General features: G+C 47.2%; 1 protein-coding gene across 4 annotated transcripts; it reads left to right on the top strand.

Moving 5' to 3' along the window:
* The first annotated feature begins 6,196 nt into the window (after positions 1 to 6,196).
* kif16ba (kinesin family member 16Ba) lies at positions 6,197 to 87,710 on the top strand. 4 transcript variants are annotated; one of them, XM_064316743.1, is made up of 28 exons: positions 6,202 to 6,588; positions 9,763 to 9,832; positions 10,446 to 10,559; positions 14,716 to 14,832; positions 16,021 to 16,118; positions 17,783 to 17,892; positions 18,504 to 18,646; positions 19,903 to 20,071; positions 20,801 to 20,932; positions 21,324 to 21,499; positions 22,087 to 22,152; positions 22,562 to 22,621; positions 38,921 to 39,040; positions 39,223 to 39,274; positions 39,617 to 39,754; positions 43,456 to 43,538; positions 44,632 to 44,720; positions 49,274 to 49,306; positions 49,702 to 49,755; positions 50,307 to 51,267; positions 52,491 to 52,885; positions 55,309 to 55,470; positions 56,788 to 56,893; positions 58,092 to 58,142; positions 63,825 to 63,950; positions 66,287 to 66,376; positions 79,844 to 79,927; positions 87,256 to 87,710. In XM_064316743.1, exons 1-28 carry the CDS (start codon positions 6,542 to 6,544, stop codon positions 87,412 to 87,414), a joined length of 4,005 nt encoding a protein of 1,334 aa, XP_064172813.1. In that variant the 5' UTR covers positions 6,202 to 6,541; the 3' UTR covers positions 87,415 to 87,710. The 4 variants fall into 4 exon arrangements, with proteins under 4 accessions (XP_064172794.1, XP_064172804.1, XP_064172813.1 ...); XM_064316753.1 differs by lacking the exon at positions 49,274 to 49,306 and having other exon boundaries at positions 63,828 to 63,950; XM_064316724.1 differs by lacking the exons at positions 63,825 to 63,950; positions 66,287 to 66,376; positions 79,844 to 79,927; positions 87,256 to 87,710 and adding an exon at positions 59,126 to 63,316 and having other exon boundaries at positions 6,197 to 6,588.
* Positions 87,711 to 144,179: the final 56,469 nt, after the last annotated feature.

The raw sequence follows: 144,179 nt of genomic DNA on the forward strand, positions 1-144,179 counted from the left end.
CGCAACAGAAATGGCTAGTACATAAATAGCTAATATTAGCACTGTTGCTAGAGAAGTGTGTAAGCAGATATACAGCATGTACTTTTTCCAATTCATTTTAATACATTTTTATTTGCATGGTATTTTTATTGAGTCACTATCTTAAAAATGGCTTTGTAGGAGAACAGGAAAACAGGAAAAATAAACAATGGCTATTTTCCAAGCAAATATACGAAGTGCCGCAATTAATCATAAGAAGATAAATTGCCTCTTTGCAGTGTACCCAGGAAATTATGAATTAAACTTGGATACCCGAAACCCAGAGCATACGTGTAGCAACGTGACATTTTGAGCTACGCCCTTTGAACGTGTTCAAAAAAAACCCCCACTGATCAAACCCTGCAGACGTGCGGGGGCTGTCCAGGAGGCTTGTCACCCATCTGTTTGTGCGGCAGGCGGAGAATGGAGTTCTCTCCGTTGCCAGAGCAAACAGGGGTTTTTTCGCAGACAAAACCCCAGCGTGTTTGCCCGGCGAGAGAAATTGACTGTCCCGGGGAAAGCAAACATGTTCCCAACACTCTCCCAGGCACCGGCGTGTTTGTTCTTCTGTTACGCCGGCCCTCCTCGTTTTCGTCTGCGCTGTCTCCTTCAGGTGGGAGCTCGGCTCCTCGTACACGCAGGTGATGCGTATTGAGCCATATATTAAATGTCTTCGTCATCATCATCATCATCATCATCATTATGCAAAGTGGAAATTTGAGAATCTCACTTCCATCTGATTTCACACTGCCAGTGACCCCCCCCCCCCTTTTGCAGGCACGTTTTTGAACAGAATACTACAGCAAAATGTGAACGAATGAATGAATGAATGAATGAATAACCTCCTCAGACCCAGCAGGAAAAATTTTAAAAAAGTTTAAGTATTTAAATCATGGATAACAAAAACAACATTTTTCAGTGAAAATGTTTTTATTTCTATCATTTGTTTGATATTTGTTGAATGTCCCTTGTACTGTAGGTTTCAGCAGAGTGGAATATATGGTTCTTGAGATCAAGACAGGAAACTCCCCTACATGGGAAAAAAATGATTTCCTGGGTCTTTGGCGGTCACATGCTTCAACGCGATGGCGATGACGATCGCTGCTCCTCGCATGAGTCATCGTATTTCCACCGGTTTTGTTCAGGTGGATTCTGATGGGATGAATTGGCCTCAGCAGAGGGGCCATTTCCGGCAGAAAAGTACTTCTGGAGGATATTTTGGGGAACCATTCGAATTTCTCGTGAAAAATGACAAACTGAGAAAGCACGCTTTGGCATCCATCGCAGAGAAAGGGTGTTCAAACCAGCTCCAGATCGCAAGAAAACTGCAGATGCTCTGATTATTCTTGAGTTTTATTTTGCAACGTTTCACCGTTGTCTCATTATTAATATTTGCTGTTTTTTCTACTCCACGCTCAGCACATTTTAGCCCTCGACTTATTGAATATGCATACTGTAGGGCTTATTCGAAGGGTGTAGTTTACGCATTGTGACACTCTCCATGTACTCGCTGTAACAGAATTACAAACGCGATTCTGCACTGCAGTCTGCCTGGCTGTTAATGCTATTTATAGATGTAAATGCTGGGTGCAGTAATTGTCTAATTGACCATCTGATTGCTATTTCCTATTGCTTTTATAGCCTAAGCTACATTTTTAGCCTGTTCACAGGCCCTAGAGAATGCTTATATCAGCTGGACAATAGGAAGCATTTTTCTGCATATGAGGTGGACTTCATGATAGGGATAAACAACAGAATATAAATAACAATCTCTACTGCATGCATAAAGAATGTGCGTGTGTGTGTGTGTCTGTGTGTGTGTGTGCATGCGTGCGTGCGTCTGTGTGTCTGTCTGTGCATTGGTATGCATCGAACAGATGGCATGCAAAATGTTATGCAGTTTGGTGACAGCATAACAGCGACGCACAACATTTCATCACAGTAATAATTTCCCTGGCTATTTTTCTCGCACCGAGGACAGAGAAGGCATAAATCGATTTTCTTAACAGTCTGGGATTCATTTCAACACCGTGTGACAGCGCTGAATGCCAAATAGATGCATTTTAATAAATGTACGGTCATGTTTGAGAAGTTCACGCATTAATAGTAATGTACACAATGTTTGAGCTTTATGGCAGTCACTGACCCCCCTTACACCCCCCCCCCACCCCCCCAACCATTAACTACTTTTCTGTTGAGCACTCTCCGTCAGAACTGCCTCCAGAGCTACCTCCTCAGTCACACGGAGATGTCTGCTGATAGCTCTCTGTCACCCCAGCAGCGCCAGTAGCCATGGAAACCTCCTTAATGCAGACCTCTTCTGATTGGTGCTTCAAAGAGACCGGCTATAGTCTCGTCTGGAGGCTAAAGAAGAGCGTCCTATGCTTTAAACCTCGAGCGAATCAATACAGAAACAAACGCACGCTGTACACAGGCACACATGAAGCCTTTGGCTCCTGCATTAATATTGGGCTGTAGGCACTCTGGAGATCCTGGCACAATGTTATTCACACCACACGTATCAGCTTTCTGCCCAACTACACGGCGAATCTGGAGAATCCCAAAGGAGGTCTTCCGTCACAGAGCGGCTCAATCTTGTTTTGGGAAAACACGGGATCAATGAAGCAGGTCGAGTTGAACACACTGTTTCTCAAGACTCCCGTTGTTGTGAAACTCCCATTGTGAAAAGAAATACATATATTGGCAGTCTGGGTTTTTTTTGGGTGGGTGGTAGTTTGTCTGCATCCAAATGTCAAGAACAGAGACGTGTGTCTTGTTCTACTGTTGCTATAATAATAAACATTTTTACTTGACAGCAACATAAATACAGGTGAATCTACTCTCTGCACACAGCTGCACACTACACTGTATCCAGGTCTAAACATGTATCAGGTTATAACACACGCAGATCATAAGACTCATTTACTTACTGTGTGTTAAATAATACATGACAATTGTGAGGACTTCTTATGACTAAAAAGGTCTATTTATTCCCACACTTAAGGGAACGGGTGTGATGATGACTTGCACTCCTTTTGATTATCACCTCTTTCTGTGTTCGCACATTCCAGTCGAAGTGTCTGAACTGCGGCAGTCATTCTCTCTTTCTTGGAGAAATCGTGTGTGTGGGTCAAGCATAACGACATCTCGTTTGAGCTTAATGCAAGTCAAATTGCTATATTGAAGTGCAAAATATGCTCTCTCGGTGCTGTAATCCTGAATATGTAGGAGTATTGAAAATGATTGGTATTGAGTTAAAGCATTAACTGAAAATGGTTGAAGCTGATGATAGACCAAAATGTTTCCTTTATAAGAACCTAAAATATGCCTGTAGATGGCTGCTTCGTCATCAGACCATTTTTAAGCAATGGTTCCCCCTAGAGGTGGACCAGGGAAACTGATTCACTGTGGCTTATTTCAAATCAAAATAGTTCTATTAATCATACAGTGTATTATTTTGAGTTTTACTTTATGTTTCACAGACTTCCTGATCAGGCTGGAATTCCACACATTCAAAACAAACACACTAATCATGTAAATCTTTCTGTGACGTAGACCTAGATATAGGATTTTCCTCATATGTCCACCACTACATTTGAGACATTTAGTAGATACCAGTCTTACCCAGAGCTACTTACACAGAACACATTTTTCTGACAGTCCACTTAAACACGGACATATATGCTGGCCATTTAATGAAGCAATTCTGGCGAAGGGTCGCACCAAAGAGGCCAAGTGGCTGATCTCCATCTGGGAATGAAACCTGCAACATCTGAGTGGCAAGACTGAATTCTATAATCATTGTACTGTGCCGCTGTGCCACATAAGTCATACGTCACAGTTCATTCACGTGGCATTTAATGCATTTATCGAGAATGCAACAGAGACATATGAAAACTGCTTGTTGTGGGTGTAGCCTTAGACTATGGTCAACCCTGCTCAGGAAGATCACAGAAAAAAGAAGCATTTCGCAATTTTATACATGTAATGGTAATCCAAAGATGAAATCTGAATCTGAATCAAATCTAAATCAAAACTGTGTAGGTAAATAAAATATTTATTTTTATTATACATATTAACCTTTGTCCTTTGGTGACAAACATGTGAGCTGAGAGTGGCAGTGTAGTTTAATGGTTAGGGAAATGCATTGTAAAAAAAAAAAAAAAAAGGAAAGGTTCTCCCAATTAAAAATTCTTACCCAACCCGTTGCACTTCTGTGTTTGCTCAACTTTCAAGGTTCAAAGTTCTGTTTATTACAAATTCTCAGCTCTGGTGACAAGCCTTTCATGTTGACACGGCAACCTGAGCAAACTCAAAAATGCTATTATAACCAGTTACCTAAGAATTTTTAATTTTGGAGAACCTCATTTTTAAAATGTATTTTACAGCGTGGGTCTGTAAGTATAAGGCCGTCCATTCAGTTCTCAGATGGGGAACTGCTGTTCTACCACATGCCCTTCCTGTGTTGGTTCAAAAAAATATCCAGCTATAAAAATTGATTGTATGTAAGAATGTAAGCTGCTCTGGGTAAGAGTGTTTGCCAGAAGCCTAATATGTAAATAAAATGTAATGCTCATCCAGCGCCCCCTGCTGGGGACTCTGTGGTGTTGCAGTCCCTGTCTCCAGCCTTTGTGCTCCTGTGCTTTGGGGCACAGGGCGGTCGGTGTGCTCAGGTTTGCAGAGGATGTTATGTCAATGTGAAACACTGCCTTGGGGCTTCACGGAAAATAGGCTCTCTCTGCTATGACCACTCCTTCACACTAACTGTCAGAAATATATGGGAGAGGGTGACAGTTCAGATAAGGACAATTTGAGCTGGGGGGGGGGGTACTGTAGTTGAATGGCGACACTTAGTGGTGATGCATGGGGGTGTTGTGGAAATAAACCGCTGTGCGTTTGGAAGGATCAGGTGGTAAGGCACTCCTTATTACATGCAGGATGGAGAGATGTAGGCTACACAATACGCCAGTTTACTGCTTCTCGGGAGGAAAAACACTCAACGCAACACTCTTTCTGGTTACATAACCCGTGTTCACAAGAGTGTCTGCATCAACATCAGTTGCTTATCAGATACTTATCACACTCTAGATTGATTCAGTGGCATACACTTTCAACTTCTTGCTGACTCAGCTCTGAGCAAAACATCTTTATCTTACAGCTGGGCAAAACAACTTTCTCTAACTGCTGACGAACAAACACACAAACACACAAACACACAAACACACACATACACACACGTGATGCAAAAACATGATCCTTTAGCATACTCAGTCTTCCACAGGAGTATAGGCAGGGCAGATGGATGACACGTCAGGACACCTTATAGATGACTGGGAACCAAAGTAGAGCTACGTACGCCCCAATACTGGAAGTTCCGTGAATCCCCCCAGATTTAAGCCAAGGCCCACAAGGTTCTGTTGGCCACATAAAGTCGCCTTGAAATGATTCGATATCAAGGGGCACAACTGTTTTATTGAACTCTGCAGGTAAATTAACTGGTTTGTGCAGTTCACTGTCATGGAACAAACACCTTTGTTATATCGCATTTGCCTGAAACTGAATGTTCAGTCCACATTCCACAATGGCAATGCAATGAATAAAAAGATGGAATACATGTACAAGCTGATATTAGTGGTTTGGCAAACACATAATACAGCCTTTTATTTGAGATAAATACTCCCAGTTCCAGTTCCTCTTTGACAGGGTACTTAGTTCATAGGACATAGACAAGCTAAGTGGAATGCATGAATTCATGAACAGCCTAGTGCTAATACACCCACATCGCATTTGTTGTTCACATTTTTTGATTACAATATGATATACATTATCCAAATAAGCGAATCAATTATTATCGCTGTTTATGATATTCAACCGGTTTATAATGTCATGTTTCATTTAAACACATTTTTCAGGGGTATGTGAAAAAAACTAAAACAAAAGAGACATTCTTAAATTGGTACAATCAAATCCTTGTATCCTAGTCTATAATTGAACGGAAGGTTTATGTTCCCTTTATAACTTTCTGGCGTCACAGGTAAATCCAACGGTAAAAACTGGGCCTATTATGTAGCCCGACATTTCAGGTATGGGGAGTCCTAATACATCAGAGATTGCCGCTATTTCCCCTTTCCCGAAACGCGTTTTTGGACCGAACGGTTTGTCATTTTCCCCCACCCGTCTCAATATATCCTTTATCAGCTGACAATGCTGGAGTAGTTTGATTTTTCTGTTTTCAGTCGGAAGCGTTGGGCAGATAACGTGTTTGTGAGGAGTTTCAGCCAGAAGTTCGGTGGTATAAAAGGACGTGCAGCGACAGCTGGAAAGAAGTTGTCCAGAAAACTTCCAGTGTGGCGAGTCGGTGTGGATAGCTAGCTAATTAGCTAGGATCATGACTAAAGAGTTTGCTTGCTAACTCGATAGTATCTAGCCAGCATTTACTAGCTAGACGTCAGTTTTGTGTTTTTGGATAAGCTAAGCTAGCTAACCGACCTGTGAAGCTGTCGCACCCGTACAGGGATGTGCAATGGCATCGGTAAAAGTGGCTGTCCGGGTCAGGCCCATGAACAGACGGTAAGTTTCCACGTTAGCTTGCTGGAGTAACTCGCATCTTATTGCTTGCTTGAAACCCTGGGACGGTTTTTTACGCCTTCTGACGAGACCACAGCATGATCGGGCTTAACTGTATATGAAGTTCAGTCAGTGGTAAAATGTTAACTTGGCTAGCCAATCTAACAAAACCTTTTAAGCAAAACGCCGGGTCCACTGTGTTAGATGCAGCACCGTTCTACTAGCTAGCATAGCTCTTTTGCTGCCAGTGCTAGGCTCAGCACCTCTCCCTGTTTGTGAATTAGATAATTTACGTTGACCTTGATTTCAAACAGCGAAGACATGCCAGATAAGTGTGTTTGGCTGTAGTTGGGAAAATCGTTCTGTTTTATAGGTATAACCTAATTGCTCAAGAGCTAAGTTATACGAGCTAACCTCCGATACTTATTTTTAGGTGGGCTGGCTAACGTTAGCTATCCCGGAAATTACGCAGCCCTTGCAGGTGTTTGTGTTTATGTAGCCTACCTTCAGTTCTTTGTCATTTCCCATTGCTTTCTCTCAGAGCCTGAACTGGATTCCGTGACTAAACATAGGTTATTCATTGAACTTTGGTTTGTTTGCGATCTGTGAAAGATTCATGTTTTTGTTGATATTTTATAGACGTTATTTAGGTAGCCAGTTAGATACGGAGTGAAGCTGCATAGGGAATTGAGTTTGATATCCAAATCAACCCGCATGACAACCATCATTAATAAATTCACCTGATTTATGCGGATGAAAAAGAAATGGACGTTTATTCTGCAAGCAGCGTTATTTGAGTGTTTTCATGCAACGTTACCGATACTACTTTTAATAGGCAAATAACGTTTCGCCTCATTTAGGTAAACACAACAATCCCTCAGGCAGTTGGACTGGTACGGGCGTTCTGCGAATGTAAATACAATAGCGGTTTTCAAGCAACAGATCGGCTTTCTACATTCAGCATAACTATAAACAAAGCAAATGTCAGATCCGAATTCACCTGAAACATTACACTTCATGAGTATATGAAAGCAGGTAGGGTACAAGAGACCAATTTCCCCCCCCCCCCCCCCCCCCCCAGTTCGTGGAACATAAATGTGAACCTACCTTCACAAGCGTAGGCATGCAGCTACACTCGGACGCATAATATTTGTTTGGAAAGACAGCGATTTTGGTTATCGTTCCATTCTCTGAGGGACAATGAGTGACCACGTCATGTCCACATTCACACGCATGCACAAACTGCATGCACACGTACGCTTTCACGCAGAAACGCATGCACTCACACACGCGACAGCCAGACAGACACCAAACATCACTTAATGCCATTATAGGTTTTTTTTTATCACAATCCATAATCTGGCAGTTTAATCTATAATCAATATCTAGCATAATCTATATTATTCATAGTTTTATTTTGTAACCTTTTGTAAACTTTGTGTGCTTGGGAACACAAGCGTCGATTCCATATATGTCATGCCAATAAAGCACTTTGAAAGTTAATTGACAGCGTGTATTTACAGTGTTGGTTGCCAGTTTACTTGCTAGTCATATGCCATTACTCCTTGCGGGTCACAAGCACGCTATCATTACACACATTTTGTGTACAAAATAAGCGTTTTTAAAAGTTTCTTGTATGATCGTGGTACCTGGTGCAGAGGACCCATGGTATCTGTATAGAACTAAAAGCAATACCTTTTGAATAGTCCCTGTCAGTGGTGGCTCAGTGCATGAATAATGTGGCTGCTGGGCTTATTTAATTTAGCTGCATTGCATTGTGTGGTCTCAAGTGTAAGAACTTCTCAGGCAATTTTTGCTTTTTTTTTTGTCTGTGTAAGCAGTAATCACAGTCTTTTCTTCAGTAGTCTGCCTTATCATGTTTACTTTGTTCCCCCTGACAACTTTTACTATGAAACTCTTGAGATTCTCTGACTGCCGTCTGCCTTCCCCTAGAAGCCAAAAAGATATAGGGGGGTCATCCATCTTGCAATGCTATTTTCAGTCCTAGAGGTAATTTGCTGAAGAAATTCAGTTGTGCTGTCAGGCTGGATAACTGGTAAGAAGACAACGCCACTTCCTCGAATCCTTAACCCTCATGTTGAATGTGTTGAGATGAGTTGAGTTGAGATCTCAGGTATGATGGGGTGGTGGTGCAATCGGTTAGCTGTAATGGCGGCAGTGCATTTATTGAGCTGATAATTAGGGAAACCGTGAGCAAGGCAGGACTCATTGATGGCGGCATAGCTCATTAGCATCTGTCTGCTGAGCGGGATTCGGAGGTCAGGCCAAGACGCCCCCGGACAGAGGGAAGCCTGTGGCTGGGCTCGATCAATCAACCCCTCCTCAGGCGATAGCCTTGTCCGTTCGTGAGGCTGTTTATTAGCATGACCTGGTTACTACGGGGATGTGCTCGTTCAAATGGCCGTGCTAATGAAGCCTTCGAGCGGGCTCCCCCCCCCCCCCCCCGCCAATCAAAACTTTTCCTCTGTTCAACTGTGACCGTTTGCATTCTAATGGTGTCAGAAGGTATGCAGTAGCTTTGAAACCCGACTGTGAGGAATGCACTTTGACTGCTAATCAACTCTGCCAGCTAACGCAGGTAAACATTTCCCTAGAATTTCTGAGTGACCTATATTCACACATTTCGTTAGCATTGCTGTGGTGGTAGTTGTAAGTTGCCTGTTGAGGCTGACATCTGGATGTTTGGCATGGAGACTGAACAGCCCTAGTTTGGAGTGATATAGGCTAATTTGGCTTTCAGGGTTCCAGATTATAGAAAACCCTGCACTGCACAGGTGAGTTTTGAACTGAGGTGGGGCACTGTTGAGTGTGCATCTCCATAACCCATAAAGAAAGCTGCACCCATTATGTGGATGTTTCAACTGAGGCTTTTTTTTGTTCTGTAAGCTTGCCAGCTTGTAAATAGCTTGTCGTGGAGGAGACTGCCTGGCTCTTGACCATTGTTTCATTGCCTGTCTTGGATGCAAGCCCCTGCTTTTTGCTCCCTGAAAACATGTTGGGCAGCCATTATTGCTTGGGTTAGATCTGAGATAGTAATTTTATCGTTCCAGAAAGCCACTCCATGTTATGTAACTGAATAATCTTTAAAGTCAAGTTTAAATGCATTCTATTGTTTTATGTGCCTGTTTTGGAGTTTAGTCCTTTTTCTCTTCCCAGGGAGAAAGATCTTTCCGCCAAGTTTATAATTCACATGGAAGGGAACAAAACCTCCATTACCAACCTGAAGGTGAGTTTCAGCATGCCTGGGGAAGCTGGAGGACTTTGAACGTTGTCCAGTGGGCAATATCCCCCTTTCAACCCATATATGGCTACAGATTACAGGCCGCTTGTGTTTCCTCACTGTCTGAAACATCACATGAGAAGCTCCACTGCCGTGTTCTCTGTGGTTTGGTTTAGTTTGTATATTTTGAAACTAAAAGATCCTCAGTATTTACCCTAAGGAGGGTGATATGAAATTTTCTAAAGCCCCGTCTCTGTGACCAGACATCCTACGCAGTGCATTAGGGTCTTTGAGGTTTAGCGATGCAGGGCTGGTACGAGTCGGTGGTGGAGGAGGAAACTCATGTTTCAGCTAATGATGGAACTGCCTTCCAGGATACTGCTGTCTGAACCCTTTCCCCCTGTGAATGCAGTTTGACCTTCACATCGAATGACTTCACTGCTTTTCACATGTCTGCACAGCGTTTGAACAGAACAGTAGCACGGAGGAAGAGAACCATTTGTAATGCTTATTTCTGTCTCTCGGGGGTTCTGTGCAAAGCTCGCTGCGGTTGTCTTGTTGCCGGGGCTGTTCTGTCCGTGCAAAGCGCTGAACTTCATGTTTTTTTTTTTCCCCGCAGATACCCGAGGGAATCTCCGGGGATTCGGGGCGAGAGAGAGTCAAGACGTTCACGTACGACTTCTCCTACGACTCAGCCGACTGCAAGAGCTCCAGCTTCGTTTCTCAGGAGAAGGTACGGCCGTGTCCTCTAGTGCTCGCCGTCAATGTCATCCTCTGATTTGTCTGTATCGTCACATCGTTTTTCTTTGTAGGCATTTCTTGTCATCTCGTCCTCTCAAAAGCAGGGTTTATATGCAGTGCAACAGCAGGACCCAGATGGTTACAGATCAGAGGGAGAAAGAGAAAGGGAGCGAGAGACTGTTTCAGGCTGTAGAGTAACCCCCGCATCATTGCTAACTAGCCATTCCTTCAGAAATCTAGAAATCTGATGACCGTGTTACCCACATTGACCACATAGGCCTGCTGGTGGTATATTTGCGAGGAGCACGAGCAGGTTTATATTATGTTGTGTGACAGGCTGCTGTATGGGCTCCAGCTACAATAGAAGCATTTATTAGTGTGTGATGGAGTTTGATCATTTTTTGTGTTTTAAGGATTTTTATAGGCTGCTGCACAGACAATACTAATGGAATGACTGTAAATAGACTGGAGCTCAGACTCCAGGCCTTTGCATATATACATTTACCTGAATAATTGTGCAAATTTATCCAGATTAAGGCAGTAAGTTTTGTTCAGATCTGACTTTTACTGATTTTTTTTTACCATTCCCTCCTTTTAATTATCTGCTGTTTGAAGTTGTAATGTTGTTGATGAATATGCCTAATATTGTCTAAGATCCTGGTGGTGAATGTTTTGTTTTTTTTAATGCCCTCTAGTGGACAGATTTGAATTTGTTCTTTATTTATTTTTATTCCAGGATGTTAAATTGAAACGACTCGTACGCATATTTACTTTTGAGATAACGATCCTGTTTGCTCATTTTTTGACACGTCCTTCTCCCAAAACAGTTTTGTTGATGGCGTGTTTTTTTAATAGGCCTATTTCTCATTCTGCTTTCGTGTGTGGTGTAGGCTTGTCTGAAGGCCTATAATTTTAGCTTGAGCTCCAGTCATTTTGTGGCCTCGGGCTGGTGGAGCAGACTTAGTTAAATGTAACACGGCATTTCATTTCGAAATAATTTCAATGAAGGCGATGCAGGAAAACCAAAACAAATCAATGGCTGTTAGCTCATGTGTCAGTGTGCACGGCTTCAAGTAATTTTCCTGAATCACTGGTCTTGCAAAGCAGCAGGTGGTGCTATTAAACTATTAAACTTACTGAAATGGGTTCGGAACGACAAGCTATTGATGTACAACAATTGGTATGGAACTCTGTAGCGGTTTAATCCACTTTGCTCTGCTCAATCAAAACAGAACCTGCGATGGGAACCTCGCGTTTTACGAACGCTGTGTCAGTCATGGATTTTATTGCCTGCGTCAATCACTGTCAAATGGCAACAGTCGTCTGGTGGGGAAAAAAAAATAATTTCCCCTGATTTTTCGCTTTGCTCCCTCCAAATGCGCGTCCCCTTGGCCTTATTCTTCAAACGCGTTCGCGGTGCTGCTTAAGCAGTGCTCAAGGCTGATTTGGACCTTCCGATGGTATAATGGCGGATGATAACGGTCTCTCGTAGAGAACCTGCGGTGTCCTTGAAGTGGAGTGCATTAAGAACACGGGGACAAACCATAGACTGTATAGTAAAGCTATTTCCGTGCACTTTGTGGTTTAACACTGGGGCGATAATTACGGTTGTTTGAGTATGCGCGGGAATGCTCATTTTGTCCGCCGGGACCGTAAAAGCCTAATGGGTAGTCCCTACGGTACGAACTCAAACGCGCTAAAGCGCAAATCACAAATTACCGCTTTGGTGATTGGGCTCTTTGAGCCGCCGCCAGTACAGTTGAGAACTGTAATCTTAGTGCCGGTCGTACTCCTGATTCCGCGGAGTTTGTAATCGCACTGATGTCAGTCTTGAGTGCGGAGAAAGAAGGGAGAAAAATAGAACTTGGCTGGAGAAGCCATTATAGTGTTCCTTGAGACACGCGTTTCAGTTATTCTAGGACAGCTCTGTGGGAGTGCTGTACTTTGGCTAAGCTGTGGAGTGTTGGTTAATGGTTTCACGAAATTACCGTTTTACGTCTCCCTAAGTCATAACCATAATGACAAAGACTGTTGAATGTGGACATAAGTCATTATATTTAAATCTTAAATTAAGGAGGATTTCTTGATGGTTTGTGAATACACCAGTGGATTGATTACTGAATTTAGACTCTTGGCTGTTAGCTGTTGTGTATAAAATGTGTTCAATAAGTCAAAGCCGCAGTTATTTAAAAAAACTGTATGCATATGTAAACACACGCACGTGCCCCCATGCCCACACGCTCTCACACACACACACACACACACACACACACTTTCCTGTCTGTTGTACCGCGAGGCCCGTTAAGCACTTCCTCCCCTGGAGGACTCTCTCTGCCCCAGACCCAATTTACAGGTGTGGGCTGAGCCTGCTGTGGCCTCTGTGTCTGTGGCTGGGATATTGGGGGGGGGTGTCAGACAGCTGTCGCTGCGCTCCGTCCTGCACCTGTGATGGACCCGTAACCCCCCCCCTCATCACTACCAATCTGCCACTGAGAGAGAGAGGGCAGATCTGAGCAAAGCTGGGGGGGGGGTAGTCAAGATGATGGGTACCTCATGACCATGGTCATTATACATTATCTACAGGGTACATGTGTGAGGACAGAACTAAAATGGTACTTTTTGCCTTTATTAACACAATTAAAGCTTCAGACTTCTCAGACATTTTTGGTGGCGGTTGTGCCTGATGTCTGAACACGCATTCCCCCGCTCCAGAAAAAACGATGGCGCACGGAGCCTCTGACGCTCTGCGTCGCTCTCTAAACAGGAGGCGTCCGCCTGCCTCTTCGCTATAAACACAGAGAGAGCTCCCTACGGAGGCCGATGGCGGTAATGCGTGAGAGTCCTGTTCCCCCGGACTGCCTGCCACAAGCCATCTGTCTGGTTGTGTACAGGAGCTGTACGTGGATCACCACCCTCTCTTTAAATAATGCAGAGATCCCCCAGGGCAGCCAGGTCCAGTGCAGCTGATTTAGGTGTGCAGTGCCTGGGGGGTGGAGCAGTGATTCTCCGGTTTGATGTGGCCTGTGAGCAACAAATAAGCCCAAACTCGCGGGGTCCTGCAGTGTGCTCCCGTTTTAGGACCATCTGCTCCTGAAAATTTATGTGCACTGGGAAAAATAATTTAGGAGCGCGTGTAATCAGGGTTCATTAGAGCTCCTAAATTTTTTAAACTCTGGAGCCAATGAGCTCCTTAGAAAAAAATGTTAGCGTAGCGCCCTGGCTCACAGTGCAGTCTCTTCTCCGTAGTCCTCCAATTTTAGCGTGGTAACCATTTCCACGCTTTGTGTTGGGCTGCTCTTTCTCTTTCGCTTCTGAATGTTGGCAGCGGTTTTTATTCAGACCGCTTGTTTGCTTTTCAGGAGCGGCTAGGTACTGCAGACACGAAAGACGCATCCGTGAAGACGAGAGAGAAAATGCTCAGATCTTATGACACGCTGCTCTCCTCAGTTTTATGAACGCGTGTCTATTTTTACATGAACGACTGAAGTTGAGTTCAATCCACTTGTAATTAGTGTCACGTGTTTTCATCTGCTGAGCTTAATGAAAGTGGGTGGAAGAAACTGATGCACATTATTTTCGGATGCCGCAAGTTAACTCTGTGGCCTCACGACAGTAGGAGGCAGTGAGCAATTTCTCTTTAATCGACTTTTATAGCTGTGGTAGAGAAAGTGGCGTGTAGCCTGACACATTTTGGTTGTGTACTGTAAACAAATGAGGAGAGGGTCGATGTCATTTCGGTGTGCTTGCTTGTGCTTTGTTTTTATTTTTATTTTCTATCTTATCACACAGACCTTTTACTGTGGAAGCCAGGTGTTGGTCGGCCATTTTCGTGGCCGTTCCCTTCTTTGTTTGAAAGCTCACAAGAAAGGGGGATTCAGGGACTCCAGGGTCCTGCCAGGCCTCGAACCTTCACCCCTCTCTTTACGCTGAACAGATGGCCAGTGCCCGTGACGCAGAGGCTGTCGCCCTTGGCAACAGCCCAAACCGACTCGGGCGGATCCTGACGGACCAGGGTCTCTGGCCCTGTCAAACCCCAAATTTTCAGCCCTCAGACTTCCCCGGCTCACGCTTAGCCGGAGGCTGTCCCTAGGGGGCGCTGGCCAAGTCTCACCGCTCTGATTTCCGCTCTTTATTTTTTTTCTCTGCAGGTTTTTAAAGACCTTGGCACTGACGTGTTGAAGGCTGCTTTCGAGGGTTACAACGCCTGCATCTTCGCCTACGGGCAGACGGGCTCTGGGAAGTCCTACACCATGATGGGACACCCGGTAAGACCGGATCAAACCGCCCTTTGACCTCTTGACCCTCAATGCTGCATCAGAGTGGCTTTTTAGTGAAAAACGGTGCATGGATAACCGTTAATATTTGGAGATTCGTGAATTGAAATTCACTTTAATTGGCTCCCTATCGTCCTGCCTGCTCAAAACATGTCAGGGAAGATTGCGTGGATCCATAAATAAATCAATGTTATAATCGTTATCAGTTGGTCCAGTAAGATAACATTGGGGAATAGGCTAAATGTAGTTAAACTGGCAAAATTATGCAACGTCTACACCTGATATGAAAAACGATTTCCAGTGAATTAATTGCACGTGAAGTCATTAGCTATCACTGATTAGCGAGCAGGGTTTTAGAGTTGTGCTGGGCATAGAAGAGTGGGCTGTCGGAATGCCGACAACAAAAAATATGGGAAATACTTTTTTGAAATTTTAACAGCATCTGAAGGCTTGGTGTTATTTTGGATTATCATTTGACCCGCGTGCGGTCACCAGAGGCCCTGTGATTGGAGAGCTTGACTCCGGCAGGGCCGAGGGGTTCATTGGCCGGGTGGGAGAGTGAAAGGCATGTTCCGGCACGTTCCGTGAGGTCCCAGCAGCACGTTATTGATGAGAGTCAAAGCCAAAGGGTTTTGGGAACTGATATGGCCTGTCAGTGAGATTTGTCCTGTATCTGTTTTTCGAAAGCTGAAGTGAATACAAACGTGACGTTGGCATTAAACTGTCGTTCGAGCGTCCTGAAATCAATACTTTCATCCCACAGGTCTCAATCTGGGTGCTCAAAACTGTAAAAAAGATTTTATCCACCCCATATCTTTGCTTTATGACTAATTGAAGGTCACAAACTTTCTCCTCACTCACTTTTTCTTAAAAAATCACCACTTTCTGCCCTAGAAACGGAGGTAAGGGCCCGGATTTCCCATCATTGAGGAATTGCCCGCAAAACTGCTGGGTTGACCTTTAGAGAAAAGTCCCATAATTTTTCAGAATTATTGCGTTTATTGCTGGGCTTGCTAGGAAAACGTGTGAAGAGAAGTAGGCTGTATCTGAAGGTAAATCATACGGCACTCTGGTGGTGTTGGCATGGGCATTTGGCACAGCTTTACGTGTGTGTATATAGTGTGTGCTCCACAGAAAGATTGCAGCCGTTTGTCTTTTTTTGGGGTTTTTTTTTCCCAGGGCGATTCGGGGCTGATCCCGCGGATCTGCGAGGGTCTGTTCAGCCGCATCGCGGGGATGGCCAGGTGGGACGAGGCCTCCTTCCGCACCGAAGTCAGGTGAGCGCGGCGTTGGGGCGTGGGCCGTACCCCCCTCCCAAACGGGCTGCGGTCTCCCACGCTTCCCGGTTCTCATCACCCTACGCGGGGTCGTCCGCACGCCTAGGTCACCCTCCCTGTTAATTACCCTCCGTCCCGGGTTCCTGCGGAGCGAGGAGTCTGGCCCGTCCGTTTCGGGGGGTGCTCTTTATGCGTCGGGTGCTTAACGGGTTGCCAACGGTAACGGTCAGCCGGGTCGCGGGCGGGCTCCGGCGCAGCTGCCGCGGTTACGCTCGCCGGCTCGCTGGCCGACGTTCAAGCGAGTGAGCCGAGCCTCGACCGCGTTTGACTTTCTCCTCCCGCTCGGCTGAAGGTGACCGTGCGCCTCCTCCTCCTCCTCCTCCTGGATGGCTCTCCAGTTTAAACGGTTCTCCTCTCCACCGGAGGTGAAGCGATCTTATGATTTAATGGGGACGAAACTCCTCGAGTGCAGATTGCGTTTGAAGTTAATTTTCTGCTTTCTTGAAGTCTCGGTGAAAATGTTTCATCGTATTTCGAGCTGCCGCCAAGAAAAGAACGGCAAAGTCTTCTATTGAGTGTCAACACGAGAGGACGGAAGTTTAAAACTAAATTTAAAAAAACTTTTAAAATGGTTTATGAAACTGCACTTCATGATAAATGTTCAGCTTTTACATTACGCATGTAAAATACAGCTTCTAAATGCGTAGGATGTCGGACGAGACTATTCTGTTATGGAGCTGAGCCTCACTGCGTTTGGTTACTGTACCACAGAGGCAGTGGAGGAACAAGTCTGGCCCCTTTTCATCATTTTCACGCAAGGCCTAGCCCTGCCGCGGTCTTTCCGCTTCCTGATTCACGTTCTGCGGGCTGTCGTCCCCTGAGTTACCACGGCGCTAAATCCCGAGCCCCGGCCAGCGAATGCGATCGGCGACGCCGCCGCGAACCGCTAGCCAGATTCCCGCGTAAAATATTCACACAACAGGTGGTGCGATCGAAGGCCTTCTCCCCACCCACCCCCCGCTCCAAAAGCGTGTGCATGCCTGGGCACAGCTAAAACTTGTAGTGGAGTGTTTTGGCTTTTTTTGGCTGGCTATGACCAAAAAAAAAAAAAAAAATTTTAAATAAATAATTCAAGCTTTCATAATATATGTATGAGAGCTAGCAAATTTCTGTTGGCACTATGGGGCTTGGGGAAAGACTGAGTTGTTTTTTTTTTGCTTTTTTACCCACATCAGTATGCTAATTCCGTTAAAAGAGCGTGGCGTGCGATGCCGGTCGTCCCGCTCGCCGTGTGATTTTTCCAATCGGCCGGTATTGATGCGACCGTCGCGCTGCGTTTGCCGTGGCAGTGGGGCCCCATAACACCTCTATTTACTTTAACGGCCATGCTCGCTGGAGCCAAGAGCCTTGGCCTCTCTCCGCTGTGAATTATCGCGTAATTTTCCCCCTTTAGAGCCCCCGCGAACAAGCCGCTCCGGCCGCCCTCCCCCCCCCCCCATTAAAGGACGAAAGTGCAAAGCATGCTGGGAAGAGATTTACGGCCGGGCTTTTTCCAGGCCGCGGCCCCACCATCAGCGGCTTTCTCTCTCTCTGTGCTCTCTGTCGGGCGTTGATCAATGTCCCCCCCCCCCCCCCCCCCCCCCGTTTTTCATCCACGCCGACAGCTACCTGGAGATCTACAACGAGCGCGTCAGGGATCTGCTCCGGAGGAAGTCCACCAAGACCTACAACCTTCGCGTGCGAGAGCACCCCAAGGACGGGCCGTACGTGGAGGGTGAGGGCGCCGCGATCGGCCGACCGTTTTTAAAACCGCTCTCCCGTTGGGCGGTGGGGGGGCCGGTGAAGGATTTGCTGTAGATTTGTGGTTAAGCCAGTGGGAGGGGAAAAATAAATAAAAAAAATAGGTCTTGTAAATGGGTTTTGAAATTTTGCAAAAATCAATCCTGGACAGACAAATTTGCTGTCTTGCCTAATCTAGAACCGGCTCAAGACTTTATAAAAGCGTATATGTGGGTCATAAAAAATTTATGCTCACCTCAGATTTTCCACCTCTACTTACTGAACATTTTTTTTGGAATGTTATCCCTGATTTTTGGGATCGATGTGTGAAATTACCTCTGTGCTGACCGAACTCCATGCCAGGATCAGTGCGGTTGCGGTGGAGGCTGTCCTGCCATGCACCCGCCCGCAAGCCGGCAGCCATGTTCTCCTCAGCGCCGGTCGCAGATATTTAACGTCTCGATGTAGAAGATGATTGTTTTCCAGAGGCTGTGAGTCGTAGGGGTGCTGGTATGGAATGTAAGGTTCCTGAGGGGAGGGGGGGGCTGGAGGCTGGAGGGGGTTCAACCTCTTTTCTTACCCGCCGTTTTCGAACCCCGCGGGCAGACCTGTCCAAGCACCTGGTGCAGAACTACGCCGACGTGGAGGAGCTGATGGAGGCCGGCAACATCAACCGCACCACGGCCAGCACGGGCATGAACGACGTCAGCAGCCGGTCACACGCCATCTTCACCATCAACTTCACTCAGGCAAGCCCCGCCCGCCCTCTCTGACCACGCCCCATATGACCACACCCCCTCTGACCACGCCCCATGTGGCCACACCCCCTATACCCACACCCCCTCTGACCACAGTCAGAGCAGACTCCACCCTTGCCAAAATATCACCCAGCCACCCACCCGCAGCACTGCCGAAAAAGTCTATCTTCTAAAAAACCTTTTTATTTTTTCCACTGAACCGGAAACTATTAGCTTGTTTTAAGTTACTTTTTGCTTGGCAAGTGAAATTCTTGCCCCATTGGCAAATCTTCATACGACTACAATTGTCTCGGCTCATTGGCAATCTTTCTGTCTTATTTAGCAGAAAAAGTAACACGCATAAGATATGTGTAAATAAGGCTAAAATGTAAGTTAAGACTTATTTGTTGGTTTTTGCATTGTCCCACGCTGTCCTCTCAGCCCTCTGTGCACGCGGTCTGAATTGAGCTCAAGCTCTGGTGGTGACGATTAGCATGGCGGTCAAGGGGAGTGTGTGGATTCAGCCGCACGCTGTTTTATGATGTGCGAATGTGGACAGAAGCCAGGAGGGGCTCACTCCCGTAGCTGGGGTTTTTTTTAAATACCGTGTTTACCCCGTTAGCGTTCGCTAATCCAGTCGCGCGGCACCTCTGAGTGTTAATGCTACGGCTGCCGCTCCTGGAGCTTCCCCCACAGTCCGCAGACGTTGTGTTCCGAAAACGTGGATTGATGTAAATTGTGAAATTGGAAATAGTTTCATATTTCCTTGCTACTTCAGGCTTTTTTTTTGGGGGGGGGGGGAAAAAATTGTTTTCTCTTTAATTGATGCGTTTTCTCTGTCCTGCTGCGGCAGCTTCCAAGCTTTCAGAGCTCGCTGCCCGCTTGTTAAGAGAGTGCGTTTTCTCTGCGGATCAGCTGTGGAATGAAACGTCAGAGCGCCTGCACGTGCGGTGTAACTAGCGCTGTCCAATCTCACGGTCCACCTCAGCCCCTCGCGCTGTTTTGGAAAAACCTGTCCTACTGATTGGAGCTGGTCTTTAATCTGCTTCGGTTTAATGTGGCGTTCCGAGCCCGTGCCTTTTTGAGTAGTCGTCAGCTGATTACAGAACAAATGAGTACATTTTTTTTTTTTTTTAACGCAATTAAAAATCACATCAAAGCAATGGCAGTCCATTCACTGATGGACGACTGTAGTTGAGCACCCACTCTTATCGCAGGCTCCATTATGGTGTTTGACTGACTCCTCCCCCACCCCCCTCCCCCCACAGGCCAAATTCGACGCGGAGATGCCGTCGGAGACGGTGAGTAAGATCCACCTGGTGGACCTGGCCGGGAGCGAGAGGGCCGACGCCACCGGGGCCACCGGCGTTCGCCTGAAAGAGGGCGGGAACATCAACAAGTCCCTGGTCACCCTGGGCAACGTCATCTCCGCTCTGGGTACGCCCACAAATCTCCCCAGCCCAGACGGCTGGACATTAACCCTCTGAAGGGCAGGTTTATCGGAACATTTTTCAGCATTCTAAGTCTGTTCTAGAACACCATTGCTTTCAGTTATTAGTAGTGATTGTGACATCACATCAGCATTAGAATGTTAATAGTTAAGAACATTCTGATTTGACTTGTGATCTTACGCCTCAAAGGGTTAATAATGATTTTAAAAATAGGGCCCTTTTTTAATAAAATCGTGTTGAAGAAAGGAAGTGGAATTCTCAAACGCCTGATCACACTGGGCAGTGTCATCTCTGCTCTCGGTATGTGACACGTCTCCCAGGCCTAGACTATTTGACATCGCCCTTGTATGCGAATAAATTTAATTGGTGTTAAGTGGCTGAATCGGAGGTGCTAAAGCCTTGTCTGGGTCCAGCAGTCTTTCCGGCACCCTTTAAATAAGTTTAAGCACTTCACGAACTGGAGAGAGGGTCACTAAATTGGTTTGATACATTCAGAGATGAGAGAAAGTCAGGTGGTCCAGGGCCTATGTGCAGGGAAATCCAGTAGAGAATTCCAGCACCGTATGCTAAAAAAGCTTGCTTGTCCGTTGTTGATTTTATTCTGAATCTGCATTAATTTTTCTATTTGCTGTTGGGTATTAATGGTGTTATTCTGAGATTGCAGACATGGAGAGAATGTTGTAGAATAACCCTTTCCCCCTCTCTTTGGGCCTAGCGGACATTTCCCAGGACGGGACGGGCACGCAGCTGAGGAAGAAGCAGGTGTTTGTGCCGTACAGAGATTCGGTGTTAACCTGGCTCCTCAAAGACAGCCTCGGGGGCAACTCCAAGACCATTATGATCGCAAGTAAGTTGGAACAATCTAGGCCTCCAAACGTGAGCTTCTGTCCCCGTTCCCCCAAACGCAGTCCCCGTTCCCCCAAACGCAGCCCCCGTTCCCCAAACGCACGTCCTGCTTCCTCCCAACTGTTCCCGTCTTTCCAACGCAGTGTTGTGTTCGTGCATTAGTTTGGCGCGCGTGTGTTAATGCGGGTTGGTTTGTACCTAACTGGTTCAATATCCCAGTAGGACACTGCCGTTGTACCCTTGAGCAAGCTAGTTAACCTGCATTGCTTCAGTACATATCCGGCTGTATAAATGGACACATATGTAAATGCTATGTAAAATGTTGCGTAAGTCGCTCTGGATAAGAGCGTCCGCTAAATGCCTGTGATGTAACGTAACGTCTTCCCCGCTAGCCGTCTCGCCCGCCGACGTGAACTACGGCGAGACCCTGAGCACCCTGCGCTACGCCAACCGCGCCAAGAACATCATCAACAAGCCCACCATCAACGAGGACTCCAACGTCAAGCTCATCCGCGAACTCCGCGCCGAGATCGCCCGGCTCAAGGCCCTGCTCATCCAGGGCAATCAGGTAGCCATGGAAATAATAATCATTTATAGCTGTTATTGCTATTGATTATGATGGAGTTCCCTCACACACCGCACACACACGCACACACACACACGCACACAGAACCAGCTTTTTCCTGCCTTGTGCGGACTCGCTGTCCACCTGGCTCATAAACCGCAATAATGTAGCGATAATAATGATCATGAGGATGAGAATTAGGTTCTATTGCCTTCCGGGGACTTGTTGTTACTCAGGCTCTTAAATTACATTAATGTAGTAATAATAATCATAATAAAGTTATTTATAATGGAGGGAAAGCTTCAGATACCACAGCTCTCTGCAGTTGGTATAGATGTAATCTGTGTTGTGCACTTTAAGAAAGTTGTGGTACATATAGCTAAGGGAGAAAGATTTAAATTGTGGTTAATTGTTAAAATTTAAAAAATAAAAATGTGTGGTTTATTTACCCTTTCAGGTAAAAACAAATAAAGAAAATAAAATGACTAGATAAATTAAATAACAATTTTTTTAATAGAGTACATTTGAATTTGTGGATATGTTTGGATACTGTGTATGCTCTGTTCATAACTTATGCCCACCCCCTCCAGATCGCGCTGCTGGACTCCCCCACCGCTCTCAGCATGGAGGAGAAGCTGCAGCAGAACGAGGCCCGGGTGAGAGCTCTCTCTCCTCTGCTCCCACACACTGGGGCAGCCCGTCGCGTTTTCCGGAACCTTCCGCAGCAGCGTTAGGGGGAGGAGCTAATCGTGTCCGGGTGCATCCCCGTGTCCTGAACCTCCCCCCTGTTAGCTAACGCCGGAATTGACCAAAGAGGGGCCGACATGGCTGCCCAACTTTCTGTTGGAGAAAACTTATGGAGAGGAAACGAACAAAACAGATTTTTATTCAAAGTTTCTGAGAGTTTCCACCATCTGGTGTTGGGCAGGCTAGACTCGTTTTCCCCTTCCTAATTAGGTCTGTTCGTCTTGTGGAGAATGATGTAAGCGTGTTAATAAGCTGCTCGGAAGCGGTGTGCATCATCTGAGAGTCGCTCGCGTTAATTACTCCTTCGCTCTTCGGTAGGTCTTGGAACTCACGAAAGAATGGACCAATAAGTGGAACGAGACGCAGAACATCCTGAAGGTAGGTGCTTAACCGGCTCGAACCGGTTTCAGACAAGCTTTAGATTTGAAACTTTTTTCATATTACAGTCAGGATTTATCTGGACCCACTTACAGAAAAGTGTACGTAAAGGCGGAGGTCTGTGCTGTGATTGGTCCGGGTATCGGGGAGATTTTTTAGCTCTGTAATGTCGGGTCGAGTCGGGCTCCGACCCGCTGCCCACCCGGAGATGGTACGGTTTCGCTAGCAGCCTTCCTGAGGGGAGGGAACACAGCGTTATTTTCTGATGCGCTGGCTTGTTATTTCATCGATTGGTCTCTCTCGGGGTTTGGGTGTAAAATCTGACTAGAGCAGGGGCGCACAACTCCGGTCCTGGAGGAGGCCGATCTGTGTGCTGGTTTTTGTTCCAACCGATTACCCTTTCTTACAGCTCTATGAACTATGCTGCTTCACTCCTGCACTTGAGCACAGTGAAATCTCCAGGATACACTTGCAGTCTGCGGCTGTAGCTGGCGCTTATACACATGTCAGATCAGGATATTATTGGGCCAATTCAATAAATGTTGGGAAATGTTGGCACAAAATCCTGAAATGGATTGGCCCTCGTTGTGCACCCCTGGACTTGAGCTTGTCGGGCGGTTCCGTAGAGACGTCGGGTGTGGGCGGACTCTGGCCTCGTTTCGAGCCCAATGGAGGCCTCTGCACGGTAGTTTAGGAAACGGGTGAAGACAACATGTCATCAGTGTCAGAACTGATGGTAGTACATAAACCTACGTAGTACCTAAAACCATAACATCAGGTTCTGTGTACGCACAAGAGGGACTTTAAGAGTGTTGTATTTTAATCAGAAAATGAGTTTGAGGCTAATTCGTGTCCCACAAGAATAGCCTGTATGATTATTTTTAAATTTTTTTATCTTTTCATTACATTTCAAACATTTGGTGGTTGATCCAGATGGCAAAGAAGCCCAGACGTTGGCTAATCAGTGTGCACGCAACATAACGACTCTGGTTTCAAAATGGAAAACGTGCTTGAGGGGGTGTTGCGTTCGACGTAGCATAAATAGGGCTTGGTAAACCTATTGTCAAGCCTGAGTGTGGTTTGCAGTGCTAGTTGAACCACAGTGACGGTCTGACGCTTTGCTTGCGAGAACGAGGACAGCAGGCTGCGTGCTGTGTGATGCTGGGGAATCTACGCGTGTTATTTTTAGAAAGCTGGCTCCCCCTCCCCGGTCGGCTGCAATTATCCGCCCCCCCCCCCCGCGTTTCCCGCTCCGCGCGGCCTGCCGTATGCCGTCGACGTGCGCTTCGATCAGTCCGGCGGCGTTTCAGATCTCTCTTCTCCCCCCCCCAGCCCCGACGCCCCGCCCTAGTCAGCCAATTAAATGACGGCCGCTTTGAGATGGCGCTCATTAGCGGCCTAAAGTGAGATGAAACGCGAGCCTTCTCCAGGAGTCCCGCCATCACCACCACCGCCAGCGAGTAAACAAATCGGCCGCTAACTCATTACCGCCATCGCCGAAGGGGGGCGTGGCCTCTGGTGCGCTGACCAGCCCTCCCGAATCACCGGGCAGAGAGAGACGCGTGTAGATGCCGCTGGAGGCCAGCACTTCTGAGACAGCCGCCATGTTTGTTTCTGAGTTAAGTGTGGAAATGCAGACGTGAGCTCCATAACTTTTACGCTCATATGCACACGCTCAGACACACTTGTATGCGCTCACACACACACACACACACACACTCACACATGCGCGCGCTCAGACACACACACACGCGCGTGTGGTGCTCAGCGCCTGGGTCTGTGCCAGGGGCGGCGGTGACGCGGCGTTTTCCCAGCGATGCCGGCTGAGCGGCGGCCCGTCGGAGCGAAACCCGACAGATGGGCTCGGCTTCGCCTGGCGGCCCCGCGTTAAAAACCCGCCGCGCCCCGGCGCCGGTCCAGCGCCAGCTCCGCAGAGCCCCCGCTCCCCCGCGTCCGCAGCCACCGTTACTCAGCCGGCCAATCAGCCGTAATCTTCACTTTTCACCCCCCCCCCAATCCCCCCCGAGCCGCGAACACCAGAACTTGAGTGAGTTTTGAGTGAGCGAGTTCTGCATAATGCATTGGGTTTGAGGTCATAACCTGTTTAAAACTGGCTCTGTCTGCGCTGGCTTCCACAAACCAGACATTTCACAAACACCGTTACAGTACACTTATCTAAAAGCCGATTTAGAGATTTAAATGTGTACATGCTGACTGTCGATAGTTTCCTGGTATTTACTCGGGAGCAACCTGGTTACCCTTTAAAATGCGAGGCTGTGACATCAGCAGGTGTTTTACTGATACCATTAAAATGCGTCTTGGCGAGGACTCACTTGTTTGCCTCATGAATATTGAACGCGCGTTAAAATGAAGCATCGGAGGGCGGAAATATTTTTATTAATTAAACAAACAACACAAAGACCTTGAGAGCCATTAAATGAGACTTAAGACTGCATTAAAATGTGAAATTCCCCTTTCTCCCGTTGGGGGTGCTGTGGTAAGGTGAATATGCCAATTCAGGTGCAGAAAATGGCATACTCTTTCAGTGCAGAAATGTGCTGAATGAGATTACTGGTATCTTCTTATAGTTATTTATTTATATCTATCTACATATTTCATAATGCAGTGATAGCCTTATGGCCTCTCCAATTTACCTAGGATATCTTCCTAGGTGCGTTCTTTATGTCTAATTCCCAGATTTTGAGGAATCTCATTGGCTGAGCGGTTTCTGCAGCCCCAGAGATACTCCTGCGTCAGAAGCAGTCCCATCTCGCCCTTTTTTTATTCCCCGCTCGAGACGAGCGGTTTTTACATTTCCTCGCTCGCGCTTTACGCTCGCGCCCGGTGTGTTCAGCGTTCCGCCGTCGCCATGTAATTTAACGGGATCCGTGACCGCGGCGACGGGAACGGCGTCCTCGCTGAGCAGCGCTGATGTGCGGAATCTTCCGGAAGCGCCTACCTTCTGCGCGGCCGCGCCTCCCCACCCCGGGATTCAGAACAGACTTCAAAAAGAAAAGAGAAAAATTGTTAAATTTTCAGTGAGTGCAGGTGAGAGGTGGAACGCGTTCTGAAGTGGGCGGCGGTGTCCCTGCGTTTCCGGGACGTTCCGCCGGTCCGTCCCTCGCACGCGACTCGATGTACGACGTCTTTATGTAGCGCTGGAAATGAGAAATGCGTTTGTGGGTGACCTCACTGCCCCCAATAGCTTGTGGGTAAGAGGGAGAGAAAATGTGTCCTTTTTTTTTTTTTTTTTTTTAAAGGGAGAAGTGAGTAGAATAGGGTTTTGTGTGTGGAAAGTGTGAGCAGATTGTGTGTACGGGTCACGATGGCCTCAAAAGCACCTTTTCAGCCGAAAACCCTCCTGTTCTGTCTTCGCCTTGCCTCCCAGAACACCTCCCAGGACACACTGCCCTCCTGCTGGGACATAATTTCATTGTCCCTTACTTGCTGTTCTATGGAATCAAGTGCTGTGGTGTTAATGTTATGCACAGAGTAAAACTATTCTGAGCATTTGGTTTGTTATGCAAAGACAGTCTTGGAGTTATGCACTCATTTAAGCAGTGGTATAAAACTTCCATCTAATTTAATGTCGGTTATAACTACTTAATGGCAGCATTTGCACCGTTCTATTTGGGTAGTATAACGGAAATGTTTGGTTCAGTTCCCTGAGGTGCCTCTAGGTGTCACTGCAGCACCGTTGAAGCAGGACTTCCATCCGAAGGAGGACGGAGGTGGCCGTTGAAAGCCAAACCCACAAAGTCAGCGCGGTGTTTGTGTTAAATTTTTCCAGTTGTTCACATTAGATCGGCGTCCAGCAGCCATTAAAGCTCCTTTAACGATCCTGGAGTCGACATGCGAAGCTGCGATTGGGGGGAGGGGGGAGGCAGGGCAGGGGAGGGGTGGAAACGGATCAGATGGTTGCCATGTCCTCTGCTTGTGCTGTGCTGCTGGCAATTTCTCTTTATCTCTCTCCACTTATTATTTTTTATTTGTGATTAATTTACAGCACTCTAGTCGAGGGAAACGGAAGCTTAGGGTTTTTCCTGAGAGGTCAGGTGTTCATTCATGAAACGGAGCGTACGGGCGTAAGGAACTGAGCACAGCCTGGGCACAGAGCGCAGCCCCGGCACAGAGCACAGCCCGGGCACAGAGCACAGAGCGCAGCCCGGGCACAGAGCACAGCCCCGGCACAGAGCGCAGCCCCGGGCACAGAGCACAGAGCACAGAGCGCAGCCCCGGCACAGAGCACAGAGCACAGAGCACAGCCCGGGCACAGAGCACAGAGCGCAGCCCGGGCACAGAGCACAGCCCCGGCACAGAGCGCAGCCCGGGCACAGAGCACAGAGCACAGCCCCGGGCACAGAGCACAGAGCGCAGCCCCGGGCACAGAGCACAGAGCGCAGCCCCGGGCACAGAGCACAGAGCGCAGCCCCGGGCACAGAGCACAGCACAGAGCGCAGCCCTGGGCACAGAGCACAGAGCTCAGCCCGGGCACAGAGCACAGAGCGCAGCCCCGGGCACAGCACAGAGCACAGCACAGAGCGCAGCCCCGGGCACAGAGCGCAGAGCACAGCACAGAGCAGAAGCCCGGGCACAGCACAGAGCACAGCACAGAGCACAGCCCCGGGCACACAGCGCAGAGCACAGCCCCGGGCACAGCACAGAGCACAGCCCCGGGCACAGCACAGAGCACAGCCCCGGGCACAGAGCACAGAGCTCAGCTCCGGGCACAGAGCACAGCCCCAGGCACAGAGCCGGCCCTTCTCCTTGCGTTGGGTTCAACGCGCGGCTCTTAATTGGGGCCCTTTTGTTCGCTCTCCTCTCCGCGCTGCGGCTTTAAATAGACGCTTGGTGTAGGGGAACGACGTCAAACGAGCGCTCTGTCAAAGCGATGGGGGGAGGGGGTTGGGGGAGAATAACTCCCCGGCTTTGATTGTCTCGGGGCGAGTCGGCGTTCCTCTCGGCGAAACGAGCGAGGCAGGACACTTTCTGTTCCGTTCGCCGGCAGGATGTGGACTTCAGTGTCAGGGGCGAAGACGCGCGTCTGTTGTGAATGGAGATGATTCACGCGGCAGCAAAAATTAATTGTAATTTTCTCTCCTTTTTTTTCTTTTTTTTTTTTTCTTCTTCCTCTCCTGTTAACAAGCCGAGATCTGCTTCAGCGCTATTTTCTCTCTAGTCTTCCAAGACAGTGGGAGAGGGGGAGGGGGCGGAGGGGTGAAAAACAGCGCTGAAACTGTGGATTCTGATGAGTGGGACTCTGTGGAGCAGTCTCTACCAGCAACTTTTCTCTGCTTTGAAGAAGGAAAAAAAAAATATATATATAGCACTTCCTTTTTCGCTGAATTCGTCCCTCAGTAAATATCAGTCAGAAGAAGTAGAGTGCTGGTTGAAGTGGGGGAAAAAAAGATGGCTGTTAGTTACCTTACTTTTAGCCAATGGGAGCTCGGCAAATTATGGACTCCATTGGTAACAAGCCATCCAACAACACCAGTGGTGATTGGTGAATATCGTGTTCCACAATACAAGGAAGACACCACAAAGTGTCCACTGGTCACTGTTAGTGCTGTTCTATTGGTTGTTACTGGAAAAACACCTCTGTGATTGGTGGGGGCTTCTGTTTTGTTTTCTGCGAGTAAGATGGCAGCATAGCCGTCTCCATTTTATTTTCCCTGGTTAAAGTTTGCTCTTTGGAGCATTAGCAGCGCCTTGTACTGGGCACGACTGTTACGTAATGCCTAATTCTGCCTTCGCTGACTGGCCCACGACAGGGGGAAGCTCAGAAATGCTAATCCCAGTTATTAATCCTAATTAGCATCGAGTGTCCCATGCCAAGATGCGTTTAAAGGTGTAAGGAGCAGATTAAATGGAGGTCTTGAGGGAGGTGCTAAAGCGCAAATAATTAGGGCTGGGAAATGGGTTTTAAACCCTCTTTACTTCCCCCCCCATTCGGGCTCCTGCGCAGAATCGAGCCGCCGCCTTTTTCCAAATTGAGTATTGATATATAGGCTCGAGGTCCGCCACGGATTAATGCAGCGGAGATATGGCGGGTAGTGGTGGTGGGGGGGAGGGGGGATGGGCGGCTGGAGATGCTGGCTGCTTATTGGCCGGTTCAGGTGTTGCCGCAGGCAACGTACGACCTCGTCGCGGAGACGCACGCGCGCGCTGACCCTGCGGGAGGCGAGCGGTTCGGCTCAGAGGCCTCACGCGGGCGCGTCAAACCCGCCGCTGTGAGGGAACACTATGGCGGTAATAAGCGATGGGCTGTGATTGGCCGGGGACACCGGACCTTTCATTACGAAGATGGATGCCCCGGGCGGCGTGCGCGTTTCCTTACCCGTAAAAAAAAAAAAAACACGCGTCCGTATGGATTTTGTGTCCGTTTCCTTCAGCGTTATCTGCGAAGCCATTTCCCCCCATTGTGGGGAGATCATTTAGCACACGTCGTAATGCAAAAAAGGGGCAGTCTGTCAGTTTCAGAGAGAGGCTACAGGAAGACAAAAAAGCTAAAGGAAAAACTTAAAAAATAAAGTTGAAATTAAACCGACTATTCCTTCTAATATGGTCGGGTATCTCCTTTAATTCCAGTTGTTGCTGCAGTCCGGTGTCACGTGACACAGCCCAAGGAAGTTTACTAGCGGGTTTGGTCGCTAACACACAGGATTTTTCCCGCCTAAACTCCATAGCGACTAGCCTGCTAGTGGCACGGCTGTTCCCAGGTTTATTAGCGTGCGCGCGTGCGGTTAGGGAAACGCGATGGCGCGGTGGCGGTAAGCTTGGGCCCACTTAGCGGTGTGCGACAGTCGGCACGCCGCAGACGCGGAGTCGTCCCAGCCTGGCCTCCCCTCCCCTCACCTCCGCTCGCACAGACAGGGGTGCGAATCCCAGAGAGGGTGCGGTGTGGGATCGGGGGCCGTTTGACAGGAATAAGGAACAGGCGAGACCCACTGTGAGGAAAGGGAGGCTCTCGGGGGAAGAACACACCTCTCGGCGGTGTACGCATCGCAGCTGAGGCCTGACTAGTGGTTCGTTTGGCCTTAGTTATGTGCCGTTACGCTACGCTACATTACAAGCAGACTCATTCATTCAGAGCGGCTTGCATTGAGATATCAGTTCCCAAGACTGTGTACTTTCAAAATTGTTAAATGTATGGTATCACTGAAATGTTTTATTTCAGATTTAGTGTATTAATATCATCGGCCGAACGGTCTCTGTGTGCGTTGTAGGATACAGTTGATGCTTGCTGAAGTTTCTGTTTGCTTGCTGGCTTTACTCTGGCTGGTGTTGGGGCATTCTTGGGTTTGTGGTTTAAAGCGCGAAAGTGCACTTGCAGTAACTCCAAAACAGAGGTATCGACTAAAAAGTGTCTGCTTGGCTTGTCTGTGTTGCAGGAATTTTCCTATTTGTGTTGTACCGGTGGTTCCTGGATTCTGATTGATCAGCATGTTTGTTTGCAGTGGAGGTAAATTGCCCCGCAAGGGTGGACTCTACCTGTTTTCATCAGCTTGGAGGTTCGATTGGGGCGCCCGGCGCGGGACCTGGACCGAAAGTTTAGGTTAGCAGGCATGCCGAAAGGCCGCTTGATTTACACGAGCCGCAGCGGAGAGCGAGCGCTTTAGAAAAGTGGCTCACCGCAAATAGTTTTCATTTGCGCTCTTCGTCTGCGGGAGCGAGGTACGATTCTCTGGGGGAGGAGGGGTTGGTAGTCTTATTTATTTAAAAAAAAAAAAAAAAATTTACCCCCTCTTCCATGCGCTGTTTGTTCATTTTAACGCGCGCCGTACTCGCGGAAAAAAAGATTGATGGTCTACGTGCCTCGAGCTAAACCGCTCTGTCTTCCAGGAAATCGAGCCGTTCGTTTTCGTTTTGGCCCAAAAGCGTGCGCAGATCCCCGGGGATCCCCGGTTGATGCGGCCTATCAAAAAAAAAAAAAAATATAATAAAATAAAAATAAAAAAAACAATGAAGCGTTATTCATGAGAACCTTATGAACTAAGGAGGGTGACTTTGAGCAAAGACGCCCTCTCCGCCTTGCGCTATTAATCAAAATATCACGTTTAGACGCGTTGCGTCAACGTCAATATCACAGATTATTTTTGAAAGGCCTTGCTCAGGCGCTGCACAGACTGGAGTTTGTGCGGTAGCTTCTGGCAGCGTTATGGGTGTGCGGGTAGCTTCCAGAAAGCTCTTGGCCCTGCTTCGTGTTAGGGTCGCGCCTTATATGATCGCGATTCGGGTCGCCGCGTCTGGTCCTTATTGAACGTCCTGGTTTTTATGTAGCCTGGCTGTGATGTAACTCCACCTGCGAGGCGACCTCTCTCCCTGCTTTACTGAGGCCTGTGTTTACGAGCGTCCGTTTACAGCGAGGAATGAAGGCTGCGTTAAACGAACAGCTCCATCTGAGGTGAGGTCGTCTCTCTCTCTCTCTGGAGAAGGTCAAATCCATGCTGTCTTTCGTGTGGAAGGAAGGAAGTAGAGCGTTAGTAACATTGCAGACTTTTTTTTTTTTTTCTCTTTTACATTTGCGTGTTAATGTTAGTTGATGCTTTGGACCTTTAGCGTGTGCAACACCTCGTAGCACACTCAAAACCAATAACATGACCGACAATTGGTTGTGGTATTTGTTTTGCACCAATCATTGGTCATGTTATTGGTGTTGCTTGTGGCTAGAAGGTTTGGCACGTGCTAAAGGTCTCAGTAAATCAGGCCCCTTGCGTGTACTGGCTTTTTCCCGTCAGTGGAGAGAGAGAGAGGGACACTTGGTCGGTTCGCTCCGGGGTGCGATGGCAGACTGGCCTGTGATTCTCACCTGCTGTGTTTCGACGGCGAGTCCAGCCTCCCGAACGCGCTCCCGCCTCCGACGTTTGGTGGTGGGGGCGAAACGGGGTGGCGGAGGAGGACCCGTCAGCTCTTAATCCCGCCTGGCTATCGATCTGCCGCGGATGAGCAGAGCGCTGTGCGGTCTCTATCTCCTCTGGCTGTGTGTGTGTGGGGGGGGGGGGTGAGGTGAGGAACCCGTGGCGGGAGTCCGGAGAGGCGATGGTGGGATTTGGGAGTGCCCCCCCGTCTCTCCAACAGATCTGTCGAGTGGAACGATTGTCGCTTTGCTGCTTGTTGGAAAAAATGTACAAGCAAAAGTTGGAGGAGGAATTAAAAACTGTTATATTGCCCCACCTGACCCCTAACCCTAACCCCATCCCACCATAAGGTGTCCTGTGAGGTCCTGACCACACCCTGACCCGCCCTGCCCCACCTCCCCTCCCTCTGTAAATCCTGAATGTTTTTCGCTCACTACCACAGTACGCTACTGCTCGTGTACGCATGCGGCTGGAGAAGCATCGTCTTCCCAGCCTGTCATTCTGTTGGCACGGGGAGAGCGATTATGCGGCATTTACCAGCTTCGGGGGAGGTGGGGGGGGGGGGGGGGGGGGGAGTAGACGAAGGCCGCTGCGGGACCTTCAGTCTGGAGGGAAGATTTAAGGGTCCGGGCGCGTCGTATTTAAGGAAGGCGAGGGCCTCGGCGGGGAGGCGGGGGGGGGGCAGCGGGGGGGGGGTGTGCGCTCTCCCTAATGGCTTGGCTTTATCCTCCAGCCGCTCTCTTAACGACGCTCTTTGTTTTTAGACGGCGGCTTTTTAAAACGTTCCGGCTCTTTCCGCCGCGGAGCCGCGCTATTAATAGACGTAATTCGTCCCAGGCAGCGGCTAAAATCGTCTGTCGCCGGTGGAGTTGGGGACTTTTCGGCTACCGCAGTGTACTCCGTGTCCTGACGCATTGCTCGCTTTCGAACGGAGAGCCGGGCGTGTGCTGCAGTGCTTCGGCAGAAACCGTTCCCACCCCCCCTCAATCCGGTTTTGGCCGTTTCTGTTTGTTTTATTTACGTTTGATTGCGGCGTTTTTTTAATACCAACTCGAGATAATTTTGCCGTTGACAGACACGCCGGGTAAGCGATGAAACGTTTCGCGAACGGCATTAAAGACTCGCTCGTGCTGCTCGCCCTCGCCCGCTAATAAGATTCTTCTCTTATGTAATTGCAGAGCAGGCTACGTAATGCCATTTTGAGTTTTTATTAGAGTGATTTCCATAACTACATCATTACTCTAATTTGGCTTTAATTAACCTGCTATGATTAGCTCAAAGGAGGGGTAAAACCGGAATGTTCCGTTTTGGAAATGCGTTGAGAGTGGTGGAGGCGTACCGTTTCAAAGAAATGCCTAACTAAGTCAATTATTGTTTATTTATAGATTCAGATTAAAAAATATTAGCAGAATTTTCTAATTAAAGGCATTGGAAACGTCCCTGAGATTTGACAGGTTATTCAGCGCTGAAACCCCTCAGGCAACGTGGGTGGCAGGTGTCAGTGCTGTAAGTCAGACGGGTAATGACACCTATGCATCACCACAGCTGGAAACGGTTCCCTGTTGGAAAAAAAAAAAGGACATAAATAAAAATAACGCCACCTTGCTTTCTTCTCCAGTGGATAAGTGCGGATGTGCGTTTAATCAAAGTCTATTCCTGAATCTCTGTGTGTGTAATTACTCTTGGTTAGGCCCGGACTGGCCTCCCTTACCACGTGTGGAATGGCCTGCCAGGTCGTGTCGTAGAGGCCGGAACCCTAGGGGGTTTCAGGACCAGGCTTGTTACCCTGTTGGATACGATCTAGCCAGTAGGTAATCAGAGCACCAGGTAGTACAATTTAGTCAGGAAAATGGTGAGCATTGTTGGGCTGAATGCCCTTATGAAACTAACGTAATAGCATAACTGTTCATTTTCACCCCGTGGCTCACCGTCCAATCCCTGCCCGTTTTCCATGCCACCTGACGCGTTTACTCGCCTCCGATTGGTCGCCGTGGCCGGCGTCTCTCCCCCGAACTTTCTCATTTACCTCGTTCCTTCGATGTCATCAACCAGCAGCGTAAAAAAAAAAACAGGTCAGCAGAGAAAAGGGCCGTGTCAGCCAATCGCGCGCGCCGTAGAACCCGATACCATTAACCGGAGCCTCTGACTCAGGCATAATATAGCACCCGGCTAAACGACCAGCGCGGGGGGGCGGGGGGCGACTGATTCGGGGGTCTCTGCACTCAGACCAGCGCTACACAATCGATACGCACCGCACCCCCGCTGGCTCCCCTGGGCAGCGCCTTTCACCAGGGTTTGAATGCAGCTCTTACGGGACCGTGTTCCCCTGTGGGGAGGGAGGGACGGGGGGGGGGGGAGAACAATGACACGGGACGCCATTTATAATCATTTTAAGAATAAGACATTACCGTGACATTTTACTTCGTGTACAAAAACCAAGCCGAGCGTAAAAATAGTGAATAAACTGTAGCCTGTCAGAAAGGGTCGTTAAGGGCATTTTATTTTTCAAAGAAATGTATTTCTTTTTTTTATTTTTTTTAAGAGCCTGGTTTTGCAGAGGGAAGCTTATGCTCGTATGGGAAAAGTGATTATGCCACGTCATTCTTTCTCGCTGGCCAATCACGTTTCGGGACAAAACCTTTTGTACCTCTCACAGGCCGGCTTATTTAAATTACAGATGCTTTGGCATTGTTTAAGTTTCCTTCTGAGCTGTATGTTTCCAAATAGCGTGGGGGGGAAAAAAACTTCTGTGTAACTACTGATGATCCAACCAGGATATTTTCAGCTTGGCCGTTGGGACGTGCCAACACAGCGTTACTCCACATTTCTCATTCTTCTTCAGTTCTCTTTTCTTTCTAATAAAAAGTCTTGTTGAGGGATGATGCTGGAGTGCCGTTTGGAGGAAGAGTGGAAGGCCGAGCATCTCTCACACCGCTCGCCCCCCCCCGCTCCGTCGCTCCCCGACTCGCTCAACGCGCTGCCGACGGGTCCTCATCCTAACCGCCCGCTTCGCCTTGGCGAAGGGCTTGATTTACGATCTGCGTGCGGTACCCCGCACCCGAGACGTACCGCAGCCGCAGAGCCGTGCGTTTGGAGCAGGACTCGTGTGCCGTCAGGTCTTCTGTCTTTAAACACCCGGCTCTTAAGACACCGGCTTAGTTGCAGCGCTGAAGGAGGAGCTGGTTAAAATGATTCAGTCGCCTGCTGTGGCCCACGGTTCCAGCCCGGACAGAAACCACTCTTCAGCTTCTCCCTGACGCTGGTGAAAGATGCACCCAAGACCGTGAGCTCATCGTGTACCCAGCATGTTGAGCCACCGTACTTTCTTCCTCAAAAACTCAGGCATTGAACCTGTGTCCGAGATTTTTAAATACATAAATTAATTAATAAAAATGGATGCCCTAATTTGTCGGGTAAATGTGGGTGTCCTTGCCGTTTTTTGTGAATGCAGCGGTTCACTGAATGTTCTGGCCGTTTACATTTTTATTACAGCAGGTTTAATTCAGTCCTTTTCGCCTATTGTGACACAAATAGGGGAAGAAGTCATTGGAAATCTGTGAGTATTTTAATGGTGTTAGTCATACCTTTCATTAGATACAACTAATGGAACCTGGCCTTTACTGTAATTGACCATGGACTTGTTCACATTTTCTCGTAAATGACTCATTCAGGTTTTGGTTACAAATTTTATTTAATTTATTTTTTTTCGTACCTTCAAAAGCCCTTGAGACCTCCACACAGCCATGTGCTTTCAAGCGGGAGCTCTCTCTCGTTGCTCTTAAAGAAACCTGTTTCACACGCTCATTCTGAAAATGCAGATCTGCATCCCCCCCCCCGAACCCCTTCTCTACACATTGCTTAAGTGGGCCTGTATTTGGGTAAATTAGGGGGTGGTACTTGAAAGAGGGTGATGGCGTGTTTGGCCTTCAATAGCGTAATCGAGTTGAAGCTCCGCCTCGCCCGTCTTTAATCTAAATCGCATCACCACGGAGCTCCGCCTGGTGTGGCACCGGGATGCTTCCTTCACACCCGACTGCTTTTCTCACCCAATCCGCGGCCAATTGGCTTCTTCGCTTCATGGGCGGTGTTTTTTGAGCCTCATCTCGAGCCCCCTCCGCCCGCAGGAAGCTCCTCTGGCTACGGGCCGGTCCCATGTGACGCGCTTCTTGCTCGGCGACTAGTGGTGTCGCGTAGGGTTCCCACGGCGATGCGCCTTACGTTGCTCTCGCTCCTGAGGAGCTAATTACTATCTATAGGAATCCAACGGCTCGCTCTTCACAGCTTTGTGCTAATGGAGGGGAAAAAGGGGGGTGGGGTGGGGGGGGGGAGTTATGACGGGGGCACGCTAGGCCCGCGTTTTCCCCGTCCCTTAATTGGAGCGGGAGCAGAAAGCGGGTCGTTAGCCTGCTCAGAATAAATACATTTAAAAAAAAAAAAAAGATTCACATTTCACACAACGCAGTGTGTCCACATCTTCGGTTTGACATTGATTCATTTGTTTAAGCGCGATCTGAGGCTCGCGCGCGTGTGTGGGGACCGCTTTGTAGCACGGATTGTGTTTCTCGCCGTCCGACATTGGTATTCCGGTCGGTATGGGTTCTAGAATGCTGATCGTGCTTTCCGTTGTTTTTTTTGGCCCCTTTCTGCGAAATGGGGTCGGTGGTAAATTCTTCGTGTTTTGTCCGGAATGAGGGGCACGGTATTCAAAGAAATTGTGTGTGTGTGTGTGTGTGTGTGTGTGTGTGCGCGCGCGCCATGCATTTGGAGCCCCTGTGTGGCCATATGTTCACCCCCAGCCAAGAGCGGTCTCTGGCATGTGAGTGAATGTGAATTTTCCATTTACAGGAAAAATTGAAAATAAAAAAACTAAAATTAGAAGCCGGGAAAGATTTGTGCCCAAAATAAGTTAAAGCTTCCAAACTCCAGTGGGAGGAGCCTGATTGCGGGAGGAGCCTGGTTGTAGGAGGAGCCTGATTGTAGGAGGAGCCTGGTTCTATGGGGGGACTGGCTGTTTTTTTGTCAGTAGAAAGTTAGGCTAAATGATGCTGGGAAGATCTTAGAATATGTACTCAGTGAAAAATAATAACGGTCACTGTGTCACTCGCTGGTAGCGTCAAACTCCAGCTGCAGATGGAGCGAGTCTGACACCTGCAGATTGGTTCATTGTGTATTTTCGGATGCTTTAACGAGAGGCCGCGACCTTCCTGATCAGCACGGCGCTGAACCGGCAGTCGACCCCCCCCTGCCCTGCGTTTGTTCTCCTGGGCCTCCTCATTCACGGCACCCCGCAGAAGCGAAGGACAGATAATGAGAAACGTCTTCGCCTCGCTCTGAGGTGTGTGGCTCCTCCCCCTCTGCGGTGAAAAAAACGAGAGGCCGTTTGGTTTCCGGAGCGGAGCGGAATTCTGCCCCCCTCCTCCTCCTCCTCCTCGCGGCTGATCGCTTCACAATCACGGGGATCGACTCCAGGCTCACGAGCCAAGGACCATTACAGCTCGTTCTTTACTCTCTCTCTCTCTCTCTCTCTCTCCCCCCAGCCTCTCTCTCTCCCTCTCTCTCTCTCTCCCCCAGCCTCCTCTCTCTCTCTCCTCTCTCTCTCTCTCTCTAAAATCGAAAGGCAGTATGTACATTTGAAAGAAGGTGCCGTACCAGCGAGTGCTGATTCGCTGATTATCTGGGTGAAAAATAATCACAGTCCCCTGGGCACATTGCTGTTGTGTGGATTTTTCCATCCCTTCCTGTGATCGTCCTCCTGACCTGGCTGCTATCGCCATGGCAGCATCATTTTTTTCACCCTACAAAATGGCAAAGTAAAAAAAAAAAAAAAAAGAAAAAACATGTAAATGTAATAATAATAATAGTAGGAATGCAGACTTTCCAGCTCTGCAAACCTGTACATTATTCAAAATCCGAGTGCACCTGAAAGCACGGATCTGAGTTCCTTTGTCATTCCTGGAACTCCGTTCCGATCCAAAAATAGTACAAAATAAATACTGAGTAGAACTGTTCCAATCATTTAGATGAATGGTTTTAATCGGTTTGTATTTCCTATTGCCTCTCCTGTTGAGGGGACCAAAATGGCATGAAATGCATTTTTAGCTGCTTTTTTTTTTCCATTTATTTTTTCCCCAAGCACAATGCGTTTTCCTCATGAAAAATTGATTTGAGCGTGACGTTCTTAGATTTATGAAGTGACTGCTTTAATATTGGGGTGTAACCGGCTATAATCTGAATGTCAGTGCTTTGGGGCAACATAAATCATAAACTCGCGTGTGGATTGTAGACTAGGGATCTGTTATTATTCACATTTTTGACATCTGGTCTTTATGCACCGTAATGTCATATTTCAGGAAGTGGGGAATAATAAAAAAAAATAAGAAAAAAAAACCTGGTGGAAAAGCGGTATCTAAAAGGCTTGTCATGTGACTCATTGCTAATTCACACCCGCGAAATGAAAACCCGTTTATCACCATGAGCCTTCACAGTGAGCCTGCGAACAACCAATCTGTTGTTCTTGGGGAAGGAAAAAAAAAGAAAAATTAGTGCGTACATACTAAATGGTTTGCAGCCATGATTAATCTCTAATGGAGCTGCCAATAATCTCAGACTCTGAGGACTGAGGAGTTTGGCAGGACCGGGTGAGCAGGCAAACATAAGGCTGTGGGATGAGAGAGAGAGAGAGAGAGAGAGAGAGAGAGAGAAGGCTGTGGAATGGGAGAGAGAGACGGAGAGAGAGAGGGGCTTCATTGCTGCTGAAGGTTAAACAAAAGTAACCTTTAAATAGAGAGCCAGGGGGAGCTGGAATGGACAAACAAGACTTGAGTGTGAGAGCCCTTGTAATGTCCTTTTTTTTTTTCTTTTGGGTGGTGGGGTGGGGCGGGGCGGGGCGGGTTGGGTCAGAACCGGCTTTGGATGTGAGTGGCTTAGCAATGTGACCGTGTTCTGTGCCTAAACGCTCAGCTTCTTCTGCTGAAGGACCACAGCTCTTTCATACAGGAAAGCAGGCTCCCTACTGCTTCCTGTACTCCAGCATCCCTGTGCAGTGTTGTCACCTGGGTAATTTTACCACCACTGTGAGACTCACGCTTGACTGTCATACACCTGAAAGATCAGAGGCCAGAGTCCTGTTGTACAGGTCTTCCCTCTGTCCACTGCCAGGGTTATATTTACCATCTTCGGGGGGGTTTGAAGTTGCTCCCAAGGCATTGCGAGACTTCAAATTTATTTGGAGAGGAAGCATGAGGTTCCTCTATTTATTGTTGAAGGGTCCGGGCCGGGTCCAGCGAGTGCTGATGGATGGTTAGCCCCGGTGTTTGGAGAGGCTCTCTCCGTTCAGCCGGGTTACAGACGAGCCCCAGACAGCTGGCCTCAGCCCGTCGGTAAAAGATTTAAACCGTATGATTTCCACGGTAACCTCGCGGGTCGCTCTCCGCGCTTTCAGGAGGAAACGCTCGCCCTGCGGAAGGAAGGCATCGGGGTCGTGCTGGACTCGGAGCTGCCGCACCTGATCGGCATCGACGACGACCTGCTCAGCACGGGCATCATCCTGTACCACCTGAAGGTGAGTCCCGGCGTTCAGCCGCGGGGCGAGGGGGGCGAGGCGCGGCCGCTGGTTTTTGGAGAGGGGTACCTGCTCCCGGGGACTGCTTCAGAGCGGGCCGTGATTATGTTCGTCGTCATCGGCGATGAGCCGCTTGTTTTTCGGAGTGTCCTTCACGGCTCCCCCCCTGTTTCCGGCTGCAGGAGGGCAAGACGTACGTGGGCCGGGAGGACGCCACGAACGAACAGGACATCGGTGAGTTGGAGACCCGTCGCCGGCACAGGATGCACTGTGGGAAATGTAGTCTGATTTATTGTGTGGGTCTTGTGAGGGTGTACTGAATCCACGCCTTGCAGTCTGTTTGGGCACGTGAGACCCCGTGCTCATGTAAGCTGCCTTTGTTACTTGTATGAAGCAGTCTGGGATGTTTATTTTGTGATATGGTGCAATAATAATAATGATGATGATGATAATAATGGGGAAAGAGGAATAAGGGTGAAAAGGGGTATTTTCTTCTTCTCATTCACCCACCTTCTCTCCTCTTCCCCTCCATCTCTCCCTCCTCCCCTCCTCCTCTCGCTCTCCCACCCCCCCCAGTTCTGCACGGGCTGGACCTGGAAAGCGAGCACTGCGTGTTTGAGAACGTGAGCGGGACGGTGACCCTGGTGCCTCTTCACGGGGCCCAGTGCTCCGTCAATGGGGTGCAGGTCACTGGGCCGTCCCAGCTCAACCAAGGTAAGCCCCCATCCCCCCCCCCCCCTCCCCAAACAATGTGCCGTGAGCTGTCCAAATTTTGGGTGTCTTCACCCTGGACCCAGAGAACCGCAGGTTCTGTTGCTCTCTCCTTGGGTATGATGCTGTAGGTCAGGGGTACCTCGACCCAGAACCCAGAGAACCGCAGGTTCTGTTGCTCTGTCCTTGGGAACGATGCTCTAAGTCAGGGGTACCTCGACCCAGAACCCAGAGAACCGCAGGTTCTGTTGCTCTGTCCTTGGGAACGATGCTCTAGGTCAGGGGTACCTCGACCCAGAACCCAGAGAACCGTAGGGTCTGCTGGTTTTTGTTACTGGCCATAAAATCAAAAAGTCAAAACATCGATTTAAACATTTCTCACCTCGCCTCACCTGGATTCTTCGTCTTAATCGATCGGGCGATTTTGGGTGAGCGCAGTAAGCCAGCGGGTCCTGTGGTTCTGTCGGCCCGCGTTTCCCGTGCTCGGTCCTGGGGACCCGCTGCGCGTGCCTGCTCTCCTTCCTGCCGTAAGTTCAGCCTCTGAAGCGTAAAGCGCCGATAATCGTTCCTGTTTTGACAGGTGCTGTTTGCCGGAGGATAGTTAGCGCCCTTAAGTTCGCGCCATGTCAGAAAAAGCTGTGCGCTCTGTGAAGGATAAATGCTGTGTAATCACATCCCAGTGACTCATCATGAGTCAGATCCTCTGTCGCCTTAATTTTCTGTAATGTGACAAATGATTCCTTTGGAAGGCGGTTAAATTTCTTCGCTGATTTTATATGTCGGTCTGCAATCAATTGAGTCCTGATTTCTGAAGGTGTAGGCAGCTGGTCACAGAAACTTGAACTGTTAAGATGGAAGTGTTCAGTGGGAGAGCAGGTTGGTACAAAAAGGTTTCAGCTTAAATACACGCTTTCAACAGACTTAATTAATCAAGATATTGGCTGTAACGAAAACAACACAGTGGGTCCCCGGGGTTCGAGTTTAAAAAACACTACTCTAGGACCCGAAATGCTGCCCTAAATAACGTTGTTGCCTGCAGAACACCTCCAATTAACTGAAGTGCTGACCTGAAGCTTAATAGATATTTACTTTTTAAAATATCTACCTGGGTAGGACAACTGGGAAGAAATTTATTTTTTTGCGGTGATGTACGTATAATAGCATGTAAGACTTGTACACAGTACCTTTAGGTCAGTTAGCTGGACTTTGTGTGTGTGGTTCTTTGTCTGCAGTTGAGCTTACGTAATGGGGTATGGGGTCCATTGTGAGCGGGAACAAAGCTCGCAAGAGCAGTGGTGACCATGGAACCCTCAGCCCCTTTACAATCCGAGCGGTGGCAAGGCATGATGGGAAATTTCTTGGATAGTTCACCGTTTCTTACCACACCGTGCATTTATGAAGCTTGATACAGGCTTAAAACCGTTTTTATTTATTAATTCTTTAAAGCGGATTCCATAAAAAGGGAAGCCATTCGTGGCTTGCAGTGAACAGAATTGACTTAACCTTGGTCTGATACTGCAGTGTGGGGGTGGTGGGGGTTGGGGAGCGGGAGGGGGGGAGGGGGGATTGTAAAGGGAATGAAATAGTGAATTTGTTTTGACCATCCGAGGCCGAGAAGTCGGGGCTTTGGAAGCCGATAGCATCGGGGCGTCAGAAATGAAACCTGGAGCTGGCTTTCCGTCCGAGTGGTTTTTGCGAGATTCTTTATCAGGCTGCCGCCGCGATCTAATCAGTTGATTCATCGCTAGCCCTCCAAATAATATGCTGATTGAAGCCTGAAATGAAAGCTTTCCTTAGCAGAGGATTTTTTTTTTTTTCCTTTTCAAATGGCTTTATTTATTTTTTATTTTATTTATTTATTTTTTACTTCTGCCCGCTCACTGATACATGAAGCATTTCAAGTTCACGAGAGTGATTTCGGTTGGAGAGTGTCAGAAGTTGAACTTTCGTGGAGTACCGAAGTTGAGGACTGAAGAACGAAGGATTTTCTCGAGGACGACCAAACCTTATGAATTGTTCTCGTGTTCGGTTTTTTTTCTTTTGCAAAATCTCAAAAGGGGTAGCCCTCGGGCCTCTCAAGGACTCAATTCTGAGAAGACGCTTTGATTAACACTTTGGCGTTCCTTGAAAAAAAAATGACTTTAATATGAGTGTGCCCATTTAATCACCTGTGATCAATGACAGTCTAAACCAGTGGTGTCAATCTGCAGTACTGGGGGACCACAGTACCTGCAGGTTTTTGTGGTTTTCTTCCAATCGGCAGCCAGTTAACGCCTTGGGAGCAAAAATTTTTGGATTTGTTACCCAGTCACTGAGGTAAATTAATCCGTGGTGCTGAAAGGTACTGAAGACCAGCTGACTCTGTGGTCCTCCAGGCCTGAGCTCTGAGGCCAGCGCTCTGAAGCCCTTTCAGGATGGGCGTGCCAGCACCCCTGACTCCGTCTTTAATGATCTGGGGGGTGGTGATCTCCTTTTCCCGCTTCGCTTCGCGAGCCGCGGACGGCGGGGCGAACGGGACGAGAGCGCATGCCTGAGGGGGGGGGGCGAAGTGCTCGTTTAAACCTCTCTGTCGCCCGGACGACCCGCGATGTCCGTTACCTGCTTTCGATAGGCCAGCGACTTGAGCTGTGAACCCCTCTGGTTAATTTGCGGTTTGTCGACAGTCAAGGGCCTCCAGCCTCCTCCAATGAGAAGCAGACTCCGATTTTACGAGGGGGTGGGGGTTGGGGGGTAAAAGTGGAACCAAACGTTTTCCGGGACCCCCCCCCGAGTGAAGGCTTGTTCTCAGCGGGCGGTGATCCCCCTAGGGTGGTGGTCTCCAACCCCGGTCCTGGAGGGCTACAGGGTCTGCTGGTCGTCATGGTGACCCTGCGCTTCGTGAATCAATCAGAGCAGTTGATTACACAGTTAACTCAACTCGCCTGGTGTCTTGGGTCTCAACCGGGTGCTGATTTTAAGGTGAAAAACAAAAACCAGCAGACCCTTGTAGCTCTCCAGGACCAGGGTTGGAGACCGCTGCCCTAAGGAAAGAGAAGGGAACGCGTCGTCACCCACGCGGCACACGGGCTCTCTTTAGCAATTCCAGCGTCACCTCAATTTCACCGTCCTCCCCCCTGTTGGAAAGCGCGGCGTCTCTCTGCCGTTTCCTCCGCGCAGATGATAGTATTTTTCAGCCCCTGCGTCCGCTGGGGACCCGCCAGCTGCGGCACTCTCCGGTGCTTTGTCACTTTGGCACAGGGCGTTAATGGCGGTGGGATTAGTGTTTGCCCCACATAAAAAAAAAAAAAATAGGGGGGAAATAAAAAGAGGTAAAGGGTGGTGGGGGGGGACTGCCCGCATCTGAGAAGGGAGAATGTGAGTGGAGGGGTGTTGACCCATGCACCAGTGATTATCTCCTGTGTAGAACTGCAGTTTTACTCTTCAGTGTATGTACTTATGTGTAGGCTCTTAGGGTGGAATAGTGTGCACTCTTCAGTGTGTAGTGTGCACTCTTCAGTGTGTAGTGTGCACCCTTCAGTGTGTAGCGTACTGTTCAGTGTGTAGTGTGCACTCTTCAGTGTGCAGCGTACTGTTCAGTGTGTAGTGTGCACTCTTCAGTGTGTAGCGTACTGTTCAGTGTGCAGTGTGCACTCTTCAGTGTGTAGGGCACTCTTCAGACACACTGACTCTGTTATTTTGTGTCTTTTGTGTTTTCCGTGCTGCAGGTGCTGTCATACTGCTCGGGAGAACAAACATGTTCCGGTTTAATCACCCTAAAGAAGCCGCTAAGCTCAGGGAAAAAAGGAAGGTAAGTTTTATTTATTCATTTATTTATTTATTTTTCTTAAGAATTATTATTTTTTTAACGCGGTGGCGCGCTCATTTGGGCTAATTAGCGAGTGGAGTTTGCGATAATTTTCCGGCCTGTGCTTGCGTTTGTCGTCTTCCTTTGCCTTTCTTTAAAAAAGTTTAAAAGCTTTGTGCGGCATAATTAGGAAACTGCAAGTCATTAATGCCTTTAGAATCTCTGCCATTCGAGAAGAGTTTTTTATTTTTTATTTTTTATTTTTTTTGAAGTGAGATGCAAAGAGTTATTTTGAAACCCAGCTACGCATCCTCAGTGGGATGGCTCTGTTCCTCCTCCTCCTCAGTTTTACCCTACGCTTCGGAGGCCAGACGCGTCTGGGGGAAGCATGCCAGTCGCGATGCTTACTGTCTGGGTGGGGAGAGGAGTCTGAACTTCATGATCGGGAACTGCTGGGCTCTCTGGAAGGGAATGTGGTCATTGAGGGAAGGAAGGGAAGGGACTGAGGGAACTGCTGGTGCTCTGAGTGTGTGGATGGGGAAGGGACTGAGGGAACTGCTGGTGCTCTCAGTGTGCGGATGGGGAAGGGACTGAGGGAACTGCTGGTGCTCTCAGTGTGTGGATGGGGAAGGAAGAGGGGGAAGGGACTGAGGGAAGCAAACGTGTCATTTCAGCCATTCCGGCTCATTTGAAAAGCAGATTTCATAAACTCCCTGTTTTCGGGTAAAGGCTCGGGAGGCCTGCCCCGGGACACGGTCCGCGCATCTCAGCGGCCGTTCGAGTTAAGAATGTTGTGGCGGGACGTGACTGGCAATCCAGCCGCGCCTGTCCAGTGCTGGGCGGGTTTCAGAAGTGCCCCCTTCTCTGACCCCCCAAAGGGGAACAGGCTGTCTGATAAAGAGACAGTGCTATTGCCCCAATACTGCAGGTGTAATCTTCTACTGAGTTTGAAATGGCGTTATGTGAACCTCAGATTTTCCATGTACTGTGTAATCATGTTTGGTATTGTTGGAAAAGCTGGTCTCGTGGGAAGAAGGTGGTGTTGATGGTACGGTGGGCGGTGGATAAAGATGTCTCCCGTCTCTCGCCCTTTCAGAGCGGCCTGCTGTCCACCCTCAGCCTGTCGATGACGGACCTGTCCAAGTCCTGCGAGAACCTCTCCGCCGTCATGCTATACAATCCCGGGTGAGCGCCGGCCCGTTGCCCCGCCCCCCCCGCACGGCTGACCCCGCCTCCCTCGCTAAGCCCCGCCCATGCGCATGCACTTTCCCAGAATCCCCCCCGCCCCACCCCGGGCACTCCCCCTGCCCATGCGCGCACAGTACACCATGCGGTGTCACATTCATTCAGATTGCAGGGTGCTCTTTAAATCTGAATGGGATGAGCTCCTCTCCAGGTCTGCAGTTTACCCTGTACTGATAGACGGCAGTACAGTCACTATCTAATTCCTGCTTTAGAAAATCCTGCTCAATTACCCCCTCCTGAGATTTCAGTAATCTTAGTGGGTTTTTTTTTGTTGTCTACACCTCTTTGAAGTTGTGTATCTTGGGTGCAGAAATAAAACGGCCACCAGTTGCACTTACAAGAAAAGAAAAAGATGTTTCTGAGGACTGCTGTGAAAGTGGCTTTTAAAAGACTTTTAAAATAACATTCTTTTCATGTTTCTGTATAAATGTGAACATTTAGCTCTAATGTGTCTCGTCTTTGGGTTTGCTGCCCGCATGATTGACATGAGAAAGCTGAAAGAGATGTGTTCCTTTTTGGTATTATAATTATTGTTATACTTATTCGTGTTTTATTTGTGTAGTATGCGGTTCGCTAACAATTTGGCAGTTGGGCGAAACTAACTTGTAAGCAGCTTTCTTACCGAGTGCCAAAATAGGCAAACGTTGTACTGGGATAAAGCTTGTTAGAGATTAGCCCTTCAAGTCCTATTCTCTGTACTTTGGATTCCAGTATCTGGCTTCTGTGTATTTTCTAGAAATTACAAAGATAGATTCTTTTTTTTTTTTTTTCTGACTGTTGTCATGACAACGATGCTTCCTGTGATGTCATTAGTTGTTCAGCTATGACACGGAGTCAGCAAGGCACAACATAACCAAAGTCGCCGTGCAGATCTATAATTATGTTGTTGTGTGTTTTTTCTTTTTCTCTTTGTGTAGTTAGGCAGCCGAGTTCTTGCATAGCATTTAAAAATTGAAAAGCTTGAGCACACTTGTTTTTCATTGTACTGTGCTGTGACTTTCAGCCGGCTGACTGGGTTGTTAGTGTATTTTTCTACCAACCACTCTATGCTTTAAAAAAGGGTCTTCTAATGACAGCATGTAAAGCAGTCAGTGAGCGCTAAAAACAATTGTATGGTAGACCTCTCTCCCCACCTCCTCTCCAATAATCCGACAGAAAAGAGAGGGAGGGAGAAGAGAACAAACGCACAAAAGGAATTCCTACATCGCTTTGTGTCGTTTGCCGTTTACGGTTTGATCTCTCCGTTTACGGAGAGGACGTTTCTCACGCTCAGCGCGCCGCGTCTTCGATCGCCGACGTCGTTTGGAACGGCGGCCCTGCAGGCCGGGCTCCTGGCTTCCTGTCGCTGACGGACAGGCGCGGGTCGTCCTGGCGATCCTCGAGCGGGCACGCTCCCGGGGGGTCCCGCGGGAGCGCGTCGCGTCGGGGAGATGTTTCCGGAACGCTTCCGTCCTCGTTTTTTTGACGGACCTTGATCCCCCACCGTGAGACGCGATGCCCCCCCGGTTCCTCCTGAAGGCCCTGGCAAGGCCCCAACGCCGGGGGGCCCCCTCCGCCCCCCCCCCCCCACACCCCCGAGGGGACGCCTGACAGAAGGTGGCACCTTATGAAAGTTTCATTAGGAAGACGAACAGATGCTTTTCACTCCGTTCCTCTCGTCTACCTCCACCTCCCCCCATTCATGTCAAAAAGAGGGGGGAAAAAAGACAGAAAAAAGGGATTAGCATTTTCACCAGGCAGGTTGTCTGCTTTAAAAAAAAATAAATAAAGAAAGAAACCTCTTCCCCGGTGAATTACGGGAATCTGACTAAATAATTTTACTCCCTCAAAAGAATTATCAAGCCAACGCAACAAAGACTGCCTCTATCGCAAATCCTTTTTTTCTACCCCCCCCTTCCCCCTCCACCTCTTTTCAGCCTGTTCTTTGCTGAAGGATGCTTTAACCTTGTCTGTCTCGAGACTTTGAGTCAGGGGACCGGTTGTGGCAGTCATTGTTGAATGTTTTAGTCGTCGACGTCCCGAAGTGCTGTCGTTAGTTTTTCCCCGTGCTTGCGCCACGCCATCTGTGATGAACACCGTTCATCTTGAGCCAGGATCTCTCTTCTTGACTTCTGCATGAAATAGGGAAGTGGATTGGCTTGTGTATCTCTGAGACCCCACATACATTGGAGAACCGTTCTGCTCTCCTGCCTTAACAAAGGAATACATAAAAAAAAAAAAAAGATTTATATTATTTTTACGGTTATGCTATAGCTAACCTTCTGCTGAGCTGGAAGGAGAAGTTTAGGAGAAGGAGAAGAAACGCAATATCCACAAATGGAGACCACTGCAAACAATCGCCCCCCCGAGAACAGAAGAGAAAAGTAATAAATGTGAGGTGGGGAGAAATAAAAAAATAAAAAAACAAAGAAATGGAGGATTAATGTTCCTCAAATCTGTGGTGATATTGAAGGTGATGGTTGGTGCGGGGGTGGGGGTGGGGGGTATGGGGGTGATGGGGGGGATGGGGTGATAACATGCAGCTCCACCCTCAGTGCGTTTCGCTGCTTGCTCCTTCGGACGAGATTAGCGATCGAGGCCACAGTTCATTTAGAGATTTTTATACGGCTTTTAAAAAAAATAAAAAAATAAAATTAATCGCATATCGACCCGTCTCGCTCGTTTGTCGCAAAAGTATCTGCGAGTCTAAACCCTCGCCGTTTGGTGGTGGGGGGGGGAAATAATAAAATAAATAATCTAAAGAGCGTCTGTACAGAGTGCTCTCGAAGCCGCGTTAAACTGCACAGGCGGCTCGTCGCCTTCCCGGCTCGCCCTCGAGCGCGCCGACGCAGTTTCGATTCGGCCTTCCTGAGGAGCCGGCCTTAATCCGTTTGCTTGTAAATTGTTTATTCGCCTGTTCGCCCTTGAGTCTGGCGCGAGCGCGCTGGAAATCAAGGTCCCCGGCGCGTCTCCCCTCCATTTTTCTCCGTCTGCGGGGGGGAGGCGCGAGGTTCGCGTCGACCTCCTTCCGAAAAAAACGGCCGAGTGTTTTCTGTTTAACGTCGCGTTTATTTGCTTTCCTTTTCTCTTTTTTTTTTTCTCGTTTTTTTAAGAGCGCGCTTCCTGGTAAAAGTGCGGCGTGAGGTAAATTGTTTGTCAGCGACGATTCATCACCGCTCATATTAATGTGGCCGGTCTCCCCTTCAGCGCTGACTGGGCTGCGGTTTGGCGGGCAGAGCGTGGCTTCGGTAACTCCGATTGGACGAGGGTTGTTTTATACAATTTAGGCCTTGTTTTAAAAGGACCTGCGCTGACCTAATCTCACCTGAAATGGCAGCACAATGGTCATTGAATACTTGTCAGCCAATCGTTGTATCACGCGGTGGCTCTCCTCTGTTTTGGAAGTCAAATCCCCGTCCTCCCAATCGCCCCCCCCCCCACCCCCCAGCTCAGAAGCAAGGACGTCCCGTCGGCCCGTCGGCCCGAGAGGTGCAGCGTTCGCCGAAAGCAGACGTGTGCTATCCCTCGGGGGGCACGCGGTTCGATCACGTGTCAAACGCTCCGGAGCTCTATCGAGCTTCTGAAGAAAAATCGCGGGACGGAGATAAAAAAAAAAAAAAGAAAATAAACAAAAGAGAGAAAAAGAAAAAAAACACTCTGTAATCAACCTGGAGGACCGTCGGCGTCTGACAGAAACTGACTTTCTAGCGCGACGATCGGGCGACTCTGTAACAGAGGCGTTTTTCAGAGAAACAATAACGGTACTTCAGTTTGTGTCGCATCCCAATTTACCAGCGCTGAGCTTTTTTTTTTTGTTTTTTTTTGTTTGGCAGCTAAATTGAGTTCAGATGAGCTAGCGCCAGTGCGGATTGCAGCCCCAGGCAAAGTTTTATTTATTTATTTATCGGTAACATTTAATTCCCAGTCAGTCACTCCTTTTGTTGCAATATTAATCTCTGCCGAGCGGACGCACATGGCTCCGGTGTCCGAGGGAAGAGCGGTCGGACCGGATTGCTTCTTCACGCTCTGTGCCCTTCGGCTGCTAGGCTACGCTGAGGGGAGAAGGCAGCCTGCGGTGTGATTTACATTTCATTGTGTCTCGCCTTCGTTTTCACCGACGGGCCTGTGGATGTGTCCCGAACCGTGCCCTTCTCTCCGAAGTTCCAACCGCAATTTTACAGCCAGCGCCTCAGTTTCATAAAGCTACATAATGCCCATTTTAATTGAGAGATTTTTATTTTCAGCCATCCTCTGAATTGCATTTAATGCTTTTGCTCCAGTATGCTAGCATTTATTTATAAAGAAATGCATTCAATGCAAGTGAAACACACTCCTTGGTTCACTTGGTTCATGTAACACGTTACAATATCACAGGGGCTAACAGAAGTGGAAGAAACCAGACCTGACTCTTCTAGTGGGCTTGTGCCCTCATGAGAGCGTATGGAGTAGGGGTGTCGATGGCGCAGGACTTGTCTTAATGGTTGTCTTTGCTTTTTCCGAACCTCCTCTGGCAGTCTCTACAATGTAAAGGGACCCATCTATCTCAGGTAGAGGACCTCGGTGTTTTAACCTCGTTTGCTTTGAGTGCATGCTAACCTAGCCTGGTGCTCTTATGTTGCAGTGTTACCGCTTTGCTTTGTCTCATTTTAGTAATTTGTTTTAGTTTTATTGATTTTTTATTTTTCATTTTTTGCTCACCTCATCGCTTGCTGAATTAATACCCCCACAGAAAGGACCAAGCTAACCGTTTGCACGGTCTTCAGTACCCTGTGTGATGCTGTGTGTGTTTTCACTTGTGTCTTTGTCGTCTGTGTACACTATATGTTGATCAAACCCTGTTGGTGTGTGTCGATTAGGCTAATGTGTCAATGTCTTTTGATCTGGTGGCTAAGATTTGGTTTCTGATCGTGATTTTTGATAGTGTTGCTGTACCTGTCAACAGGTTGGAGTTTGAAAGGCAACAACGGGAGGAGCTCGAGAAGCTGGAACATAAAAGGTATATGAATTACATAACGTTACTTTACCTGAACGTTAGCATTTAGCGTTCACTCTTATCCAACGTGACTGGCACAGTTTTTCCACTTGTATAATTGTTCACCTGGATTCAGGTTAGCTGCCTTACTCAAGGCTACCGGGGCTCTTGGGAAGTAATCCCACAGCCTTTGGCTACACTGCCACCCTCTGCGAGAGTAAATTGTCTGCACGGACAGAACGCTCGCGTCGCTCTATATTTAAACCGCCAGCTGCGCGCGTGTGCTCCTCCTCAGTTGCGGGAGCACGCTATGGCAGAGTGTGGAGTCCTGGGAGGAAGGGAGGCTGTGTGTTTATCGTTACGCTGCCTGCACAGCGCGGCGCGCAGCGGGAGTGTGGGCAGCGCGGCGGGCCTCGTTACGGCGGTGGGAAGCTTCCGGAAGCGCGAGCCGCGCATAGCCCGGCTCGTTCGTGCTAGCGCGCCGGTAAAGGGAGGCGTGGCGGTAAAGGGAGGCGCGGATGGTTTTTTAAAAGGCGGCTGACGCCCGCGCGCTCTCTCTCTCTCTCCTCCTGCAGGAGGCTGATAAAGGAGATGGAGGAGAAGCAGAAGTGCGAGAAGGCGGAGCTGGAGCGCATGCAGCAGGAGGTGGAGTCGCAGCGCAAGGAGTCGGAGGAGGCGCAGCTGCGCATGCGGCGGCAGGAGGAGAGCCTGAGGCAGCGCAGCCAGGACATCGAGGGCCGCCTGCGCGACCTCCTGGCCGAGAGGGAGCGCTTCGAGGAGGAGCGCCTGCGGGAGCAGCAGGAGCTGGAGGAGCAGCGGAGGAGGCGCGTGGAGCAGGAGGAGCTGCACAGCCAGGCCCGGCTGGAGCAGGAGCGCCTGAAGGAGGAGAAGACTGAGATCTTCCGGGAGCTGGAGCGGTTGAGGCGGGAGTGCGAGGAGCAGTCGGTGAGGCTGGAGCTGGAGAGGAGGCGCCTGGAGGAGCAGGAGCGCGAGCAGGTCTCCCTGGTGGGCCGTCTGGAGGAGCAGCTCCGGGAGAGGCACGAGACGGTGGGCCTCCTGAGGACGGACGACGCCCGGCGCCTGGAGGAGGAGAAGGAGGCGCTGGAGGAGATCAGGGAGGTCCTGCTCAAGGCCAAGGAGGCGCGGCCCGACGGCGGCGAGGAGCCAGAGGAGGCGCGCTGCGCCAGGGGGAGGTACACAGAGTTGAAGGAGGCGCAGCTGGAGCGGCTGGGGGGCTTGCAGGAGGCACTGACGCAGGAGCAGGAGCGCCTGGAAAAGGAGGTTTCGGTGGAGCGCAAGGCCCTGGGCCTCATGCAGCGTGCCCACGAGGAGGCGCAGGAGAAGGGGGCGCAGGACGGGGCCAGCGTGGCCCAGGAGGAGCAGCGCCTCCGCCAGGCGGAGCAGAGGCTGCACTTTAAGGAGCGGCAGCTCGCCTCCCTCACGCAGACCCACCTCCCCGCCGTCAGGGAGGAGAGGCAGCGAGCCGCCGAGCTCCTGGAGCGGGGTCCGCTGGGCCTCGACAACACCCTGTACCAGGTGAGCCCGGGCCCCAAAAACTGGGGGCCTCAAACTCAGACCGTGCCGGGGGCCCGTCCCGAAGCTGGGGTTTCTCAGCCAGTCTCCTGCTCAGTTAGGGTTCTTACACACGCTCTTTCATTAGTTCTTTACATCATTTTTAAAAACTTCTTAAGATTCGGCTCGTTATCGTTTGCTTTGACTCTGAAACCGCTATTATCTCGCGAACGGCGGGTTTTAGTGGCCGTGCGTCCACACTTTCGCCAATTAGGAGCCTGTTGATTCACTTCAGTCTTTAATTTCATCCGCTAAAAAACTTTTAAACCTCTTTTTATGGAACCATTTGCATTATAGCGCGATAACCGCAACGTGAATATGGAACTTTTATTCTGACATAATGTGGCTAATAATCCCTCAAAACATGAAAAGCGTCTAATTAAGGAGAGAAAAAAATGAACGGCTTATTAAAATTCCAGGATTGCAATTGTGTTTGAAACAAAAACCAGCGTACACAAGGGTCCCCCAGGACCAAGGGGCAGTAGAACACACGAACAAGGGCTCATATAGACAGACACACAGCTCATCTGTATCACAGAGAGTGAGCTTCCTGCAGTCTGTCTGTCTGTCTGTGTGGTGCGCGTGCACGTGCGTGTGTGCGTGAGTTTGCGTGCATGTGTGAGATTGTGTGTGTGCACGTGTGCTGCTTTTAAATTTCCACCAGTTACCTCCTGCTCAATTAGCAGTACACACGGATATGAGTTCACACTCAGGTTAGAACCCCTTTCATAATGTATATATTTATCCCTATAAAACGGGTCATTAATCCTCTAAACCCTGCAGATTTTACATACATGTATGTGTGTGTTTATACAAGTAAAAGCAAAACTACTGGGACCGTGATACAATTTTTGTTGTTCTGGCTGCCTACTCCCAACACCTTGGATTTGAAACGAAAGAATGAACATAAGGTCAAAGTGCCAGACTGTCGGCTTCAGTGCGAGGGTGTTTATATACCATATCAGGTGATCCCTGTAGGAATTGCAGCCCTTTTCGTGCATGAATAAATGCTATAAAACACGCGAAGACCTCTTCAGCGGCTATAATAAGGGAGGTGTTAAAGTGGCGGCAGGTGGAGAAGGAGGTTCAAAACAAAAAAATGAAGTGGGGGCGGCTGAATAATTGTCATAAAATGTGCAAAGGCCTCTCCGGCAGGTGTAATAAGGGAGGTGTTAACATGGCGGCAGGTGGAGAAGGAGGTGGAGGAGAAGGCGGAGCAGCTGTCGGCGCACCGGGCCGGGGCGGAGGAGCTGCAGCAGCTGCAGCGGACGTACGAGTTCACGGCCAACGTGGCGCGGCAGGAGGAGAAGGTGCGGCGGAAGGAGAAGGAGATCCTGGAGTGGCGCGGGAAGCGTCAGCGGGAGGCCCTGGAGCAGGCGGTGGCCAGGCTGGAGCGCCGAGGGGAGGCCCTGCGGAGCCGCTGCCGGTCCGCCTCCGCCGAGCCGGAGACGGAGGGGCGCGGACGCAAGCGCTCCGCCCGCGGGGGTGAGGGCGAGGAGGGGGAGGAGGAGGAAGAGGAGGAGCAAGGCTCGGAGGCCAGTCCGGAGGAGGAGCAAGGGGCTCAGGAGCAGGACGGAGAGAGGTGAGAACTCCGCTTGCCCAAGAGCCGTTTCACATGTTCACATGTTCACAAAAACTGGAAAAATAATTTAGGTGCACCTCTTCAAACCTGGATGCATTGGTGTGCTCCTAAATTTTTCACCTTAAACATTTTACAAAAAATGTCAGTGTAGATCCCTGATACTTAAAAATAATTGAAATTTGCATAAAATAAATGCATTATGCAAATCGCATGTGAGACCTGCCTAGGGACCCCCCTACAGAGCCTTCACGGACCCCCAGGGGTCTGCGGGGACCCCCTGTGGGAAAGCCCAGGGTGTAGATGTTTATTAGCATATTTAGCAGTTATAGTTGAGTTGTTTTTTGGACTGATCCCCTGTAGAGGGTTGCATCCTGACCCATACTCGGTGCAGCCCGAAGGTACTCTGTCAGTTTCTTGGGTATCAGGGCCTGTTCTTACCTCTGTGACGTTGGGTCAGATCAGGTACCGAACCGCTGCCGTAGCTGGACAGCCGGTTCTGATGGTTATGAACATTCATTCAGCTGCGTCCTGTCGGTCTGGTTCAGGTTGGGCTGTAAAGATGTTGGCCTTCGGCAGGCTTGAGCCTCATTTATAGCCCGAGACCTCTATTCCTGTGAATCAAGTGAAGCTTTCAGATGGCTACTGCATAGAGGCTATTTAGCTGGAGCAAAAGTAAAGTTTTACACAACAGCCGTCTTCACGAATCCTGTTCTAATTTTATACTTTAATTCAGAAACTTCTAAAGGAGGAAAAAAACCCACATGAAGCGCTCTAACATCGAAACGAGCTCTGCTGCCCTGAACGTTGGTGCTCAGCAGCTGCGGAGGGAGAAAGTTGAATTTTAACTGAAGGACATGATAAGCGAACCTGACAGAAGAACAGGAGGTCTGCCCGAGACTCGCTCTAAATCTCTTTTGTGTACAGACGGGGTTTTCTGCCGAGACTTATAGAACTGTGTTCTGGGATGTTATTCTGGAACATTCTCGCATTAGATTGAACTGTATCGATGCCTCGATGGATCTCAGCTGTTCAACGAAACTTTGATTTATTTATATTTTAAAATCACGAGTTATTAATGCGCTTTGTGTACTTTGAGGGATACTTTCTCACTTTGTCATTAATTTATCGCTTTCACGGACGACGGGAAGTACAATTAAAGCGTCTGCCTGCGTGATTCTGCAAACGAGTTACACTTAGGATTATGGTTTAGCGGAAAAATACAGGCGTGCCATCGGCACGGAGCGTAATTAGCCGCGGCCGAATTTTGGGCTTTATGCGTTTCGGACGTGCGCCGTGTCTAAACGAGCCGAAGAAAGGAGACCGCGCGTTCGCTCTGCGGCTGCTTTGCGGCGCGAACGTCCTGGTCGGCGGCCAGTGACTCGCCGTTAATTGAGTCTCGTTGATCGTTTGTGTCCTCGGCTGGGATTCGCGATGGCGAACGTTCCCTTTCAGCGCTCGCGAATAACGCGGTGTGAAATTAGAGTAGCCGGCTGCCACTGTAGCTCTGTTTTTTTTTTTTAAAGGATTAAGTGGAACGAGTAAATATGTGTTTAAGGATCAATCTGTCAAACGTGTTTGTTGTCTCCCTCCCCCCACCCCCTCCCCCCCTTTGGAATCGTCTCATAGCGCTGCCAAGATGTGATTTCACAAAAGTTCTCCACGATTAGATTTACGCTCCACAGCGATGGAAGCCGAAGCGTGCCGTGGTGATGAGTGACAGTTTCGGTCTTGCTGCGTGTCACTCTTTCTGAATCCGCAGACGCGTTTCAGAGATCGAGCACCTGTAAAAGATGTCGCTGTACTGACAGTCTGATGTCTTCAGGGTAGAGGAACAGGATGAGAGCTCAAGAAAATACTGCTAGCACACCATCAAAAATAAAAAATAAAATAACGTTATTTTGTGTGTGTACACTCACACCCGTACTCACACGCACAGTTTTAAAATTTGAACAAAAAAAAAAAACAGGACCGTTTTGAGAACAGTCTGCTCCTCTTCAGAGGCACTTTGAACCAATAATCCCATAATGCATTGCTTCATTGTGTTTGTAAACTAAGGCCTCGGCCTTTTAAGCACGAGTAGCAAAAGATAATTTTGAAACTCAAACCAAATGAGAGATGGTATTAATTTCCCATCCTCTGCATTTTAAATCTGTTTTTTTTTTTTTTTTTTCTTTTCTCCTTCTGTCTGTAGTGACCTTAAAATCCAGAGCATATGCTTGGAGTGAAGCTGGTCTCTCTCCCATTGGTTAATGGGTGCTTGTCTCTCACTTTGGCTAACAGCTACTTGTTTCTGTGGTTCATTGTCTGACAGCTGCTTGGCTGTCTCCCATTGGCTAGTGGGCGCTTGTATCTGTCTCCCATTGGCTAGTGGGTGCTTGTCTCATTCTCTCATTGGCTAACGGCAGCTTGTCTCCGGCCCTCAGGATGGAGCGTGAGATCCTGCAGCTGAAACAGAGGCTGAGCGAGGGTGACTCCTGTGGGCGGAGCTTCTCGGTGGGCGGGGACGACAGGTCGACCAGCCACAGCAGCTCGCCTGTCAGCCCCCGCCCGAGCCTGCCGGGCGTGCTCCCCCTCACGGACGACAGGTGAGTCGCCCCGGCCTCGACCACGCCCCCTTCACCTTGGAAACAAAAAAAACAAAAAACAAACATGCGACAAATATGGAAATCAGGAATGGGGGAAAATACTTTTTCATGGCAGTGTCAGACCCTGCTTTATAAGATATTGTGCCCTGAAAAGAGGTAGAGAAATGAACTGTTTAATACAAGTGCTCTGACTCAGACAATCAATCAAAATGGATGAAATGGGGTGAATTCTTTCAAGAAAGAAAATGTCGGTGATTTTCTATCTCTTCAGTTAAGTGGGGGTCCATCCCTCTGTTTGCCTGCTGGTGTTATTTAGTGCAGCTGTCCTGGGGGGTAAAGAAGCCAATGGGATGAGCTGGTAAGATGGTGCTTTTTATGGCAGGGGGGGGAAAATTATCAGAAATGATTCGCCAGCAAACGAAAGACGTTCTGTACTCGGCTGGCTGGTTTGAGTTTCTGCTCTCGGTCTGTTGATGGATTGACTGAGGCGGTGGATGGGGTAGGGAGGTGGAGCTGGACGGGGTGGGGGTGGGGAGGGGGATGGGGAGGTTTTTTTTGGTCCGTTTTCCCAGTCACGTAGCTGTAATGCCTAAAATCCCCAGGAAGTCTGCAGTCTTAATCCGTCTGAGGTTTGTTTGATTTCGGCGTTCTGTGTGTTCGGGGTCGTATTTAATTTCACAGTTAATTGAGTGGTTCTAATCTCACACGGACAGTCGGTCTGTTTGCTATTCAAATCTGAGAGAATTGTTTTCTTTAAATTTCTTTCTTTTTTTTTTGGGATTTGGTGCGGAAGCCATTATCCGTTCTATCTTCTTGCCAGCAAATATTGGTCTCAAACATCACAACATTACAAATTACTTGATCCGAATTTCCAAATAAGTGTCCCAGCCTTCACACTTCCCAGTATGGGTGTAATTGCTTGTTCCTTGTAAATATAATTAGTAATATTAAATTGTAACCACTAACCACCAGAATCGCTGCAGTAGCATTGCGTTTCAAAGGACTCCTGCCTTCTGCAGGACTTGGGAAAAGCACTTTCAATTTCACAAAATCTGAAATAGTCTCCAGAGCCAAATTAAGCATGCCAGTGGCAGTCTGATTTTAAACTCATTTAGTTCTTGATCTTAGTACTAAGGAGTGCGACTGTCTTGGCTGTTGTACACAACTGTGACTTGTTTTATTGCCTTATTTGTGTTGTGGTCGCTACTGCGTGTTTGTGTTGGAGGTTTAGCTCTCGGTGGCGCCCCCTGGTTAATTTGAGGAGGAATTGAAAGCAGGATTGATGGTAACCCTCGCCATGTTTTCGTCTGGGTCCAGGATAAACGCGTACATCGAGGAGGAGGTGCAGCGGAGGCTGCAGAACATGAGCCTGGCGAACGGGGACGTCGGCGTGGGGCTCTCCCTGTCGTCCGAATCTCTGCGGGTACGTTCTCCCCCCCCCTCCCCGCGGGACAGTGATTCAGATCAGGCCGGCCCCCGTACTCGTCTGGTACAGGGGCTTCGCGTTGCCCACGCAGCCCGACTGGAGCTGGGCCGGGTGTCGCTAACGATGTTAAAATGGCGGGGCGGTGGGCGTCTGCTCCTCTGATAGCCGTGCAGGGCAGACAAGTCTTCATATCGCTTCAGTATCTGTTTTTTTTTTTCCTTTCTTTTTTTAGTTGAACTGTCACTGTGCATTACATACTTCATTTGTCAGAGGCTTCACCGGACAGCTGAGAGAGAGAGAGAGAGAGAGAGAGAGAGAGCCAGGGGCAGCCTCTCGCTCTCCCTGTGTCGAATTTTAGTTTTTAATGAGGGGGGAAGAAAAGTACGAAAACCCGCTGACGCGTCTGTGGACACGGGCGCCGTTTCGTCAGTCGCACGGCGCTCCTGTTCGACGAGCGGAATTAAAGCCCAGAGTCGGGGTCTCGAGGGTTCAGCACCTTTCAGAATCTTTAGAATTTCCTTTTCTGAGATGTGTGGAAAGGTTAAAACTGAGTGAGGGAACTCAAATCCTTCTGTCCTTCAGGAAGAAGAGAAGTCGGTTACAGACGGTGCCTCTGAAAAACCCACGGAGGTAAGCGGAGGTCAAAGTCTGGGGTGCGTTATGCACAATAACGGACTACGCAATGGCCCATGAACAGCATGCATTACCCATAATCCTCCTTGGTGAAGCGGAGCGGATCGATGAGTTCTCCGACTTCCTCTTAAACACACCTCTGTAATCGAGCATGTCATGTATCCTTAGCTGACTCGGTCCATTTGATTTCCCCCTCTATTAAATAAAAAAGATTAATTTTAAATTTATATGTTTATTTCATTTTAAAAAATTTGTGGAAAATCATCAGGAATGCATCAAGCAGTCGGTCCCAGGTAATGTTTTTCTGACCGTGCGAAATTGAGTACTTTTTTTTATTTTATTTTTTTATTTTAATAATTTTTTTTTAAGTGTTTTTTTTTTTTCTGCTGGTTTTCTTGATTATAATCTTTCCCTTGCCCATAATGCCCTGCTCTGCGTTTGGGGCTTGTGCTGATTTTACAGCCGGCGGGCTGGAAGTGATGATCTCGCCCGCGTTCATGCTGCATATTTTTATTGGGCCGTTGATTGCGGTGCTCAGAAAATTGCCGTCTTTCTCTTCTAGGAAGATGAGAAATCTCGAAACGGGCTGGATCCGCGGAAACTGAAATATAAGGTAAGTCTGGACGGTTTTATCTAACTGGGTCATCTACCGGGAGAAAACTAAACTACGACATTAATCATAATTCAATAATCCTGAAATAATTGTTCAATGACTGGCATTTGGATCTTTATTCGTGATCATTTCCTACTAACATCATTGGGCTGTTGATCAAAACAAGTTCCTGTTAGCATCACAGAACAACTCAGCATTCCGAACCGTCTTCTTGCTTGCGATCGGCTTTTGGATTTGTAGGCCTTGTTTACGGTTTCCTTTCTTTGCGTCATCGTCCGCTTTTCCCCGGAGTTGTGACACGTTTCAGTCCATGGAGTCGAATTTATCGTTCCGTATTTACCCTGCGGCTAGTGCTGTTAAACCCTCATGCGTCAGTGCCTGATTTGTCAGTCTTAGGCTAGTTTTATCTTCCCATAGGGGACATTTTTATTTATTTATTTTTTTTATTTATTTTTTTATTTATTTTTTTTTACCCCACTTTTTTATTTTATTTTTTTAAATAGGAAATATTATATAAGTGGTCTTTTAGTGATTTATTTAGTTTAGTCAAATTCACATGCTTAGATTATCTAAATTTACATTGCAGTGGACTTTTGGGGTGGGGAAAAAAAGCATGATGAGACTCCTGTGAGCATTTAGTTGGGTTTTCTTAACATGATGCATGTGTATAGCGAAAGAAATGATGCACATTCCATATTTCACCACAGAAATCAATCCTTAATCTATATATGCACCAAATCTGACATGCGAGCATGCTGCACTGTCCTTTTTGTAATCGGAGTTCTCTAAGGTGATGAATTTATCCTCGTAATTGTTTTCGAGTACCATCATGGTGGATCTGTAATTAGAGTTTTTTTTTTTTTTTTTTAAATTAAAGCAACCTTAATTGGGCAAATTAGTGATTTAAATTTTTTCAAGCTGGAAGTAGTAATCCTTTTTGTCTGAGCTCGTCAAAGTCAAAGACCCCCTCTCTCCACACACAGAGAGAACCTGAGCCTCCGCTCCAGCCTGCCATCCCGTTCTCCTCTGGCCCCGGGACGGGCGGCCCGCCGAGCGGCGGGGACGGCGCTGGGGCGCGGGAGGGGCGGAGCTTCGTTAACGAGCCCCCCTGTCCCGCGGAGCGGCGGCGGCACGCTAATGACCCGGAGGAGGGTTGCGTTCTCCCGGGCAGGACTGAAGAGGAGCCCCGTTTGTCACCTCATAAATCACGGGGACGCGAGGAGACGGCGACGGTCGCCGTGGCGGCGGAGCGCCGGGAGATTGCGGGTCGCGCCCGCCGGCCGCCGCCCGTCCCGGCGCGAGCCGACGGGGGAGTCGGCCCGGCCCCGAGTCGCGGCGCGGACGACGGGCAGCCGGCCGACAGGGGCGGGTACCTCACCGTCAGCGGCTCGGGCCGGCCCGGCCGCTCCAGCCCCGAGCCCGGAGAGACCTCGTTAAAGGAGGGGCGGCCCGTCCTCCAGCTCGCTCGTTACCGCGTGCAAAAATCCGCCGCCGACGCCACCGAGGTCCCAGCAGCGCCCGGCGCGGGCCTGGAAACGTCCTTGCCGAGCCGCCCTCCGGAACGCCAATTTGGTCGCGTCGCCATCTCCGGAGCGTCGGCCGAGGGCCGATCGAGGACGGGACGGGACCCGTCCGCCGATGACGAACCGTCGTCCCGGGACGTCAACGCGAACCAGAGCTACAGCCTGGGCAGCTTGCTGGGGAAGCTCTCCTCCCTGTACAGAGACGCCAGCCGCAGGCTGCAGAGCGCTCCTGGAGCCATCCGGCCGGCCGGGAAGGGGGAGGACGCCGGCGGGGGGGGCGGCTGCTATAAGCAGATGTACCTGGTCATCAAAGACCTGCCCGCCATCCGTCACGTGCACCTGGAGATGCCTCCGAAACCTGACGTCCCGCAGAAGAACGCCCGCTTCACTAATTCTCTCCAGACCTACCTGCAGGACGTCAACAAGTCGGTTGACGGTGTGCCGCCCCAGACCGTGGCGGGGGTGTCGGGGGACTCCGTGACCCGTCGCTCGAGCGGAAACGTTCCCGTGTTTTGCCAGAGGCTGGTGGAGTTTCCCAGCCCCCTCCCGGAGCTTCAGGCTCAGCCTCCGCACGCCCTGCTGGCCCAGTTCCACCACGTCCTGCCGCCAACCGTTTGCTCTACCCAGAGCCTGCTCGGAGTCTACTGGCTCAGAGTCGCGAACTACGAGGAGCCCGCTCCCAGACCCGCCTGCGTGCTTCTGTTTGATTCCGTGCTCTACGCGATGACCTCGGCGCCCGGTGCCCAGCGAGGGACGCCGCCGCTGGCCGTGTTTCACGCGACGCCCCTTGCGCAGGTCGGCGAGATCCACGTGGGCTTCGCCGGTCAGCACCTGAGGCTCCAGGGCTCCTCGGCCGAGTCCGTTCTGACCCTGTACACCCACAACAAGCGCCTCACCCAGGACCTCCTGGGGACCTTCCTGAAGGTCCTGTGTCCTGAGCTCGCCGAGGAGACCTTCCGGAAGCACCCTCTGCTCTGCGGGGACCTCATGCAGCTGTCTCTGGACTGGGGTTCCCAAGTGCCCGACCTCCAGGCCAAGAGGGTGCGGGTCAGCTCGCAGCTGGACAAGGCGCTGGCCGACCTGGTGTACCTCCTGCACTGCAACATGGGAACGGACGGCCCCCGCCTGGCGGAGGTGCGGCCGCTCCTCTACGCCAGCGTGGGCGCGGTGGTGACCCCCGAGCCCCGCCCCCGCGCCCTTGCCCAGTTCCTCCTCACCGACACCCACCTGGCGCTGGTGCAGGAGGACGGCGTGTTCCACCCCGCCCCCCGATCGGTCGCTGCGGCGCCGCGGCGGCCCCACTTCGAGGTGGTCGGCGTGCGCCGGTGCGCGGACGTGCGCTGCGTGCTGGTGGCGGAGACGAGCGGCGTCCTCCAGCTGGACGTGGTCTTCGGCAAGGCGGGCCGAGAAGGGGGGTGCGGGGCCGGGCGAAACCACGGAAACGGGGCGTCGGCCGCCGTCCCCTCTCCCGCCGAGCCCGCTGATTTATCGCCCCGCTCCGAAGTCTGGAAATTAACTTTCGGCTGTAGGGCAGAGGCCGCGGTCCTCATTAACCGCTTGTCGGCCGTCTGATGCGGGAGTTGTGGTGCGATCCAACTACTGTCCGAACTGTAACCGCTCAAAAGCAGCGAAGAAGCCAAAGAATGATTCATTAATTTTAAAAAAACACTACTGGAAGAATTGACGAAATAAGTTTAAACTGAATGTGTTTGTGTACGGCTATATGCTGGCACCGTCTGTGCTGCTAGTGTAGGTTCTCTTGTTTTATTTGTGAAATTTGTTCATACTGTTTTGCCAGTTTGCACGACTGATCTATTTCCTCTTTTCACTCCGTTTACACCTGGTACTGTATCTACAGCTGATGATGCCTTTAAACCTTTCATAGGAAACATCGGAAAGCTGAACACTTGTTATTCATTGTGTATGCGTGGGTGTGTGTGTGTGTGTGATTGCACGGGTACGTGTGTGTGTGTGTGTGCGCGCATGCACGGGTGTGGGAGTGTGTGCATGTATGTTTGATTGTGCTTGCGTGTGTGTGTGTTTCCTAGTACTTTATATTTTCAGCAAATTGGTTCCAAATTCTCCGGTTCACCGTACTTCAGGTTCAGCACCGAGCACTTTACTGAAGGGAGGAGGGTACTTTTAAGAAACTTTGCGGTATAAGGGACGCCCCCTCAACAATGTGTGCCTTTGTTTGGTCAACTTTAGTGAAACCTGTCAGCTCAGCTGAGCTGTATAACGGGGATGCCTTACCGCACTGCACTGCGCACAGCTGACGGCTCCACTCAATTAGTGTCTGTCATTCCAAAACAACAGCTTTAGTTTTTTTCAGTCTGGCTGGAGCTGACGTCTATACGTTTTATTTTCGTTTGTTTTTTTTGTTTTTTTTTGTCCATCTCCAAGCTATCACTCTTCATTCCTTGCCTGTTTAATGGGGGGTGGGAGGGGAAATGGGACAACTGGGAGGCTGCTCATGTGGGAGACAGACAAATTTCCATTAAGTTTGTTCGGGGTAATAGCGAACACTCACACGTCGTTCATTTTTGTTTCGCATTTTTGTTTCGCTTGCGTTTGTTTTTCTACTCACTTAATTTGAGCCGGGCTCCGTGGGTGCGTTAAAGGGTGAGGTTAGTATTTTTAAACTTGGGACTTTTTTTTTTGCTGCAGTTAATACTCCGAGGTGACGGCGAGAAGGTGGGGAGAAAGGAAATGTCGAGTGGAAATTAAGTGTCGGTGTTTTTCTTGGCTGTCGACGCGAAAACCCAGGCGTGACTTTCGGCTGGATGTTGCACAGAGCAGGTCGTCTTCGGCGACGAGTCTCTGCCCTCCAGAGTGGGAGAACAACGTCGCCCCTGACAACTCCGCCCGATTCCGACGACCTCGAGGTTCTCTCAGCCTTACTCTCGGTTATATAAGCATAATGATTGCCTTCCGCGGGTTTCCGCTGACCGTAAGCGAGTGGGAGAGTTGTGTTTGCGTTAGGAACTGTGGAAAAACCACCGGTTAAAATTTAAGACTTTCTTCTGAGGTCTATTTATGTGGCTTTACACTGGCATTGCGATAAATGCCGGAAGTGAAATTTTTAGGTTCGATCCCAAAAAGCCCCTGTTGCTTTTTAAATATTGTGTATGGTTTTAATGCCCCTCTAGTTTTAAGAGTTTCTCGTTCCTCGCCTGTGTAGGTGCTTGACAATCGGAATGGAGAAACAACCCCTAATAAATAATAAAATTAATAAAATAAGAATTAGAATTTTGTTCCGTTTGCTCGCTGACATTCGCGATGCGGAAGAGCATGCACGCCGTGTCCTGTTGCACCAAACAGTCGAGCGGTTTTAAATATATTTGGACAAGCATTTGACAGCCCTGATGTTTTTGTAAATTCACGTTTTCCTTTTTTTTTCTTCTTTTTCCTTTTTCTTATTTTGCTTTTTGCTTGAGTTTGTCATTCTGTATCTGATTCTGTTTGTTCAGGAACATTTGCACAAAGCCGTTAAATAAAGAATTGTGTGATTGTGAAGAATTTTATGGCAGCAGAAAAAAAGAGATATTGATGTAATTTGCAGTGTGATTACAGGAATTTCACAGTATTGTCAGTGTGCAGTAACTGTCATGTTTATGTCATGAAATTTAAATAAAGATTGAATTTATATAATTCCTTGCACGGTCCGTCATGGTTTCTACAAGCCATGTATTGTGTGTGTGTAATTCTACATACATTTCTTTGTCATTAGGCTTGATTTATTGTCATTTCGTAGCTAAGGTTCGGGTTCAGTTGGAGTTTAAATGCAGATAACCCAGCGACGCACGTCAGGCTAACAGGCAGGTATTAGCATAGCACCGCAGATCAAAGCATTCGCAGAATGAGATTATACATGTGTCACTCTGATTCCTGGAGTATTTAATGTGTTTGCATGTGGCATTGGCTGAATGGCTCCATTTTTATTTCCGTCTTAATGCGTGGTCTTATTCTTTCCGCGGGCAAACGCGCCGGCTCTCTGGCGTGATGCCGTCCTCTAATGTATACTCTTCGCGTGGACGTGTAACTTTGATCTCTTCAAAGCTCCAAATGCCAGTGTCCTCCTTTTACCATCTCCCCAGTCTGAATTACGTGCTTTTACTTTTTTCGTCCTCTTCGCTCTCTCTCTCCCCCCCTTTTTCAGCAGCGGCTGATATCTCGCCCCCTGGTGGCCGGTCCTGACGGGACGAGGGACGCGGTGAAAATCGGTATCCCGCGGTACGTCCTCCGGGGCCAGGGGAAAGACGAGCACTACGAGTTTGAAGTGAAGGTGAGCTGCGGGCGTCGGCCTTTCCCAAGACTCTCCCGTACACACACACACACACACTCTCTCTCTCTCTCTCTCAATCTCTCTCTCGCTCTCTGATTTTTCTCTCTCTTTTCTTACAAAAGAAATAAAAGAAAATAAATTAATTGTGCCCCTAACCATATCCTAGCTCTCAAGTGCCAGAGGCTGGTCCCGCTCTTTTAAAATATAAATAAATAAATTCATTAATATATAAAGTGCAAGTTTCCCCCACGTTGGATGAGTGCCGCCATCCCGCGTGGAAAATTAGGGGTCTAATTGTGCAGTCGCTGGCGGCTTCGCTCTCCCTGACTGAACGGGAGGGCTTGAAGCCAGCACGGGACGCCGTCCCGCCCCCCTTCCGAAAAACCTACTCGCCCGCTCTCAGCGAGAGGCCCTGTCTGAGAAAGGGCCGCCATTTTGTGTATGTATGTATTTATTTATTTATTTTTCCTCCCCCCAGTACACGCTCGTTGCTTGAAGACGTTTTAATTAGCCTTCACACTGTCGGCTTTGAATCTCGTCATCTGGAGACCATTGAATTTGGAGACAAAAGAGGAGGAGAGTGTCTGCAAATGAATAAGAGGCAGTGGATTTACTGCTGATCTATGTTTTAATTTACTCGCCAGTTTGTTCCCTGTTCGTAATTAGTATAATATTAGGCCCAATGTAGCGAAAATATTGGATTTGGGTTCTGAACTTTTTTTTTTGTGCCAAATTTACAGTCTCTTGAATTTCAAGACCGAAGGACGTAATTGCATATAATAAAGGTTATGACGAGCTTGTGAAATGCAAGCATGCCCATTTTAAATATATGCTATAAAAGGTCAGTCAGTGATAGTGTGTCTCCTCTGTCCTTTTGTATTAGTTGAATTAGGATCCTTTCGTGTGGAGAATTTGTTAAAATTCCATCTTATTGTTGCACAAAACTGAATTGACCAGTGCCTAGAAAGTTCCGACTGCACTTTTAAAGATTACTGTTCCGGGATTCAGTAATCCAGCCTCGACCTTGACTCCCAAACAAATGCAAATGCCCTCCTACTCTCAAATGTTGAATGAACGTAGGTCATTCTCTTCGTACAATGTTTTGTGTAGGAGAACATAATGAAACCTTTTTAATTCTGGGACCAGATACTTTTGTCTGAAATCGATTATGTGAGCTGTAGATGAACACGCTAACGCGCAAAAGCTGCAATTATCATTAACGGTTAATTCGTTTTTAATTACACGAGTGATAAATAATGAATTTGGCGATCACACAAATGATACTTTTAACTAATCGGACGTGACACGATAATTCTGGCCGTGCGAGTAGCAACTTTTCAGGGTGAAAAAAAAGGAGGTCACGTTCATTTGCGAAAAAGACACTAAGCTACGATTATGCGACAAAGTCTGGGGCGGCCTAATAACTGCTTAAACCCCATAATACGGTGGTCTGAACTCTCCTGCTCCGCTATGAGGGGATCTTGTTTCGCACAATCAGACGTGTACTCTGTATATCCTTCGCCGTCTGGAGGCCCCGTGCTGCTCACAATCGAAGGTGTCGGAAAAGTTGCGGTCTATAAAATGAGTGACGGGAACGTGTGAAAGTTTTAATGAGGGGGGGAGAACAAAACTGGGCTTCCTCGTTGCTTTGAATATTCCGAAAAAGAGTATTTAACCTCCTGAGACCCGGCAGGAGAAAATAAGAGTTTTTTTTTTTTAAGCTATTTTATTTATTTATTTTTGACATAATAAAAGTGTCGTGAATGACAAAAAACATGTCACAGGTAAAATATTCACTTAAGATATTTTATTTTTATTGAATGTCCCTTGTGGTGTTTGCTTCAGCATGGTAGAATATATTGTTCTTAACATTAAGACTAGAGACTTGTGTCCCCTACAAGGTACAAAAAAAGGAATTGCCGGGTCTTAGGATGCTAAAGGAAGATCAATTATTATTATATTTTTATTTTTTAAGAGTGCATTCAGTTGGTTATGTATAGTTGTAAAAACTGCAAATGTGTGTAGCCGTTTTTGTTCTGACAGGTTAAAACCGTGCACAGATTGGATTTTTTTGGCACCGCTGGCTTACTTGACCTATGGAAAGTATCGCGGCCTATGTAGATGCTCACAAAATGGAAAAAAAAAACACTTGCAGATGCTTTAGAATTTTCCATGACGCTGGTTACCAAACGAAACGTGTGATCCTGTGAAAGTCATCGATTTGTTCTCGTTCATTTACGCCCCCTCCATTTCAGTTCTTGCTAATGATCTGAGCTTTATTTGTTCTCTCCCCCCCCCCCCCCCCCCCCCACCCGCCACCCACTCCTCCCCCGCAGATCACAGTCCTGGACGAGACGTGGACGGTGTTCCGGAGGTACAGCCGCTTCCGAGAAATGCACAAGACGCTCAAGCTGAGATACCCAGAGGTAGGAACAGCTTCGAACCGCCGCCCCCCGATATCGCTCCCCCCCTGCCCCCCTCTCCGTTTCACATCTCAAATTATTCCCCTTCCCGTCTCACGACTTTCGGCGCGTGCGTTCCCCCCCCCCCCACCCCCCCCCCCCTTTGGTTTCTGAGATGTTTGCGGCGTTTGATGACTCAGAAGTTTTCCGACGCGGTTGGCGGTTCTGAGCGGGGAGCCCTGTCGCCTGGCTACGCTGACGGAGACGGCCTCCCGCTTTCCTGCGCTTCCCGCGGAACGTTCTTCTGCGCGGAGCGGCGAGCGATTCTCTCTTACCCATCAGGCCCGGTTACCCGAACGCGCGGAGACGCGCCAGGTGAAGATGGTCGCCGTGGGAAACGAGCAGCCGTTGTTTTCCAGAGCGTCGCGACCGCTCCCCTTGAGCCCCCAGGCTCTGTGAAGCTTTCAGCTTTTGGATTCCCACTCTTTATTTATTCATTTATATGTTCTGTATATTCATATATTTATTATTAATGGATTTCTGTGCACCTTATGATGCGAAGTTACTGATTGGTGCTCTGTCTGAAAACACATGCTGAAATAGTTTGAGGTGTTCTTATGAAAGTTGGATCTTTGAGCACGAGGGACTTGAGCAGTATTTCTATTACAGCGAAAATCTTCATCGACTGAGGTTGTTGAAAACGTGTCATTTCATTCCCCCCCCCCCCCCGCTTCCTCACATTTTTACCGTTGACTCTCCCACTGACATTACCAGCCTATAATTTAACCAATTAAAAAGAATCCTGTGAAGGAATCATTTGGCATCTATCAAACAAAGCAATGTTTCAGTTTGTCTGGCTGGGTCAAAGTCCTGGGATGTGAGCACGGGTTATTATGGGATGCCGGCCACTGGAGTGATGAATCTCTTCGGTTTCTCGGCACCGATCTGGGTTGACGGAGGAAGAATGGCAGGAGAGGTCGTTCGGGCGGTGTGACCGAACAGCCCCCTGCCCCGCCATCGCACAAACTCGCTGTCTGATGCCATTATTCCCTTAAAGGACGTGGGGGGGGGCTCACATTAAGTTTGGGGCAGGTTACCCCGCGAGCCGAGGCAGCACTTAGCGACACAAAGACGGCGGTGTTTAAATAAAAAGAGGGAGAAAATGGGCCTTCGCACCTCCGGCCGCCGTCTTAAGCGAGCTCCTCCCGGGGACTCCTCGACCGCCAATCTGCGCCGGCCGCGAGGACAACGAGCGCCGCCGTCCGCCAAGTCAGCCTGACACGCCGGCGAGCTGCCCCGCCCGCTCCTCCGGAACCTTCCGCCGCTCGGAGAAGTGCCTCCCTTTTGTTCCGCCCGCCTGTCCGCGCGTTGCCTAGCGACGCGATCCCGTCGGGGGTGGGGGCTGCGACGGGCATTGTTCCGGTTCTTTTTTTTCCGGAACGCGGGTGTGGAACGTTCTGGTTTAAACGGGGTGGGGGGGGGGGGGGGGGTTGGGGGTTTGGGGAGAGGAGTCCTAATCAGCCAGGGTGCGAGATGACTGCTGCTGATGGGACGTATTGACCAGAGGTGTGAGAGTGAGCGAGAGAGGGGGGAGACTGACAGGCCCCTCTCAGGTGACATTGTTTGAGGTTTGGAGGCCCGCACTACTGCCTTAAGAGTTTCTGCGATTCTTTTTAAGAGTGAGCCGAGATTGAGTTTTCTTTCCACGTACTTTGTGCATTTAGGTTTTTTTTTTTTTAATGCTGAATTAATTAATGCTAGGATAATAGCGAGACAGGGATTATTTTGCGCTTGCATACATGGGACACGTAGGAGTACACAATGTGCTCGCCCGAGCCTGTGGGTTGTCTGGAACCGTTACTGCGACGAGTGTACCTGTAATTATCCTTCGCCTTTGTAAAGAGGTAATTAGGATTTGTGAATCTGTTTGCGCAGCTGACGGCTGCAAAGACTTGCGGCTGAATATTTGCCGATTGACCATAGTCCAAGGCCACGGCTGTTATTCTTCCCAAACGGGATTCGAACCCGACGCCTTCCGGTTTTTTACGAGTCCCGAACCGGCGCCGCCGCGCTCTCTTCCCCCGCCATCCAGATAACGCGGCGCGGCGGGGCGGGGCTCGTAAATAAAAGGAAGCTGCGTTTGAGGGGGCGCGGGACGTGAGCAGAATCGACCCGGACGGGCGCAGAGCCTCATTACCTGTGACGCGGGATGAATGAGTCGCGTCTCCTTCAGCGGGTTATCTCTCCCCTGCAGGCTCTGGGGCCTGGGCGTAGCAGCCACCCCCCCCCCTTATCCCCCCCACCTCCACCCGATTCATCCCATTTCCCCCGACGGTTATTAAAATCATAAACCGTCGAATGTACGGGGCCCGTTGGAGATACTGGGCTCTGCCCCCGCAGACGGGAACGGGAGATTGGCGAAGGTGCGGGACGTGTGTCCCAGCGCCCGTCCGTCGAACTGAGGCGCGGTGGCGGAGGCCTGGCTTTTAGGCGACACTTACTGTGTACAGAGTGCGTCTCTTCCGCACCACGCTCAGGAACGGTGAAAAACCCGCTCCCATTTCCCGTGTCCCATTTCCCAGTGAGCTCTATGGAATTTATCATCTGCGGTTTCGAATGAGTTTCATTAGTTGAGTTATAAAGTAATGGCAGTGGATAGAGCCAGGCGAGAACTTTCAGTATGTATTAAAAAAACAAAATTACCAAAATTGGAGGTACAAGGATTAAGCGTGATGGCCACGATGTATACACACACACACACACACACTTGATAAGATTACCAAACAAACATGTTTACTTGGAGAAGCCCAGCAATACTGAAATAAAGGAATAAAGAATAAAGGAGCTAAATGCTGAGCAGTTTGTTTTGTTTCATTAGTATGGCCGACCGCGGTCCAATTCATCATCCGCCCCGCTCCTCTCCGCACTTCATAACTGCTGGCTCCCTGTAATTGTGGCTGGTGACTCTGGGAAACAGAGGAAAACATTTAGTTTATAAACAGGAGGTTCGGAGCCGAGAGGGAGAGGGGGGGGGGGTATCGGAGAAGATTGATAACGCCCGTGATCCGAATCGCGATGAGTCGCACTCCGCCCCGCCGCACTTCCGAAGCGGCCGGCTGCCACGCGAGGCCCTCGTCCAATTTTCGCGCATCGATGACACCGCCGTAATATTTAACCCTTCCTGCGCCGGGACGCTTCCTGATTGAACGACGCCGGGAATAGTTTCAATCTCCATGACCCGTCGTATTTTTACTGTGTTTGTGATGCATTTGTCTTGTGTACGTGGTCGGCCGAGGCCAAGGAAAGAAAAATAGATAAACCGTAGCGGGACGTCTGCGGTTCCTGTCTCGTCGAAATCATGAGCGTAGCGCCATTTTGGGCCCAGATGTTTCCCCTCGTGTCCGTGTCATGCTTGGCAGCAGGTGACACGTCTAATGGAGATAAAATGGGTGTGCGATGTGGCAGGCGAACGCCATCGTTTGTACTGCGGTAAATGGTGCAATTAATGGTGTGTCTTGCTGCAGTTTTAAGCAGCTTATCTCCGTCACACGTGCTTAAAATCTAACCGACACTCTCGTCACTGTTTAAAGTGTTTTTTGTCACTTGTTCATTTTTTTATAGAATATTTTAAACGATGCAGTGACATTCCAGAGAGATGTTCTTGACCGTGGTCCTGCACTCCTGCATGTGCCGCAGATTTTGACCAATCAGAAGCGGCCTCCTTCGACGAGCTGTCGAGGGGGAGAGGAGCTGTCCAGTCAGAGCAGTGCTGAAGAGGAGAATGCCAAGTTAAACGATGACCAAAAATGAATTTTTCAAGTGTCTTTTTTACTAAGGGCTCGCAGTAGGAGTACCATCCAGGCCACTGAGCTAGTGATTTGAAGAGAGAGGTTTGCAGGGGTGTGGGTTTGATTTGCATGATTTAAATCTGTAGCCTCAGTATGTGAAACTACTAAGATGTCCTTCTGCAACTCGACTCAGCAGGGACGCCGTGTGGGTTTGGGGGTGTGAGGGTGGCAGTTATGGATGATTCCAAAGGTCTTGACTGACAGGGGCCTGTAAAAAATGTTAGAGCATAGGATTTTCTGGGGTGGTGGGCCCAATGTGAGATATTTTTATGGGGCTCAGTATCTCTGGTGGTGCCCCTTATTGTACCCACATCTCGTGCATCCGTGGCCAAACTTCCTTCCAGCCCATAAACCCTTAGCATCTGTTCCTTTTCTTTATCCTACTGACACTTTTGAAATGCATTTAACTGTCTGTGAATTTTCAGACAGTTAAAGTTCAGCAAATGTTTCCCCAGCCTTAACTGTTAACTTTGCATTTTCTATTTTTTATTTTTCCCTCCCAACCCCCAGCGTCATTTCACTTTTAACGGGACGCGATAGCGATACCCGACGGCGGCGGGCGGCCGAGTTTATCGGAATCCCCCGGTGGGAATTCATCCGGCTTTGCCTGGAAGGGCCCCTCGCGACGGCGGGGCGAACGTCGCCCCCGTGCCTTTGAACGAAACCGCTCCTGAGCCCCTACCCCCCCCCCATCCCGGGGCCCGACTGATTTCACTGGCCCTTTAGAGGGAGATATCGCCGCACGCTGCCATTTTAGGATCGGAACAGAAATTATTTATTTATTTGTTTATGTGCGTGCGTGTGCGTTTTTATTTTATTTTGTGTGTGTGTTTTTCGGTGTTTTATTTAATTTGTTTATTTTTCGGGACCTTTACACGGGCCGGATTAGCATTTGCAAGGCCTGAGCGACACTGGCAGGCCCGGATTGTGACAGCTTTCACAGGAAGAGCTGTTTGTGCCTGAGGGGGATTTCGGTTTCCCATCTGGTGACTCCGGGGCTGAATCGGGAAAAAAAAGTCTCGTCTAAAGTGCCACCTTCACTCTCCTCTTCACGCGCTTCTTTGTACAAACTTTTTATTTTGGTATTTCGGAAATGGCAGACGGGTTCAGACTGTTCTTATTTTTCATTTAAATTATTTTTTTTTGTATCCTTGAAAGATACTGACATTCGCATTGTTTTGCGAGAGTGCGTTGGGTATGAAGGATTTGATTTGTCTCCGCGTTAGACGTTTGCCACAGGTTCAGTGTCTGCAAAGCGCTTCGTGTGTGTGTGTGTGTGTGTGTGTGTGTGTTGCAGACAGTTATTTCTGCTGGAGGGTACTGACTCATTCATCTTCATGCCTCCTTGTTCAGACCGACCTCTCCTGCATACTCATTAATATTTAACACTCAGGCCAGGACATGAAAGTTACATGGGTTCAGTTGCATTTTTTTATTTTTTTTTCCCCAGACTCGACGCCCCTGTTTATTAAATTATTTATTTAGTAATTACGGTGACCAGTTAATCTATCTGACGCGAGAAAGATGAAGCGCTCTCTCTTAATCTGAGGACAAAGCACCGCTGTCAGTACCTTTGAAAGCTCTACTTTGTTTAAAGCAGAGGGAGATTTTTAAGGGGAAGGATAATTACAGATGCAGAAAAGCCTCTAATGAAACGTCCCGTTTAATAGCATCCTTTAACCAACCGTTCCCCCTCCTGTTCAAAAACCCAGAGGTGGCTTCTGCTCTTCTCTTCTTTACTCACTGGGTGTGGTCTGTGAGCCGTTGTTAGGAGACTATAAAAACTCGAGTTCATTTTTTAAAATTACTAAAATAAAAAAATAATTACCGTACACAGGAAGTTGAGGTGGGGGGAGAAGGACCCCTTGGTGTGATGTCACCATTGTAAAACACGTCTTTAAAAACTGCACTGGGCCAGGTAACTTTTCTCTGTACTTAACAGCGATGCGCGTTTGAGCGATGGACGTTCACCCAATTCCGCATCGCCACGGCTAATGCGGTCTAAACGAGCCCAGCTTCACGCGTTGCAATAAAAGGGAAAACGCGATTAACCGCTATGCGGTCGTCGGAGGCCGTAAACCGGCGCGAGCTACACGCTCACCGTGTGTGTGTTCCGCCAGGCTAATTTATCTGATTGCTTCCGAATGCATGCGCAAGGCTCCCCCTCCCCCCCCCCCCCCCGTTTGTTTCTCCGGCTAAGTGGCTGATTGATGTCGGGTAGAGGGGGGGGGCGGGGGAGGGGGAGGGGCTTGGTGAGTAAACGGGTTTTGAAACCGTTTGAAAAGGCCGCGGTGGCGGCGGGTGGCGAGAACGCGCCTGACTGAGATTCGCGGGTCTGCGTTCTGGGGCGCGCCCGAAAACGAGAAGGCGGTTTACGTGACTCGCTGCTTCCGCGGGACGATTCGCTCCAGACGGACGTGGCCGGGGCGGGGTCCTGCCAGACGGGAGCCCCCATACGGGGGGATGAGATTTGGAGAACGCTGGTACTGGATGACCTCACATGGAGCCATTGTCTCGTTTTTTTTTATATGGCCAGTATTGTCTTTTATGACCAGTGATGTTTTATTTACCCAAATAGGATAGCGCCTGACAGACGGCAGGATTCTGCCCTGACATTTTGCCATCGTTTGGTGGGATATCCAGCCATCCTCACAGATCTATCCAGAGCAGTTAGCATGATGCGTTTTGCACTGCATTTTGTCACACGCATATGTACCGCACGTATTGTACACACACCACACATACACTTCACCTACACTTCACAGAAACTCCAAACATACCCCACATACACCTCATACCTCCCCCCCTCACGCCACACACCACACACACACACACACCACACACACACACACACACACACACACACACACTCACAAGCATATACATTTAGTTTTAGGCATTTGGCAAACGCACTCACGCAGAGAGGCTAACACAGTAGACATTTATTACATGCAGTCCATTTATACAGGAGATAATTTTGACTGTAGTTTTTTTTCTCAAGGGCACAGCAGTATTGCACTATGAAGCGGCGTCCTTGGGCGTAGGCTGTCCAGCTCCCTAAACCACTGTGTAAGACCAGTGCTCTGTCACAGTACGCTTCACGGCCAAACCCGACCAAACCCCCCCCCCCCCCCCCGAAAGCGAGAGTAGAGAGAGAGGGGCGGGGTGAGACTCCCTGGCGGGGGTGTCCAAAGAGAGTGTTCCCCCCCCGCCCCCCTTTCGGGCTCCTAGCGTTCGCTCGTATCAAATTCAAACACCTTGGCGCGTTTGCCCAGGAGGTGAGTCGAGACTCAGCACAGACCCCCCCCCCCCGGTGGAGCAGGGAGACGAGAGCAAGAAATCATGAAGCTATGCTTTTTTTTTTTCTTTCCTTTCTTTACCCCCCCCCCGCCCCCCCTCCGTAGAAAGCGCAGAGGTGCCAGCTCGCTTTATTCAAATCAATTTGGGTCCGTGTCCTTGGTAATAGAACGGTCCGCTCCGCCTCCACACTGAGGCTAATGCTGTGGTAAAGGTCAGACACACACACACACACACACACACACACACACACACGCGTGTGTAAGAGAGGCCGTTCCCCTCCTTTGATCCCCTCGTATTTACGCCGTTCCTAAATAAATGAGCATTGGCCATGGTCAGCGTGCGCTCTTGAGCCATGAAATGGCTTTTTAAAGGTGTCGCTAACGCGCGCGCTAGCTTTCGTCTTTAGTTCCCGCCGTCGGTTCGCTCGATTATTTTCTGTTTATGCGACGCCCGTCGGTAACGTGTCTGATAGCCGCCGAGCGCCTCGGCGGTTCGAGAGAAGTTAAATGGCGGTTCCAACAAACTGCTGTTTTTCAGGCAGTTTGAACCGATTGTCTGTGTTACTCATCACTCTCTCTATCTCCGCCTCTCTCTCTCTCTCCTTTCTCTCCTCTCCCTCACTCTCTCTTTTTGAATTAGAAATATATCGAGGGTGTGTGTTTGTTGTGCGGTGGCTTTTGAGCTGGGATTTTTTTTTTTTCTTCTATTTTTTTAAAGGCAAAAAACCTTAAGCCTTTCTGAAATTGGTGTCCAGATTTATTTATTCTCCTTACTCCAAACCGTTTTTTTTCCCCCCCTCCTCCTTCTTCTCCCTCTCCTCTCCCCTCCAGTCCTTCTGCCTGAACTACATAATGCCGATCTCAATCTGTCAAAGGCGGCGGCGGCGGCTCAGATGGAAAAGATTGCGAAAGCGAGCGCCGAAATTATACGATCCTGCTCCCCTCGCCTCTCAGGCACGGGCTTTCGTGAGATCTCGTGTATAATACGACTCCCGAAGATGTGAGCACAATGCTAATTGCTTCGCTATTTTCGGCCGCGCAAAAAAGATTTGTCACCGTGTGGCATCCGGCGAACGTTTGCTTAAGAGGTGGTTGTGCTCTGTAAGACATCAGGTTTTTAAAAAAAAAAAATTTTTTTTTTTGTCTGGGGATATTTTTTGCCTCTCAAAAGGTACAAAGGAGCGGAAGAAATGGATCTATCAGACCTTCAGCAAGGATACGTCTAGCACGCACCCTGGGCCTAAACCGCTGTACTGTAAAATCGTATCACTTCAATAAGACAAACCCCACCCCCCCCCCCAACCCCCCTTGTTGATGATGCACAGTAGTCAGACATTATGCAATTATCCTTATCCTAATAGATAATGTGTGGTAAATGTAGAGCACTACCAGATTAGCTGGCTTTGTGAGAGGAGCTGGGTACAGCAGCTAGTTTTGGGGATTGCATATTTTATGCATGCCATATCATATGTTAATCAAATTAGCCATGATCCAAGCATTTTTGTCTGCAAGTTCTATTAACCGATCGCTCTTACCACTGTTTGGGGAAACATTATTCTTTAGAATTTTACTGGTTTTCCCCCCATTTTTTTTTTGTTCTCGTTACTGAAGGAGTCATTTTCAGATGAGATGGGGTTTGGACGGTATGTGGCCCTGGTTAGCCTGGCAGGCGCTGTGCGGCGATGTTCTCCTCGTTCTGAAGATCGATCCACGATTCCGGTTGGCGGTTGTTTCCTGGGTGTCTGCGGCTCCGGCGAAGCACCAGGAGGTGTTTCGGGGATCCCAAGCCGAGTGCCGCGCCCGTTTTTGGCAGCCGTCGGAGAAACGCGGCCCGCTGGCGGTGAAGCCCCCCTTCAGGAGCGATGGAGCCAGCGCAGAACTCTGTCCTTTTTATAAACTCTGTTTTCTTTTTTATTTATTTTAAAGCTCCCTTGTGAAAGTGAGAGAGTATTTTTCTCTGGGTAATGTTGCAGATATCGAGGCCGGTGGTTAAATTCCCCTTCAGTGTTCGGTTCAGAAGCCGGGGTGTTTGGGTGTTTGTTTGGGTTGAGCAGAGTTTATCATGAATTTAATAGCTTCACCCAGGTGTTTGTGGACTAATGTTTGTGTTTTTTTTGGGGGTGGGGGAGGGTGTAAATGGCTGGGTCCAGTGATCAATGGAAAGCTGATGTGTGTTGCTTATACAAGTGATGTCATTTTGCTATCCGTGACAGGTTGCCATTGTGAGGTCAGAATTGTGCCAGATTTGTCATAGTAATCATAGGGGCTGAATCTCTGGGGAAGAGGGGGGCTTGTTGGACTGTCAATCAGATGTCTGTTACCGAGCTGCATGTAACAGTTGGAGGCGGGGCTTGCCGGTGCAGGACTGCGGTACGCCATCCCATCCTTTGCAGTTTAGGATAGTGGTGCCCTGTGTGTCTTGCTGTCAGTCAGGGGGATTAAATTGGCTCATTGAGGCTCGTGGAGTTTTGGGGAATTGTAGCCGGCCATATCACCGTTTTGATTTAAATAAGACTTATCAGTGCTAGGTTGTTAATGTTTGGGCAAGAACTGTCATGTTTTTCCATCAGCAGATAGTGGGCTTGTCGTCTCTCTCTCTCTCTCTCATACGCACTCTCTCTCTCTGTCTCTCTCATACACGCTCTCTCTCTCTCTCTCTCATACGCACTCTCTCTCTCTGTCTCTTATACGCTCTCTCTCTCTCTCTCTCTCTCTCTCTCTCTCTCTCTCTCTCTCTCTATCGCTCTCCTCTCTCTCTCTCTCTCTCTCTCTCTCTCTCTCTCTCTCTCTCTCTCTCTCTCTCTCTCTCTGTCTGTGTGCCTCTAGCTGCTGCAAGGCAGTATTAATCAACCCGACAGAAGCCAACTGTTACTGTAGGCATAGCGCAGTTATAAATTGTACAGGGAAACTGTGCGATGCATCATTAGTTCGCTAGATTGCCTCACACTGGAGCCCAGGCACTTTAAACTGGCAGCAGCATCGCTGTGACATCACAGTGTGGTCAGTCTCAGCTTTGTGAACGTTTTAATCGTAATTAATTTATCCAAAATGTGTGGGGGGGTAAGTGCGGCGTACCACCTGTAGGGGGCAGAACTGGCGCTCATTTTAGATTTAAAGACACGCTCCGCTGTGTTTGTTGCGGGATCTCCCCCCGAGCATTCCAGGGTCAACCCCCCCACCCCCAAACTCGAGTGAGAGTATCGCACTTCCAGCCAATGGGAAGGACGTTTCTCTAGATCCTGTGCGCCGTGTCCTGCTGCAGACCCGCAACTCAGCTGCCTCAGTTCCACTAAACCTGAACCCTGAATCCTGTGTTAAAAAGCCCTTCACTCAGGCTGCATTTAACACCGTAGCCCCCCCATCTGTTTTGTGCTTACAGCACTGTACCTTCAGTCTAGTATAGGTTTATGTGATGCCACCGGTGATTTGCTGTTGACTTTAAGCATGTCATTCCGTGCGCGCTTACCCAAGACGCCCTGCACAAGATCATCCGCCGCGCAGCTGAACGTGCCGTGCTAACTGTCGCTAAGTGTGGCGTGCGTGTGCTCGCCCTACGGCTGCCGTTCCGGTCCGGTAGTCCGCCGTTCGTCTTTATTTTGTCGTCCGCCGGCGTGGAAAAAAAACCGCGGGCCGATTAACTCATTAATTAGTCTGAGATGAAAGGAGTTACCCGCGTGTTCGGTCGGACCGGACCGGACCGGACCCCTCTGTGGGGTCTTCCAGCGTTCGGCGGCTGGTTGTTATGGGAACGCTAGCGGCCCGGAAACGAGTTGCGCGGAGAGAGAGTCGCAATTTATGGGTAATTAGGTGGGCGGGGCCCCGCGGCCGCCAGTCAGCGCAACGCGCGTTAAAAATAGAAACGAGCGCGCGGCGTAATTGGCGGGAAGTGTTCCGCGGCGTCGCTCGATGTGAAGAGCATCGTCGTTCGCATCTTTTGTCAACAGCCGCGATTTTTACTGTACGTCTGGGAACAGGAGGGAAATGCTGGGATTATTAGGGGTTTTGTTGGGTGTGGGTGTGTGACTCTGTCTGTGTGTGTCTGTCTGTGTCTGTGTCTGTGTCTCTGTCTGTGCGTGTACATCCACGTGCCTGCATACCTGTATGTATGTACATGTATGAATTGAATCAGACCCTGGCTCAAATATGTATTTGTTTTGGATTCAAATACTTTTCTACGCTTTACTGATCTTGTCTGGTTTATTGGGAACCAATGAAATACTCTCAAAATTTGCTCCACGTCTGGAGGAAATTCCACATGTGGTTTCAAATTATTTCCATGCTGAAAAACCAAAAAAAAAATAAATAAATAAACTGACAAACTTGGCAAAGTGAAACCGACTTAAATAAAATGTCATCTTTGCGTTTCCCTGAGATTGATGGGCTCCTGGGAGAACACTGAAGCGCGTCTTTTTCACTGTTGGGTTTCTTTCAGAGCCAGCCCTGGAAGGCTGCGTGTCATAGGCGTGTCGATCTGTCCCGGAGACTAACAGAGCCGAAGGGGGTTGGTTTCCATGTTAGCCATTAGCCGTATCGCTAGTCTAAGTTTGTCTAAGTACCACATTAAACTTATTTCTTCAAGTGGTGAGGACACACAGGTTTTCACGTAAGCGCAAATCCAATTAAGTTCGGTCCTCCTTGATAAAACATCGGTTCCTACTTCATTTCTCTCAATGGAAGCAGAGAGAGAGAGAGAGAGAGCGAATGAAAAGCTTTTTTATTTCCCTGTGCTGAGGAGAGACCGGTTCAGATTTAGCTGTCATTTCTGAGAGGAAGATGTCTTTCAGCGCACTTTGGCATGTGTCTGGCAGCTCCGTTTCCTCTCCGTCAGGCTGCCGCTCCAGCCCCCGCGTATCGGAACGTCTCTTTCTAGATCTTTCCTTTATTCGCACCGCCTGCGTTTGTGAAGCCGCGTTGAAGAGAGCATGAGTAAGATTCCATTCCATTGCTTTGCTAAGCTACCATAGTAAGCTACGCGTCGTGATGTCCATGCTGTTTTGCATTGGGCCGTTTGGATAGACCGCATTGAGGAAATCTGTTTACAACTGAGTAGACAGCCACTTGAGCAGCCAGCATTAACCTCCCTTACCCCCCCCCCCTTACCCCACCCCACTTTCCCAAGGTGTGTTTCTGTTCCGTTGCTATGGCGACGAGCGCTCAGGTAACGGAGCGTACTCCCCTCAGGTAATTTCTGTGTGAACGCTCGGAGGCGGGGTTCGCCGAGCGCCCGTTCCCCCTCAGTTTGGGGAATTGGACGGAGTCGGGGGGGGGGGGGTCTTGCGGTGGGGGTGGTTTGGGGTGATGCGGTGGCGTTTTAAAGGAATGCTAATGTTCCCTGGGACCGTTGTTTCCGGAGATTACCGCGGAGCTTTGAACCAATGGCGTCCTTACGGCATGATAATTCAAGGTGACGGGCCTCGCCCCCCCCCCCGTTAACCGGCTCGTTTGCCCTTCTCGCTCCTGCTCTTTATCTTTCTAAAAGAAGGTTTTATTCCCCGTGATATTTGAGAAGTTTTATTAAGTCCCAGCCCAGGTTGTTCACCTGGGAGCCGCCCCCCCCCCCCCCTTCTGTTCCGTCTCTCATCTCTTTCTTTCTTCAGACGCTCTCTCTCTTCCTCACATGCGTAATGTCTGTCCCCCCGCCCTCCCCGTTCCCCGTGCAACACGTGCCCGCTGGCTTAATGAATTGATTAGGAGAGCGGAGGAGCGGACCCAGACGAGCCGGGGGAGGGAGGCGGGGGGGTAGGGGGTTTAAGACCCGCTCCTTCGCCCCACACTTAAGATCACGCTCACCCACCCCTTTCATTTTTATGAGTCTGCCTCTCCTTTCAAGTCCCTGTCAGCGGGCCCAGCGGAGCGTGAAGGGGGGTCTGACCCGCACCCCCGCCCCCTCGCCCCCAAACGACAGAACACCTCGTCCCCGGGAAGAGACTCCTGCAGGCCACACCGCCATGTGCCCCCTCACCCCCCCCCACACCTTCATCTCCCCCTCCCACAACCCCTCTCCCTCACCCCACCATCTCTCTCCATCCACCACCCTACCATCTCTCTTTCCCTTTCATCCCTCCATCTCTCTCCTTCCCTCCTCACCCCCCATCTCTCTCTATCCCCCACCCCTCCATCTCTCTCCCTGCCCACCCCTCCATCTCTCTTTTCCCTTTCATCCCTTCATCGCTCTCCCTCCCACCCTAATCCCTCCATCTCTTTCCTTCCTACAAACCTCCCTCACCCCTCCATCTCTCTCCTTCCCCTCCTCCCTCCAACCCCCCCATTACTCTCAGTAACCCTCAGGTTTCTCCTCCTCTTGTTCCCCTGACCTCCTCTCCTCTCCTCATCCCTCCCTCCAGCTGGCAGCCTTGGAGTTCCCGCCGAAGAAGCTGTTTGGGAACCGGGACGAGCGTGTGGTGGCCGAGCGGCGAGCCCTTCTGGAGGTACGTACCGCTCCCCCCCCGAAACCTCCCTGGGGTTCGACCGCGCCCGCGGAAGACCCGCCGTCCCGGGCCGAGGCGTTTCAGGGCAGCGGGTCACACCGCCTCCTCGGCATCACCGCCGGGTCCCGCCAGTAGGTGGCAGCAGCGAGCTGCGGATGCACAGACGGAAACCCTCCGCTCCCGCCTCGCTCTAACGGGGGGGGGGCTGTAGTCCACCTCCCCGGGCCCCCCCCCCTTCCCGCTCGATCGACCGCATCACGCCAAGCGCTCGAAAAAAGGCCAGCGCGTAATCTTCACTACAGCGATATCAGCTTCTCATAAACGAGGTCCTCGTGTCAGGGTAATACCGGTCTGTAGTGCTCTCTCTCTCTCTCTCTCTCTCTCTCTCTCTCCCTCTCTCTCTCTCTCTCTCTCTCTCTCTCACTCCCCCATCTCTCTCTCTCTCTCTCTCTCCTCTCTCCCTCTCTCCCTCTCTCTCTCCTCCTCCCTCTCTCTCTCTCCCCCATCTCTCTCTCTCTCTCCCTCTCTCCTCTCTCTCTCTCTCTGTCTCTGTGACATCACGGCTGTATTTGAATACCCTGCCCGCTGGCCTGTAACTTTTTTTTGAAAACCACGCTTATAACTGTGGCCGCATAATCTCCGTTAAATTCCGCGGCTGAAATGTTTCTGATGGCGGCACCAGATGGCGGTTGTTCTTCTTTTTTTGCGGTTTGCGGTTGGAGGCTGCAACGACATGGGTCGTTAGGCAACATGGAAATTCCGTTAACCCCCCCCCCCCCATAAATAGTTGATAACGAGCGATGGCGCAGACGGCGTGCGCTTGTAGCGTTTGTAAGGTTCCGTATCCGCGGCTACCCCCTTTAGCGCCCAATTTTGGCGCCGATTTTTTTTCCGGCTCGTGAGAATCCCGGCCGTTGCGCTCGAAGGGGTTAACTGTTCCTTTCTTGGCGGAACGCTTCGCAGAGCGGGAAGGGGGGAGGAGGGGGGTGGTGTTGGGGGGGGGGGGGGGTGGGTGGAGGATAGAGAGCCCCTTCGCTCCAGTCCCCGAGTCTCTGGTTCATTAATTAATACAGCAGCCGGAGTGAAGACAATCAATTCCACCCTAACACGACACGCAGTCTTCCGTTCAGCAGACACGGAGAGGGGGAGAGAGGAGGGGGGTAGAGGGAACGAGAGCGAGAGAAGAGGGATGGAGAGAGAGGGAGAAAGAGAGAAAAGGAAGGAGAGCTTCCTGCTTCTCTCTGTTTCAGTGTAGCTCGCTTTTTAATTGCCTCCAACAGTTTTAATTGTTGGAAATGTCAATGGCAAACATCCAGAATGTTTGAAGAGAACACTCTCTGCTCTGTCTCATTAGTGTAGTTTATAATACCTTTACCTCTCTCTCTCTCTCTCTCATGTTTTATGTATTTATTCATTCAGTGACTGTAGGCTGGTTTGATTGAAATGCCACTTTCATTAAATGCCTGTGTGTATGTGAATAATCTTTTGAAACCTCCCCCCTACCCCCCCGTCCTTACCGTCACTGACGCGCACAGTGGTGGATCTTGGCTGGCGTGGGCGGTAGCAGCTGGTGCACCCCCCCGCCCCCCCCGGCCTCCGCTGGGCCGTGTCGTGAGCCACGCCCCGAGGCCCGAGATCGAGTCACCACCGCGTGCTTTCCGGACGCAAACATGGCCGACAGCTGGGCGCTCCCTTCGCGGTCACTCCCGCCCTGCGGTCATCCCGACCTAGTCTCCGCCCCCCCGCGTCCCCACACCCCCACATTCCCTACCATCCATGCCCCCATACCCCCAAAACCCACACCACCCACACCTCCATACCCCCACACCCCCCACCACTCACATCCTCATCTGCACACCCCCATTCCTTTCCCCCAACCTCTCACATCCTCCAATGTGCCACACCCCCCATTCCTTTCCCCCAACCACTCACATCCTCCAATCTGCCACACACCCCACCCTCCACACACCCCACCCCCCACCACCCACATCCTCCCACCCCCAACCCTGACCCCCCCCCCCACCCCTATAAGACAGCATGGGTGCGGCACCCTCCTTTCGTGGGGCTGTTCCTCTCACCGGCTGCCTCATCCTGCCCACATCACCCACCCCTCCATCTGCCCTGGGGGAACATCCTGTATTTTTTATATTGTACTTCTTTAATAATGAATTTCTGCCGTGCAGAATTCTCCCTTTTCTACTCTCCCCTCTCAGCCGTCTATTCTTTCTTCTTTCGTCGTCTCTCCTTCTCTTTTTCTTCTTCGTCGTCTCATCCCCCTCTCCTGCCGCACGGCTGAGGCGGCATAGTGCCGCCGATCTCGAGTTTCCAGGCGGTTTCTACCCCCGGCGTGGGTTTCGAGGTCCCCCCTTCCCCCCCCAGGGGGCTTACTGACAGCACAGCGGCTGCGCACGCCTCCAGGCCGGAGGACTTATCACCCAGACAGGCCAGACGCACGCAGGCCCGCCTGCCTGTGTAGCTGCGCGTCCGCCTGCTAGCCTTAGCGCCCGCCCTGCGCCTAACCCCCGATCTGGCGGAGAGCGGGCTTACGGCCTCCGCCCGTCCGGCAGTAGCCTGCCCACCCCTGGATTGATGTCCACCTGGGGGGTCAGCGCATGCCCAGGCCACTCACCTTTCTTTTTTTCTTTTTTTCTGACCGTTCACGTTTGTTTTTGGACCGCGGGGACGCTAACAGGATGGTTTGTGGAGATCAGTTCTCCTCCGCTTTTCCTGTAACATAAAATCAGTCCACCCAGGGTCTACCGTCTTACCGGGAAAAAAAACCCTAAATAAAGAATAGAAAATGACTGTATGTATAGAGGCTTGGGTAGCTGATGCATCTCTGACTTCGATATGGCTGGCTGGTCCTCCTCTCAAGGTTAAGATTGTTTGAGAAAAGGTTAGTGGCGTTCAGCGCTATACGGCCTTCGTAACGGCCTGACTGTTTTAAAAGGCTTTTAACGGGAGCGCGACATCCTTTAACGGATACAGGACTCAGTCAGAGGTCGAAGCGATCTCCCGCAGGTCGAAGCTGAAACGGATCCGGGCTTTGAGGGAAGGTGCGCTCTTGCCGTCGTCTTGTACCACGGGCCCTAATCTGGAGATTTTTTCCCGCCGCAAAGATTAAAGATGGAATGCAATAATAGCCCAGCGAGCGATTAATGAGCGTGTAAGCGTAAGAGAAATATCTAGATGACGAGCCCGGTGTTAATTAAAATGTCAGACCGCTTCTGGCTGAGGGAAACGTTATTTCGTAATATAAAAGTCATCCTTTAATTAAATCATACTTGTATTTTGAAATTGAATGACTCTATCAAATGAGGAGAAGCCGATAAGGAAATTAAACAAAAAAAAAAAAGTGGAAGAGAGAAAATCGGGCTCAAATGAAAATAATTTAAGGAGACGCCAAGTTGCGGATCCTCTGACGACCGGGCTAAGGCCGTGGGAAAGCCGGTGTGCCAAAGCCTCAATGAAATTAAAGTCTCTCAGTATTTGGACAGTCGGTTACTTGGTTGAACCACAAAAGCCGTCCGATGCTGCCCCACTAAAGTGCCCAGGGAATGTGGTAGAGCGCTGGCTTCGGCTGGGGACTCAAGTCACAATAGCTACTGCTAGAGGAAGCCCCTCCCCGACTCCAGTCTTAGAGACGGTTTTTGATTGGCCGGGGAAACAGACGGGCGTTCTGCCTGTGGCCATCGGCCTATGGAGCGGCAGATTGGTCGGCCCAGCTTTCTGGGTGCCTCGATGGGATTTTGCTGCAGTTGGGTTTTAAGATGGGCTTGTCTCGTAGATGTGAAATTAAAAAACACTTGTGGGGGAAATGACTGTTATCCCATGGGTAGACCTGTAGGGGAAGTCAGTACTCTCACCAAGCTCTGTCCCATACGAGCCCCTTTAGTGAAATTGTGGCTGGTTCTGTGTCCTCTGGTTTCTCACTGAATATGTACTCAGACTAGCACCTGCATATGTGACCTGACGGAAGTTAAGATGGCTGTCATTTCTAGATCAAACCGGCTGATAGATTGAATTTAATTTTGTTATTTATTTTAGTTTGCGGGACTTTCTGCAGCTGTCGGCTGTGATTGGTGGGCTCTGTTGGGTGAAAATAAGCTCAAGGCTGAGAGTGATTTTCAGCCTCCCAATTTTCAGGCCCCTTTTTCAATTACACCCCACGCCTTGCTTTTCCCCGAAAACAGTCTGCTCGGCTTTTTTTATTTTTTATTATTGAACCGTTGCATTTTAAACTAAAATAAATCAAGTCCATTAACTGCGAATGGCTCACCTTTTTTTTTCTTTTTCTTTTTCCTTTTGGTTTAGTTTTTTTTTTAGTTTTCTTTGATTGCTTGGAGAGAGTTTCATTTCTCCATCTTTCCTCCCCCACGCGCTGGGCCTACACGTGCGAGAGAACTGTTGCGCGAACGTCAGGACAGATTAGCAAAAGCAGCTTTTCGCTAAATCGTAATCATCTTTGTCAGCTTTTTAGATCATTAACACCTTTTGCAGTTTTCCGCATTTGACAATGCTACTAAATTAATCACGGAAATTAATTAATCGCATCATAGCTAAAGTAATTATGCACCCAGAAATGTAAATGCCAACACATTTTCTCTCTCTGTTCTGTATTCATTTCTAGCTCTCTCTTTTTTTCTGTGTGACATTATTTACATGCTGTGTCTCGGGATGCAGTAATGGTGTCATGGTTTATGCAAAATGCAAAACTATCTCGGTGCCACTTACCAACTTATTATACATTCAGCTGTTGGCACCTTGGCGTGCAGCGGTTTGAAGAAAAATGAACGACTTCATAACGAATCGCACTTCGCGGTTTTCCTGAATGGTTCGTGACCTTTAACCCCTGATTTTCACAGCCTTTTACACAAACGGCTACGTCCCCCTGAACCGTGAGTTATTAGGAGCTGGATCCCAGTATTAAAGCGTAGAGAGTTTTATTTTTCCCCTCTATATTTATTTCATCCCCCCCCCCCCATTTCTGTATCCTTGCCTGAGGTACTCTAAGCAAATATCCATAAAAATAAAAAATAAAGTAACATTTCCAAAGTTCATCCTATTATGAAGATTCTACGGCTGTACATCGGTTGGAGTGAATTCTTTAATAAGTTAACTTTAATGGTCTAGAACTGGCCCCGGTGCCTGACGTAGTTTTTATTTTCGCTCTTCCTCTGCAATCAGGAACTGCTTCAGCCCTGGGACACCGGTTGCACTGGAAAAAACACACACAAAAAAAAAAACATAAGGCAATCTCAGCAAGTATTTTAGTCGTATATATTTGGACTTAATATGTTATTTATATTACCTTTTTTTTTTAGCTAAATAGGACATAAGTGTTGCCAATGAGGTGAGAGAGTTTGACTCATTTTAAGATTTGCCTATGCAAACTTGAAACAAACTATTTTCTACTGGAGTCAGAGAAATAAATTAAGTTATTACAGTCATTACAAACTCTTGAGATGGACTTCTTTTTTATTTATTTATTTATTTATTTTATTTTTTTTACAGTTTGCGTGGTGAAATTTCTGGCAAATCATTGACTTTAATCAATCCATTATCTTTTGGGGTAGAAAAAGCCAATAGTTCTCCTGTCTTTATCGGCCTGATTTGAGTGTATATATGCTCCAGGCAGTTCTGTTTCAGAACCTGAGGAAAAGTTTAGCTGGTCTCTTAAGTGCTCGTCTGTTGCAGCGGCTGTGTTCTTGTGACACGGAGGACAGGTTGAAAAGGTGTCTTCAGTAGTATTTGCCGTGTCTTTTTACATTTCACTTCTGGCCAGACCTCCGAAACGCGGCGACGCGTGACTAATAAACGTCTACGCAAACATTTTCACTCCTCCTCCCCTGAAAGGCTCCGATTTTTGTGTACATAAAGCACTCTCATTGGGCCAGCAGTCAGGCGAGATGGACATAACAGCCTATCGCGTTCGCCTTAAGTGATACCGACTCCTTGTCTCCGTGACAGTTTTATTATTTCGAGCGCTCTTCGAGAATAAAAGCATCGAGGTTCCAGGGGCGCGAAAACGGTCTCTGCTCGAACCCCGTGTGCTTCGCCGTGGTAAAATCCACACGAGCAAAAAAGGGCGCGGCCCCACGTGTGTTTACCGGCGCGGCGCCGTTCTTTGTGCTTGAAATGATGCTAATAAATTGCCACTCGGAGACGGTGGAGTTTTATGGCCCGTGAGAAATTGGCTGCGCGTTGCTGTCTCCGGGCAGAGAGAGAGGAGGAGGGCCGCGTTTGATGATGCGTCGCTCGTGTATTAGGGCCTGCCGTCGGAATGAGGAAATTGAATGAAATGATCGCGGCCAATTAAACGGACGATGCGTTTTTCGGCGGGGGGGCGAAACGGAGCCTCTGCCGCTAACCGCGTGTCGCGCGCGAAACGCCGCAAGGTCGCGGGGCGCGTGGGTGAAACTGCGGGGCAGGGGCGCGGAGCGTAATCGGGTGAATCGAGCGGGGGAACCCGGGCCGCGGGCTTTCGCGCTGAAGGGGTCCCCACGGGTCACGCTTGTGAGCCCGTCTCTGAGGAGGAACGCCGGCAGAGAGGCGAAACGGTTTCTCAAACGGTAATATCTCGCCCGTTTCAGTTTGCTGGATACGGGAAAATGATGACTTCCTTTCCTCGATGACGAAGCTCACGAATACTGTCTTAAATTGAGCCCCTGCCCCCCATGCACACACACAGACAAACACACATACATGTACACACATACACACATATAAAGGGTCGACATTAGCTCAGGAGGTAAGAGCGGTTGTCTGGCAGTCGGAGGGTTGCCGGTTCGATCCCCCGCCCTGGACGTGTCGAAGTGTCCCTGAGCAAGACACCTAACCCCCCCAATTTCTCCCAACGAGCTGATTGGTACCTTGCATGGCAGCCTTTCACCGTTGGCGTGTGTGTGTGTGTGTGTGTGTGTGTGTGTGAATGGGTGAATGAGAGGCATCGATTGTAAAGCGCTTTGGATGAAAGCGCTATATAAATGCAGTCCATTTGCCATTTACATACACACCTCCTTATGAATAGTCACACTTTCTCCAGCATGCTGTTTAAGCCCTCTTTGGCCGTGTGACCTTGGCTCAAGCGCTGCTTATCGAGCTGGCCTAGCGCCCTGGCATTAGCATGTAAACCCACCCGAGCGCGGGTCGCCTCGCGCCGTGAAATCGGATTTCTTTTCCCGCCGAAAACCCCGCCAGGTCGGGGACCGCGCCCGTGCTTGTGAATCGCAGAACTTTCCGAGGTGCCTCGCTGCGTTCATTTTGTTGCGTCGGCCCTGTTCATCACACGTTTGTTTTTGTTTTTGCTTCCTGTGCGTCTCCCGCAGAAGTACCTGCGGAACTTCTTCCGGCTGATGCTGAGCTCGGCGAGCTCGCCCCTGCGCGCGGAGAAGGCGGGCCTGGGCCTCTCCAAGCACGCCGTCTGCGAGGTCTCCCCGTTCTTCAAGAAGGGCGTCTTCGACTACAGCAGCCACGGAACCGGCTGAGCCACTCCGCAGGGGAGAGCCGGCCGGAACCGGTCGGAACCGGTCGGAGCTGGACAGAAAAAACCGGTCAGGCCCGGTACAGTGGAACCGCAAGACAGCCATAGGAGTAGAACCAAATAAAGAAACACAGCTGGTGCCTTTTTCTCTGACAGCGCTCGACTGGCAGCGACGAAACTGAACCACACTACGGCCTGCCTGCCCTCTGCCAAACTTTTACACACACACACATACACACACACACACACACACACACACACACACACACACACACATACACACACACACAAAAACACACACGCGTGCACAAACACTAGAAAGAACCCCGCTAACAGCTGCTCTCTGAGGGACTGAATTCACACGGGCAGCGTGAAAGTTGCCAGGCTTTCCGCTGCCCGTCAAAGTGTCGCGGCCGGCTCCAGGTGCCGCTGTGTGGGACTGGCCGCCCTGGCATATTGGCGGTCCCCCCGGAACGAGCCCCCCCACAATCCCCCCCCCACCCCCCCATGGTCCTCCCCCTCCAGGCCAGAGGGGGGCTGAGACGAAACGATGGACACTTCTGATTAAATGTGCTTCTGAGCCTCCGGCAGCTCTCTCTCTCCCTCTCTCTCTGTCTTTCCCTCCATCTCTCACAGCTCTCTCTCTGTCTTTCCCTCTCTCTCACCCGGCTCTCTCTCTGTCTCTCCCTCTCTCACCCGGCTCTCTCTCTGTCTTTCCCTCTCTCTCTCACCCTGCTCTCTCTCTGTCTTTCCCTCCCTCTCTCATGGCTCTCTCTCTCTTTCCCTCCCCCTATCTCTCTCTCTCTCTTCCCGGCTCTCTCTCTGTCTTTCCCTCTCTCTCTCATGGCTCTCTCTCTGTCTTTTCTGCTCTCTCTCACGGCTCTCTCTCTCTCTCTCTCTCGCCCGGCTCTCTTTCCCCCTCTCTCTCTCTCTCTTGTGGCTCTCGGCCGAGCCGGGCCCCGATGTGAAGCCTGCGACGCAGTGGGGAGGAGGCGGCGGGCGAACGCAGGGCTCACGCCCGAGTCGGGTCACCCCGCGGTTTTTCTGATTACATCAGAGTGCCGCTCACCACGCTTCGATCCCCCCCCCCCGCCTCCACCCTAAACTCAGAGTGACCCTGCGAGATGGTGGATTATGACTGCATTCATTCGCTTGTGTTTTTAATGTGCCTCTCTCCCTCCGCTTCCTCCTCTCTCTCTCTCTCTCTCTCTCTCTCTCTCTCTCTCTCCTCTCTCTCTCCTCTCTCCTCTCTCTCTCTCTCTCCTCTCCTCTCTCTCCTCTCTCGCCCCTCTTCCTCTCTCCCCGCCTCCTCGTTCTGTAATGCATACCGAATACGGGCTCACGCCTGTTACTACGGCAACTGACCCTCAAATGCAGCAGAGCCCCCCCCCCCCCAGCTACCGCTGTGCTCTAAAGCGGTTCCGTTTCTATTACCCCCCCGCCCCCACTTCAGAAGAGCATATGCTTCTCAGATCAGTCCTACAGCTGTACAGTTAGATTTTAACACCCCCCGCCACCCCTCTTTTTTTTGTTAGCCTCAAAATGGTGAAAACGCTAACGGTCTAGCTTAGCACAGGCTGAAAGTGAAACTAATTTTACTTCTGGAGGATGACACGTGATGACACGTGCAGCGGGAAAACGATTAGCCTTCGATTAGCACTAATTTCACCGCGGCTAACGGCAAAACGGAGCGCGCACGTGTCCACCGGGAACGTGCGAGCTAAGTGCCAGACCTGGCTAACCGCGTTCTCCGCGCCACGTCGGCGAAGTGCTAAAACATCAGCGATGCCACCCTCCCCGTCGGTCTCGGAGGGCGCAGAGCTTATATTTACATCGGCTGCGTCTCCGTTAAACGACTCCCATCTGTTAGCTTAGCGCTGGACGCTTCGCTGAGTGTCTGCGTGCCTTGGCCATGCTTAATAATTCACTCTGGTACAGATTCCTCCGTACGGGAGATACTGAAAACGACTGTGAGGAAGAGGGTACGTATGTACTGGGATTCGATGAATACAGCAGATGTGATCTGCATCCAACGACAGTTTAAAGTGGTTCTAACATTCTAATTAATTGGCACCGTATATGAAATCCTATATGGGTGCCGATCAGTATCTTCAGATATTTAAAAAATAAAAACGGTCAAAATGAATCTCCACACAGATGATGTGCAGACACACAAACCGCCACCCCCCCCCCCCCCCCCCCCGCGCACACATCCCCCAAACTTTTAAGCTTTTTTTTTTTCCCTACTAGCCATTGATGCTCTACTGATACACATAAATAGGTGCATTGACTGGATCATCGATCTTCAACACTGCTGAATGTGTAAAGGACTACACTACCCATGCACACGGGGTTCAAGCCTCACCTTGTGTTGCAGACCTGCTGCTGAAGGGGAAGACAGCCATTGCCTAATGCCCAGGTGTCATTCCTCCCTTTCAATAATTAAATGGGCGTTCCGGGTGTGGATGGGTCGGATTATACATATTCATGCCGTTCGCAGATGCAGGATCAAGGACAGATAATAGAGGGAACGGTGAATTCGTTAGCGCCCGATGCTAATTCGGGAGCGTTGAGGAAGTGGGACGCATCTTTCGTATCGTCGCTCTGTCTGCCCAGCAGCCTGCTGTGGAACTGGCCAGGGGCGAGAAGGAACACTGAAGGGAAGGCAGTCTTCTCCCTTTAATTTAAACACCTTCCTTTTCACTGGTAGTTTTAAATAACTGTCCATTTAAATCTAAACCCATCTCCTCATGAGAAAACAGTCACACGCGCGCACGCACACACACACACACACACACACTCAAGTGCATATATGTTTATTTCTTACAACCTCAAAATAATGAGTATGCAGTTGAAGTGGACTGTGGCCTTCATTAGGCTATTAGACAAAAAATATATAAATCATGGGGACAAAGTAAAGAAATGATTGACAGACCGACATTGGTACAGTATGTGAGATTTCTCTTAGAGCAGAAAATTTGGATCATCATCTTGTCTTATTGTCAAATGACCTCAGCTATACATACAGTTTAACAGCGGGAATTCTGTGACTGTCGCAGATACTGAGTGACTCTGTACTGCACAGCGGGAATACTGCACATTGGGAATTCTGTGACTGTCACAGGTACTGAGTGACTCTGTACTGTACTGCGGGAATTCTGTGACTGTTGCAGGTACTGAGTGACTCCGTACTGCACAGCGGGAATTCTGTGACTGTCGCAGGTACTGAGTGACTCTGTACTGCACAGCGGGAATACTGCACATTGGGAATTCTGTGACTGTGACTCCGTACTCGGTCCATACTGAGAGCAACCCGGCATGTTTAATCTGCGTCATGTTTCTAAACAGTCTCTGGGTTAAATCTCTGCGTCGCACTTTAAGTAAAGTGGTGAGGTTTTTATCTCGAAAAAGTAAAAAACAAGACGCCACCTGCTCAGCTTCTTGGCTTTAGTAAGCCTCGGATTCGTTCCTCAGGCACAGATGTGCGTGTTTGAAAACATATCTCAAGTCGGTCCTCAGCCTTTTTTGGCATGAACACCTGGATGTGTGAAATGTCCCCCTGCTGATGAAGTGATATGATGTACTCTGCAGACGTTCATGCTCGTGTGCCGCCATTTTCTCTGAAGATGAGCGAAACGGTTCTCCTTCAACCAGCCGCCAAGAACACGCGTCCAACGCTAGTCGATTCTGAAGTCTTCCACTGAAACCTTAAACGCTAATAACTTCAACGATGCAAGTCCGAACAGTTTTTTTTTTTTTTTTGTTTTGTTTTTTTTTTTTAATAGGTATACAAGGAGTAAAAACTTGTCAACTTTTTAACTTGATGAAAATGTCTTTCTAAATAAAGGCCACCTATTTAACGAATCGCGTAAATGAAAACGTCAGATGCGTATCGGCTCCTGTTTGCCTTCGTCAAGACAATTTGTGGCACGTGCCGACTTGCTAACTCGACATTATTACCTTCGTAACGCTCAACACATTTATAGCTGTCAGAACAAATAAAAAAAAGCCTTATATATGTGTACATATATAGAATGTATATATGCTCTGTACATGTACTATATTCAGTTTTAAGTCTCGCTTGCATTTAATTGGAATAAGTGAACATTTAAGGAATGTGATTAAGGGACTGTATATTGGAGTTAATGGACTTTATTTTTTTATTATTATTTTCCTTTTGCAGCAGTCTTCTTTTGGGTTTTTTTTTGTGGGAGGGGGGAGGTGGGGCGGTTGAAACCGTGCTCTACTTTCATATTGCCCCCTGTTAGCAGACTTCAGCTATTTTGAATCGCACAGCCATAAGAAAGGGGGATTGTCTATGAAGTGTATGATGATTAGAAAGAGGAAATTGACATGTGGTTTTTCTTTTTTAGCATTTCTTTTTTTTGCTATTGTTAGCTCATCTGCAACTGAATAAACTGCCTCTTGGCATGAGTTTCAGAATGCATTTGTGTGGTTGTCTTTTTGGCTGCGCTTTTCTGAACGGTGCTGTATAATTCGTGGCTTGAATAGCATTGTTCTGCTTTTATTTCAAAGATCATTTCGGGGAAAAAAACTTGTGATTTACATTAAAAGTAAATGACATTAGAAGTATTTGCACCGTGTGTGTCCCTATGCTTCTCACTTCTTCTCAGTGTAAGAGGGTTCAGATTTTTTAAATTGAAATTTAATCATATTATTATCTCATTATTTTAGTATTAAGACACGACCATTAATGTTTGTTTCAGGATTTTATAAAAACTTTCGGATAATGTTCTATCTTTGTTGCATCATTGGTTTCTCGTTTACTAAAAACATGCTTTAGTCTCATGTGGTCTTGAACCCACGACGAAAACCCATGAAGGGTTTTGCAGTGCGTGTGACAGGGCGAGAACTTCAGATTTGTGGATCGAAATGACGATGAAATGGACGCGCCAGGTTTTCGTGTGACACTTGAACACTGCGGGAGAAGCAGCGCAGAAGCTCACAGATGCGGTTGAAGGGGACTGAAGGAAACTCCATTGCCCCTGGAGACGCTCTTTCCTGATGACATCACTGCACGGCGGTGTTGAGGCCCTGGAGATGCTCTTACCTGATGACATCACTGCACGGCGGTGTTGAGGCCCTGGAGCTCTCTGATGACATCACTGCACGCGTGTTAGGCCCTGAGATGCCTTCTGATCATCACTGACGCGTGTTAGCCCTGAGATGCTCTTACCTGATGACATCACTGCACGGCGGTGTTGAGGCCCTGGAGATGCTCTTTCGGTCTGACCTCTTTCTCTGCTCCGTTAAGCAGTGCTAATGTTCACCATGGCTTTTTACTCCCAACTCTCGTGTCCCAACGTAATTGCAAGGTGTGTGTGTGTGTCTCTCTGTCTGGTGCGTATGTGTGTGTTGTGTGTGAGACACTGACCCCAAAACCAAAAATCATATATATATTTTTAGATGTCAGCTCCTTCTTCCAGCATATTGTTCATTCTCTCTAGCTGGGACTATCTGGCCTGTAAAGCTTCCAGCTGTGTGTGAGTCGTCCTTCATTCCCACGACTCCTCCACTGCCTTTCTGTATTGACAAAAGGTTGTTTTTTTTCCACATCATTTTCAAAGGCATGCTATGCAGGATTCTTAGCGTAAGATTCTTAGTGGCACTGTGTTTACAGTCAAATAAGTCTCATTATCCTTCCTCAACCGCGCCCACTCGCCTCTGTTTTTATACTTTATATCGGGCTTTATACGTTTTGTTTTTTGTATCTCAGTTTTTCAATTGCTGTCGCCATCAAGGAAAAGCAACCCCAAGCTTAATTCCTGGTTATTTTCATGGCAAGCATTCTGCATAATATGCCTTTAAGAAATTGTGGATTTCATATCAAAATCCTAGTACTTAGTCCTTGTGAAAGTAATGCTGCTCCTACCAGTCATAGTTTTTAGTCATGGTCTATTTGATGGAAGTGGTTTTGTAGATTTATGCACTGGGACAATGGGCGGTATTTATGCATCTAGGCCTCCAGAAGCATTCAAGTGATAAAAAAAACCGTGTGACCTATGCAAAGTTTGTGATTGAATCTCATAATTCTCATGAATCTCATGGAAATCTGAGAATCATCGTGTGATTTGTAGGAAATACGGCCATTCGAGTACACTTTAAACACAGTTTTTCCTTTGAACATTTAAATTGTATTCCCCGTGGCAGCCTAATCTTTAAAATGTCTTACCTTTCCGACAGTGTTGCCCACCTCATCCCCATGACACATTAAGCACCAGTCGATGTAACTGAAGATGTGATTTGTTCATTTGCATATGTGTGAAATTGACTCTCGGTTGCTGCCGACTCAAAAGCTTCAGTGATGTACAATAATACCCACTCATTTTGTTCTCAGTCCTCTAATTACTGGCTCTCTTGTAAGACATAAACATTCATTTTATTCAGTTCTTTGTCTGAGTAACTGCACGTCAACACAAGAAAACACTTTTCAGTTGAACAGAAGCCTGAAGTTTATTTTCACACAAACCGAATCAGTTTTGATGGGTCATGAATACTACAATCCCAGAAAGCCTTTAAATGCTAACAAAACTGTCAACGCGTGTGTCTTTAAAATACAATGAGGCGCTAGACTTCAGCACTGAGCTCATAGTTGAGATATATTCATGCAAATAGCTATTTAAAAAAAAAAAAGTTGACAAATGCGACTGAGCGGATTAAGTTGACTTCATTTCGGTCTTCATCAGCCGTCGTCTGCGGACACTTGAATTTCCGCCAGTCGAGCAGCTAACGAGTTTATCAGTTAGCTCCAGGACAATGCCCCGCTGTACACTCCTACTCTTAATCTTTTTTTCTTTTGATATGTTTGCGTTTTTGTAAATGAGAGATTAAATTCAAAGTAAGCCACTAAATCTGAAAGCCAATTTTCCTCACTTTCTTCAATGGCTTCCCCCGCTCCCTTTGAACACAGACCGAGTAATGAACGGCCTCAAATTTCATCCCAATTAATGTGTTTATCGTCGCTTCCTTCACCTATAGTGTCGCGCTGCTGGTGTGAGATGATTAATTTTTATGGAGAGCAAACGCAGTACATCAGTGAAAGGATTAGCCGGAGCGGGGTTTTTAAAAGCTCGGATTTAATTTCTCCCGTTTGTTTGTCTTGTCAAAGCGGGCCTGTAGAGTGGGTCAGCCGCGGAGATGGTAGAATGGGCCCCGGGATTAGGGGCCACTTCTGTCCTGATCGCGACACGTTTGGCATAAATTATACCGCAGATCTGTCTCGGCTGTGGTTAACATAAAAAAAAAAACGTGTCTCTCAAAAAAAAAGAAAGGAGTGTGATTTGGTTGTTGAAGTTCTTAAGTGGAATATCAAACTATCACTTGCCAAATCATTGCAGAGGTACAGTCAAACTAAACTTTTTGGCAGCTGTTTCCCCAAACCTTTCCACTTTGCTCTTTCGCTTTTTTTTTTTTTTCCCCTCTCCCTACAATCTGGTCTTTTGCGATGCCCTGATGTCCGTGCGTAGCCTTGCGCCAGACTCCAGTATCAGTGCGCCAGACTCCAGTATCAGTGCGCCAGACTTCAGTATCAGTGCGCCAGACTCCAGTATCAGTGCGCCAGGCTCCAGTATCAGTGCGCCGTGCTGTCTGTCTCTCTCCTTTGCATGTCAGACCACACAGACCTTTATGTGGAGTGACGGGGGCTGCTGTAGGTCATCGCTCTGTCTTGTGTGTCTGACCCCGCGCAGGGACAGATTAGTCTGACTGAGATATACGTCCCCTCCTTTCAGCTTTGAGGTTTTTTTTTTAGACGAGTAAGCCTTTATTAGCCCGACTTCTTACCAGCCATGTGTGACATCTCCAATGTACTGGAACACACACATACACTCACACACACACACACACACATACACTCACACACACACACACACACACACACACACACACACACACTCACTCACTCACTCAAGGGTACCACCAGGGCCTCGTGAATAGATCTTACACTGGGCTCCACCAATCCAGAAAATCCTGTGATCTCATATTTTTTGAAAGCCCCTGTTAGTCGTGGCCTTTGGAATCACACTGATCAACCCCCCCCCCTTCCCCCATATGCATGCACGCACACACAGACACATCAGTGTGATGTGTATTATGTAGCTTGCCCTATAAACCTGCTTGCCAGGGCTTTTGATATTCGAAGCAAAGCTGGAAGACCAGAATCAACTGATCTTATGATTTATGGGTTTTTTTTTTTTGGTTGTTTTTTTTCTTTCCCAAGACTGCAATATTTCAGAAAAACTGTCAGCTAACGATGATATATATTTTGCTCTGAACCTGCACTTCATCTGTCAGTGGCTGAGTTTTTATAAATGTTTTTTTTTTTCATAAATGATAACTCACCCTTGGTTTTTTTTTTTTTTTTTTTTTTTTGGTTAGAAAGTCCAAAAAAATATTTGTCCGAATGAAATGCAGAACGGACCCGACGGTGTGCTTGTTGGACCACAGTGTTAACAGGACGTCCCCTAGATTCAGAACGATGACCGTGACATGCTGTGCTTTGTCATGGCGAAGCCTCTCATCTAGCACACAACCGTATATACACGGCTGAAATGTTATTATACATTATATATATATTATGACTAAAATTAATGTACTGGAACATGAGTTATATTAATACTGAGGCACTAATAAAAACATCGAGCGGACATCCTCTGCTAGCCCTCTGGGCTATAGGTGACTTCCAGCTGATGTCATGACCGTGTCATCGGCAAATTAGAGCACTCCATTTTGGAATAACTTCCCCTTCACTTGTTCTGACGTCCACCTTTCTCCCATCCTTCAAGTGTGACCGTTGGAAATTTCTCCTCGATAATTAAACTTGTCAACACAGCACCAGAGGAGACATGACTCCCCTGACCGTGTTTGACTGCACAGAGAAAAGAAAAAAAAAAAATATATATATAGAATTTTTTCAACTTTAGGTTTGACATCATTTATTTCTGTCAGTAGTTTAAGAGTTTAAACTGTAAAGTGCTTGTACCCATACAATGGCAGTGCCCTGCCTGGGATTAGAACTGAAAAACTCCGTGTTACAAGGCCAGTTCCCTAACTGTCACGTTCCTCCGAGTGTTAATGAAACATCATTAATGCACTGGTGCAAATTAACTTATGAGCCTAACCGTTTCGGTTCATAAGTTCTGGTTTTGAAGTAACCAGGAACCCAAATGATTATTATTTTTCACTAGCCCTACAAAGTGGAAAAAATAAAACCATTAAAATATCTAAATTATATTTTAATAGCCATAAAATTTTTATGGATTCTCGACCCCCCCCCCCGATTTGGGACCTAATATGGAGCCCAGAAACTTTCATTCCCATTCACAAACAAAAGACGATATAATAAACAAACCTAGTGAGGAGGCGGCAGACAATAGTTTTCTCACGCCATGTGAAGGCAGATGTGGTAGGCCACTGGTGTGCAGTGATTCATTAGCTTAGCATTTGATTTTGCTGGCCCAGGCATAACGTTCAGTCATTTCTGTGAATGGGGAAACATGTTTGTGAAATCGGCTGAAAGTACTGATTGGGTATATTCCTGTTTGCGTAAGACTGCTCTCCTGGGGCACCTGTAAGAGCAGAGCCGTTAAGCCACCTGAGTTTGTCATCAAGAATGGCCTCACTGCTAATTATTTTACTGCTATTGAAACAAATGATCATGACTCATTCAAGTTTGATGCTGTACCTATAATGAGTCAGAGTGGGGTGGGCTTGTGTACAGGACTTGTTCATCTTAACACCTTGTGTGTTCTCTCTATCCCCCCCCTCTCTCTCTCTCTCCCCCCCCTCTCTCTTTCTCTCCCTCCCTCCCCCCTCCCTTCCTCTCAACTACAAATAGATAACTGCCTCGTTGATTTTGAGTTTGTCAGCTCAGCAGCACAAACTGATAATTTATCAGCATATAGTTCACTCAAATAACCGTACTGGGATGACACACAGGCATTGATATTGACAGAGAATTTGTACAGCAATGAAGGTGTGCTGAATTTCTCTCCCCTTATCTCCCTTGCTGTGTCCCAAATTTTTGGGGCATTTTTTCCCCGTGCATTTGAGGTGCGTTTCATTTTAACCCATTATTACGAACTGAGTGCTTAGCAGCAGATCTGTGACACTGGACACTGAATATTTTCCTTGCGCTGTGGTCTCCCATCACGATCCTCATGAAACTTGGCCAACCCTGAAATCCTAATTTCTGAAGCCTGAACGGCGTGTTCTAGCTTCACGCGTCAGGCTTCGATCACGTCAACACTCCGAGAACGTGATCGACCGCGCTGTCTCTTTTCCATACGTTTCCTGCTCCCATGCGATGTGTAATAAAAAAAAAAATCTCAGACACAGCCAGCGCTACCTGACGAGCACCGGTAAGTCAGTGACCTTGTGAGAGTCTGCTGGCTAGCGCTTTAGCCTTGGCGCAAGAGCTGTTTACTCTGACCTGTGTGTAAGGCATGCCCTGTGCATCATAAACACCGTCAAACAGGCAAAAACCCAGGAGCCGGAGGTCCAGAGGTAGAGACGAAGGAGAGGGATTCTCTCTCTCATGCTCTCATTAATGCCTATCCCCCGTCGTCTGCTGCTTATCGCGAGCCGTGTTTGCGTACCGATGCGTTCTCCGATGCGTGTGCCGTACCTGTGTAATTACCGTGATTTACCGGAGCGCGCCGTATCCGTCTCGAACGCCGCGTGTGATAATTACGACGGCGCGTGGGAGCGAGGGCTCGGCTGTTTGTGACGGGGCGTGCGAAGGGGGGTCGCCGTGCGGTGAATTTCGAAAACCTCGGCCCTCGGCGCGACCGCTCCGTGCAACAAGGGATACGATTAGCCTGCTGAGCCACAGCGCGGACCCAAGGTCCCCAGCCGCGGGAGCTAATCACGCTCTCGCTGGTTTCTCCAGGGGGGCGATGTCACATTCTGTAGCTGGGGTTTTCAACCTTTTTCTGGTGCAGGCGTCCAGGGGACTCCCATCATAATTTAAAAAGGGTTATATATATATTTTTTAAATTGAAATATGTAGGTTTTATAGAGAACATGCTAATGTGCTAACTCAAGTCACCGAACCCTGACCTACCAGAACATGTGGAATTGTGCATATATCCCCCTTTAAGGCTTGCCAATTTTATTTTTTTTGTCCCCTGTAGGGGACATGAGACTCTGGTGTCAGTCTACTTAATTCCACTTTGCTAAAACCTACTCTAGGATTCTGGCACAAAATGGCTGCCGTGTATTACCCAGGTGGTTGCTGCGCAATAGAGGTGGTTGAGCCAAGTTTCCCCCTCATCACTGCAATGTCTTGCTGACTTTAATTGACTTTTATTGGATGTTATTTTGTCAGACAAAGATTTTTTTGTTTGAAGTTTCCCATAGGACACCCTGATTTCAGGTTTCCAGGCACTTTGTGATCAATTAAATGAGCACAATTTTGACAGTACCCTACAGGAGGAACTTGTTTCTGTGGGGGGGGGAAGAATGAAGACAACTGACTGTTTTATGATTTGATTAGTTTGAATTGTCTTTGCTGCCTAATGGCATAGCGTCGAGCACATGTATTTAATACGTGTAACGAACCCAGTTAACATCTCAGCTAAACATCTCTCGCATGCGCACATGCATACACGCACACTCTATAGTTGCGAAATGTAAAAATCTGATGGAAAGAGCACGGAATGAAAAATGAGTTTGGGCTGGAGGAAATGAGAAGTTAACCGCGTGTGAATGGAGCACTGGCGTGGGCAGGTCGGGAGCTACCCCACGGCTGGTTCCAGAATGCAGATAAATTCACCGGTCACTCAAAGATAATGACTTCCTTCTGAGGACATTAGAAAGACAGATGCGTATTCACATTATTAATGTGCTCCGGAAATGAATGATTTTTTTTTTTTTTTTTTTTTGGTTAAGTTGTCACAATGAAAAATAATCTGTTTGCAGGAAATCATTCCATTTTCTTTATTCATTTTCTCAAATGTGAAAACTTTTATCTGTATTCATATTAAACATATAGTAGCTTATTTATTCATAGTCATGGTTGCAGGTATGAATGATATTCATAATTTCAATAGTTGATTAAGGTTGATCAATGGTTTGTATCATATACAGGAAAAGTCAGTGCTGTACAACCTGCATGCATTATGACTAGTGAGAAATAATAATTGTCACACTATACCTTTTATTAATGAATTAGACTTGAATGTAGTGCTGGTATATGTACTGGTCTAGGTGGTGGTATAATGTTGAATAGGAGATTTAATAAAGGGACTGCTGGTGGCATCCCAACCTTGGCAGTGCCCACCATGGCTGGCATTGGCACTCATTTCACCCGGGGAGGTTGGTGTTCAGCCAGCTGAGACAACGACATCTCATCGGGCACATTGGCACAAGACCTCCTCTGTTGTGCTTTTTTGTGTACGTTTCGCATACTACGCAAAAGAAACTATAGCCTGGCCATTAAAGTTCAATGCACAATCCAACGCAGAGTATCTCCTCGTTCCAGCTCGGCCATTTTGGGAGCAGCCAGTGACAGGCTCCAGGCGTTCCGCGTGATGTACAGTAAACAAACGTCTATTGATTTCAGCGTCCTGGTTTCTGGGTCAGCATGTAGGCGCACTATATCTTTTTTTTTTTTTTTTTTTCTTTTTTTTCCTTTTTCTTTTTTTTCTTCCCGGCAACTTGCTTTGCACTTTCTTCGACCTTCTCCTTCAGGGATGCTCTGGTGGTTGTTAGTTTGCTCAGCTTGGCGTCTGACCTTTTTGGCCTGTTTTCACCCGCATCTCCCCCTCCTCCCCCCCCCAGGCCTGAGAGCGGTCCCGCGCGTCTGCTCCTACCTGCCACTTTTAGACCTCTCGCCCTCAGCGAACCGCATCGACCCGGTGCCCGCAAGCCCATGCAGACATGCGCCGGGGCCAGGGGAACCCGCTAGGATAGCAAACGCCATGAGCTCTCAAGGGCCAGCAGAGCCAACAGCGTAGGACGTGTCCAAAACTATAAACGCAACCATCTGTTGTGATTATTAAAAAAATAAAAAAAATAAAAAAAACATTTTTTAAAAATTATTTTCTAGAACAGGGCTACCCAGGCCCTGTCCCTGGAGATCTGCCGTTCAGTAGGTTTTCATTTCAACACTGATTTGGCGCACCTGATTCTAATAATTAACAAGCTTAACAAGATCTCTAGCTGTTGAATGAGGTGTGCTTTGTTAGGGTTGCAGTGAAAGATGGCAGATTTGAAGGAACGGGGTTGGGAGGCTCTGTTGTAGAATGATCTACTCTAATGTCGGAAAGTTTCTTTGTTGAACATGGAGGGAGGAAATAATGAGAGGCGGTTTATGTTTATTTTTAATGTTTAAATATCAACCATTTTCCAGGCCATAAAAAATATGTTGCAACAAGGAACCGAATATACGGAAAAAGTGACTTTGACTTTTTTTAAGCGGCAGGATTCTTTTTTTAATGCCTGCATGCATTATTCAAATGCCTGTGCACAGTCACGATACGTTTTTTTACCTTTAAATGAAATGTCATTACAGAGCTGCCAAGATGGCAGTGGTGAAGCTGAAGAATATGTCTTTTGAAATAATAACAGCAATTTAGTGCTCCTGCCGCAGCAGGTTGCCGTGATGTGTGCGGAGATGAAACAAACTGAATATCTCAGAAGCAGGAATGACAAACGCCGAAACTCTCTGTAATCCGAACAGGCTTCGTGTGAGGCTCCGCTCGCTCAGAAACTGAAGGTGGTGAGTCCCAGGTTGTGTTCGTCACAACCTTAAACCCCAAAAAGTTCAACCCCCCCCCCCCCCCCCCTCACGTTTAGCCTTTGCGCCAGGCTAAAGCTAACCCAAGTGGAGCGGGAAGTCGATACGAAGACGACGCGGGATTCTCCTGCCGCTGCGGATAGGCGCGTTTAGCCTAGCGGAGGCTAGCGCCGATAAAGGGTATCTACATGGGGACAGGCTGAATAGCTCTGGACTGGTATTCAATAACGGCCCAGCGGAGTGCCGCCGCTCGCTGGGGACCGTTTCATATTTTCCCTTTTTATTAGACAACCGGAGGAGCGAAATCCATAACCGCCGGGTCGATCGCGTGCGAGGAAACGTCCCGAGGCAGTGCGAAGGCTTCCGGAATCGACGCGGCACCCGGCGGTGACGATCACGTTTTTTGTTTTTTTTTAGCAGAAGCCGTTCTGGGTGACCCAGCGACTGAACCTTTAGCCACACTGTTCTGAATGTGCGCTCCCCCACTGCATTGCCGCACAGATTTAACGCACAGGAAATACAGTGGGTAGCAGTATCGCCTCACGGCTAGAAGGTCCTGGGTTTGAATCCCGGCCTGCGCCTTCCTGTGTGGAATTTGCATGTGCTCCCCGTGTCTTTTCACTGGATAACTCCTCCCACAGTCCAAAGACATGCTGGAAGGCTAATTGGAGAGTCAGAATTGCTCGTAGGTATGAGTGTGTGCGTATGTGAATGGTGTTTGTACCCTGCGATAGATTGGCGGCCTGTCCAGGGTATAGCCCTGCCTCTCACCTAATGCACTCTGGGATATGCTCCAGCACCCCCCCGTGACCCTGCCCAGGATAAGCGGGTGAAGATAATGGATAGATGGATGGATGGATGTCCGTTGCCCTGTTGTTGTCGGATCACGAAAGCTGCGAAACGCAGCTCCCTTTGATCATTTAATCTTCCGCCTTTGCCTCTATCATAGCAGACCACTTGAGCTCCATTAGCAGCGTCGTGCGCGTGATTAATGAATGCTCCCAGAAAAAGTAAAACAACAAACTATTAATTATATCGCGAGCTAATAAAGACCCGGAGATTAAGAGCCAGTGGGCCTGCTGTGCGTTCGGTCCTCCTGGCGAACAGGCAGCTTGACTCAGCTCCTCAGAAGCCAGTTAGACCTTGAAGAAGATGGACGCCCTCGTCGTCTCAGCGGAAGAGGACAACAAAAACTCGGCATTGTGGCAAAAAAGCACTAGACGTTTGCAGAAAAGCCCTGTTTTTCTCCTTTTCTCCACAACAGCGATCTCTCCGCGCTCTCTCCAGTCCCGCTCCACTCCATCACAAGAGTGACACATTCAGGCCTTGACCTCAACAGACTCCCCGTTTCCGCCAGACCTAACCTGTCCCCGCCGTGACTAATCGCGAGCCGCAACCCGAACAAGGCATTTCTTCTGAAGTGATATGTAAGTAATTCAGTACGCCACGTTGCCTTATTTTTTGTTGTTGCACAGATCCCATTTCAGAATGAATCAGCGGTGGGGTGTGGCGAACTGCTCGAATCCTCCACACTCTCAGAATCGCCCGCGCGGGTAATGCAATTTCGGTCGGTGAGTAAAGTGATATTTATGCCGCAAGTGACTTCGCGGCGACTTCAGATTTCAGTCAGCGGGCGTAGCGAGACGGGACGGGACCGGGGCGGGGGGGGGGGGCGGGGGGGGGTGGGGGGTGTGTGGCCGTAACCGCGATAACCGCAGAAGCCGCGTCTCCGTGACGATAACGCATCTTCGGCCTCCTCCCGGACGCTTCCGTCAGGGCCGTCTTAAAACGATCGTCGTGCCGCGAGAGAAACAGAGAACGCCCCACTATGATACAATTAAACCGACGTCTTGTCTTAAGTGCCAGGTACCAGGGATTTATGGAGATTCTCGGAAGGAGAATGACTGCGCGCTCCCGATGATTTGTGGGTGATAGTGTTGCCATAGGAACTGATATTCATATTTACGTGTGTGTGTGTGTGTGTGTGCGCCTGCGTGTGCGTGTGCGTGTCTCGGCTCAAAAATATGACTCGGCGTGGATAACTACAGGGCAAAAAGCACGCTCTGAAAACGTGTGGAAATGGAGAGAATGGGTGTTTAAAAAAAAAAAAAAATCATTTATCTTTTTCTGGCAGAAAGAGAAAGAGAGAGCTTTTGTACTGCTGGGTTTGTCTTTGGCAGACGTGCAGGTAATTAAATGAGCTGGTTGTGTTTTCAAAGGCCCCCAGTGTGCAAAAAAGCAAAGGAGGAGCACTTATTTTGTTAATCCACTCAGGGCTTCAAAAAAAAACCTCTGTGTTCCACCAAACAAAATATTTACCTAAAGTTCTGCTGTACTGCACTCTTTTAAAATGCTCAGGACCAGAGTGAAGGAGTGGGTGTCAGATCATATTAAGATACCTCCTGGCATTCAGGTTTCTGGGCCCTATGGTCTGGTGTCTGTTAACACCAGAAAGGCCGCGTTCTTTATTACCTTAAACCAGCATTACAGCATCGATGTCAGCACCCACAGCGATGTAATTTCATAACGATTATGAAACATTATGTTGACAAACAGTTTTCTTGAAATAAAGGACACGACTGTATAAATGTTGAAATTGATACTGTTGTATCCTTTATTTCAAGAAAATATGTTCTGCAACATAATGTTTCATAATCTTTATGAAATTAGTTTGTTTGTTGTGGTTGCTGAAACTGATGCTGTAATGCTGTTGTTTACCTATGGTAAGGGAAAATAGGTGTATTACTCGCTCCAGGGAGTTTATGGGGAGTTTTTTGGGAGTTTCACTGGGGAGTATTTCAGTGGGCCTGAATGATCTCTTCCTGCGTTAGCAACCCCTTCTGGTCGATTGGGTTTCCTCTCATCCCTTTTCAACTGCACACAGAGTGACTTCCTCCAACTCGTGTCTGTGCGAGTTGGTGTGGTAAGCAAGTGAGGCTGACATCATGTGCTTTGGAGGAGGGGACGTGCTAAGTCTACTCTCTCCTGTGTTAATAGCCAACTCATTTCAGCAATGCTAAGTCTGCACTCTACGGCGTCAATTGCCAAGTCATCCCGGCCATTCTCATCTGAGCTCTTTCTGCGACAACAGCCAAGGTTGTGACAATGATAAATAAATACAATCGGACCTTCCGATTTGGGGGCGAAAAAGAGTACAAAGGAATTTGGGGAAAGCATTTGTCAGGGAGCAGCAAGCTGTGAAGGAGTTCATTACAGGAGAAATGGGGAAGGAGAGAGAGCGAACGGGGGAGTGCGGGGGTACAGAGACCAACGCCTGATTCGTGACGTCCTCTCGGACGAACTTGGAGCCCGAGCAGCGAGGCCTCTCTGCGGCGTTTCAGCCAGACTCACGACGCCCCAGGCTGACGAAATGCGAGTCGCCGCGTCGACGTCGTCACGGTCCCCCGACTGAAATGGCTAAAAGGCGATTAGCGGGAAATCCTCGCGTGCTTGCGCCTCGCCGATAACCGACTGGCCCGTCTTTCAGGCTGCAGCCTCGCCGAGATTAGGTCCGTCCGCGGAAATTTTTTACGAGCGAGAGAGCCCGCGCGCGCGGATAAAAAAGCCGCTGCCGCCGCCATCCCTCGCCACGAGAGGAACTTGGCCAAACGGTTAATGAACCGAAAAGCCAATCAGATCTGGTTCCCGGCTCTGGCGCTTGAAAGCTGATGAGGGACGTCTTATTGGGCGTTTAGCGCGAGCTGGGAACAGGGTTACAAAGCCTAATCTTGGGTCTCAGCGGAGTTTTCTTTGTGGCGAGGGAACTTACAGTCTCACTGCCAGCGCTGCCAGGCGCTGCTGTACTGTACGTGTTTTCCGTTTGTGTTTGAATACGCGTGATCTCCAGGGGTGGAAAGGGTGCTGAAATACTCGGGTAAAAGTACTTTTTACTTCAGTGATATCAGCGAAAGTAAAAAAGTGTTTCAGTGAAAGTAAAAGTAGTGATTTCTCTAGTAAATAATTCATTTAAAACTCAAATTTGAATACATTTTTTTTGGGTAAAAGTTTGAGTAAAAGTTTATTTTGCGATACAAAAGGAAAATACAGAAAAGAAAAAATGATTTAAAGGAATGGTTTAAAATCAATTTTCTGTCAGAGAGGGGAGAGCCTGGAGCTTTGACAGCAGTGCACACACACACACCCACACATACACACTGCTCCTGCTGCTACTACTACTATTACTGCTACTGCTACTACTGCTACTTTTACTGTTAGTACTACTACTACTACTGCTGCTGCTGCTGCTACTACTACTATCTACCACTAATAGGAAAGACAGGCTTACTGAAATGGTTTATGCTGTCAATGCTAGGTTGTACTTCATGATGGCTGCATGGAATTCCTCTGCACTGGGAACCCATACAGCTAAAATACATGGAGTAAGAAAAATGAAAAATGATTACTTGACTACAAAAAAAAAAAAAAAAGTTCCAAATCATAAACCTTCGAAGGAAAAGAGAATTCTGCTTTGGGGGGGCAGTACAGGTGACCGTGCGCTGAAAGGTTGATGTCCCGGGCCCTTGAGCGGGTCCTCTGAGATGGATGTTTCCTGAACTGGCCTTTAGATGTAATCATTCTCAAACTGTTGCCCAATCCAGGAGGAAGTCAACCCCGTACTGCCCCGAAGCATTGCCGAGATTAATGACCTGCGTCCAATCCGACCGTTCTGACCCCTTCCGCTGTGATGTTAGCTTTGGGTGCTATCAGGAAGCCTAAAAACCACTAGAAGGTGTTTTTGTTTTGCCTTCAGAATGGATACAGGCTATAGGCTTGACTGCATGAAGCCGAATGAAGAACATTTTCTGGTACTTTTTTTATTTTTATTCAATTGTCCAATGTTTATGAATGCATGTTTTCAGTAAGCTTTACTTTAGAAAGGTGTTACTGTCCTTTTTTAGTCTTGGTTTATTTGTACATCCTTTAGAGCCATAGGGTGGTTTGCAGCAGTTTGTGGTTGTTTACAGTGACTTGGTAATACACTTTAAGACTTGGTAATTGACGCGGAAGCTAGTTTCCATTTGTTTTCGAACATCCCAGTTATTAAACAAATTGTGAGTTTTATTTATGTGATTATATACGCAATTTCTAATAGTCCAAATAAAGAGATCATGAGAACTGAATGTTCTCAAGCTGCTGTAACAGTCACTTCTGGTAATTAAAAGCAATGTTCTAGAACACTTGGAATTTTTGGAAAGAAATAAAATAATAATAAAAACCAACGGTTCAAAGGGTTATTTAGCGATGAGAAAGAAGCTCATTAGAGTTTTCAGTTTTTTTAATGTTTTTAATTGCACCACTTTACAATATCAACACACTTTGAATATGTATTAACGAAACATAAGGTTCAGGGCCTAACTAAGAGAAGGACAGGGAACTGAACATTACATTTTGTTTTTGTTTTCTTTGTTAACAGTGAACGTGTGACTTACACACGTGACATTTGTCTTTTTTAAATGTGTGAAACAATGTAAAAATGGCTGTAGCTAAGGTGGGGTAATGTTTTCGTGCCTTTTACGTTTTAACTGTAAACTGTTTACTGTGGTGATGATGTGAAGGCTTTCTGTGCGACAGTCTTCGATGGCGCTGAACAAATCTACGCCTGCCAGCTTGTTATGTTTGAGTCCAATTACTGTGACTGGCTCACAGCTACTTTTAGCCTTTACCTCTTGAACAATGAGAAGAACATAATTGCCTCTGCTACTTTTTAAGAAACATGGTTTAATTTATGAGAAAGCTTGTCTATTGTTTTTCCATAAATTTGTATACTAGCACTAGGTAGCATTTTTTGACAGTTACCAAAAAAAAAAGCAATAGAGCCTTGTCTTTTTTTAACCCCTTAAACAGTAGGTTCAAAAATCCAAGTCAGTGTTCTAGACATCCATTGCTTTCAATTACCAGCAGTGATTGTTATATCAGCATTAGAATGTTCAGTTAAAAACACTCGAATCGCAAAATTCTGATCATACAGCCTAACAGGCCATGTGACAATGCAGATAGAAAGATGTTGTTAATGGATATGCATAGCTACTCTGGATGGCTTAAGGCTTGCCTGAAGTCATCTGCAGGTGCAGCATGTAGCTTTTGATCAGTGGTGACTATCATTAGGGATGCCCAGCAGTGTTTCTGACCTCCACCTTCAGATTGAGTTAATAGTATGGCAGGAGTGATGGAGATGAAGATAGAAATGTCATTACTGAAGGCTTTTTCTGTGGGCTGTCATATGAGCCCTCAGTCTTCTGTATAATGACTGTCTTGGCAAAAGGGTCAACCTTTACACTACTCCTGTTCAGCATTGAGACTGATTAGATTTTTTATTTTTATTTTTTGTAATAAGCAGTTTGGACCTAAAGCATTGCCTGAGGATTGTTAGAGGCATTGGGCCACAGCATTACCTAACAGGTCAGTGTTTCAGCAGTTGTTTTAATAGCCATTTCAAGGAATATTCCAGCACATGAGACAAGGACAGTAGTTGCTGACAACATGAGAATTGTTTATATTTACAGGTATGTGTTTGGTGCTCATGCCTATCTGTCATGTTTTTAACAATTAATTTATTTATGTGTCTGAATGTGGAAACTATCTACAGAAAATGAATTGCAGGCTATTGAAACACCTCAGGGATTCCATAAAAAAATGAAAAGTGGCCAATTATGAGAGAATGGAAACTAGGTACCGGTTGTTTTTTGGACAGACACTCACACACTGATCGATATTGTCCAAGAAACAGAGGAAGAATCTGTCTTTAGAGAGAATGTTGAACAAACCATGCTGCGCCATGCAAAGATTAAAATAGTTTTATTTTTAATTGGGGGGTGGGGGGGGGGGGGTGTTTAAAATGGGTGGGGGCTCAACCCTCTGCACGTGCCCGGGAAGAAGCCTAGTAAAATGCACAAAGAGGACAGATTAATTAAGGTAGTCACAAAGTTTCGAGACAGCTGCAGAATAAAAACAGACGCGGTGCAGAAATCCCATCCTGTGGAAATCTTAAATGAAAAAGAACAAATGCTGTACCAAGCAGAACATTTTCTAGAGCTTTCTAAACAGCCAGTCTGGTAACGCACATGCGGAGCTGAGTCCCTAGAAAATAGTGCAACTATGATACCAGGCTCTCCTAATGAAAACAATAAACTCTTCTGTTGATTATCATCCGTTAAGGGAGGATTGATTAGCATACCCAGACAATCCCCATTCTTTTAATTAAATATGAACGTCTTTGTTAAAATTGAATATTTATACTTCTACTGACAGGGTTCTTACCAGTCATTATTTCATATTTTGAAAACATTTTTTTTACTTATTCATCATCCACACAGCCATTACGATGAAAATCCTGTGTGAGAATGACTATTTTACACCCTGGACAGATTTCATTTTTCCTCTGTAAATTATTTTGTAAAAAATAAAATAAATCAAACCGCTTATTCCGAACTGCTGTCATATCGATCACACATTGTCATTATCAAGGTGGGACACACACGCACATGCATGCACACACACACACACATGCATGCGCGCACACACACACAGTGTAATATCACTGAGTAATCACAGCCACAATCTCCATGTATTCCACTGACATATTTCTGGGTCTTGAAGCATTGTGTTTATCCAGTCCTCTGGTGGTAATATATGATGGTAGAGAACGAGAGAGCAGAATCATGGATCACAGGCAGGGCTGCCTTTGCTTTCATTTTACAGCATAATTTGTCTTAATATTTGAGGCTAGGAGGCCTCTTTTTCCTCTAATTTGTATGCTGTACCAAAGACTCCATCTCGGGAAGGAAACGCGAAACCTTAAAGAGTACATTCTGCGCCTGCAGTGAAAGACTTCTCTAAAGTTCTGACTGAATACAGCCGTTTCTTTGGTTCAACCCTATAATCATGCACTGTGTGCGTGTTATAGAAACAGTATTTAATTGATTTTAGGGGATTAATTAGCATAATTCACCTCCACACTCCCTATTCCGTTTTAATTGCAAGCTTTCACATCGAAAGCATTTGTTACTTCATTGAGTCAATCTTAATGAAATAATTATAATTAATTTATTTTTATGTTCATGATGTCTATGCGTTATTGTAACCTTAATGCGAATTGTTCATTTATGTCAAAACCTATAATGAAACTACAAAGTATTGAGATTCAACACTTAATGAGAAACCTAAAAACATTCTGCCTTGACACAATGAAAGTAACCTCAATACCTTGATTAAGTTAAAAGCATTGATATAAATATTCAGAGAACAAAACAAGTCAGTGGGTGTTCAGAGATGACAGCGAATTGTCAGCTTAATAGTTTGTTGGCAAACAAGTAATTTGTAATATAGTCAGTCTTGGAAGTGAGGTTAACGCATGAATTAGGAACATAAAATACTGAATTATTCATTGTAATGCACAGTCACAGAACAGATTAAATGCCCAAACATAGCATGTGATAATAAGAATACTGAGGCAGAAGGCCTTAAAATTATTATAGTACTCAACACCGTGCGGATCATTAATCACACTGAATCTAGTGGATTCATCATGTGTGTTCGCCCAGTGGGGATGATTGCTCTAGAAAATGATTAGTAGGGTCCAATGAATTAAGTATAACATAGTTTGGCCAAACTAGATTCTAAAGATATATAAAATAAAATAAAAACTAGAATTGTCTCGTGGACAGGGCAGGAGAATCGTAAAACATGTTTAAAGATTCAGCTATTTATGAATAAATAAAAATAAATAAAATATAAAAAAATAAAAAAATCTTAGTCTGTTGCCTTCCTGTTCAGTTCGGTTCTGGCTGCTGTCCTCTTATAATCAACCATACTGCTTATTTATTGGAAAATCTAACCAAGAACCAAACCTCAATGAATATGGTGCCATTTGTCAGAAGTTCAGTCAGGCTTTTCTTTTTTATTACAAACCTTTACAAAGGTATAATAGAAGGGGAAACTGATTTTCATCTTCATTGAGTTTCAGTGCAGGATATCTCCTTACATTAGCTTGGAGGCCAGATTATGAACAGAATACCTTTAGAGAGCTACATTTCAGGAGCAGCGATTTGACAGTGAGACTGTGAATTCCATAATGGTTGAGTTAACACAATTTGTTTCAGTCAATGTTTAAGCTCCGCACCAAAGAAATGAAACGAAAAAAAGTGTCATCCTCATATTTCTGTCTTGAGGAAACTTGAGGAACTGTTAGACAGTGTTAATCCTCTCCTCTGTAATACGGAGAGGACACAGTGCATGGGTTGAAACATGCCTCTGTAAATGTACAATGTAGGTGGCCATTTTGATTGAACTTTCGCCAAAACCCACATGCTGTCGTACAGACTTAGAAATAGTGGCACCTTAAATGGTCAAAAACAGGGCCGCCCAACCCTGTTCCTACCGCCACTCGAACCCAAGCAAATCACACAGCAGCTCGAAAACTTGTTGAGATGCTAATTAGTAGAATCAGGGGTGCCAAATTAAGGTTGAAGTGAAAACCCGCAGGATAGCAGATCTCCAGGAACAGGGTTGGGCAGCCCGGGTGAAAAGTATCCTCTGTGTAAAGCATTTTGATTTCTAGTCTTGGGGGTCTTCCTTGTATCTTGTCTCAACTCAAGTGCTTCAGAGCCTTTGTCCCAACTGAAAATAGTGTATTTCCCAGTCTCTGTGTATAATTAACCTTCTGTGGCAGGTTTCCGGAAAATGCAATGGGCTGCTTGGAGGTCTGAGGCCTGTAGGCCAGCAGCAGTGGAATTTAATTTGCGGAGAGTAAAACATCATGATGGCTGAACCATAAATTAATTTGGCAAGTATCAGATGTCAAGATATAATTTAGAACACAGAGGGAGATGAACCTGACTGTCACAGAGCCTGTCTTTATATTTAATCTCCTGCTCTCTGCATATATAAATATATATATATATGTGTGTGTGTGTGTGTTATAGGTACAGTGAATGAGTATGGCGCTACTTTCGTAAAAAATAAAAAAAATAAAAAAAATCCTCAGTGTTTAATCAAAGGTCAAAGTTTTATTGTCTTTATGTTTTCAGTGTGACTGTTCAGAGTAAGGAGTTTTGTGTTTGATGAAGTATTTTTTACACTCACTCTTTCTTCCTCTGTCTTTCTCTCGTTGTGTGTTCAGCTATCAAAAAAAGTAAAACTGCATTCTGCAAATTGGCTCTACTTTGCATCTTATAATGATTGCATACAATGATTGCTTTTCTTAATCCTTTCAAAAAAAGGGGGCCTCTGATCCATTTAGCAGGATGTTTACCTCTGGAACAGTGTGTAACTGGCACTGAGGGTGTTCTCACACTCTTCCCCGAACTTGATGTTCTCCTACCAAACTGGGTCCTTAGCATGTCGCTAATCTTCCCATAAAACTCGATGCCCTGTGACTCTCCTACCCTCTTATGTGTTTTTGAAGAGGTGTTACCCGAAAGAGATCCCTCTGACAGGTCTTTCTCTTCCCCCTGTTTGAAAGGCTTCCTCCTCATTGGTATGCCTTACCTCAAGCTCGACCATATCCTAGATCATCCACATTTAAATGAAAAATACCCACATCAGTTTTGCTTAAAATCAGTTGAGGTTTTATTACGCCTTCGCGTCCATTCAAAATGAATGACTTCAGACTTCATAGAATTTATTTTGCTGAATTAATTATATTTTGGGGGATATTTCATCCATGTTAAGAGAAGAAAAAAAAATTTGTATTTGAGATGGGTCTCTAGGCCTATAATTATGGTTAGGCTTAGTATTAGGACAATGTTGAGCATTAGGGTTGAGGGAAATTTAGCATTTTGTTCAGGAGCTGGGGAAAGGGTCAGTGCAAGGGCTTTTCCTTGTTTCAGTGACCCGTTTTTTTCACTACTGGGGCATATCTCTATACCCACTTTTTTTTTTTCAGCTAATGGTTTTTAAAATGACTTCAAATAGATTTCCTTGATTTTTTAATTTATTTTTTTATTTATTTTGGTTTAATTAATGATGTGCTGGTTGTTTTTCATCCATTTTAATGCCCAGGTGTCATATTTCATATTTCAGAAGACTCACAGGCCTATAATTATGGTTTCATTAAAACTATAGGATTAGGGTTAGAAAAATGGTAATCATTAGGGTTAGGGTGATTCAAGTTTATAGCTATGTCCAGGACCCAGGGTTAACAAAACTGGTTGCAGTAATGTATGCAATTTAATCAATATTCCTCTCTTGTAATGGATAGAGGTTCTACGTTAAGGCAGATTAATTCCTGTTATTTTAGGACACAAATATTCTATAAAAGAAAAAAATCACCTTTATATTTCTTCTTTTTTTGGTTTGAGGCAATGATTCTCAAGTAAAACCAATTAACTTGGAAAAGGCTCATTATTTTTTGGAAAAGTGTGAGCAGTTCGTTGCATTTAATAATTGTTCCCTTATCTGATGAAAAAAGGCCATTGTATTTCACAGATTCATTAGAGTTTTTGAAAATTAGATGCCGTTGTTTTATTTGAACTTTAAATATTTTGAGATAATAATTAGGGGTAATTAGCATATTTTCTCATTATATCTTTTTGGCTCACCAACCTGTATCAAATATGATTATGTATTATTTATAGAAGTGTTTACATATTGTGGCTCTGAAAAAAACAAAAAACAAAGCTAAAACAAACAAACAAAAAACCTGTATCAAATATGATTATGCATTATTTATGAAAGTGTGTACATATTGTGACTGTTTTAAGAAGGAATATTCTTCTCCCTCTGCCCTACCCTGTGTTCACTTGTCATGGTCTTGGAAAGTATCTCTGGGGAATTTTCTTAAGTCTAAAAAGTTCTTGTGTCCCAAATCTTTGTATCTTGACAGACACAGGTTATACTTTTTCCTCAAAGCCTGAAATTTTATAGCACCCGAGTCTCCAAAATCTAAAAAAGCTACACAATTAGATTCACCCAGTAATTAAATTGCATATGCAAATGAGATGTGATTCAAAATCGATTCTTTTGGCCGACCTCGGTCGGCACCGGTACAGTTTGGATTTGACACCAGCCCACAGGGCCCATTCTCTCACCAGAGCAGGGCCTTAACAGGAAGCGCCTGACTTTTTTTTCCCCAAGCCAATCGGCCAATGTGTCAGGTGCACAAAGAAAGCCGGTGATCACCAATGAGAGAGATGCCTCTGCAGTAGGCCTGTGTCAGTGCTAGCAGTTCTGTATCACTGCAATAGTGTGGATAATAGTTACTGGATCAGAGTTGACCCCTTTGGATAAGTACATGGACTTCAGCTGCGTGACATCACTGTCATGACCCGAGAGGATTTTTTTGAAAATCCCAAATATTAGAGGAGAAATACAGAGAAACACTGCTGAGTGAAATACAATGCCTGCAAAGACTGGAAAGATAAGTCAAGGCAACTCCATCTTCTGCTGACTTCTGAGAAAATGGGGGATTCTACTTCAAGTGGAACCGATTGAGCTTGTTTCTCCAGCATTCAGATGGAGCGGTCGGATCAAAGAGAATGAGGCATGGGAAAGGTGCACAGGACTTATGTGCTGTTACACCTCTAATGCTGATAAACAAGACACGCACGCACGCGTGCGCATGCACGCACATACACACACGCACACACACACGCACGCACACACACAGACACACATGCACGCACACGCACACGCGCACACACAGACACACATGCACACACACGCACACGCATGCACACACACAGACACGCATGCACACACACGGACACGCACACACACACACATGCACACACATACATGCACACACGCGCGCACACACACAGACACACACATAAATAAAAAAAATCTAACTCCAGGCCTGTCTGCACTTAAGCTGCGATATTGATGCGAGTTGTGCCACGCACGCCATTTTTCCTCGAGGGACTAATCGTCTTTTCGTTCCCTTTCACGAGTCGTCAGGTCCCCGGCAATTTCAGGGGGGGTTGAAAATTTACAAGGACAATTTTTTTCTTCGGCAGGGGGAGATGCGGGGGCAAAGCAATCAGCACCACGGAGACCTCCACAGAACATGAGGAGTGACCTCCCGGGGGGGTTAACCCCCGGCTCGACATGCAATACCTCACCCCCGCCCCCCCCCCCCTCGCCGGCCCGGCTGTCCTTGGCATGCGACTCCACGCTGCTCCATGAAACACAATGAAGCTTCTCTGAGCACTTACAGCCTGCCAGTGTGAAGGACTGTGCACCGTGCAGCTGGAGCTCACAGGACAACAGGTACGTTTGTAATGTAGATGAATGGTACCGGCAGTGCTGTGCTTCTGTTCTGAAGCACTTTTTGCACGCACACACGCATGCACGCACGCACACGCACGCACACGCACGCACACACGCACGCACGCACACACCCACACACACCCACGCACACATACCCACACACACACACACACACATACACACAAAAAAATGTATGGCTTCGAAGCTAAGTTTCAAAGATTTTTTTTTCATGTAAATGAAGGAAAAAAGCGCGCACACACACACACACTTGCATGCACACACATGCACACTGCATGCACGCACACACTCACGCACACAAAATGTATGGCTTTGAAGCTAAGTTTCAGATATTTTTTTGTCATGTAAACGAAGGAAGAAAGCACAGACAGACAAACATACATGCACACAAGCACATCACAAACACACACACACACACCTGCAAACAGCTTCCACAACTTGTTTCAGGCCCTCACTGAATTTTTGTGGGACACATGCACTGCATGCCTTTGACAGGGATTCATCAATTCATATTCCAGCAGTGGACCCATTTATCAAGGGCTGCACAAGTTCTTCTTTTCTCGGGCTCTATCTTCAGTGATTAATATGCGAGAATATCTACTCTACAGACAGCTTTTTAGATTGCGTCCGTAAAGCTCAATAAAGATGGAGACGTCCTTTCTTGCTTACATTTCTCATCAATTTACTTCCGTCCTCTAAGGTGCAGCTCAGCCGTGATATTCATCGCGATGTGAGTGCCACAACTCTTCATCGTCCGTCATTTGGAATCAATATACGGCTCACGGCCTGTCTGTCTGATCGCATGACAGAATCATGAGCCACTTAGCTGGTTGTTTGTCAGTTGCACACATTTACATGTAATGGGTGTAATCTAAGAAAGCAAGAACTTATTCATTCTCAAATGAATACACTGCATACACACGTGCATACGCACATACATAGATTCGATTTTGGCATTTAGTAAACTCTGTTACACAGATGACCCGCAAGCATCCCATCAGCATACAATGAGCTCTAAATCCATTCTAGGCATTTAGTAGAGCGACTTGCACAAATCCATATATAGTGCTGGATGTTTTACTGAGGCAATTCAGTTTGAGTACCCTGCTCTGATGTTACACCCCAGCTGGGAGTCAAACCTGCAACCTTCAAGTGATCTCTACCCACTGCAAAGGCAACTGTTTTAATCATGATGCTAAATCTCCGTAAGATACAGAGATTTATATAAATATATCAAACTACTTGATGGACTACTAGATTTCTGGGACGATATTTGGTTTTAGTATCATTTATGATAAGATAAAGAAGATAAAGAAGCCCTGTGGTCCACTGCAAAACCATGATATGAGCACTTACTGTGTTCTGAACCAGAATTATTTTAACTGGCTTTATTTTTGTACCGGCTTTACAGCAGTGTGAGACAGCTATGTGTGTGTGTGCGTGTGTGTGTATGTGCATGTGTGTGTGGGTGTGTGTGCGTGTGTGTGTGTGAGAGTGCATGTGTGTGTGGGTGTGTGTGCGTGTGTGAGAGAGTGAGTGTTTGTGTGTGTGATGTGTATGATAAGCTAAGACAGGTTGATAAGTTCTTACAGATAAAACTGGGTCCCAGTAAATGAGGTATATCAGGCCTGGAGCACAAACCCCTAACGGGTCAAGGGAACTGATTCCGAAAGCTTAGAGGTGACAGTCCTTAGACATTCTTTCCCCCGAAAAGCGACTCCTTTCAGGCCGAATCCTAATTCGGGAGCTGCGCCCGAGTGTCAGGACTTGGGATAAACGAAAGTGACTGAACCGCGATTGTGTTTTCGCCCGGCTCGCCTCTCTCTACTGATTGCTGACTGCTCAAATTAATTTATATTCCTTGGAGTCTCCGCCTCACGTTTTCATTCTGCACAGAGGATGATGGGAATATTGGGGGAGTGGGGTTGGGGGGGGGGGGGGGCGGGTTTGGAGGTGTGAGGGATGTGGGTGGGTGGGTGGGGGCCGGGGGGTATAGGAAATAAAGGCCTGGAAAGATAGAGAGAATTATAGCTTCATAACAATGTCCTGTTGGCTGCCAGGCTCTAACGCACAGTCACAATTAATTTGGCAGAGATCAGCACTGAGGCTTGTTTTTGCCAGCAGAGCCCACGGGACAGGGAGCTGCAGACTCAATCCCGTGGTTAAGGTTTATTCAAGCTGCAACGAGGCTCTAAATCTGAGAACGTACGTGGCCACTGAGTCACCTCCAGTACACCCGTACTGACACATTTTTTTTTAAAAAAGAGGAAACTTTGAAGGTAGGAATTCTGCAATACATATCAAATCAGTGTTCATTCACCATTTTTTTTCAGCCATTCTGTAATGCAAATTACAGTGGAATTCTATGAACATGGATATAAAAGATTTCTTCCAAGACACGCACTTGAAATAATAAAGCGACGCAGCTTCAGCACACTGTAATTCAACCATCAAGAGGACGAGAAAAAATAACCACAAATTGAACATGCCAGTCTTCCGTCCTCTGAGTTAACATTCACACGAACATCTGCAGTCATTTTCGATTGTTTTTCGTTTTTGCTGTCTCGACGTGCCAAGCCAAATTTATCTGCCTCCTGCATGGCTCAACAGTGTTGGTTGTTGAATCCCGTTCCATTTTGTCTCCTGCGTTTCGCCGCAACTTCTGCCAACGCGCGCGACCCCAGTCAGATGCTGCCGTTTTGCGCGGCATAGTTTATCAAACACAATGAGAACTTGTGTAATTACACTCGGCGGTGTGTATTTACAGTGCATTGAAATTTTTGGAAGGGAATCGCTGGTGGGCTGCTGGTTGGCTCATCCCGTTCTGGCACTCGTTCTGGGGAACGAATGAGCTCCTCGGTCTGGAGTCTGAATCTGGGCAGCGCCTGCGGAAGCTGCGGCCAGCCGCCCTGTGGGGCGAGGCTCAATTGGGACGGGAGGGCGGCGGGGGGGAGACTGCCCCTCATCCCGCGAACCCGCGAAAACCCCCGCTGGTCGGACCTCCGCACACGTTAGGTTGCGGGTGAAGTGCCTTCCTCCGACTCTTGCCTAGCCAACTGCAGCGTGGTTTGGAAGTGGCGGCTGACATTTATGTTCGGGAGGGGAACAAATGCTGGTCTGTGCTGTCCTGAATTGTCGAGAGACTACGGCAATGAGCGGCGGTAAATATGATTGGCCGTTTCAAATTGGGAGACATCACAAAGAGAGCTTGTGTGGTGTAATGGGATCTTCCAGTTACTGGATGTCTTTCATGCGCCAGAATCCAGAATCCAGCACCATTTGTTGTATTTCTCACTGCATTAATCAGAATAATTTTTTGTTTGTTTGTTTTGTTAGGACAGCCTGGGTTTTCTTGTCGACTGTGCTCATTGCTGAAACGAGTGGTCAGTGGAGCCAGGCTTTTCAGGAAGTGATGTCGTGGCACTGGTTTCTCGGAGAGAGCGGAATGGGGGGGGGGCGGGGAACGGATCCAGCGGGCTTCTCCGCTAATGGCGGGAATTATCCGAGCGGCGGGAGCCCGGGCCCGAGGCGCGACCGTGCCGTTTCGGCAGGGTCCAGATTCCTGGCTCCTCGCTCCGACAGAACGAGGGGCCCATCTGGGCCTGGCGCTGGGGGGGGGAAGGCCTGCCATTCTCACGTCAGCTCAGCTCTGACGGAGGAGGGGAGAAAGAGAAGCCTGTGAACGAGGGCTCGGGATCAGGAGCAGAGTCCGTAAAACCACGGAGGCCTGTGTTAAACCGCTTTCGAAAAAACCAGGTGGGGTCGACTTCGTTTTCCACAGCCGAGTCCTGTGTTTAAATGGGAGCAGAAGAGGGCTGGGGGGATTTTAATCTAAGGGAACATTAGGATATGTTTTAGTACATTTGCTTTTATGACTCCGATTGAATCCCTCTCCAGAACAGTCCTGGCAAAGGAGTTGATTCCCACAGAAAACGAGTCTTCAATACGATGATTTATATTTGAAAGGGTTGTGGCCCCTGAAATGATTGGAATAATCGTCCATAATCATCATCACATTAGCCAATAGCAGCCCGTGTTATTCAAGTACAGCACACGTTCAGTTTCTTTGTGAAAACAAAATAATGATAAATGTACCATAAATGCAAACAGACAAGTCGGTCCAGTCTAGTTTTTTGGTCATGAAACTGGGGTTTTCACACAGCAGTGTGAAGTGAAAAGAAATGAAAGGAAATGAAATTCACGTATAAAAAAAGGTACTTAATGTCAAGGCAAGGTCATCCGGTACATTGCAGGCCAAACAGACCTTGATTATCCTGAAGCTGAAGGCTGCTATGAATGGAGACACATGGAAAATCAGCAATGTGGTGAATTTGGGGAAAAAAACTAAGGTGAGTTATGCTTACAAGGGCATTCATACAGTATAGGATCGCCTTATTGTTTATTTAAAGGTAAAGTAAGGGACAACATCACTGCCATTAAGAGCAGTAAAGCCAATATACAGGAAAGGATAGGTAAGGTCAGTCATGGCATGAGGGTTTCACCAGCTGAGTAATAGCAAAAGATAGTGAAGAGGAATGTTGGAATTAACAACAATGAAGAAATAAACACTTCCAGGGGATGCTTTAAAAAAGAAAGAAGAAAATGTAGTGTCTCTCCTTCTGTCCATACAGCCTTTCTCTCTCTATGCATGCCTGTGACAACAGTCATAATAATAATAATAATAATAATAATATTAAAGGTGGTGTTTTCTCTCATATACGAGGAGAAATATATTTTAGTGAAATCACAGCCGAGGCCTCCAGTCGCAGCCCATATGTGACAGATTACTGTGTCCCCTTCAGGCAACATGTTCCGTGGCTGGTGTGAGAAGCTACAGCCTGGATTCAAAGATGTCCTCAGCTTTATTTTGACATTTCGCATTATGTAGCTCTCATTCGGCTGATATTTTACGAGACTAATGTGCAAGCGATGCTTCTCTGCTGAAGCATTCCGATTCAGTGTTAATTTTGTTTCTGAAAAACTGAAATGTAATTGTTCGTCATCGCTGAAAGCACGATCGGCGTTATTTTCTAACTGAAAGTGCTTGCCGTGAGACTTTTAGATGGTGCCGCAAGGCATTCTGGGGAGTCAAGTCTTTGTCAAGGACTTCCCAGACCGACTATAAAACCGTGATGAACACTTAAATCATGGTTGACTATAGTATACATAACCTTTAAAGCTGTGAGCTCAAATGACAAGACTGTCAAGTGTTTTGAATCTTCTTTCTCTCTTTGGTCTGTGCTTTAGCAGCAGTCGGAATGTACAGCCACCGGGGGGGGGAGGGGGGGCGGGCGGGGGGGTGTTTGGGGTTGAAGAGGCTTTGTAACCAGCTGCGTCTCAAAAGCATCCTATTCTCAACTCGCTCTTCTGTCACTGAGCAACAACAACAACAGCAGCAACAACCAATTCCCCTTCACTCTTGGAAATAAATTACAACTCAAAACCCCAGCTGGAAATTTAGAACCGATGATGGATAACACAAAAAAAGAAAAAAAAAAAGCATTAAAGCCATTCCTGTGTGGAAATGCGGGGCCATCTTAAAGTGTTCTTCTTCAAAACAAAACTGCAGTAAAGAAAAAAAGAACATTTAAAAAAAGTGAAATTATTTTTATTTTTTTTGAAAATACAAAATGTCTGTAAAATGTGTCGTGTCGGGGGGTAGAGGAAGGTGGGGGTTTCTCTTGAGCCCTGTGAAAGGACTGAACTCCAAACTTAACTGAATTCATGTATGCTTCCCAACATCTACCGCCAGTATGTATCAATTGAAAAGACAGAGAATGTTTTCCCCCTTAATGCAGACGTAGTTCATTCAGAGTTTGATGGTGCAGTCAAGCTAAAACCTCTGTTTGCCTGGGAAAAGGACAGTTAAAATGTCCTTTAAAAAAAGTTCAGATCACAGATCTTATTCCTGAAAATGGCTTCCTCCTATGGTGGAATAGGATAAATCCTCCCCTAACAAAACTAACATAATGTAGGCCTGATACAGCTATATCTCTGCTTTGGTAGGCTCTTAGTCGGCTTGGTAGAGGGCACAATAATTATTGAATACTTCACAACTAAAGCCTAATCTATATGAATAATATACTACATAACCTAGATTTGCATACATTCTTTATTTTTATTTAGCATTAAAATCTAGCAGTGTGTTGTATACATGTACTCATCAACATTATCACTGATGAATCAACAAATAAAGAGTTTACATGTGTCAAGTAAGAACAACACACAATCAGGTTTAAAAGCACACTCTCAGTGTTGATTTTACAGCAATAAAATGCAGTAACACAAGCAAAAATTATACAGTGTTTATTTTGCCAGTTTTCTCCTGCCTCTTCTGTTGTCTTTTCATTCTCATTCTGATGGTTGAAACATCTCACTTTTATTGCTATTTGTCGGTGAACCCAGTTGTCGCATATAAGCTACGCTAAACGGCTGCTTGGGAAATATTAAAATCACAAAATGCCACAATAGTTTCGTCGGTTGAAGCCAGATAAACCTGATGCTTTATTAATGGGGCCCCGAACATCAGACAGTCTTGCAGCATTTGCAACCGAGTAGCTGAGCTTCCAATATTAAATCTGAAATTAGGAATCTTATGATATCTTTAACGGCAGTTTGGGCTCCGAGAAACATATTTAAAAAGATAACCCAGGCCTGTTATCTCTGTTGAAGTGATATCTCTAGAGTTTGATCCTTTTTTGTTTTTAATGACACTTTAAAAAAAAAAAAAAAAAGTCTTCTGTGCTTCTCTTGGGTTCAAATTTTTCAACAAAATTTTAACCTCTTGTAGAGACTAACTGCAACAGGGGGAAAAGCATCATAGCATCCAACCAAATTCGGAATTACCACTGACATTTTTTCTTCATGGATTTTAAGGCCAAATTAATCAATAAGTGACACTTGATCTATCTGACATGATCAGCATGTGGGGCATCTCTGGCAGCGAATATTTAGGCCTGAGATTACAGGTCATGTGCAGGTTTTTTCACCCTTCAGGGTTAAGGAATGTCAGTTCTACAATGCTGCCTTTTTTCCATAATGTTGCGCTCTTCTGGATTATTCCTTTTTGCATAGAATCTGTTTATAGAGCTGGAAAGTTTTACTTCAGTGACTTACTGTAGGTTAAATGCCTTGCTGAGGGGTATAATAGCACAGCCCCATCTGGGACTCAAACCCACAGCCTTGGAGTCAAACATCCTGGGCAGGGTTGTGGGGGGTGCTGGAGCCTATCCCAGCATGCATTGGGTGAGAGTCCAATCCATCTCAGGAATATTATTATTATTATTATTATTATTATTATTACGTATTATTATTACAGTAGTAGTAGTAGTAGAAGTAATAATAGTAGTAGCAATAATAATATTTTTTTCAAAAACATTCTTTATTTTGTCTCATTGAGCCAACTAATTTTCCTTTTGTTGTCCATCTTCATTCAAGTTTGCAGTTGTCTGCATTAGAGGAAGTGAAGATTAATGGCCTGCAGGTGGAATGGCCGCATTTCAGCACCGACCTCCCAGAATTCCCCCAGAGGTGAGTGCGGACTCCTGCTGGGGACAGGTGTCTTTTCTGGAGCGGCTCCTTCGGGTCGCCCGAAGTCTCGCTGGCTGATGGCCGCGCGCCCGGGCTGTTCGGTGCGGGTAGGAACACAGGTCGACCGTAGCTGTGAAACTCACCCCACAGTACGCCGGTGGCTTTGCTCTGTCGTGCAAAGGGAAACTCGTGCTTCTCCTTGATGGTGGGTGACTTTAGGCGACGTCCATTTTGTCTCATTGATCGGCTTTCAAGATGGCGGCTCTTTCGGGTGCACGCTAGCTGCGCCAAACGATTGCGTGCCTGGGGGGGGGGACGGGGGGCGGGAAGGGGGGCACTGTAAATGAAGCACGCGTTTCCCCTCCAAAGCTCCCGCCCAGGAGCCCGTGTCATTCGGCCAAAACGGGGCGCAGGTGTCGGGTTGACCGAAGGGCCTGCCTTTTGAGCGGTGAGACGAGGGACGCCAACTGCTCACCAAAAAAAAAAAAACACCGTCCCAAACCAGTCGTTCATCATCAAGTGAAGTTCACCGTCAAAGTTGAGCTGAATCATTTCTTGATTCATTATAGGCAAGAAATCATCCTTGATTATTGAATCAAGGCTAGAAATTCAATAAAAATGTTTATTCTAACTCGGTATTTATCCTAACGAGGTAAGGTAAAAAACTGCCTGTATTCATTTGAATTCCAAATAGGAATTAAATTGGATCTTTACGATGGCATCGCGGTCTTAGATTGCTTTTTTTCCTTTTGCAATTTCGTGCAGGATCCTCTGACAGCACTTCAATTCCCCCAGCGAGCCTAACTTAAGGTGTTCCGGCGAAGTCCCATCTGCGGCTGATGAAGACGTTTCACCTGAGATAATTACGAGCTCCAGCACTGCAGTCCTGTCCACGAAAGCCGGATTCACAGGTGTGTTCGACTCGACGATCGTGATCAGAATGCACATCATGATCTCGCCTTGTATGCAAATGATGATTAAAATTTTTTTTTTTTAACTTTCAAATTCGGCCAAACCAACTTATAATTACTTTTTCTTTTATATTTTCATAAATTCTTTATCCTTGGCGTCAGTAGCAGGTAAAAACGAGCCCGTTTCACGATGGCGAGATGACGCCAGAGAAGAATCGTGGACCTTCGTATCAAAGGAACGCCACGTTCTGCTCTGTTGTAATCATCGGGTCGTAAAACTTCCCGTGCAGCCTGACGCGTTCGGAAGCTAAATATTAATTAGCGCACCTGTGAGCCCCCCCCCCCCCCCACATCAAGGCAGCCGTGTTCTGGGTATCCGCCACGCCATTACGCTGCAGCGGGATTCTTCTCGCTAACTAACGGGCGATGCAATATTCAGGGACGCCCAGCCATTCGCGAGCGGGCTCTGTGCTTTGAGTCTCAGGTGTGTAATCAGTAGCTGCGGGGGCCTTCGTCTCGTGCGTGAGCGCCGGCTCTCCTCCTCCTCCTCCTCCTCCGACGCTCCCATCCAATCCCGTTCCAGATCACGGGGAACGGCCCCGATGGGCCGGCGGCGAGTGGGCGCCGCTCTCCGGGCTCGCATCATCTCGAATCCGGCCGAGGTCCCATGGAAACGGAACCTCTGGTGGCGAAAGTGCGTTGCGGCAAGGCCGGGGGGGGTGTTGGGGCGTTTGGGGGGGGGTGGGGGGGAGTGGAGGGTTGGGGGGTGGGTGTGGGGGGGGCGATGGATGTTGGGGGGGAGTGTGGGGGTGCGGTGGGGGTTGGGGGGGAGTGGGTGGGGCGGTGGGCTTTGGGGGGAAGTGTGGGGGTGTGGTGGGCAGTGGGGGGGCAGTAGGCATTGGGGGGGGGGGGTGATCAGAAAATGAGATCCTTACCCCCCTCAAGCTCTTCTCCAACACAAAGCATTTTGTTTCTCAGCGCACGTTTCTCCGAGAACAAAGTGTTTTGGAACGTTTAAACCTCAAGAGATAAAAAAAGGGAAATTTGATGTACGCTGATTATCTTCATAATGAAAAGAAAACATTTGCCTTCGCTTTTTTTAAACATTGCAAATAAGAACAGAGATGCAAACTATGTAAATAAAATAAGAGGTTTAGTGAAATGCGTAATGTACAGAGTCCACAAATGTACAGCGACATGTTGCAGTCTGTTCCCATGTAGTATGTCTCACCATATGCTCGATGCTGTTAAGTCACCAGAAAGACCAGGCTGCTCAGAAACTATTTATAGGTGCAGGGAATGTGGATGTGCCTCTATCTTTTGTTCACCCATCTCATATTCACACTGAGTAGGAGAGGAGAGCGTGAAGTGAGAAATTTTCCTCCTTTCTACACTCTGGGTAAACGAAACCGAGGTGTCAGGATTTGGGAATAGGACGTGTTCCCCACCTGGAAACCGAGGCGGGGCTTACCGCGTATTAGTGTGTTTTCGGCCAGTCTGAATCTCACGTGAGCATTTCTGACAGTTGGAGGAAGCAACTGACGTTCCACCGCTACGATGGCAGCGAACGAATAACAGAAGCGCTCCTTGTTTATATTGCCCCAGCAGAGGTGGCAAGGTGTCTGTGGTTGCTGTCTGCGGGGGACCTGTGGAGATTCCATGCAGGTGTGTGAGACCAGACTGAGAATAGAGCCAGGTATACCCCTATATACATATTTTGATACGTCAACAAATATCAAATAAAAAGAATAAAAACTATTTTAATCTTGCTTAAAATGAGGCTGCCATCACATTTTCACGGGCGGATTGAAAATAAATCATCTGTGCGAAAGAGAGCTTGTCGTTGAGGACGGCACAGAGGTTTCTCCCGGGGCAAAGTGTGTGGTTTAAGTGTGTTTGCCACATCCGTGGAGAGGTCTTAGGAGTGGAGAGTGTTTCGCTGGAAGGAAGAGCAGGTGTGTTTTGGGAAGATTGACCTTCAGGTGATGGGTGATGGTTTGTCAAAACTCAGGAGGGATTTCTAGGAGGCATATGATAATATAAGAGCAGTCCTGTGGGTCTGAGATGGGGAAAGAGAGATCAGGTGTTCCTAACATAGCATTAGTGCTGTAGGGAAAGCTAGGAGCAGTGATAACAGAACCAAGTCACTTGGTGGAGGTAACTTAAGGGCGAGCACATTTTGGCCTCAATATTTTGAATGTAAATTAACTTTTTAGCTTTTTTTCCTTCACAAATCCAGTAGGGTGAGTTCAAGAATTACTAAAAATAACTCTTCAAACTGCGTTCGCTAAGGAAAAAGTCCAAGTCAGATTTAAGGACGAATTTAATAGGCTTTAAACTACTCTCTGAGTTTAGCTCTATTTCTTTATCCTTTTTATACACATCAACTTGTAAGTTGCTCTCGACCAAACTATCTGAAAAATGCCCAAAAATAACTAGAGAAATCTCCTAACTGCTTATCACAACTTCAGGTGACTGAGTGCCAGGTTGGGTGCGGCTGTTGTACCCATCCGCAAGCTCCTAAGCATTAACTTCTGCTGTAAATATCTGCCTCCTGCATAAGTGGACTGTACTTCAGCGCTAATCCTTGGTGCCGTGGCATGTCCGGTGGTTTCAGGATCGAACCCTGACCGTGCCAGTTTGACTGCGGACCAGGAGCCCCGAGGAGGTGAACAGAAAATGGCCGTAGCGTCGGTTAGGGAAGGAGTGAGGATGTCAGCGGGCGGGTTTCTGCTCAAGATTTGTCACTCGGGTAGGACCGCATCAGTGATTTGGAGCCTGCCGTCCTTCTGTACAGGCTGCGCACACAGTGCAGTCCTCCTGTGTAAAGAGTGGACAGAAGTGGCAGTTGGAACACATATCCTCCTGAGCCTCGGATGAAGAAAAAAAAGCCAAAGTTTAAATATAAAATTTAAGTTTAGATTTTAAAGTATGCATATTTTTGACATATTATAACTGTCTTGGATGCCAGAAAAAAAACAAAAAAAAACAAGACTAGGTCAAAACCTAGTATATGGCTGGATCGAACCGGCTGACCAATGGTTTAACTTCATCACTCACTCAGTCACAGATATGCACGGTGTAACTTCATCGCTCACTCAGTCACTCAGTCACAGACATGCACGGTGTAACTTCATCACTCAGTCACAGACATTCGCTTTTATAGGGCTGGCCCCGCTGTTGCGGTCCAGCCATAAAAAGTTGCAATGAAAATATTTTCTAAAATATCATTTATGTTATTTTTATCGAATGTCCCTTGCAGTGAAGGTTTCAGGATGGCGGGATATATGGGTTTTGAGATTAAGACCAGGGACTCTTGTCTCATGCAGGGCATAAAAAAAAAAAAAGAATTTTTGGGTCTTAGGAGGTCACATCCCAGTCTGAGTGATGCATGGCAGTCTCGAAACAGACAGCCTTTTGACACCACAGACTTGCGTTTGCGCTCAGCCCCTTTCTGCGTCAGCACTGCTCAACTCCCAATCCTGCGGGCCACATTATCTGCAGGTCTTTGCTACAGCCATGCACCGCCCCACCAGATATTTCACTGATGGGCTTCCTTCCTGGTCCAAGGTCCAGGTTTGCGAAATCTGGTGGTGTTGCGCATGGTTGGACCAAAAACCTGAAAACACTGCGGCCCGCAGGACCTGGAGTTGAGTAGGCCGGGTCCGTCTGATACTGCGTTCCTTAGCAATGCACGCGACTTGCAAATCGATTTCAAGTGCATTTTTCATCCAAACGTTACCATGAGCTTGTCTTTGCATCTGCAATTGCCGCTGTTGAAGAAGGTTATGAAAACAAGAAAAATATCATTGGAAAACTAAATTGCAAACAAACTGCAAAAAAAAAAAAAAAAAACCATAAAAACAAAAGTTTAATTCACAAGTGAAAGATTTCATTATAGGTTTCTGAAAAATGTTTATAGAGATGTTAGATGACTCCCATTTCTCTTTAGTTCTTCTGCAAAAGAATCAATATTATTGTTCAGATCTGGGCTATCATTATGTTGAATGTGTAATTCAACAAAACCCGTAGCCTCCACTAATCACATTCTTTGTAAGAAAATGTTGTTATCTGCATAGTGATTTTGGTGAGATAGGATAAAGTTTTAAGAAATTAAAAATAAAATCTATAATTATATTCACTAGAGACAGATTTCATGAACAATCTATAGAGTGGTTAGATGAGTCACAATATGTTCAATGTCTCTACATGAGAAAGCAAAGCTTATGGTCATTGTTTATGGAACAAAGTGTACTGAATGTTTTTTGTTCCTTAATCCTGCAGCAGAATACAATATAAAAAAAAAAAATTAAATAATACTGTGAACGTAACAATTACAATAGGAATGTAATAAATAATACTGATATAATGTAAATAATATATATATTTTTTATCTCCATGGAAACCGGAGCCCTATTGTATTGTACATATTTATCATGCATTGATTTTATGTGAACATGTTTTGATATGGCATATACTTTGGCTAATGTACATAATAGATTTTTGGGATATGCATAGGTCCACTGGTTACTAAAATTAATTATGCACTGGAAAACTTACGACAGGTGCTAAAGCTGTTATTGAATGTACCATTATGAGTACCCAGAAATGAATAATAATACTCAAAGAATAATATAAAATTATTAATTTCCCTCATTAATAATTTTATATTATTATATATTATCAAGCACTATGCCTATCCCTTAATATTTACAAAAAATGCATCCATTTGAACTGAGACCGTTCAGTCTTTAAAAAAGGTGTGTGTGTGTTTGTGTGTGTGTGGGGGGAGAGGGGTGGGGGGGGGAGGGGCTGACTTGATTAGTAACATGTAATAATCATGATAGAAAGTCTACTCTGCATTACATTAGTCTATAGAGTGCATTGCTTATACCATCACTGGGCCTTTAAGGTACTCATCACTAGCCTTAAGTACCTCATCCACTAGGCCTTTGAAGGTACCCATCCACTGGGCCTTTTAAGGTACCTCATCCACTAGGCCTTTTAAGGTACCTCATCCACTAGGCCTTTGCAGGTACCCATCCACTAGGCCTTTTAAGGTACCTCATCCACTAGGCATTTTAAGGTACCTCATCCACTAGGCCTTTGAAGGTACCCATCCACTAGGCCTTTTAAGGTACCTCATCCACTAGGCATTTTAAGGTACCTCATCCACTAGGCCTTTTAAGGTACCTCATCCACTAGCTCTTTGAAGGTACCTCATCCACTAGGCCTTTGAAGGTACCCATCCACTAGGCCTTTTGAGGTACCTCATCCACTAGGCCTTTCAAGGCAACCTATCCACTGAGACATTTTGCTGAGAGGGGAAGTTCTCACCACTGATGGACAGAGAATTGACTGTATCTGGCCATTTGTGCACAATTGAACCTAGAAGACTTTGGAAAGTGCCAAGCAACAGTGTCTAACAGAGTGCATTTTGGAATGCGAATGTAAATGTTGTAAACACTTTGCAGACGTCTGAGAATAAATAACCTTGCAGAATGAAGACTTTCTTGTGTGCAGCTGTTTTTGTTGTAATTTCTATGGTCTCGCTTCGGGGAGAATGCAGCGTCTCGTAATGTAAGCCAATTAAAAGGTCTTGAACTTGAGGCCATCTCTTTGGAGAGAGCGCTCCCCCCCCCTCCCCCCCCAGTTTGTAAATTTCCCGGGCACTCCCCCAAAGTGCGCTTCAAGTGAACGGGGCCAGAAAGCGAGCCCTCTTTAATATTCCGCTTTTCAAAAGAGGGGCGTAGGTGAAACTTCCAGACGATGAAGTCCTCGAGCGGCCCCTGAAAGGGCTTCAGCTAATTACACGGAGCGAGAATGCGCTCTTCAAAATGAGGGGGGAAAAATACCAAAAAAAAAAACATGAAGCTTGTTAATAGGGAACGGAGAAACCCAGGCTAATAGAAAATGCATTGAGGATGCAGGGATATGCTAAGTGCCAAACAGCCGAAGACAAAAAGAATGTGTTTAATTATCGGGTCAAAAGTTGCCAGCAACATATGTAAAACGGACCAAAGAGCCAGACGCTCTATTTTCCAGCAGCTCTATAGACATATTATTTCTCTAAAGAATAAAAAGCCTTTTAACTGAAACTCAGCGTTACCATGGCAAATAAATAAATAAATAAATAAATAATGTCATAGTTTTTACCACAAAATTGGGCCTGTAGACCCTGGAAAAAGACATTTTTCTTTCACTGTCCTAATTAAATTAACCTTGCGGCAACGGTGGGACTTCCTGTATATCTATTGCCGCTGCCTGCTCTTCCTACCTTTGGGTATCCATTGTTCAGAGGTGCATACAAATCACCAGATTTCACTGCGTGATGAGAATGAAATGATTTTTAATTATTGAATTTGAGCGCAAATGTGGAAGCCAAATTAATTGGGTGTGAAACCAATGCCCGATAGTAGTGACTCATCCCGGTACCCGTCATAACTTCTGAAAATAAGAAAATAATTACCCTGCAACCTTCAGGCTTTGAGGAAACAGTAATAGCTGATGAGGACACATCTCTATCCTGACAGGTCTCCGTTGCGGTGCAGTTGTATATTTCAACAAGGTTCAATTTAATGATTGTGTCAAAGTTGTGGAATGATCGGTCTAAATTTTCAGGGTTGTTTAAGCGCATAGGAATAAATCCCAACAGGTACTCATAAATTCAGTTGCCTGTGGCATGAAGGTTAGACTTCCATCCAAATCTCTTTTCTATTTCCTTGAAATTGAGACCATGTCGAATGTTGACTTGAATTCAAAATTTCGGAGCACTTTAATCTAACGACAGCAATTACGCTGCTGCTTCAGCTGTAGGTGCAATATGACCACTGTGCATGTACACATTGTACACTGTACTTAAGCAACGTGAAACCTTCTTGTAATTATGTGCCAATTGCTGTTTTCCACTGTGGTCTCAACATTAGGTTTCTGCAGTCACACTGGTGTATGCTATCTGTCCTTTCCCGCACAACATGGATGTAAAACATTCAAATTTCATAAAAGTATAAATACTGAAATAGTTTATAAATGTGTACGTTACATTATATTTAATATAAAGTGGAACCCATAAATCTAGGGCATCTTAAAATCTTGACTCTTTATTTATTTATTTTGTGATGTCGGTATAATTCATTGACAATGCCTCATGGTTGCATACTACAGACATATTTTAGGAATAAATAAATACTCACCCCCGCGGCCCTCCCCAGGATAAGTGGGTATAGATAATCGATGGATTGATGGATGGATAAATACTCACTAAGCATACTGAACAGGAATGTCAATGAAAATAGGAGACATGCCCCATAAGGCAAAAAATAAATTCTATTTTAATCAAAATATTTTTTTCTGAAGTTACTGGGATGATGAAAGTTGTACTGACCAGCAGAGTTCAGTCTTTGTGCAAAGATATGGAATGCCACTCAAACGAAGTTCATCAACTTTTGGATTATAAACCTTCACAGAAATAGAAGCTCGCTAAACATGCAAAAGAGGACCTTCTTCCCGTGACCTACATACTTACAAACCACCATTTTCCGTGGCTGCCAGGACATCTTCCTTCACTTAGGGAAGCACTTTGCATAATTCCTGGCTCTTTATCACACACCCCATCTCCAATTTGCATCTCCAGAATCTGCGTCTCTACCAGGGATGTCACATCAACCCGTAACCCCCCCTGAAACATTAAGCTTTAAACTTACTTTTTAAACTGTTCAGAATATAGAGTGTACTACTGCACACTTACAAAAAAAATCATGATGAATGCTGGAGGTAAAAATGGCAGGTTCAAAAAGAAGGATGACTCCCCACACATTTCCCCCCCTCACACGGTTCACTTTTATTGAAAGCGTGGAGCCTTCAGAATTCAAGACCTTCATCTGGGCAGCGCTGTATGAATTCACTGTATGGGAAACTTTTTCGTGTATGAGATTCACTGCTCACGTTATGGCTCTGGAAGTCAAACAGGCAGAAATGAAAGAGCTGAAGGTTCATGATGGCAGCACTGGGCCCACTGGCTTTCAACTGCATATGAAACCAAAAAGATAAAAATAAAAATAGAAAACCCTTTGCAACTGCAAGGCATGGATGCCTCAAACATCCTTGTCTTCCTCACCTTGAACTGACCACTATTTGAGTGTTCTTATTTATTGCAAAGGTTTGAGCATTCTTTCTGGGTTTTATTAAAATTTTAAATTTTGGTGATTCAGGCTTGGTCCTAATTTTTCCCATTTCTGTTTTTTTCTGTGAAGATTCATGTTGCAGTGTCTCTGCACATAACACGTGAGTGGTACACAAATACATTTGAATCAAACCGAATGTCATGAACACAATATCCTGTAATAAATGCTGACCGGTTTTGGCGAGAATGTAAGAAGCCAGAAATAATGACATTCCTCTTCTGTGTCGAGCCGTTTAACATTCTCTAACCTGTGCCCGGTTTAACAAGAAGGCTCAAGTACACTTGATCAACAACAAATGCTCACTGTTTGTGCCCACAATCGTCTCCTGAAATCTCTTTCCCGCAGTGGATTTGTCTGGGGATTTGGTGGCCTGTTTGAAAACGTGCGACAGGATCAATAGGAAAACTTTTGTGTTTGTACAGAGCAGGAAGGTGATGTAGCCCCTTGTGATCTTAGCTAATTGAAAGCCACTGAATTGTGACCTGCCCTTTAGAGACAGGGTGTGTGTGTGTGTGTGTATGAGAGAGAGAGAGAGAGAGAGACCCGGTTTGTAAATAGCCCAGACATTCTCCAAATCCACTTGAAGTGAATGAAGCAAAAACTATCCCTCATTAACATTTCACTTTGTAAAAAGAGATGTGGAGAGGGGAGTCTCGCTGAGCAGATGCAGACACTTTAAATAAGAAAAGAAAAGAAGGACTTTGTCCTCAAGTAACGCACAATTTAAAATGCAGGAGTTGGTAATCAGATGCATATTTTTAAACTGATCTGCACCTATTAAAAAAATACAGAAACAATTTTCTCCTGGTTTTACATATTCAAAATAAACACTGATTCCCTGATTTTTATTTTGTAAAATAAAAAAACTGAAAACAACATACTTCATCTATTTTTCAATGTAATAACTGCAAAACTGTAAATTAAAGTAGTTTTTATTTAATGGCAACCCATTGAATAATTAAGCCACAAACAACATGCACTCACACACGCATGCACACGCACACACACACACTCACCCACACACACACACACACACACGCACGCACACACATGCACGCACACACCCACACACACCCACACACACACACGCACAGTAATTATCACGGGGCTTTGCGTTAGCGTGTTGCTGAGCCTGGCTCTCTGACGCTGGCTCACAGGCTGCGGAGGGGCCCCGCGCGGCTGCAGCTAGCGACGCCGCGCCGCAGCGTTCCACGCCGTCCTTCTCTCATCTCACCGACAGCACACAACAACAAAAAAAAAAAGAAAGACCAAACTGATCAAAAGAGCGTCTTCAAAGAGACACGGAAAAGATGGTCCTTCCCAGACCCATTTTACTGAAGACAAACCCAGCCGTTCGTTCCTTTGATGTGAGCCGGGACCGGCCCAGAGGTGAGCGGCTAATGGAACGGAGAGACAGGGCCAGGTGTCCCTCTAATGGCAGAGGGGCACGCACCTGTTCCCCAGGTCCGGCATAATCAGAAAATAGCTGAACGGCACACGCCAGCGTGGAGCGTCTCCATTTCTGCCGTTAGCTAAGCGTAGCATCCCCGCTCGCTCTCTGTGATCATGTTATCCCACAGCTATTATTCTCTAGCCCAAACGCCCCCCCCACACACACACATGCACACACACACAAACATGCATGCATGCACACATACACACACGCAACATGCACACCACACATACACACACTTGCATGCATGCTCACACACACGCAGCGTGCACACCACACATACACACACTTGCATACATACGAACATGCACACACACACGACCATGCACACCACACACACACACAAGACTCGCACACACACAACATGCATACACACAGACACGTGTTGGATGTGAGTCAACGATCTACTGGTAGAGCACTTCGCTATTTTCTTGCACTCTATGATGAATTCTTCTGGGCCAGTGTTTCAGATAGCTTATAATTGGCATCCCCATTAGTGGAGGTGCTTCCATGCAGTTTAATGGAATTTGAAAAACTCAAGGTGATGGGCCGTAATGAACACAATGAACATGGAATCTCCAGCATCTCTGGGTTGCTGTTGATTTCTCACTGGTTGAAAAGTGAGGGACAATATATAGGAGGACTCTGTCCTATGTTACTCAGTATTACCCAGCGGCCAGTTCACCTCTTTCCTGGGCTTGCACGTACACCCAATTTTAAATCACATGACATCACATTCTTTTCTCTTTTTTTCTGGTTAAGCTCTCAGTATGCAGGACTGGGGATGTTGTGGGAGCTTCAGTTTCGCTGAAAAGATGACCTGCGGGGATCGGAGCTGTTTGACTCTGCTCGCTTAATTCACACGAGCGAGCGTCGAGGGGGCGAACCAGGCGCTCGCGAAAGCGCGGAGACCTGCTTCCCCCGAGAGCCCCCTCCGTGAGATCCCAGCGCGGGGCAAACAGTTAATTTTGTTCTGACAACCCCTCGCCACAGGCTGCTCCCGCGGAGATCGCCGAAATCGCGCTCCTCGTCAGGCGCCCGCTCCCTGGCGGAGGGAGGGGGGGGGCCCGGGACGGGTCCGGAACGGGCGCAAACCAACCAATTAGGGGAACCCTTGGCCCCCGACGTCAGGTCCTCCGAGGGCCAGGCTTCACTGGAAAGACAGGCTCGGCGTCGAAGACACGAGGAAGAAGAAGAAGAAGAAGAAGAAGAAGAAGAAAAAGCGGTTGTAACATTGCCGGGGTATTGCGCGGGGGAATAAACCAAAAGGCACTTTGATTTGCGATGGATGTATTCTTAAGAACGGCGATGTGCGTTCTTTAGAACCCAGCGTGCATAATCCCCGGCAGAACGTGCGGCGCCTTGTCTGATGAAAACAACAGAGGGAAAGTGAGGCGGTTAACGATTCCGTTGGTTGTGCTGGCCGGCGTCCTTGCTTTCTCCTTCCAGTGAGGAAGCACTGACCTTGCACCTGGTTTCTTTTTTTTTTGATGATGCCAAGAAAGACTGTTTAGTGAAGTGAAATGGCTTTCATATGTAATCCGTGTGGTGCAATGAGATGCTAGTGACAGATGGGAATTAGCATATTGACAGCACAAAAAAGGATTTAAACAATTAGCATACTGGCAGCAAGCAAAAGAAAAGAACTTAATCTACAGATGTTACAGCATTTAGGTTGAAAAAAATATTGATTGACAAAATGCTGATTTGGGAAAGCTGTTTTTTTTTTTTTTTTTTAACCCCATGTCAGGGAAGTGAACTGAAGCCTTGTGGTTATGGCACCATATGGTGCTGTGGACTGTTGCTGGGTCAAGTGTAATTTTGACAGAATAAGAAACAAAAATAAATAAATAAAATACAGGAAAACTCATTTCATTCGATCCCAATTGATGGCCTTTCAGACTGACAAATGTTTAACAGGAGCCTTGTCTTGTATAGATGGATGCATATCACAACTTGTACATTTCAAGAATGATTGCAATGTTTTTTGTTTCGTTTATTTTTGTTTTCAATGAAGAGGTTCTTTTGAGTCACTAACAAATTTCCCTAGTGTCATGGTGCCTTTTGTATCAGTACAATACAGTATTGATGTTTTCCAGTCGAAGTTTAAAACATATGAAGAGAGTGATGAGGGTGCCTTTTGGTCAATATGGTACTGTACTCTGGTAAATTCTGCTATATATATATATATATATATATATAAATATATATATGAGGATGCATGCTATAACAAAATAATAATAATTACAATACAATCAGAGTGTAATTCAAAACAGTTGCAAACTGCAATATTGTTCAACACCATAGCGGATTGTTGTTGTTGTTAGATATTGAGTTAACAGGCAAGTGAAAGCTATTTCATTGAATGTTTGGCTTACACGTCCTTGAGGGAAATAAGACCTCAGTTCCACATTCATGACTTTACCTTAACGCAACCGATGCCTTTAAGTTTGCGACCATTCAGAAACGAGCGCCAGTGGAAGGGGGGGGGTCAGCGAATACGATCGATAATTCCGCTCTGATGTTTTCCTTCCTTCTTTGGGCTCACAACTTGTGCCATCGCCTGCTGTGTTAAAGCCCTCTGTCGGCCAACCCCTCCCCCCCCCCACCCCCTCCCCCACCCCCCCCCCGCAATCTACTTCCCCTTCAGTCTCAGAATGTATTTATTTATGTATTTATTTTATTTGTCGCATCGACGCGCCGTTGTGGCGAGACCGTTCTGCACTTCAGCCCGCTTATTCAGGAACCAGCAGGCCGCGACGCTAATGCGACACGGAATATTCACCCCCCCGACCGAGCCGAAGGCACTTTTGCGGATCGAGTCGGGCTTCTCGAGGCTGAGGACCGCTGTCTCTGGCGCGGGCTTCGCCGCGGATTATTTTCAACCCCCAGCCGCCGGGCCCTGATCGAACGTAATGCCGGGGCGTATATATTTGATCAATTTGCGCACCGCTCGCCAGAAAGCAATTTGTAAACTTCTCCCTGAAACCTCGCTGCAGGACGAAGACGCCTTCAACGTCAGCCCTGTTCGATACTTCCCCACCCGGTGATAAGAGGTCCACTTAACATGCTGCATTTTTGCACAGCAATCTTTATCCAGCCAAATCAATGTTACTGTTTTAGAGGCATTATGATTAAGAAATGAAAAATAAATCTAAATATTTATTTCGGGGGGGGTGGTAAGGGGAGGGGGTGGGGGGGGGAGGACCCTGCAGACATACATGGATACTCATGTGCATATATTGAGTTTTTGTTCTTTAATTTGTATTTAATAGTCTTTGTCATTGGAAACAGTAGTGTTTACAATATTCGGAGATGTCTAGGGATGTGCCAAAAATATGTTTGCAATTGCGGCTTCGTGTCTGCCAGAAAATAAGAAAGAAAATGAAAGAAAGCGCGTATTGACTTATTGCAAAAAAAAAAAGCTTCCTCGCAGCGTGAAAACAGTTTCTGCTCGCAAAAAAAAAACCCGAATGTATTTACTGCTAAAGGCGAAGCGATACTCAATTTTAATTTATGAATGCCTCAAAACGGTATCGATCCCGCTTTGTCACACGCTGACAGGTCGAGTTCCAGGAGATAGCGTAGCGAGCGGCGCTGGCGGCTTCGTTTAAGCGCCTGGAAACGCCTTCACGTCTGTTTCATGTAACATTCATGGCTCTCGGGTTTGTTGAAATCATAATGCATAATTTAAAGTGCGCGCCACCTCCCTGTAATGCTTTCGCTATATTTCTTCCTGACCTGTCATTAACGGTGTGTATGTAGCTGCCGATTGTTTAACTGATGGGCATGTGCTCGTACGGGTGACTTCGCCTTCTTTTCAACAGGTGGAAATAGGGATATTTACCCCCTAGGGATGCAAATAAGATGAGTGCAGGTGTGTGTGTGTGTGTGTGTACATGTTTTGGTCTCACCCCCCACCTGCACACACACACACACACTCTCTCACACACTCTCACACACACACACACACACACGCGCACACACGTACACAAACACACAGAGTTGTGTAGTGTTGGTGTGCTGCAGTGTGTCTGTCTAACAGATGGAGAGAATGCAGAGTTGTGTAGCGTTGGTGCGCTGTGGTGTGTCTGACTAACACATGGAGAGAATGCAAAGTTGTATAGTGTTTTTGTGTTGTGGTTTGTCTGTCTAACAGATGGAGAGAATGCACAGTTGTGTAGTGTTGGTGTGTCTGTTCAACAGATGGAGAGAATGCAGGGTTGTGTAGTGTTGGTGTGCTGCGGTGTGTTTGACTAACAGATGGAGAGAATGCAGAGTGTGTGTCTGTCTAACAGATGGAGAGAATGCAGAGTGTGTGTTTGTCTAACAGATGGAGATGGAACAGCTGGATGGGACGACCTCAGCTGCTGAAAACACAGATCTGAGACGACGGAATCGCAATTCAGCTCACGGCAGCCGTTCCGTGGCTCCGCCTCTTTCTCCGAGCCAACCGACGGTTCGGAGGTAAAGGACAAGCTCCCCCCGGCGGCGCCCAAAAACAGCCGCGTGCACCCCGCCCTTCCCCCCAGCCCCCCCCCCCCCGTGTCCCCCACCCTGCCGGTCCCGGGGGTGCGACCCCCCCACGGGTGCGTGTGCCTCCCTCGGTTTCGACGGAAGATTACCCCCGCTCCGGCGGGTGCTAAGCCACCCGCATCGATCTTGCCGTTATCTGAAGGTTCTGCTGTCCGTACTGTACCAGCCTCCGTTAATTGAGATTCTAATCCGTCCTCCTGCCGCCTTTCCTCTCCATTTTCATTCTGCCGTTTAAAAAAAAAAAACATAAATATAGAACTTTCACCTTTTAACTCATATTCTTCCTCAGTTTTTTTGTTTTTCACTTTTTATTCATTCGGTTGATAATTACGTCGCTTTCGTTCTACGATCGCGGGGACTTTGGAAAAACACGGACGGCCTCCGATTGCGGTCGTCGCCCGGCTTTTCGAAAAGCGCCGTTCGCTTTTCCTCTCAGAACGCGGGGGATCTCCGTCTAAATGCGTTTCAATCCATCCCAGAATAAAGCCCAACTGAGCGTGTGCTCTCAGATTTAACCCTGCCGCTCTCTCTCTCTCGCTCTCCACTGTTTACGGCCTCTCCCTGTGGGATTCCGTTTAGTTCAGTGACCGATCGCCAATGGTTGATATCAGGAAGAGCCATTCTGCTTCACCACCCGTCCCTTGCTTTAATGGTCTCCTGTGAACCGTGCAACTTCAGTCGGAATATGAGAAGTCTGACACCTTGTGAGGTGAAGGCGTATACAGTGTAATTACCATGGACTCTCAGCTACAAACAGGTAATTATGTCAGACAGTTTATGTTGTATGGAAGGCATTGTTTATGTACTGTATGTTGCCACTGTAGGTGATGAGTGTTGCCAGTGTACAATCTGGTACAGCTTAATTAAAACACGACTGAATTACTTACCTGTAGCAGAGGAGGGTTCAGTCACCCCCGACTACACACTGCGAAGTGGATTGTTCTTAATGAACTACATCACGGCAAGCTAATTCATTCATATTTAAAATGAGAGCAGCACAACTCAAATGCATGAAATAATGCATTATAGTAGATGTCGGGGGGGGGGGGGGGATCTTAATTTCGGCAGGTCCAGGTAATGTACCTCCTGGTACCTCCACTATTCCCAGGGCAGGTGTCTGTTTGTCTTCCCTTTTCACATCTTGGCAGGTGTAGAGCAGAGAGTGGATTTCCCCCAACCGGAGAGCATTTACGTAAGCCGCTAGGCTAAGTGCCATTTCCGCCATTTAGCGATGCTAGGTTACGATAATAACCAATTTAATGTATTTATCTGTGGATGCGATTATCTGTCTCAAAGTGGTTTATGAACACAGGCTTATTTCTTTATTGCGTCATTTCCCATGTGCATTCAGTTCATGCATTTCAGATGACTGACCTGAGGGCGAATCACCTGCTAATCTCCCAGAAGAAAGGGTTCCAAAGGGTTCCTCTGTGTCTCCATAGAGGAACCCTATATAGTTTAAGGGTTCTTTGTTCAATCTGGGAGCTTTCACACTTTGTACACCGACCAAAGAGGGTTCCATAAAGAGCTAAAATGGGATCCGCTATAAAGACAAACCAAGCAACCCTTTTTTTCTGGGAGTGTAGTTATGTATGCACGTCTGTCTCTGAGTTGATTAAAAGTGGACTGTTTAATTTTAAAATAGTGTGGAAATGAAAAGTGGGGGGTGCTAATTTTTCACCTGAAACATGCCTTAATTTATTCCAGGATAGGCCTTATTGACAGAGATGAATATCAAACTCTTTGAAGCAGTGAGGCTTTCTTCAGACCACATGGGGGGGATCTGTAAAGAAATTAATTAATCTATTAAATTCAAATTCAAATGGCTTTATTGGCATGACGTAACACTGTACATGTTAATTAACTAATTAATTGAATCATGGACCTGAGTGCACTTTCTGTCTCTGCACTGCTCCTCAGCATAGTTGCCCTGATGGACAGACACCTCTGCTAAACCACTGTGCTTAGAAATTGACACTTGTCAAATCCTACTCAGGCGGGAAAATCTACTCAAAAGAGAGTCTGAGAAATGGATGCATTCTCAAAATGGAAACCCTTCTGAGGAATACGTGCTCAAGGGTGAGACTAAAAAAAACAGATCTATTCTACGAAACGATAGTTTGGTCATAGAGGCAATTCCAACAGAAAAGTATGCATGCTCAGAAATGGGTTACTGTTCATAAAACCATTAACAGAGGCGGAAGCGAGACTCAGAAGGAGGGTTGTTCAAAAGTTCCTTGGTTGCCAGATTGCAGGTTTTTAATCCCCTGACTCTAGTAAACTTTAATCGTGCGCGTAAGCGCGTGTTTGAGAGCAAGGACACATTTCTGGGAATATTCTAATTGCGAGGTGGCTCTTCATTTCCGAGCAGGCGTCCATTTTGGCAGGCTTTCCTTTCAGAGAAAATGTCCTTTTCTGCCGTTGTTCCTGTGCATTACTGAGGCGATTTTCCACTTTGGAATTTTTGTTTCATTTTTAACTGCATAGTAACAGTACCTCTGAGGCCCATGCTCGTTTGCATTTCATTTTAGAAAATGGCGGACGATGGTGTCTATTGCTTTCTAGATCTGGTTGACAAATTAAAAAAACAAAGAAAAAATGCCTGACAGCTGTAATAATGTAATTCCCAGCTCCCTTTGGATTGAGAGAGACGTTTTTTTTTGGGATCAACGACAAATGTTTGTTGCCCCTGCAATGCTACTATGCAACCATTCTGTATGATGCTGTGTGTGTGTGTGTGTGTGTGTGTGTGTGTGTGTGTGTGTTGGTCTTGAGTTTCCCTTGCAGGAGATTTACAGGAAAGACTACATGTGGTGCTGCTCAATGGATTCTCTCACCTACATTGACCTTGCCCTACAGTAAACATTTCAATACAAGCTTGACTCACCAGGCAGAACATGTGTTTGAGGGCCTTTGAATGAATTAACTGCAGTAGTGCAGTCTTGGGCAAACTATTTGCACAGAGTAAATAAAACACAACTGTGATAAATACACAGAGAAATTAAAAATAAAAATTCTGATAGGATTTTGCTATTCCATGCTGCATGTTCGAACCAAAGCAAACCCACCGTATGTCAATAAAATTTTCCCTTGGATGCCGAGTCACATTTTGCATCCACTAATGCAGCATAAACATGTCTAAATAATATTTATAAAACAGCTGAAATAATACGGTCTGAAACAATGTATCAATCTAATTATTAATTTCAGGCCCAACTGACTGTTCCCTGAACCATTCATGCGGCTTGTATTATTTATATCAATAAACATGTAATCAGCTTGAAATCACTTTTGGTTAGCTCTGTAAAGATTCAATAAACATGTGAAGATGACAGAGTAAGTGCTTAGCTTCACTTTGGATAATTAGCTCTTTTATGTCATATATTATATACATTATAAATGGCCGATTAAACCATTTGAATTATATTCAGATTCCCGTAGAATTGGTGAGACACAAAACTAATGATGCTGCCTTGAAGCTATAAACACACAAAGTAATTTGGAGGTTTTAGTGATATATATATATATATATATATATATATATAATTTCAAGTGCCGTATTATAACAGTGGAGGATTTAGTTGGAGGTTTTAGTGATATATAATATATACAATATATTATATATATAGATGTATGTATATATAGATTATGTATATATATATATATATATATATATATATATATATATATATGTATATATATATATATATATATATATATATAGATGTATGTGTATATATATATATATATATATATATATATATATATATATATATATATATATAATTTCAAGTGCCGTATTATAACAGTGGAGGATCCCTGTAGCACACCATCTTGGAGAACGATTGGCTGCTGGTCTCCTTCGCGTGTCACTGCACCTCTTCGAGGGCCAAAGGTCATTCTTAACTCCAACTTCCATAGCAAACATTTTCATGCAGACCTAGCAGGCACATCTTTTATGAGTGAACGACTGAGGGAATATGACTGGTAAAGATATAGAAATGCATCGCCCTTCCCTTTTACTGGATCCTTTGATCAAACAAGCCACTCCATCAGCCACTGAGGTGATGAGGGAACCGGACCACTATGGTTCCGATGTTCAGTTGCTCTGCACAGGGATATGAGCTGCTGTCAGTTTTTGAGTTAAAATCTCATAGAGTTGGAGCCTATTTATTTGACTTTTTTTTTTTTTTTTTGTGCAGTCATACCCAATCCACAAGGCTCACTGGAGCTTGCAAAGCTCACATTTCATGCCTTTTTGAAATTTCACATTATGCTGGGTACACAAACACATACAATAAATAAGTTATTGCTGAGCGATGGCATTGACTCATAGGCTTGTTGACAGTCCCAAATAAGTTTTCAATATTCCGGCAGTCTGTCTTTGCGTCTGGTCGAGCGCAGATTCATCATAGCCCGCACCCCATGCCCTTCTCACTGAAAAGGGACGTAGACCTTTGGTCACGATTACGTGCGATTGAGTGAAATATCTTTCTGGACACCCCGGTCTGAACAAACTGTCATTCAGACTGGATTAATGCTGTGTTATCTTCACACTAACCTCTCCGATCTATATATATATATAATATGTGAGTGTGTGTGTGTGTGTGTGTGTGTGTGTGTGTGTGTGTGTGTGTGTGTGTGTGTGTGAAATAATGTAGTTAAATGCAAAAGTATTGGTAGAGTAACATAGAGTAATTTTTTTGTTGTATTGGCTCTGTACTCCAACACACTGGATTTGAAATGAAACAATGTGGTTAATTCCAATACATTTACATACACGTTGGCAGATCTGAATATAGGAATGACAGCCTTTTATATACACAGTCCCCCATTTTAAGAGACCAACATCAATTGTACAGTCGGTTACTCGGCTCTTTCTCAGCCAGCTGTGTGTTGTTGCATCATTAGTCCATACACTAGCATTTTATTCTGCCGTAGGTGTGGCATTTGCATGTGATGTCTGCGTCTGTTGTCTCTCTCTACATGGCTAAATAGTCACTCTGCAGCTGTTCAGGCACTGCAGCCAGCTGTTTCTACATAAAAACCTGTAATCACATTGGGCTCAGCACAGATTTAGCACTGAGTTGGAATTTCATTTGTCACCCGCGCTGTTGGGGTTGCTGTCCGTCTGCGGCGAGGGCCCGCGGTCACGGGTAAAGATAGCGGCTGTGTGCGCGATTCTGAGACGAATTCTGCGCCTCGCCGGCCGCGAAACCCGTTCCCTCTGCGGTTGTCGCGCGCGAACAAAAATCGATCGCGGCGCGAGACGCGCGGTATTGATTTAGCGATAGCGGAGGTACCGATGAATATTGGGACCGACTTGCCCACGCCGGTGTTCCTCTGTGAGACAGTATCACTAATTTAGTGGCTTGCCTCTGACGCACTGCTCGGCTGTGATTGGTGATAAAGAGAAACGGACGCACAATGGCAGCGTTTACAATTTCGGCAATACTGATATAATACAGTTGTTGTACGGTGATACTGGAGGACTGTGATCTATGAGAGAAGATCGGAACGGGGGGGGGGGGGTACGATGGATTGCATTTATGTTTAATTAAAGAGGACGCGAATTTTCGCCTCTGTATTGCTCCCCTGTTACAATGAAACTCATTTGTGAATGTATTGACAGAGCATTTCAGAACAGGTCCAGGAGTGCTGATCTAGGATCAAGTTGCCTGCCCCCAGTCCGTATCCTCCCGACAAACACAAAAATGTTCTCACAATGTTACTGGAATGTTTTGTCAATGTTTGCAATGTTATAACATTGCCACAGAATGCCGGCAACACAGTGAGAACACTATGTGTAAACTGGTCTAACCTTATCCATGATGAACAAAAATGCAAAACTGATCCTAGAACAGCATCCTGTGGAGACTTTATGAATATGGGCACTGACCTGGGGGATTAACCCTTTGAAGAGTAGGTCTCTTGGAAGGTTTTTTTTTCTTCAAAATTCCAAGTCAGTGTTCTAGAACTCCATTGCTTTCAATCACCAGCAGTGATTGTGACATCAGCATTAGAATGTACATTTTAGAACCTTCTGATCACACACTGTATTTGTGATCTCACACCTTAAAGGGTTAAAAAAAAAAAAAAAAAGGTCAATTGTTTAAGCGTGCCTCTTGGTGCCAAAGGGGGAAGAGGGAGAAGGATTAAATTTGTCTGTCAGCCCGTCAGTCGCATGCCATTTGCGAATGAGAGGCGAACCGCACCTGAAATGGACAGAAACAGTCGCTAATGTTATGTTGAGGATCTTCTTTCACCGAACAATCAATAAGACCGCCTCATAAATCAAACCTGTTTTTTTCTTTTTTTTCCCCTGCAATTTTGCAAGATTGTCTCTGGGTCTTAAATAAGAAATGAATCAATCGGTCAATCTCGTTGCGGCACTACACGAGGGAGAAAGCTAGAAATGACAGGGGAGGATATTCTCTGACAAATAGGCAAGGAGAGGAGGTGGAAAAAAATGGACACCGTTGTGTTCCTGTAGTCTGGAATCTGTTTTTTTTTTTTTTTTTTCCTCACATAATCCTTCAGGTCGGTACATCTGTGGCGGACAGAACAGGGAGGCGGGAAGAACAGAGAGCTGCTCGGAGCTGGGGAGGGTCACGGAGCCTCCAGCTTGTCTTACCAAGCCCTGCTCAATCCACCCTCTCTGTCAACACAGCCGAATGGACAGTGTGTCTGAGAGAAAGAGGCACCTGAAAGAAAATCACAAATTGGTGCCGGGAGCAACATATTGCTTCCATCAGTGTATACCAGTATTTATATAACAGTATACTGTATATTACACTATTGTGGATTATGGATTTATTACGTTTTAAACTAGCTTAGAAGGACATTTTTGTCAATAGCTATCAATTTATTCCTCTGTTCAGAATGACACGTTTGGTTTGTTCAGCTGGTGTTTAAAGGTGAGAATTGATCACGGTGACAGAAGTGATATGCTCCTGACTGACAGGGTGCAGCACATCCTGATCGGCACCAGCCGGTATCCGATGGCGACAAGTCCCTTTGTCCTGTCTGTCACAATCGACACACGACAGCAACACGTCCCAGAGGGGAGATGCCTTATTCCTCGCCCCTGGTTGCAATCGGAAGTCCCCCCCCTGGGAGTTGTACATCGTGCTTCAATTGTCCACCTCTTAAGAGCTGTAAGAGTAAGAACTG

Source organism: Anguilla rostrata, chromosome 2 (genome assembly GCF_018555375.3).
Source record: "Anguilla rostrata isolate EN2019 chromosome 2, ASM1855537v3, whole genome shotgun sequence".
NCBI lineage: Eukaryota > Metazoa > Chordata > Actinopteri > Anguilliformes > Anguillidae > Anguilla > Anguilla rostrata.

Bases quoted from the DNA above. Each gene is read 5' to 3' on its own strand.
- kif16ba (XM_064316724.1), top strand. From the start codon at position 6,542: ATGGCATCGGTAAAAGTGGCTGTCCGGGTCAGGCCCATGAACAGACG. The intron at 17,893-18,503 runs GTGAGGGCGCCG...CCCCGCGGGCAG, and splicing joins GGACGGGCCGTACGTGGAGG to ACCTGTCCAAGCACCTGGTG. The intron at 18,647-19,902 runs GCAAGCCCCGCC...CTCCCCCCACAG, and splicing joins TCACCATCAACTTCACTCAG to GCCAAATTCGACGCGGAGAT.